General features: G+C 55.1%; 9 protein-coding genes, 1 long non-coding RNA gene and 1 other non-coding gene across 29 annotated transcripts; 5 read left to right on the top strand and 6 right to left on the bottom strand.

The window, feature by feature from the left end:
• Nucleotides 1–5,039: 5,039 nt before the first annotated feature.
• On the top strand, nt 5,040–7,429 carry RPS16 (ribosomal protein S16). The gene is made up of 5 exons (XM_037516545.2): nt 5,040–5,151; nt 5,279–5,380; nt 6,846–6,942; nt 7,043–7,090; nt 7,219–7,429. Exons 1-5 carry the CDS (start codon nt 5,104–5,106, stop codon nt 7,362–7,364), a joined length of 441 nt encoding a protein of 146 aa, XP_037372442.1. The 5' UTR covers nt 5,040–5,103; the 3' UTR covers nt 7,365–7,429.
• Nucleotides 5,935–21,747, bottom strand: PLEKHG2 (pleckstrin homology and RhoGEF domain containing G2). 11 transcript variants are annotated; one of them, XR_005126127.2, is made up of 23 exons: nt 21,011–21,747; nt 20,248–20,655; nt 19,239–19,510; nt 19,062–19,162; nt 18,295–18,361; nt 18,127–18,173; nt 17,772–17,922; nt 17,332–17,469; nt 16,920–17,120; nt 16,417–16,509; nt 16,248–16,334; nt 15,853–15,886; nt 15,356–15,457; nt 15,217–15,261; nt 15,102–15,140; nt 14,932–14,948; nt 14,552–14,728; nt 13,540–14,449; nt 12,364–13,459; nt 11,810–12,005; nt 10,339–10,476; nt 8,224–8,362; nt 5,958–5,974 (listed from the first exon to the last, which is right to left on the bottom strand). XR_005126127.2 is itself a non-coding variant. In XM_037516544.2 (21 exons), exons 2-21 carry the CDS (start codon nt 20,354–20,356, stop codon nt 10,447–10,449), a joined length of 3,912 nt encoding a protein of 1,303 aa, XP_037372441.1. In that variant the 5' UTR covers nt 20,357–20,655; nt 21,011–21,747; the 3' UTR covers nt 9,594–10,446. The 11 variants fall into 11 exon arrangements, 8 of the variants coding, with proteins under 8 accessions (XP_037372441.1, XP_054553150.1, XP_037372437.1 ...); XR_005126128.2 differs by lacking the exon at nt 8,224–8,362 and having other exon boundaries at nt 5,935–5,974; XR_005126126.2 differs by lacking the exon at nt 5,958–5,974 and having other exon boundaries at nt 6,048–8,362.
• Nucleotides 21,748–22,171: 424 nt separating this feature from the next.
• On the top strand, nt 22,172–22,264 carry TRNAI-UAU (transfer RNA isoleucine (anticodon UAU)). The gene is given in 2 exon segments: nt 22,172–22,209; nt 22,229–22,264. It is a non-coding gene; the product is annotated as a tRNA-Ile (tRNA).
• Nucleotides 22,265–25,692: 3,428 nt separating this feature from the next.
• ZFP36 (ZFP36 ring finger protein) lies at nt 25,693–28,263 on the bottom strand. Its single transcript, XM_037516537.2, has 2 exons — nt 28,147–28,263; nt 25,693–27,344 (listed from the first exon to the last, which is right to left on the bottom strand). The coding sequence occupies exons 1-2, from the start codon at nt 28,252–28,254 to the stop codon at nt 26,385–26,387; spliced, it is 1,068 nt and encodes a 355-aa protein (XP_037372434.1). The 5' UTR covers nt 28,255–28,263; the 3' UTR covers nt 25,693–26,384.
• Nucleotides 28,264–34,366: 6,103 nt separating this feature from the next.
• On the bottom strand, nt 34,367–38,834 carry MED29 (mediator complex subunit 29). Its single transcript, XM_037516535.2, has 4 exons — nt 38,242–38,834; nt 37,630–37,688; nt 37,260–37,344; nt 34,367–34,625 (listed from the first exon to the last, which is right to left on the bottom strand). The coding sequence occupies exons 1-4, from the start codon at nt 38,455–38,457 to the stop codon at nt 34,383–34,385; spliced, it is 603 nt and encodes a 200-aa protein (XP_037372432.1). The 5' UTR covers nt 38,458–38,834; the 3' UTR covers nt 34,367–34,382.
• On the top strand, nt 38,754–43,272 carry PAF1 (PAF1 homolog, Paf1/RNA polymerase II complex component). Its single transcript, XM_037516534.1, has 14 exons — nt 38,754–39,013; nt 39,551–39,580; nt 39,676–39,768; nt 40,055–40,176; nt 40,261–40,327; nt 40,417–40,518; nt 40,599–40,704; nt 40,788–40,856; nt 40,938–41,041; nt 41,127–41,243; nt 41,327–41,455; nt 42,354–42,459; nt 42,582–42,672; nt 42,753–43,272. The coding sequence occupies exons 1-14, from the start codon at nt 38,967–38,969 to the stop codon at nt 43,148–43,150; spliced, it is 1,581 nt and encodes a 526-aa protein (XP_037372431.1). The 5' UTR covers nt 38,754–38,966; the 3' UTR covers nt 43,151–43,272.
• A 935-nt stretch (nt 43,273–44,207) lies between these two features.
• Nucleotides 44,208–89,173, bottom strand: SAMD4B (sterile alpha motif domain containing 4B). 5 transcript variants are annotated; one of them, XM_054697169.1, is made up of 13 exons: nt 89,055–89,173; nt 67,569–67,957; nt 58,545–59,015; nt 52,267–52,506; nt 51,628–51,737; nt 51,381–51,467; nt 50,298–50,661; nt 49,513–49,598; nt 48,932–49,050; nt 47,860–48,058; nt 47,569–47,692; nt 45,793–45,876; nt 44,208–45,597 (listed from the first exon to the last, which is right to left on the bottom strand). In XM_054697169.1, the coding sequence occupies exons 2-13, from the start codon at nt 67,762–67,764 to the stop codon at nt 45,569–45,571; spliced, it is 2,109 nt and encodes a 702-aa protein (XP_054553144.1). In that variant the 5' UTR covers nt 67,765–67,957; nt 89,055–89,173; the 3' UTR covers nt 44,208–45,568. The 5 variants fall into 5 exon arrangements, with proteins under 5 accessions (XP_054553144.1, XP_037372429.1, XP_037372430.1 ...); XM_037516532.2 differs by lacking the exon at nt 89,055–89,173 and adding an exon at nt 80,936–81,088; XM_037516533.2 differs by lacking the exon at nt 89,055–89,173 and adding an exon at nt 80,936–81,088 and having other exon boundaries at nt 44,208–45,387.
• On the top strand, nt 85,176–89,430 carry GMFG (glia maturation factor gamma). Its single transcript, XM_037516536.2, has 7 exons — nt 85,176–85,308; nt 85,727–85,823; nt 85,936–85,985; nt 86,863–86,912; nt 88,555–88,637; nt 89,046–89,119; nt 89,252–89,430. Exons 1-7 carry the CDS (start codon nt 85,306–85,308, stop codon nt 89,321–89,323), a joined length of 429 nt encoding a protein of 142 aa, XP_037372433.1. The 5' UTR covers nt 85,176–85,305; the 3' UTR covers nt 89,324–89,430.
• A 5,221-nt stretch (nt 89,431–94,651) lies between these two features.
• Nucleotides 94,652–105,766, top strand: LRFN1 (leucine rich repeat and fibronectin type III domain containing 1). Of its 5 annotated transcripts, none has more exons than XM_037516531.1 (5): nt 94,652–94,721; nt 97,157–97,189; nt 99,247–99,301; nt 99,699–101,140; nt 104,786–105,766. In XM_037516531.1, exons 4-5 carry the CDS (start codon nt 99,735–99,737, stop codon nt 105,681–105,683), a joined length of 2,304 nt encoding a protein of 767 aa, XP_037372428.1. In that variant the 5' UTR covers nt 94,652–94,721; nt 97,157–97,189; nt 99,247–99,301; nt 99,699–99,734; the 3' UTR covers nt 105,684–105,766. The 5 variants fall into 5 exon arrangements, 4 of the variants coding, with proteins under 4 accessions (XP_037372428.1, XP_054553145.1, XP_054553146.1 ...); XR_008552520.1 differs by lacking the exon at nt 94,652–94,721 and adding an exon at nt 103,721–103,959 and having other exon boundaries at nt 95,469–97,189; nt 104,786–104,814; XM_054697170.1 differs by lacking the exon at nt 94,652–94,721 and adding an exon at nt 95,469–96,714.
• LOC119249301 (uncharacterized) lies at nt 102,564–104,856 on the bottom strand. Its single transcript, XR_005126125.1, has 3 exons — nt 104,810–104,856; nt 103,779–103,888; nt 102,564–102,938 (listed from the first exon to the last, which is right to left on the bottom strand). It is a non-coding gene; the product is annotated as an uncharacterized LOC119249301 (long non-coding RNA).
• Nucleotides 105,767–113,146: 7,380 nt separating the features above from the next.
• On the bottom strand, nt 113,147–114,227 carry LOC119250424 (interferon lambda-1-like). The gene is made up of 5 exons (XM_037518150.1): nt 114,060–114,227; nt 113,897–113,974; nt 113,511–113,654; nt 113,339–113,422; nt 113,147–113,245 (listed from the first exon to the last, which is right to left on the bottom strand). Exons 1-5 carry the CDS (start codon nt 114,225–114,227, stop codon nt 113,147–113,149), a joined length of 573 nt encoding a protein of 190 aa, XP_037374047.1.
• Between the last annotated feature and the right edge of the window lie 258 nt (nt 114,228–114,485).

The following is a 114,485-nucleotide window of genomic DNA, read 5'->3' as shown; positions in this document are numbered from 1 at the left end:
AGAGGATTCACCAGAGACAGAACTGGGAGAGGAACAGGCAGATGGACCGAAAACACTGCTGAAGGTAGCAGCCGCCAGCCAGGAGAGGTCTGCGGCGCCACGTGGGCGCCTCCCTGGCCGGCTGGAAATGGAACTGGTGCTGCAGAGGCTGTGGACAGCTCCACAGTGCTGCGCTCAACCTGCTGGGCCACCCGTGTGGCCCTGGTTTTGTTTTTTAAATATTTATTTATTTATGCATACAAGAAGTGGGATACAGGCCAGCGGTGTGGGGGTGGTAGTGAGAGGATTCATCAGAGGCAGAGTGGGGAGCAGAACAGGTGGATCCACTGAAATACACTGCCAAGGGGAGCAGCAGGAGACTCAGGAGAGGTCTGCTGTGCCATGTGGGTAGCTCCCTGGCCAGGGATCGAACTTGTGCTGCAGTGGCTGAGGACAGCTCCATACTGCGTCTTAACCTCTTGCACCACCAGGGAGGCCCCTCCTTAAGTTAGTTTAAATGTGAATATATGTGTTAGTAATTATTTGTCAGAGAATTGGCAGAAAGACCAGGAATGAGGGAGAGAGAAAACCGGAAGGGAAAGAAACCGGAAGCCTTTAGAACACGTTGCTGAAACTTCTCATATAAACATTGAGACCGAGATTTAAGTTACGGAAATTTAATATACACCAGAACAATACACGCAGGGCATGTGGGTTAGGATAGCAGCAGAGTCACAAGACAGATACAAGGGAGTAAACATGCCACAGAAGCATCTCTGCATTAACACACGCTCCCTAGTCCAACAATCCCAAATTAAACCCAAGACAGAGTGGGTGGAGCTGGGCGCAATGGAAATAAGCTTCCCTTTCTACAAATCTGGTTCCTTTGAACCAGCAACCCTTTCAAACGCAGTTCCACATTACAAGGTCTATTGGTATTGTTGCAGAAATGCATCACTCCAGGGAAGTACAGGAACAGTCGTTTTTCTCTGTATACAAGTTCTTCCTATTCTATCAGTTGTCCTCAACTGAAAGCCACCCAGTGTCCACCACGAGGAACACAGACAACGGGCTGTGGTACATCCACGCAACAGAATAGAACCAACTACGGATGCCTGTACATGACTGAATGTCAAAAACATCATGCCGAGTGAGAAAAGCCAGACACTTGGATATATGCAGTCAGAGTCCATTCATATGAAACTTCAGGAAGTAAAGCTAATCTAAGCAGACAGGAAGCACATTAGTGGGTGTCCAGGGCTGGAGGTGGACATTGGGAAGGGGTATGAAGACATGCTTTGGGTTGACGGAGGTGTGGTGGTGTATTAGAATGGCATTGAAATATACACTTAAAATGGGCACCTTCTCCTGCATGTAATTTATACCTCAATAAAGATGATTTGAAAAAAAAAAAAAAAAACAACGTTCAGGAGCCACCAGAGACCAATTATCAGATTCCCTGGGGTAGGGCCTGGCCATCAGGATAACCTGAAAGTTCTTGAGGTGCAAAATATTCGCAGCCAGGGAGGTGAGCTATAAGGCTCTCCCCATCCTCAAGGGGTGGGGTGGTTAGAGGCCACCCATGTGATGCTCTGCCCCTTCCTGGAAGAGGAGAGGAGAGGCAGGATAGTCGGGCAGCACTTAATGACAGGGCTTTGTTTTCTGAGAAACGTGTCGGTAGGCGATTTCGTCATTGCGTGAACATCAAAAAGTGTAATTGCACAAACCTGGGTGGTACTGCCTACCGCACACCTGGCTCGACGGTATAATCTAGTGGGACCACCATGGTTCAGTCTGTGGTGCACTAAACCCTCGTTAAACAACATATAACCGAGAGAGGAAGAATAAGGGGGAGGGGAGCAAGATCCCCACCCACCCCCTTGACCTCGGCCCCTGCACGTCAGGATTCAGATCTCACCTTATTTTCCTGCTTCTCCCCTCTGCCCCCTGGCTCCTGAGGCTCCAGGTGGGGTCCTCTGGCCTAGAAGAGGAAGCCTTGGGGTTTAGAGCTGGGGCTAGAGCCCTAGTCTCTTTTCTCTCTCTCCACCCAGCCTCTTGGGGAATACAAGGGAGCCTGCATTGTCTCACATTCATACTGGGGACAAGTGCTGAGCACAAGCCCCCTGTAATAATTCTAAGAGTTTGGCCAGAAAGTGGGCAACAGGTCTCTGGGGATGTCCTTCGCAGGGTGGACAGGGGCCCTGGGCAGCAACCCACAGCCGGGACCTCAGGGCATCCAGTAGGCGCTGTAGCCGTAAGACAGCAGTCCCCACGGTTGGGCCCTCCTCGAACCCAATCACAGACAGCTCCAGTCGGAAACAGCCTAGAGTCTCAGCAGGACACACCTGTGGGGACAGAGTGGCCTGGTGTCTCTGGCCCAGGGCCTGATCCTAAGTCCCCACCTGCAAGGGTTTGGACTTGTAGCCTGGGACTAGCCCCTTCACTTCTGAGCCTCAGTTTCTCATCTGTTAAATGGATCTCTGATGGATTCCTCCCGGCTGACAGTCACCCATAATGTATCTGTTTTAGTTGGTTCCTCAACGGCTTCTAAATGCGGATTGTGCTAGAACAAGATACTCTAATGCCATCTGCTGGACAAACACATTAAGGATGTGAAAAGAATCCTTGCGGAGGCATGATCCCCGGTCCCACCTTCCCATCCATACTGGGCGGGCCAGTCTGCCTCAAAGGAGCAGTGTGAAGAGTAAATACAGTAACAGACCTAAAGCGCCTGGACCAGTGCGCAATGTTTACCATATGTAAGCAGTAGCTGCATCATCTGTTGCTACTATGTGCCTGGCGCCTGTCTAGGTGTCTCCAGGCTGCCGGCTGGGTCAGGGCTGGACATTCAGACCGCCAGCTCCCCACTACTGAATGAATACTCTCTAAACTTCCCATTCACTAGGGAGCTAAGGAAATACTCACCGATAGGTCATCTGGGGTGTAGAGAGTGCCATCATTTTTGTTTCCCTAGGTTTTGGGGGTAGAGAAGAAAATTAGATCTTTGAGAGAGAGAGCCTTGACCTTTCCTCCAACAAGCTCCCCCCAACCCCCCCCCCAGCGCTACCCCCTCACTTAGCCAGCCTCAGCCTGCAGGCTTCCCCTCTTCCCTCCTCACCAGCATCTTCATGATAGCAATGAGGAAGTAGAAAGGCTCCTTCCGGCACATGGGTAGTCCTAGGCCCCCCAGGGGCCACACCAGCAGGAGGATGGTCCAGAGAGCCCACATGGGCCCCCTGTCCACCCCCAGGTATTCTCTGAACCCAGCCTGGAATCCTGGAAGATAGAGGCACGGAGAGAGGGAGCAAGTTGGAAGGCTGGAGTGGGTGAGGGGAACTGTCTCCTGTCCAGCTCCACTCAACCCAAAATGTACTCCAAGAGGAAGATGGCCACCCAGGGGAAAGGATGGCCTAGGTCAGAGGAACCCTATCACCAACCCATCCCCCCCACAAGGGAGATGCAGGACTGAGCAGGTGTATGAGGACTACCCCCAAGACTGTAGAGTAGGGCGCATGAGATTTTCTGCGTTGTTATGTTCCTCACTGGAAGATACCTGTGTGGGGCCTCATCTGTATCTGCAGGTGCCTGCTTGGGGGTCTTCTAGTTCTGTCTCAAGCATCTTGGTCTTCGTGCCTGCCTGTTCCTGTCTTTCTCTGAGAGCTGACCTCTCTGTGGCTTTTGTTTCCTGAGTCCATCTCTGACTGACCTGGTGTCTCTTATTTCTCCTCTTCTCTGTTGGTCCATTCTTTGTATTTCTTCTCCATCTGTGCCTGTCTCTCTCTTGCTGGGTCCCACCTGATCAGCCTCTGCTCCTTCTTCCCTCCCCCTTCGTCCCTTCCCCTTGGAAGCTGGACTCTGGGCAGAGGAGCCTCCCTCTGGCCCCAGACTCACCCACCAATCTCCACTTGGCCTCCACCCTCCAGCCACCACACCCCTTTGAACCTTTGACCTCAGACCCAGTGCTGTCAGAGAAACTGAGGCAACTGTAGCCTCTGCAGCCCAGAGAGAGCCGCTTCTGGCTAGAAGGGCGCATAATGAAGGGTTAGAGGGGAACCAGGGGGCACCCCCGCTCTAAAATTCCTCAGTTGCAGGTTTGGGGGGCTTTGAGATAGGGTGGAGCCTAGAAAGGATGATTTGAGGTATTCTGGAGAGAGGGGGATTCTAGGTAGGGACCCTGAAGGGGGGATTCTGAAGAGGGAGTCTCTGAGGAGTGTGGGATTCTTCTACGGAGTGTGGGATTCCAGAAGCAAATTCCAGAGGAGGCAGGTACTGAGAGGAGGAGGCTCTGAAGGGAAATTCTTGGGAAAGAAAGATTTTGAAGGGGACGCTGAAAGGAACATTTTCGTGAAAGGGGATTCTAGCGAGATGGATCTGGGACTGGTGGATTAGGGAGAGGGAAGTTCCGAAGGAGGGGACGTCCAGGGAGTAGTGGGTAAGAGGAGAGGAAAATCCTGGGGCCCATGATTCAGAGGGTAGGAGATGGGCCCTAGGGTGGAAGAGACCGAGGGGAAGAGGGCCTCTGGGTGGTCTCAGAAGAGGGGTGTGGGGGGTGGCCCTCTCTAAGAGGAGGATTATTGAAAGAGGAGATTCTAAAAGGAAGAAAATTCTGCTGAGAAGTAGACTCTGGGGGAGAGAACTTTTACAGCGGTGAGTTCCCGGGGGAGGATTCTGAGCCCTGAATCTGGGGATCCGGCCTCATTTCTCTTGGGGGTTCCCGACGGAAGATTCTGGTGGAGGGTTCTGGGGGGAGGGAGCCTAGCGCGGAGGAAGGGGGTAAGAGGAGCCCCTTTTGAGAGAGTAAGACCCCATTTTACAGTGTGGGGGGGGGGAGGAGAAGATCACTAAAGACCAGAATGCAAATAAAACCCGCGGTGACCAACGATGGCCGAGGATGCGACGAGCGGCGGCTCTCCCCTCCGTCAGCGCCGCAACACCCAGGCCCCGCCCCCTCGGCCAGGGAAGTCCCGCCCCCTGACTACCGCGAGAGCCGTAAAGCGCCGTGCGGGCGCGACGCAGGGCTCAGGGCGCCTGCGCAGTCCCTGGAAAACGGCCGCGGTGGCCCCGCGCCTTCCTTTTCCGGTGGCGGCGCCGCGCGGTGAGGAGCTCGCGTCTGGACCCGCAGCCATGCCGTCCAAGGGCCCCCTGCAGTCCGTGCAGGTCTTCGGACGCAAGGTGAGCTGGGCGCCCGCGGGGAGGGCCCGCGAGAGGCCGGGGTCTGGGAGAGGCCGATGGGCAGGAATCGGGGCGATCTGGGAACCGGACCTCACGTGGCCCCGCTGTCCCCCCTTGGCTTCCGCAGAAGACGGCCACCGCCGTGGCGCACTGCAAACGGGGCAACGGCCTCATCAAGGTGAACGGGCGGCCCTTGGAGATGATCGAGCCGCGCACGCTGCAGTACAAGGTGCTGGGACTGGGGACGGGCGTCTGGGTTGAGGGGAAAGTTCCAGAAGCGAGCGTGGAATTCGGGGCGCTCCTGGATTCCGTGTATTTGGAAGCTGAGCAGTTTGATATCAACAATGTGTTGTTTAGAAGCCGAGCTGGGGGCTGAAGAATTGGGCATTTGGAGAAAGAGCTGGGTTTGGGGGGGTTTAGGAAGATGCTGGAAAAAACCGCCAGGCGGAAGATGGGAAATGTGGAAGTTTTGAAAACTGGGATATTGGAAAACGGAGCAGCTGGGGACCGGATGGCAAGGGGATTTTTAGATGTTAATGCTGCCTGAGTTTTTGCAGTAAGCTAAGGGTTCGGGTGTCATGCTAAGCTTTACTCTCTGTCCTCACTCTGGAGCCTCTGTGACTGCAGGGAGCAGTGTTTTGTTACCCAGTACGTTGTGCCAAAGATGTCAGGGTCTCGGTGAGGATTGCAGACGCCCAGTGTGTATTAAAAATGTAGCAACAGAAATATCTGTTACCTTTGGCTGTGAGAGGGGCTCCCCTTCAGTTCTTTGGCTCAGAATGGGAAGGCAAGTAGCTTCATTTCTTTGCATTGGGCTGTTCGTCTGTAAAAAGGGGATAGTTTCTACTTTAAAAGCTGCCGTGAAGATGTTACATTCTCCGTGTAAGCTTTTGGGGCCAGAGTGAGAATGCATTTCTTTATTCTTAAAATCTGTTTAAAAGTGAAGAGTAAAACCATCTACACCACAGGAGTGGTTCACATTAACTTAGTGTTAGTGTCCGAGATCCCTTTGGGTAGCAGATCGTGGGTATTGCAGTGTCCTGTTAGTGGCCGTTGGTTTATTTGAAGGTGTCGTGTGTGCAGCCTATGTTAAGTGCTGGGGACAGTGCTCAGCACTGTTCTCAGACCCTTGTAGTCCCTGGACCCAATACCGAGTACTCCAGAGGCAGGCTGGGATGGCCTTTTGGGTGGAAAAAGGCTGAGTGGAAGGGTCAGGGCAGGCTTCTGGGAAGAGATCTGTGAGCTGGGAATTCAAGTAGTTTTTAAAAGTGTCCAGGTAGAGGAAGCACCTACAAAACAATCTCACGTTGGCCAGGGGACAGCCTGGCATCAGTTGTAGTTACGTTTTCTGAAACTGATGTGAAGGCCCAGAGGGGAGGTGGACAGCCCAAGAAATGCACCTGAGGTAGCCTGAGTGGCTTCTCACTGAGGCACAAGGGGCCAGCAGTCTGAGAAACAGTCTTAAGAGATGGGAATCTGAGGCCCAGGGAGGGGCACCCACAGGACAAGTCCTCTGCCCATGCATCTTCCCAGCCCCTCCTGTGTAGAGGGAGGGGCCTGCATGATTGCCCAACCCTTTACCACTTGGGCTTAGAGGCTGGTGGTGGCTGTGGGCCCCTTGGGAGCAAGGGAACATGGCTCAGACTTAACTGATGGTGTGATCTAAAGTCCTGCTGTCACCCTTGTTCCTCTAGCTGCTGGAGCCCGTTCTGCTTCTGGGCAAGGAGCGATTTGCTGGAGTGGATATCCGTGTCCGTGTGAAGGGTGGTGGTCATGTGGCCCAGATTTACGGTGAGTCGCTGGGCACATGGGTGTAGGTAGCTGAGAGCGTGTCCCTGGCTTGGGGCCTTCATGATGTTAATCGGCCCTTTGTGTGCCTCTGTCTTTACAGCCATCCGCCAGTCTATCTCCAAAGCTCTGGTGGCCTATTACCAGAAATGTGAGTCAGTGGTTCCTCCCTGGGGGCAGGGGAGTGGCGAGTATGGGACCCGCTGTGGCACTGAGCCTGAGAGAATAGAAGGGTACTTCTGCCATGGTTTTCTAAACCTCCCCATCTCTCATCCCCAGATGTAGATGAGGCCTCTAAGAAGGAGATCAAAGATATCCTCATCCAGTATGACCGGACCCTGCTGGTGGCTGATCCCCGTCGCTGTGAATCTAAGAAGTTCGGAGGCCCTGGAGCCCGTGCTCGCTACCAGAAATCCTACCGATAAACCCATTGTGAGGCTTGGGGTTCATCTTTATAATAAACAATGGTTGTTGGATTTTAAGGTTTCAAGGACTGCTGTGGTCTGTGGGAGTGGAGTATCTGACTAAGGAGAACGTGGGCAGTGCCCCCTGCTCCTATTCTGAATTGCCCTTTCCAGAAGCTGCTGCTCTGGGGTTAGTGTGAATGGGCGGGGCAAACAGGCCTGCCCTCGATGTCCCTGCCCCTCTCATGGTAGTCCCATGTGCAGCCACGATTGGGGTAGGCGGGGCCGTGTGGCGTGGCCTGGCCTGAGTTTGTCTGCCCATCCCTTTGCTACTGTTCCAATGACTTCTGGAACACAGTAAGTGAAGAGAAACAGCTTGGGTGGGCTTCGAGGATGATTAAGGGCCCGGCCTGATCAGGACATTATTTTTTTTTTTAAAGATTTATGTATTCAAGAACTGGGGTATAGGGCAGAGGTGAGAGAATTCACAAGAGACAGAGTGGGGAGCAGAACAGCAGATTGACTGAAATAACACTGCTGAGGGGAGCAGCGGGCAAGACAGGAGAGGTCTGCCGTGCCATATGGGTAGCTAGCTCCCTTGCAGGGGATCCGACTCAGGCTACAGTGGCTGGCGACAGCTTGATGGCTGAGACTTAACCTCCCCTGTACCACCAGGGAGGCCCCTGATCAGGCAAGTTTTTTACTGTCAATCTGTAATGGCAGTGATTGAGGTGGGGGGGCCTGTAACCCCTATGGGGGTAGGAGTTCCCTTGACTGTCTTCATCCTTTAAGATGGCAACTGCCTCCCAGGGAATGACCCTCCTTACGGTGGGTGCCAGTGCTGCAGGACGTGTAACGTGGGTCAAGATAACCAGCTCACCTGTTGTGCCTGCTGGCTAAAGGCGAACGCACAGTGAACTCTCGCTACGCTGGACTGCGCAGGTGGTGAATGTTTCCACCAGCAAGAATGCTGGTGGGATGCCGGTGTGCAGAGGCAGTGCCTAGGAGTCCTGTGTTGCCTGTGGATTAAGTTGGCTTTGGTTGTCCTCCATCTGTGTGGGAAGCTGGTGCACTTTATTGACTGGGAGAGGCATCTGCCTCCATACCAGGCTTTGCAGCTGCAGCCGACCTGGGTATCTCAACTGTCTGCCCCCAGGTGGGGTCCCACACCTAACCCAATGTGGGGGTGCAGGAGAAGACTATACATATGGGCATCAACTGAAACCTTCTCAATTCACTTTATAAAAGGAACTTGGAATTGCACCTCTCTGGTGGTGCAGGGGTTACGTCTCTGCTATGAAGCTGACACCAGTCACTGCTGGGCATGAGTTAGATCCCCAACCCCTGGCCAGCGAGCTGACCCACATGGCGCAGCAGACCTTTCCTGACTCACCCACTGCTCCCCTCAGCAGTGGACTTCAATAGATCTGCCTGTTCTGTTCCCCACTCTGTCTCTGGTGAATCCTCTCACTCCCCTCACCCCCACACCTCTGGCTACACCCCAGTTCTTATATGTATAAATAAAAATAAATCTTTAAAAAAAAAAAAACCTGGAATTGACCCTCCACTCTACATAGCTCTGCACTAGCCAGTTCTGTGGCCACACGAGGCCCCTGAGCTGGGCTGCAGAGGCAGGGACACTGGCATGGTTGAGGACAGTTCTGGGGAGACACAAATCAAGTGCTGCTTCCAGATGGACAGCGGGGGATGGGTGGGGGATTATTGGAGCACCATGTAGGGGCCAGTCCAGTCCTTGAACAAACCTCCACGACCTCCTGTGAGGCTGGTAGCAGGAGGGGGCTCAAGTAACGGATGACAAACAGCCTAGTGGCAGAATAAACCAGCTCATCGCACTTTATCTTGGAGCTGGTGTTAACTGGGTTCAGCTGGCATTTATCTCAGCCTCCCAGAGGTGGCTGAGAAGACTGGGCTGCCTGTTGGAGCGCTGTGGTTCTAAGGACTGAGCTGACCACTGACAAGCTGGCAACAGCACAAAAGTTCCTGGGAGGCTCCTCTGCTGGGGGCAGAAGTAGGAAGTGGGCTGGGAATTCTGGGGCAGGTACCTGGAGGAGGGCTGAGGCTGGCCTGTGCCCGAGGCTTTTCCACAGGGTCCAAAGACCCCCTTGTTGTACTCCTGGCCTCCCTCCCAGATGCACAGCTGGGATGCATCTGGAGAGGCAGAAAGGGCTTGCCTTCCCTGCTCCAGGCCTTGCAGCAGACAGCCCCCCTCCTCCCTCCCCTGCCGCCTCCTCGAATACCGGGAATTCCGGCGCGCTGCTGGAAGCCCAGGCCAGGCTGGGAACTTTCCTTCAGCTGGGAATGTGCAGCTGGGAGGTGGAGGAGGGGAGGGCTGGCTTCAGTCCTGACCGTGGGGAGGCTGCAGTGGAGCAGGCCTAGGAGGCCTACTCAGCCCGGGCCCTGGGGCACCGCACAGTGTAATCATTCAAACCCAGAGGTCAGTGGCTCCCATTGATTGAGCCAGGCCTCATCCTGGCTACCTGACTCTGCTAACCTTCAGTTCCCTAAAGCCCTGGGAGCAGCAGGCTGCCAGCCCCACCTGCAGGGGGCGGTGTTCCCTGCTGTACCCTCACTGAGGACCTAGCACAAGACCAAGAGAACTCTGGCTTCCGCGAGGCTGGAGTCTAGTTCCAGCGCTGGCCCTTCTACATTAGGGCTAAGGGCCCTAATCCCTTAGCCTCTCCGTGCCTCAGTTTCCCCAGCTCTAAACCCCCCCCCTCATTTGCCTTTTAGGGCTGTTATGAAGATGCTGCACTGAGCTCACACAAAGTGACTAATGCCTGTGGTATGCACTCAGTACCCAATAAATCTGGGGCTTTTTTGCTGTTGTTGGCCGACTGTTAAAACTTCAGATTCCTAGGCTCCTGCCCTGGAGACTGATTCAGTAGACCGATTCGGAAACCGGGCCCTGTGATTTTAGCAACGCCCCCAGTGAGTCAGAGGTTCAGACACTTGACAGTGAGAGGTTACTACTCACTGAATCTTCCCGATCCCAGGTGGCAGGTACTGTTCTCACTTTACAGATGACAAGACCCAGTCTCAGGGAGGTAACACACCAGGTAACTAGAAAATTCAGGCGTTGAGTTCAGCCATGACACTGGTGCCTCAGACAATTCTAGGGAAGATTAAATAAGACAATGCACTAAAAGCACGAGAGGTTTTTGATGAAAGCAGCTCATGTTACCGCGGCTAACGGTGTCTCTCATGGGAGGTTACCACTGCCGGGAGGGGGCAGAAGAATCCTAATATAAAGGCCTTCTATGTCTACAACCTGAATTCTTTTTTGGGGGGGTGGGAGGAGGAGCACAGTGAAGCACTGTAGAGGCCCCAAACTAGAAAGGCAATAAAGGGATCAGATGTATGTGAGTGGGCACTGAATTAGAATATTCATGAGGGTGGGGGTGGGGAGTGGTTACCAAGAGAACTTTGCTGAGTCCCAAACCCAATCTGCCCTGGTGTTAGAACTGTTCTGTAGTATCGAGACCCCCCAAAAAAAGGACCTCCCTAGTGGTGCAAGGGGTTAAGCACAACACTGTGAGGCTATCCGCAGTCTCTGCAGCATGAGTTCGATCCCTGGCGCAGCAGACCTCTCCTGTCTCTCCTGCTGCTCCGCTTAGCAGTGTATTTTAGTCAGTCTGCCTGTTCCTCACTCTGGTGAATCCTCTCACCCCCCCACCCCCGGCCTGTACCCCAGTTCTTGTGTACATAAAGAAATAAACCTTTAAAAAAAAAAAAGGCCCAGAAAAAAACAACTGAGGATGGGTCCCGAGCTATTCAAATGGTTGGCTGATCATCCACCATGTGCTCTGGGTGGGTGAGTGGGGAGATGGCCCAGCAAAGAAGCTGATGATTGGATGAACAGGCAGAGACAGAACATGGAGGGCTGGATAGACAGGGCTGGATGGAGAAGATGGACAGGTGGGATAATGGATGAGCGGACTGATGGAAGAAGGGAGGCTGGGTGAGGAGCAGGAAGGTGGACGGATGACGAAAAGGAGAGAGATGGTTAAATACAAGGCGTATAGGTGGGACGATTGACTGGAAGACAGATCGGGAGACAGACAGCTGGGTGGACAGAAGTAAAGGTGGCTGGGCAGCTGATAACTGGCCAGGGAGGGACAGATAAGCTGGATAAACTGCCAAAAGAATGGGGACCTAAGGTTCTACTCGAAACAAAACGCGTTAACTTTCCTGGTTAGCATCAAGCACTATAAATCCTCTGAAGTCACACACCGAATTATACTGCGCCCATCCACTACGTTTTAAAAATGAGAGTCCCCCAATTTCCAGCACCACTGATTCAAGCTGCCAGACCTTCCCGTTCGTCTTCCGCCACCCCCCACTGTCTCCGCAATGGGAAATGACACGTAATTTCTCGATATTAATAAAGTATTAATGACATCCCCATTCCCCATCCTGGCGGCATTTAAGGAATAAGGGTCCTTTACCAAAGCAGATTCCAGGAGTTGCAAAGCTGCAGCAATTTTTAGACCCGTGGTCAGTGCCTGGACTTCTGGGTGAAGTTCTGAGGGTCTGTGGCATCTGGTTACAGTCCTTGCTTTCCAAGAAACCCGACATCCTGGTTCACATGTGGAAGGGGGGCGCATCGGGAGCCCCCTGGGCCCGGCGAAGGCCCACAGATTCCTGGGAGGGGGCCAAGAGAGCAGGATGGTTCAAGCGGACCTGGGCCTTGGCTGGCCGAAGCCGCCCCCCGCCCCCTACCTGGATGTTGACTGTGGTGGCGTAGCTGAGCCGCCGGGCCGGGGCCGGAGGGGGCTGGGGTTGGGGTGGTGGTGAAGGTGCCCGTGACGTGGGGGCAGAGGAGGACCAGGGGCCGCGGGAGGCCGGGGGGGCGTCTCCCCCAGCCCCTTGCCGCCTCGCCAGGCTCTGGCTGATATACGAGGCTGCCAGGTACCTCGAGAGGGCAGCAGCATTGGGGCCCAGGAGCTGACGGGTGGGAAGCGGGGGACTATGAGGTGGGGTCAAGTCTGAAGACTCTGACCTGGCAACACGTGCGACCGAGTGGCCTGCTGGCTTGGACACAACCACGGCTGTGTGACCTTGGAGGGGGAACGGGCCCTGGGGGTCCTGAGAGACTCCTTGCTCAGGCACAGGTGTGGCAGCCACAGCATGGATGTTTGCAAGGCCCTGCTCCTGCAGCAAAGGTGCAGCAGGGGTGGCCTGGAGGTACGTGAGGCCTCTCTCCTCGGGCAAAGGTGAGAGGGCTGGAACCCGGATGTCCGTGAGGTCTTGCGGCTGGGGCAAAGGCACAGCAGCTGGAACCTGACCATCTGGCAGGTCTGGGGGCAAAGATGGCGGTGTGCTGGCTATGATCTGACAGTTCAGGTGGCCTCCGTGCGCAAGTGAAGGTGAGGTACCCAGAACCCGAGTGTTGGGGGGCTCTTGTTGCAGGGGCGGTGAGCTGTTGGTTGGGATCAGATGGTCCAGGCTGCTTCCAGGCCCAAGCAGAGGCTTCGTGTGGGGCTTGCAGACCTTGGCCGGAAACTGAACATCTTCGCAGCCTTCTGGCTCAGTTTGTTGGGTGCTGGCTGGGCTCTGGCTGTCTAGGTGGCCATGCTGCTGGGGCACAGGAGTGGTGGCTACAACGAGGGCGGCAGAACCACTTTCCGGCTTGGGAGAAGCTGGTGTGGCCGGAACCTGGATGTCCACGGGGGAGCCTCGCTCAGGAAAAATGGTGGCCGACGGGTCCAAGCCGTGACCATGCTCGGGCAGGGGACTGGGATCTGGATCGTGGACTGGCAGGTGGCCTTCTTGATCAGGCAAAGTGGAAAGAGCTGGAACGTGGATGTCTGGCGGGTCTTCCCGCTCTGGCAAAGATGTGGGGGCTGGAACCGGGATGTTCCAGAGGCTGCCTTGCTCAGGCAAGGGGGGAGCAGCTGGAACTGGGATGCCCAGATGATCTGGCTCCGGTAAACGTGAAACATGCAGACCCTGGCCATCCACGCGTTCTGCCTGCTTAGACAGAGGTGTAGCAGCTTGCACTCGGGCAGCAGGGCCCAGGGGGACTGATTCCTGGGTATAGGTCAATGGGAAGGCCAGCTCACATACCAGCACGTGTCCAAAGGCAGGCAGGGGCCCTGTGTGCAAAGAAAGGAGAGGGAGTCAGGACCGGTGCCCCACCGTTGGGCCCTCTGCAAACCACACGTCTGTACTTTACCTGGCTCGGCCCGCTCACAGGGCTGGCAGGGGGGCAGCTGGGGCTGGGCCAGAGCCCGTGGCCGGCGGCGGGGGGCATTGGTCGAGGCCCGGGTCTCGGCCCGCTGCATCTGCTGGATCCGCTCGCTGTAAAGTCGGGCCAACTCTCGCACTCGGGACGCTGCCCTCTCCGAACTCTGGGCTCCGGCCTTCCCGCTCCTGCTGCCTTCTCCCAGATCAGAATCTTCTAGGATGAGCAGGGGCTCTGGGAAACCTGGCCGGGCTAGCTGCCCCTGCTCCAAAGCCTGCCAGGCGCTCCGAATTTCTGAGCAAGAACGGAATTCCAGCTCCTCCGGGAATCCCTGATCTGGGGTGACACCCGGGGGCTGGAAATCTGGAAATGATACCCCTTCTTCCTCCTCCTCCTCCTGCCCTGCTCTGCTTCCTAAAGGGGGCGCTCCCAGCTTTCCAGAGCTGCTTCCAGGGAACAGTTCTCTCCTGGGGGCCAGAGCCTCATCTGGCCCCTGCAGAGGCCCCTGTAGCCAGGAGTCCCCGGGCAGGGCGGGAGCACTGCAGAGGCCAGGAATGTCAGGAACACTGCCTATGGCTGGAAGGCAGGGTATTTCAAAAACACTGGGAATGTCGGAGAGACTGGGAAGGTGGGGAATTTGGGGAATTTCAGGAAGGTTGGGCACATCAGGAATTGTGGGAAGGCCGGGAATGTCGGGCATTTCAGCTGCACTGGAACCGTCAAGGCCCTCGAGGACATGGAGCGGAGACGGCCCCCGTTCGTCCACCTCCTTCTCCTCCTCTTCCTCTTCCGAAGAGTCCCGGCTGGGCAGGGCTTGGAATGCGAGGGTTTCGCGGTGGCCTGGCATCTGGGCGTCTCCGGGGAACTTGGGAATGTCGCAGGGGGGTGGCTGGAGTGAGCACTGGGAAAATGCCAGGGGTCTCGGCGTGGGTGGGCCCACCTGCCCCCGCACTGTGCCCAGGCCGAGCGCCCCAAGGACACGGTGATGGGATAATCGACTCACCCCCGGATCCCGGAGGCCTCTTTGGTTCAGCAGTTCCAGGATTTCTTCAGTGATTGAGGTCCCAGAAGGCTCCAGCGTGGGGGGTCCAGTGTCCTCCAGGTCCTCCGGGGGGCCAGGGGCTGGAACTGGTGGCTGAGGCTCTAAGGGGGGGTAGAGCTCCCCCTCACTGCCAGCATGCTATGAGCAAGGAACGAGGAAGTGAAGGCCCGGACTGCCCACCCTCGCCCCTTTCTCCCAGGCCCAGCCCCCAACTCCCTCAGATGGAGAAACCCAATGCCAGGCCCGCTTCTTATTCAGATGTGGGACTCTGAACTCAAGCTCCCTCCTCCCTCAGACCCAGAGGTCCAGGGCCACAGAACCTGCCCCACGGTTTCTCTTACCTTAAGTCTGGGCTTAGCTGGGGGTGGAGAGATGAGAGCGAGAAAAGAGAGAGAGGTGGAGGCAAGTGTTACTCCTGTAACAGACGAGCTGCCGTTACCCCTCCCCCGTGCACGCCCATGGGGAGATACAGCCACAAAGACAGACCAGGTTGGGCTGGGGTGTCACTTACAGTTTTGGGGAAGCACGACAAAAGGGTCTTTCACAGGCTCTGGGGGGAGGACACAGTGATGTCAGGGCCCAGCTCCCCCGAGACCTCTGGGTCGCCCCTGGTGCTGGGTACTCACCCGACTGTCTGCGGCTACGGCGGGTGGCAGGGCCTGGAGACGGTGCTGCAGGAGACAAGTCAGAACCCCTTCATGAGGCCCGCTCCAGGCTCCCGGAGGAAGGAGGGGGTGCCAGAACACAAGGCCCCATCTCCTTTACCTGTGTTCCTCCGTCCAGGAGTAAAACTCCTAGCATCTCGAGGTTGGGGAGACCCAAGTGGGGGTGTCAGGGGCTCTGGGGCATTTTTACTTTTAGGAGCACCTGCAGGGAAAAACTTGGTGGTAATAAGCTACTTTTATTTATTTATTTAACTTTTTTTTTTAAGACTTATTTATTTTATTTATACAAGCACTGGACACAGTCAGAAGCGCGGGCGGGTGAGAGAATCCACCAGAGCCAGAGCGGGGAGCAGAGCAGGCAGAAGGACCGAAGTACACTGCTGAGGGGAGCAGCGGGCGGCAGGAGAGGTCTGCGCGCCATGCGGGACCCTCCTCCGGTGGCCGGGGAGCAGCCGGGGATCGAACCCGCGCCGCAGAGGCTGTGGGCAGCTTCAAAACCCAGTGCTCAACCGCTGCGCCACCGGGGAGGCCCTAAGCTACTTTTACACGGAAGTAATTCCTCTACACGCTATCCTCCAACCCCAGGCCCCAACTCACTGTGCAGGCTGTTTTCAAGGAGAACTTGTTTTGCCTGGAAGAGATGAGCATGGGAGTTGAGAAGGCAGGTCGGCACCCCAGTCACCGTCCCACAAATGGCTGCTGCTACAGGTCAGGTGCTTTATATGGTTGATGATAATAAACCCTCACACCACAGCCCTATGAAATTGGTGCTATTATTCTTCCAGAAGAAAAAACCGAGGCCAGAGAGATTAAGTTACCTACCCAAAGTCAGAAAGCAGGGACATGGCAAAGCTGGGATTCAAACCCAAGTCTCACTTTAAGTATCCTATGTCCCAGTCTGACACGGCACTTAGGGTCTCTCCAGTGCAATGGGGGGTGTGCAGGGCTGTCTCCAGCATTCCCAGGGCCCCCAGCTATGGCAGGAGCTGTACCTTGGCAGGAAAGGAGGCAGGATGGTTCTCAGAGAAGAGGCGCTGGAGATAGTGAATCCACAGCCTCTTCTCTTCTTGGTTCTTGGCCTGGGGGTGGGTGAGGTTGGAGCTGGAGCCAGGTTTGAGGTCTGGGGGGAAGCCCCGCCCACCAGCCCTACCCTGTGCTCACCTGCAGCAGGTGCCTGTGCTTGGGTATGGTCAGATCAGACACCTTGAACCCTAGAGGGTCTCGAGGATTCTCACTCACGCTCAGGTTACAGCACTGGATGAGAAGTGAGTGGGTTGGGGGAGAAGAGAGCAGAGCCCTTAGGCTCAGCTATGTATCCCTGTATATATCTGGGTGTCCCTCCCGCTAGAAAAACGGGCCCCACAAGTTGCAGGGTGGAGCCCTTTCCCTCTGCTGACTTCCCACCAGGCTGGGCTCAACTCTAACCACCAGTCCCTCCCCACCCTGGTGGGAAAATCCAGGCCCTGCCCCCACCAACCCCCGCTGGCTCCACCCCTTCTCATTAAACCTTGCTTCTGTCCTCGGATTCAAGAAAACCTAAACCCATTTAAGGGGGTCCTTGCAGACACCGCCGACCCCCAGCCACCCCTCCGCGTATACAGGTACAGATGCGTAGAATAGACCTTGCAGGTAACATTCTGCCCCATCCCCATCCCCGAACTCACAAAGATGTGGCCCTTGTAGGTGTATTCGGGGCCCCGGCGCTTGGCCACCAGCAGCATCCGTGAGAAGAGGAAGAGCAGCCGCTCACCCCCGCGGAGTCGGGGGCCGCCACCTCCACCACCTCGGAACGCACCCTCCAGCACCAGCTCCCCAAAAGCACTGAGCTCCGGGCCAGCCCAGCCGCCTAGCCGCCGCTGCACTTCCTGCAGGAAGGACCCCAGCAGGCACATCGGGCACAGAGCAAGACAGGTGGGTGGCATGGGGCGGGTGTGTGTGCGTGTCAGTAACCAGGCACTGTCCACGCACCCCTTTCAAGGCTCTCTCTCTGAAGTACTGACGGCCCACCCCACCCCCACCAGGAAGGCCCTGTGCCCGCTCCCTCCAGCCAGCCAGCCCCAGCCCACCCGGGGTCACCTGCAGGCGCGCAGCATGCTCCTGCTTGCGCTTCATGTCGTTGATGTACCAGGCCACCGCCGTCATGGACACGATGGCCTCCTCTACCATCTCACGGCCCCCAGTGCCTGGGCCCTCTGCCCAGTGCTTGCCTAACTCCTGCCAGTCAGTCACCAGGCACCCAGGCCGAGGATGGGGAGGAAGAACAATAAAGAGACAGAAAAGCACAAAGGTGAGGCAGAAACGGAGACAAGAAACGAAGCAACAGGCAAAGATGCAAACCAGCCGGTGCTGACCCCCACCCTCAGCAGCACCCGACCCCAAGCCTGGCCCACTTCTGGAGACCAGATGCCTCTCCGGGCCTTGCCCTGCCTGTGGTGGGTCCACCCTCCACATGCACCACCAGATGACCGATGGGCAGGACCCTGCCTTCCCCACGCACCCCCGGGGCTGCGGCTGACCTGCAGCAGCAGATGGTACTTGAGGATACGCTGGACGGGTTTCAGCAGGAAGCTCTGCAGGGGCAGCGAGTGCTGGAGCTGGGCCTGGCGCTTCTGCAGCCACAGCGCTGCTGGCGGGGACAGGGAGAGCTCCCGGAGGAGGGCCAGGGAGCTGGGGGCACAGCACCGGTCAGGGGCACTGGCAGCTCCGGTGGGCACGAGTGGGCGGGGAAGGGTTGGGTTTGGGGAGGGTCAGGGGTAGGTTCGGGAGGAGTGAGTTACTGTCCCAGTCTGGCAGGAGTTAGGTGGGTTGGGGAAGGAGGAGACAGGCTGGGATGTCAGCTCGTGGGCACGGCCGGGGTGCCGTGCCCCTCACCTCGGGTAGTTCATGCAGTACCAGGTGTAGATGTCAAAATCCTCACTCTGCAAGTGAGACGGGAGTCAGGGGAACCTCCCCATGAAGTCCCTCCTGCCTAGCACAGGCCAACTCCCCTCCCTTACCCAACCCCACCCTGGGCAGGGTGACCCCTTCGATCTGACTCACCCTCTGCACGAAGCACTCAGCAATGCCCCCCGCGCTGCTGCTGCCCTCCAGGTCCTCCAGGAGCTCACTTTGGGGGAAAAGGGGAAGGGTGAGGCCGGCCGGGCCCCACAGGCCCCCAGGGTAGGATCCCAGGGGGCAGATATCCCAGTCCTTGGAACTGGCAGCTTGGTGGCTGCGAGGTGCTCAAGCGGGGGTCTCTGATCGCTATGTGGAAGATGGCAACCTGCTCACACCTTGTCCTTGGACAGCTGAGATCTCATCACAGCTGGCGTGAGTCTGAGGGCCTTGGCTGCACGACCCAGCCAGGTATCAAAACTCTCGAAGCAGCGACGATCTTAAGATCCTACAATCTTATCTTGACTCCCAGGCCTCCCGTGGTATCTTAAGACCTCGTGGAGACAGCCAGAGAGGTGGTGAACCCCAGACCCTGGCGCCCTCCGCACTAGAGGGCCATCCATGCTGGTCTGTCAGGGACTCGGTTTTCCCAGGACAGGTGGGTTGCACAAAGGTTTGTTCGCGCGGTCCTCGGGTTCATCAAGGTCCAAGACCTGACAGCCCTCGGATCCCATCCTGATGCCTGGCCTGCCCCAGTATTTGGACCTCATCCGGGTCCTCGGGCTCCCCCGCATCATGATCCCTGCCCAATGTCACCCAACTCCAGGTACCTGCCTGGATGGAGCACTGTGGCGCCCCAAGGTTTGAGTCAGGACATTGCCTGCCTCCCACCCCCAACAGTCAGCGCCCCTGCCATCCAATTAGCCTCTGACCTGCTGAAGTCATAGATGTCCTCGATGTTGGCAAACAGCGTGCCCACCTGCTCCGCACTCAGTCCCAGGACCCCACCATCCAGCAAAGGGCCCAGGTAGTCCTGTGGGGATGACAGGGGTTTCAGGGGGAGAGGGACTGGCCTGGATTCCCAGTTCGCTCAGGCGCCCCAGCCTCACCTCCACGATGCTGCGGAGGTCCCGGACATAGGCCCGCTCTGTCTCCACAATTTCACGGGCTACACGCTCCAGCCTCGAGGGTTTCGCCGAACTCTGGGTCCCCATGGGTGACAGATGCAGGCGAATGGGGGGCCCTGGAAGGGGCTCTGGCCTGGAGGCTGAGCAGGCTGGGGTGGGCCCTGGGGCCGGGTCCCCCTCAGAGCCCACCGTGCTCAGGGATGTGGAGCTCCCAGAACCTCGGGGGGAGGCCATGGCAGGGGTAGTGGGGGCTGCTGCGGGTGTGGAGTAGGAGGTCAGTGGGTCTCTCCAACTGGGGGAGTGCTCTCAGCCCCCACACTCATTCACACCTGGTCAACATCTTCCCCAATGCGCTGCGCTGATCCAATCCTGTCCTCTCCCATCAGGCTCCTCTCAGCTTTTGGCCTCTAATCCACCTCGATGCATCAGCCTGGGAGATCTTTTTATCAATTTGTCCATCTGACTGTTACTCCCCTGAGTATAAGCCCTTTGTGCCCTCAGGAAGAGTCCAGAGGCCCCTGTGCAACAGTGCCAGTAGACACGGTCCAGCGGCTTCTTCCCCCAGGCCATTCTAGAGTGAATGCCCCTCGACTTTTTTCAGTCGCTTAAATAAGCAAAGCAGCCTCCTCTCCCCTCTGTGTCTTTGCACACACTGTTCCCTATGTGCGGACCAGTTTTCCTTTCCTTTTCCAGCTCACTCCTCGGCATCTTTCATTTCGCAGCAGAGATGTCCCCTCCTCCAGGAAGCCTTCCTTGACCTCCCAGACTGGGTTCCCACTGTCCCCTGGGCTTTCCCTATTCTAGTCCTGAGCACTCTGCTCTGGCACCCCCCTCTCAGGACAGTCAACTTCTGGGGTAGTCTCCCCCACCAAATTTGGAGTTCTGGGGGGGAACATCTGGGCTATGTGGATCATCCAACCTTGCCAGCATCGCCCAGCCTCAAAAGGAGGGGGAATGTCCAGCAGGCCCCACCCCTCCCGTGCAAGCTCACCTGTGCGAATGTCACACCCAGCAGCACAGTCACACACTTCACCTCCGCGGGCACGCCCAAGGCTGGGGCTGGCTTTGCACTGGCTCCGTCCGAGGGCTCCCTCGGGCATGACTGGAGGGCTCCTCAGCGGTCTGCAAAGACTCCGGGCTTGGGTATCAGGACCCTTCACAGATCGGGGGCCGAGAATTAGAAGTGTGGGCTAGGTCTAGGGAGGACCCCCCGCCCCCGAGTTGCTGAGGAAGGAGACAGGAGCAAAGTGGCAGAAAAGGGGAGCCGGAGGACGAAAGAGAACGTAGAGGAAGGGACGGGAAGGCCGAGACAAAGAGTGGCGAGCGCCCGAGCGCAGAAGCCGGGCGTCTGGTCCGTCCGGGGCCGGAGGCGCAGGAGCCTGGGAACGCTCGGTCTCCGCTGGAAAGAGGGTGAGGGGCAGGGCTGGGAAAAGCCGTGGGCGGGAGGCCGCGGGGTCCCAGGGGAGGGCGGAGGAGGCTGGGGGACCGGATGCCAGGGTCCCGCGGCAGGCGCCCTCCCCCGCCGAGGGCTGCGAGTTGGGGCGCTGGCCCCGAGCCGTAGGCGCCCCGCTCCGACCCGCCCCTCCCTCCGAGACCCGCTCGCGGTCCGCGGCGCCCCAGGCGCCCCTCAACCCACCGGCCCCGGGCTCCCGCCGCGCCTCGGCTCGCCCCCCGCCGGCACGCCCCCTCATTGTTCAGCGGCGGCGGCGCCGCCCCCTCCCCCAGCCCGAGGGGCCCCTAGTTTCCCTCCTCACCTCCCAGGGAGCCTCCAGCCCCGGTCGGTCGAGGCAGCCGGGTTCCTACTCGACTTTAGCTCGACCCCCGGGGAGGCGCGGAGCCGGGACTCGGGGCGCTACAGGTCAGGGGCGTGAACTTCGGGGCTCCGAGGTGCCGGGAGCCAGAATCTGGGGTCTGTCGAAGCATGGGGTACAGCGGTCGGAATTTCTGGGTCCTCTTAATGGGGAGTGCTGCTCCCGCGTCTCAGATGTGGAAACTGGGGGCCGGAGTTCTCGAGTCTTCCCGAGAGGGCCGTGGGGGGCCGGACTCGACTCCCGCTAACTCGGGGGGCAGGGGCGAACTACCTCCAGAAGGGAGCGCAGGGCAGCCCCAAATTCCTGGACCCCCTCGAGGCGGTGGGCACCTCGGCCCTAAACCAACGGGCTCGGGCACCAGGAGTCCGCGCTCCAGGTCCCTCCGCCCCGGGAGTCTTCCCGCGACTTTCTGGGGGCCCCCGGGGGGTCTCCGGTCTGGGGTGCCGATTTCCTCAAAGCCGGTTTCTTCGAGCTGGAGGCGCTCGGCTTTCAGGGTCTCCGGGGCCGAAGCCCCAGACTCCCGGCTCCTCCAGGAGGGGGCGCAGGGCACCTGGATATCTGGGGTCCGCTCGCTTGGACTTCGGGTCTCTCAGAACGGGGTGCGGAAGTTCGGGACGCCGCAGACCGCGCCTGCGGGCCTCCGTGGCCCCGGGGTGGGCAGCTCCGGGGTCCCGCGGCGCCACAGCCGCGACGGGCGAGTCTGTCCCAGCTGAGGGGCGGGGGGCGGGCGCCAGGGGCTTCCCCTCCCCCTCCCAGCCGCCCGGGCTCACATCCTGTTCCCGCCCGCGGGGGGGAGGGGCCGCCTTCCGGCCGCCCGCCAGCGAGGGGTTAAGACCCCGCCCACTCCGCCCCGCCGGGATTTGAATATTCATGAGGGCGGGGCCCAGGCTGGCGACACCGCCAACATTCCACATGCCTCGTGGACTTTTCCCTTTTGCAGCGGGAGCCGCGGAGCCGTGAGAATCCGGAACTCGTAGCGCACTTTCCCCCGCTGACCAACCACAAGGTTGCTGCTCGCATATGTAATGGGAGGCGGGGCTGTCCGGCGGGGGTCACGTGGTCAGAAATGACTGAAGGATCCCGCGGCGCAAGGGTGCGGCCGGAGCTCCAGTGGCGCAATCGGTTAGCGCGCGGTACTTATATGGCAGTGCGGGCGGAGCGATGCCGAGGTTGTGAGTTCGATCCTCACCTGGAGCACTCTTTTCTCTCCTTGGTAGTCAGCTCTATACAAATCCGTAATTTTAATAATCGTCCAAAACCTCTACATCACTTAGAAGAATGAACATTTCGATTTTCGAGCCAGAAAGACTCGTGGAGCAGGCGGCGGCCGCCTAGAGAGTTGTGCTGTGGGAAGGTGCTGTTTCCGTCCAGGCCGCCAGGGGGTAGCATCGCTTCTAAGATGCCTGGACGTTCTAGTTGGGTCTGCAAATCTCAGTTTAAGACTTCCGTAGGTGTGTGGACTAGCCCCACTGTGTAGGTACTGCACAGCCTCTTTCTGCGTCTTGCTCAGGCTTGGAGTCCCCTCCCTCCAATTTTATTGCGATACAATTACCGTATCATTATGTTAGGCCAAGGTGCACAACATGATTTGTGTGTATTTTGAGAAATGATTACCACAATGTTAGTATCCATGACCTCACGAAGTTACTAATCTTTTTTCTTATGCGCCTTGAGGTTTTGTTTTTTTTTTAAAGGTTTATTTATTTATACAAGCACTAGGTACAGTCAGAAGCGCGGGAGGGTGAGAGGATTCACCAGAGTGGGGAACAGAACAGGCAGACCGACGAAGTACACTGCTGAGGGGAGCAGCGGGCGCGGCAGGAGAGGTCTGTCGCGCCATTTGGGACCCTTGCCGGGCAGCCAGGGATCAAACTGGAGCTGCAGAGGCTGCTTCGCAGCCCTGCATTCAACCGCTGCGCCACCAGGGGAGGCCCCTTGAGGTTGTTTTTTTTTTTTTTTTAAGCTTAAGCAGGACAGGTTTATTAGTAAAAGAATCTTAAAGACACAAATGGGCAGAAAAAACTGCCTCTGATAAGGACAGATTTGTTAGACAAGAAGCCGGCATAAACCCGGGCAAGATAAGAACTACTGGCTTGAAATTTTTTTTTGGGGGGGGGCGTTGAAATTTTTAACTCTCTTGACCCTCTTCATTTCTGAATCGATCTTTTTTTTTTTTTCTTTCGATTTTTTTTCAAAAACAAATGCCAGATATTCAGTATGTGATGAGCCCTTGTTTAGACAAAGCTCCTACCCCTGGGGATCTGAGTACAAGTTATATGTTACATGGTGGTAAATGTCATGGAAAATGTAGAGCAAGCTAAGGAGGACAGGGGAAGTTGGTGGTGGGCTGTAGGTTGTGTTAACAGTCAGGGACCATCTAACTGAGGAAACATTTGAGCAGAGAACTGAAGGTGAGGGGTGAGTCATGAGGCTACCTGAGGGGGGGTGTGGGGGGGGGTAATTTGTTCCAAGCCTGTGCAGGGGCTGGTGGAGCAGCACAGAAGCTAGAGGACTACAGCTACAATGACCAAGGATGGGATCCAGGCCGTGGAGGACTTTGGCTTTTGCATATCTGACTCAGGTGTGATGACACGTTCCTTTGGGGTGTCCAGTGTGAGAACCAGGAGACAAGGGAGAGGCTAAGTTTCAGGTGGGAGATGATCCCAGACAGGACCAGAAGACTCAGGAGGATGGATTGTAGCTATTTTGAAGGTGATTCAGCTGTTTGGCTTAAGTACGAGCTTGAGAGGGTCAAGGAGACTCCCAGGTGTTTGGCGCTGGTGGTAGGTGCCATTTTAAAAAATAAGTTTTTTTTTTTTAAATAGGCAGACAATCTGTTTTTGCTAAGGGAGGGACCAGAGATGTCTGCTGTTAATTCAGTGTCTGTAAATATTCCTGCAGATTCTCTGACTTTAGTTCCAGTTTCTTTGCGTCTCTGTGTATCTTCCTCAGTCCTCTTCCACTAAGGGGACTCAGCCCTTTCCCATAAGGGGCCAGTTGGCTGGAATTGGCCATCAAAGGTCAGGGCGTGCCCATGGGGAAGGGGACCAGGCAGGAGGCCTGAGGCAAGAATAGACAAGGGGGGCCTCCCCGGTGGCGCAAGGTGTTAAGCACCGCACTGTGAAGCAATCCACAGCCTCTGCAGCACGAGTTCGAGCCCCAGCCGACCAGGGAGCTACCCACATGGCTCCTGTCTCCCGGCTGCTCCCCTCAGCAGTGTACTGCTCCCCACTCTGTCTCTGGTGATTCCCCTTCCCCCCACACCCCTCTGGACCACACCCCACTTCCTGTATGCAGAAATAAATGAATCTTTAAAGAAAAAAACAGGACTGGAGAGGAAGTAGAGAGGGGAGGGACAGGGCTGGGAGAGGGAGCGGAGGGGAGGCAGAGCCCAGGGCATCAGGAGCCAGAGGGCAGGCAGGGGGAGGTGGGCAGGGGAGGACGAGGTGGACTGAAGCCAAGTATAGTGGAGAGGGAGAGGGAGAGGAGTGGTGGCGACGAGAGGGGCTGGAGACGTGGAGGCTGGAAGGGCAGAAAACGGGGCGCGGGAGCGAGACTGGGGGAGGGGAAGCGCGGCGAGGGCGGAACCGCCGGGCGGGGCGGCGCGGGAGGGCTCGGGGAGGAGGAACTGAGGGGGGGAGGGGAGAGGGCCGTTGGGGGGTGGGGGGGCGAAGGAAGAGGGGGAGGCGGGGCGGGGGGCCGGGGCGGGGGCGGGGCGCAGGCACTGACGCGGGGCGGCTTCCGGGCGCGGGGCGCCGAGCTCCCCCCGCCCCAGGGTGGTTCCCGCCGCCTCTTGCCTTGTAAGGTCCGAGGACGCGGCTCCGCGGGGGCCCCGCCCCGGCGCGGCGGCGACCCCACACCCCGGCCCCGCGCCCGGCCCCCCGGCCCGGCCGGAGCTGCCGCCACTCGGCGGGGCCCAGACCCCGAGCTCCCGGGCTCCTCGAGGCCCGCCGGCCAGGACTGCGCACGGCCAAAGTTTTCGGGTCCCGGAAAGCCCGACACCCACGGCCCTCCGCGACTCCCAGGCGTGCCGCGGCCGGGGGCGGAGCACCCCAAGTCGCCGAGAGTTAGCCGAGATTCCGGATCGTTGAGATTCCAGAATCTGGGGCTTTAAAAACTGCCCTCCCCTCCCCGAACCCGAAAGCCCGAGTGCCCCCGACTCCAGCCCAGAGGGCGGGGTGCCGGGACCCCGGGCTTCCGAGGCGCCCCCGCCCCCCCCCGCGGCGCGCCCCCGCCCCCGCGCGCCCGGGCTGGCGCCCCGGCACATTCCGTCCTCCCCGGCCCGCCCCTCCCTCCTCGGCCCCGCGGGGACGGAAACATCCCGGCCCCGCCCGCCCGCCCGCGGGCCGGGTCAAGGAGCCCGGCAGGACGGCAGCGCCCGCGCCCCCCACGCCCCGCGAACTGGCTCTCCCGGTTCCTACCCGGTGACTTCACCTGGCCCCGCCCCCTCAGGTGAACGGCGGGGCCGGTGACGTCACTTCCTGCCAGGTAAGCGCCGTGGGCGGCTCGGCCCTGGAAGATAGCGTCCGACTCCCGAAAAGAAAGAAAAAAAAAGGCCCCACTAATCGCCCCCACTCGTCGCTGCCTCTAGCCGGCGGAAAAGCCAGGATTCCACATTACACGCAGATTTCTTTTATTTAAAAATTTCGAGAGACACAAAAATAAAACTTTAAGATAATATATTAATATATTATTATAGTATACTTATAATAATAATAATTTCGTTTCCAATATTACAAAAAAAGGAAGAAAAATACACGGGAAGCAGACGACCCAATATATATAAATACTATAAAACCTTTCAGAATAAATAAAGTCGTCATAAATAAAGGGCGCAGTGCCTGGGGGCAGGAGGGGGAGAAGGGATTTGGCAACGACGTTTTGGCTACTTGATTTGAGGGAAATCTCAGCACCAGGGTTCCCCCTTGGAAGGCTCCTGTCACCATCAGACACTACAACCTCAGGGGATAGGAAAAATTGGGAGAGGGCGGTGAGGGCCTGTTATTCACAGCACTGGGTAGGGGAGAGGTGGGGAGAAATGGGGGTTCACTGACTCCCTCAAATTTGCTACATTAGACAAAGATCCCAGAAAACACTCCTTCCCCCAACACCATGGACACTGAGCTTGCTTGCACACCAGGGGCCTGCCCCAGTGTGTGGTTAGGAGAGGGTTAATGCAATTTGGAAGGTGCAGCTAGAGGCTACATGAGTACCCCCGCCAGCTCCCCACAGTCCCTGGGGTCCCTGTGGTGCCCACAGCACAAGAGAAATGCACCCCTCCTTGAGATCCAGCTGATCTGTACCCAGCAGGCAGTTGTCACTCAGAAACGGAAATTCGATTGAAGATGGGGAGCCGCCGGGACGGTGCAGGTGGCTGAGGAGGCCCAAAAACCCCAGCCTCAAAGACTGGCGACTCAGACCCCCCCAGGCTGCTGCCGCTACTGGCATATTCGTCGGGATCAGATCCCAGGGAGTGTGCGGAAGGACTCCGAGCCAGGCTACCCAAGGGCCCGGGCCCCCAGACACTGCTGGGGTTGGCCCTTCTGCAGGAGGGGCAACAGGCAGGGGCGGGGTCCCTTCGGGCCACAGGGGTTCCTGGGGCTGCCGAGAAGGCAGAGGGTGAAAGTGGCAGATCCCCAGGTGGTGGAGGTGGGGAACTCGAGGGCGAGAAGGAGCAAGAGGACAAGGAAGGCCCCGCCAGGCCTGCTGGTGGTGGTGAGGTTCGGCGGCCAGAGGGCAGGCCCGAGAAACTGATGCTCTGGCGCAACACATGAGGGTGGCCAGGGACAGCTAGGTCCTCGCTGGGGTTGTGGATGAAATGGCAGCGGGAGCCATAGGGGCAGCCCCCCTGGAGGTAGAACTTGTGGCAGAGCTCTGTCTTGTACTTGGGGTGGCGACTGGCCTGGCGGAGCTCACCTAGGCCGTGGGCAAACTGGCATTTAGCCCCGTAGCGGCAGCGTCCGCTCTCAGAGAAGGTCCGGCATAGCTCAGTCTTGTAGCGGGAGGAGGTGGTGGGGGCTGAAGTAGGCGAGGTGGGAGAGGGCGACAGTTCAGGGCCAGGACGGGGAGCCAGGGGTGCGAAGCCTGGGGGTGGGGGCACCCAACCGCAGCTTCGGCCCTCCACCAGACTGGTGGAGCGGCCGGGCAGACGGGCAGCGACCCCAGCCGGGCTGGAGTCGGATGAGCTGAGGCTCCAGTGGCGCGAGGAGGCCCAGCCTGGGCTGGACTCGGTCTCTCCGTGGTCGGATGGCAGTTCAGGGCTCAGCGACAGAAGGCTCTGTGGGAACAGGGATCGGTTAAGACACCGAAAATGTAGGGTGACGCTCCGCCCCAGCTGCAGGGCACCTAAGAGCTTGCCAGTCCGGTTTGTGGGCTCCTGCCCTGAGCCCCACCCGTCCGCAGAAACCCCTGGGTTTGGAATCACAGGGATCCGGATTTGGAGGTTCTGAGTTTACAGCAACTGAAGCCTGTACCAAGCGAGACCCAGAAATCCCGGGTCCCTTGGCAGGATTAAGAAGGGATCCCCAAGTCAGGGCACAGCACTGTCCTCCAATATTGAGGCTCTGGGCCTCTCCGGATCTGACCCCGTGCCCCGGTCTCTCCAGTTTCACAACTGGAGGGAGGAGAGGGCAAAGTTAACTCAGGAGTCCGTATCTCTTCGATCTTAGACTTCCCAAAGACTCGCGCTGGTCAGGGAGCGAGGAGGAGAAGTTTGCTTCCCATCACCCGAAGACTTACAGCCCCAGAACCTCCTCCGCGCGCAACCGCGCCCTCAGCAACTACTAGGGGTAAACCAGGTGTGGGGCCATTTCCGCCTCCAGAGAGCCCCAGTCTGAGAAAAGTCCTCCAGCCTCCCATCCCCACGGGCCACTCCACCCAATTTGGGGCTGAAAGTCGCGGGCTCCATTTCAAATCCAGGGAGGCGCACTGGGGGGGGGGGGCTCGGACACCCGGACAGAGGGTGCGGCGCTGGGGAGCTCTACTTTGAGGAAGCAGCCAGGGGTCCCGGGCCGGAGTTTGAGGTGCCAGACTAGGAAGTCTGGTGCGGACCTTCGGGGCGCCGGCCGGCGGGGACTCACCTCGTAGATGGCAGCGAGGTCCATGGCGGCGCGGATGGCCGATCGGCTGAGAGACCCGCGGAAAGTGGGAGCGCTGGAATCAGGCTGGGGCCGGTTAGCCGAGCCCATGTTTTTATGAGCGAGGAATAGGGCGGGGCCTTCACGGAGGGGCGGGCGCTTCCCGGACGCGCCGGCGCTGCGCGGATCCCCGAGTGTTTTCGTCTGCCCTGCTGGGGCTGAACCCGGCCCACTGGGGGCTGCGACCGGGCGGGGGGGGGAGGGTGCGGGGAGGGGGTTGTCGGCTCCGTAGGCCGGGCTGGAGACTGAGGCGCGGGGAGGGACCTGGGACGGAGGTGGGGGCAGGGCCCTGGGGGAACTGACCTGACCAGGGCAGAGGCCGAGAGGGCGCGCGCGCGCCAGGGGACAGGGGCGGGAGGGTACCCCGAACGCCCGAGAAACGTAAAGACACTCACACACACACACACACACACACACTCACTCACTCACACACGGTGGACAGAGGAGGGAAGGTAAGAGAGACATAAAAGACGTGATACACACACACTCACGCACACGCACACAGACGGTGGGCAGCGGAGGGAAGGTAAGAGATAAAGACGGAAAAGACGATACAATCCCAGAGAGAGGAATTCAGAGGAAGGAGCTAGAGAGAGGGTCACCTACAGAACCAGAAAGGACGAGGAGAAACAGACAGACACCCGCAGGGGCCAGTTGGAGAGGAGACCACAAGGCCTGGTGGAGAATTGTTTTCTGAGACCTGTTTGGTGGGGTTTTGCCTCCAAACACCCCACACCGCCAGAGCCCTGGCCGGCTCTCCTCACCCCCCAAGGCGGGGCTGTGGTCCTCACGCCCTGGAGAGACTGGACGGGAGGCCTCACGCGCAACTCCCAGGCTGTGGTGGCCTCTCAGGCTCCTGCACACTAACAACGCTCTTCTGCTCCCTTCCTCCGGGCCAGGCTCTGTTCCAGGACTTTACAGACGTTAACTCAAGGAGGTGCCTCTATGCTCGCTTCGCCCACCAGGAAATACAGGCGTAGAGTTCAAGTTCCTCTTCTAGCTCCAGAGAGCAATGGCAGCGGCCTACCAGGCCTTTGACGGTATTGTTTGTCCTCTGAGAAAACTCAGGATGGGGAAGGTGAAGCTCTTTTATTATGGTGGGGAGTTGCCTTGCTGGAAATCTGTTTTGAGATGCGGGGTCATCCCCTAATAGTCTCTCTGGCGATAAGTCTACTTTGGGGGAGCCACTCCCCACGCTGGGGTTGCCCTGGGTGAAACTCTCCAGATCTGGGGGAGACCTGATTATTGAAGAGGGCCTTGGCGAGCCGGTTGCCCTGAGAATACCGGGGTAGACATCGTTGCACTCACGATGATGGAAAGTTCATTCTCGAAGTCAGCGCCTGCCTGTACTGAGGTGGGGAGTTTCTGTCACACACGCCGCCTTGCCTCTTTGGACACAGCCTGGGGGAATCCCTTATGCGGCGCTTTCTGGGGCGGCGGGGCCTTCCCGGCCGGTCCCGTGAGCGGGGCGGTCCGGCACGATCGCAGCCTCCGCTCCCCCGTGAGTCACTCGCAGGGGCGGGGGGAGGGGCGGCTTCCTGGAACCGCGACCACGAGGCCGGCCCGGACGCCCGGGTTCCTCTCCTGTAACCAGGGCTCCTGGCGTGTGTAAACAGAGCCTCGAGGACAAGGGGCAACGGGGAGGTGCCTGGCACCCGTCTCCCGGCCGGGCTCCAAAGTCTCGGGGTGCTGGTGGGACTAAGACTGCGGGAAAACGGGAGGTGGGGGATACCCGGGGGTCCCGGGAGCCCCATGCGGCCGCGGTCCAGGAGGAGGAATTCCAGTCTCGGTTCCTAGGAGACCGGGAGCATTTCCCACCCCTGAGTCAGGCTGATCCCCCCCCCCCCCCACAACTTTCTGCTGAGTCACCCGCCCGACAGCTTGGGCGCTCGGGATTGATTGGGCCGATGCTCAAAGAGGAGGGAGGGGGGTGTCGCGCCCGGAAAGACCGACCACTCACCCCAACACTGAAGGGTGGGAGCCGGGAGCCCGGGCCTCACCCCTCCTTGCTGGAGTCTAGGTCCCCGGGTCCCCCAAGCGGCCTCTTAAGACTCAGGAGACCCGGCCCCTGCTCCCCGCTTTCCGCAGGTCGAGGAGCCCCGGCCCGGGACTCACCTTTACTCTCAGACCCCAGTCTGGGCCCCAGCCCCCTCCTTCCCCCCGGTTTCGGGGTCAGGCCCCCACCCCGCGCCCCAGCCCGGGAGGAAGTTCAGGGCCGAGCTCCTCCCCACTCCCCACGTCGCCAGCGGGAAAATCCGTGGCTCCAGTGGCGGCCGGGAATCCCCTCTGGAATGACGGTGGGGAAGGGGACGCCCGGGTCCCCGCGCGGGGCGCAGGGGGGCAGGTCCTGGGCGGGCAGAAGGTGGGGGCAAGGGGCGGAAACCGAGGGCTAAAAATACGGCGAGCGCTTCCGGCCGAGGGGGAGGGGAGCGGAGAGCAGAGTTTCCAGAAAAACAAGCGGGGACGGGAAACGCGGGGGTGTGAGAGCGCCTGCGAGCGCGCGGGCGGCCGGGGCCCGTGTCCTCGCGGCACGTGCGTCTGGGCCGGGGGTGCGCCGCGGGGCGGGCGGGCGGGCGGGAGCGGGAAGCGCGGGGTCGCGGGGCGTGCGCGCGGCGGGGTTCGCGCTGCTGGTGCCAAAGCGCGTGCCCGGCAGGACGGGGTGCCCGCGGCGGGGCGTGCGGTCGGTGGAGAGGGTGTGGGACCCGAGCGCGGCCGGCTTCCTGTGGGGGCCGTGCGCGCTCCCGGCCCGCCCGCCACGGCTGTCGACGCAGGTGCCAAACCGCCGGAGCCGGGCATGCACTGGACTGTTTACCTCGCCGCCTCTGGGTGTGGGAGTGGATGCCCAACTGTAGCTGTCTTTGAGGTGGCGTTCTCGGGACGTGTGACTTACAGACCTCCCCGTGCGGCTGTGTGGCGCTGGCGGCCGCTGACACCTGGAGTGACCAAGTGTGCGTAATTCTGCAGGGCGCCTGGGGGAGGGCACCTGCGGCCTCTGCTGTGATGAGGGCCCGTGTGGCGTGTGCCCCGCTCCCTGTGTGGATTGTGTTCCCATGTGACTTGTGTCCTTAGGTGGTGGTGGTGTCACTAGAACTGGGGAGGCAGCGCCTGGATGGGGTTCCTTTGTGGTGCCAGTCACAAGGCAGTCAAACTGCTGAACTTTGAGGCCTGACGTCTGCACTCACTGATGGGGAGGCCACTGACACGCCCCCCCCCACCCCCCAGGTCTAGGCCAGCAGGCCTCTGTGGGCAGAGCAGACAGCGCAGACACACGCACTCACACCTGAGAAGCCTTATCTCTCCCTAGCCCAGGCTGCTTTTGATAATGTTGAGCGAGGGCAGGGCTGAGTCAGCCTGTGATGGGCAAAGTCTGCGATGAGGAGAGTGATAGCGGGTTAAGTGGTGGTTAGAGGGTTGTTTGTATGGTCATGTGGGTTGGACTGTTCCTTTAGCCAGCCTCTGGGACCAAGGCTGGGGACACCATGGTCTAGATTAGGGGCAGGTGTGTGTTGTGCCTGTGCTCTGTGGCCTTGGGTGGCTGGGCATCTCATATTAGCCATTCTCAAGTGTGTGGTGGTGCTCCAGGTTGTACAGCCTTCCTTTGGTTGGAATAATCTAGTAAAAACCTTTACCAAGGTGCTCCATGGCCTGCCTCCAGTCCTTTCCACTGCCAGCCTCTTCACTGGGGTCCAGGACTCCACATTGTTCTATAAACCCACTGGCATCTTCCTGCCTCAGGGCCTTTGCACTAGTTAATCCCTCTCCTTCAAGTCTGCTCCCGTATCAGTTTCTCAGTGAAGCCTTCTTGACAACTATCAAGGATTAATTAAAACAAAAACAAAACTAGGCCCTCCCTGGTGGCTCAAGGAGTTAGTAAGCACAGCGCTATGAAGCTATCACAGCCACTGCAGCACGAGTTCGATCCCTGGCCAGGGAGATCCCCACATGGTGCGGCAGACCTCTCCTGTCTCGCCCACTGCTCCCCTCAGCAGTGTATTTCAGTCAATCTGCCTGTTCCGCTCCCTGCTCCGTTTTTGGTGAATCCTCTCACCCCCACCACACACCTTTGGCCTGTACCTCAGATCTTGTATACACATTTTTTTTAATCAAAAAAAATTCTTGCTATTTAACTAATAAATACATGTTAACATATCCTTACAGATGACAATACCCACAAACCACTACCCAACCTAAGCTTTCAAACGTTTTCAATAAAGCAACATAGCTCATGTGAAAATCTTGCATTCATGTTACATTTATTCCTGTGTACTCTTTGAGATAAATCTCTGCTTCTGTTCTCCCGTCTCTGCTTTCTCTCGGCACTTCTTGTCTGATAGATTTTACCAGACTGAGCCGCCTCTCACCAGACTACCAGCCCCACCAGGCAGGGGTCTTTGCTCCACCCTGTGGAGCTGGGCCTGCACCAGGTGTTCGCTGCCTGCAGACACAGAGCCCTGGTGCACAGCTTCTCCCTTGTGGCTGCTGAACTGCACCCGTCACACTCCCCTGCCCACCCACATCCTGCATGTCTCCCTGGGAGCTGTTTTAAGCACTCTGGGTCCCCTATCGTGGGTGATGCGATGCCACGCCACCTGTCGTGTGCTGGCTGCACCCTACGGAAGCTGGGCAGAGATTGGGGAAAGAGGACACTTCTGGTTGTACAAAGATCATGGCATCACATTAGCTGGCAGAACCACTGCTTGCTTTTATCTGGAGATTAGGGAGAGGGACCTTGATTATGACAGTGAGTTCCATGTGTTAACCTGGCTAGGCAAGAGTCCGCATTATTCAAATACTAATCTAGACGCAGTGAGGGAGTTCTGCAGCTGTGTCCGAAGTACAAAATAAGTTGACGTGAGTTAAGGGAGGTGATCCTACAAGTCCTGGGGAATGGGTGGGGGGCAGAGCAGTGGCTTCCCTGAAGAGGCCACCTGTGTGGGGCAGCCTCAGCTGCTGTCAAGAGGGCTGCTGCCCACTCTGGGGTCTGCCTGGTGTGCCTGGTGTTTCAGGGAAGGGCCCGTGCAGACACCTGGTCATTTCCCAGGATTCCAGTGCGGGGACTTGGGCTCTGGGTTGATCTCAAGTCTTCTGGGGTCCAGGAAGGAGGCCTCAGAGCTGACATGGGAACCAGGACACAGAAGGTGTTGGGTGGGGCAGTCCCCCAACTAGGCTGAGTCACTTGAGCCTTTCACACCCCAACAGCTGGGCTTGGGCTGGTAGCTCCGCCCTGCACTTGCCCAGGCCTGAAGGCCATGGTTGAGCTCCCCAAAGCTCAGCTCCAAGCATACTCTCAGGGAAGGGGGGAGTCTGGTGGGGTGCCCCCTCCCCAAAACCTGCTTCCCGGAGCTGGGGCCCAAGCATGCCTGGGTTCTTCCCCAGGACTAATGATTCATCCCTGCTGGGGCCTTTTCACTTCTGTTTTGGGACTAAAAATACAAGGACCCAGGCGTTCAGCTGGGCAAGGCTTCACCACGGATTGCGCAATGCCCTCCGTCTGAGTGCTGACGCAGGCAGCTCCTGGTACGGGTAGGGACCGGAGTTGCTCCCCAATAGGGACCGGAGTTGCTCCCCAATAGGCCATGCAGAGGTCAAGACCTAGACCCCCTACACTTCCCCTTTCCTGGGCCAGAGGCACTGGAGGCTGGGCTGTGGGCCCTGGGAGTGCAGCTCCTTCTGAAAGCCCCCCGGGGTTCTGGCTTCTGGAATCTGATCCCCTGGGGGGACTGGGAAATGGTGAGAGACAGTAAGACCACAGTGCAGACAATGACAGGAGACAGAATGAAGGAGAAACAACACACACATATAAGAACCAGAGCTGCCAGAAAAAGGGTGCCAGGCACAAAGACTGCCCTCAAACTGGGGGATGGCATCCAGCCAAGACTGAGGGCCCATCAGGAGCTCCACACCCAGGTGAGGACAGGGGTGGGGGGGAGGGAAGCCCCTGGACGGAGGTCACCAACCCCAAGAGTCCAGAGTCCAGCCAAGCCTCTCCAGGAGCACTGGGAGCCAGCACCCGCAGGGCCCCAGCCCCGCCCTGTGCTCCCTGCTGGCCTCTGCTGCCCCCTGGCGGTCCCAGCCTCAGAACTCGTACACGAAGAAAAGTCAGAGACAAGGCTGCTTCCAGGCTACTCTTCATTCCCCCCAGACACCCCCCCCCCCACCGCACTCCCCACCCAGCCAGCTCACAGTGTGCCCCCAGGGCCTGTTGGGGGTGCAGGTGTTTTGCCTGTGACCTTGTTGGCGCAGTCCAGAAGGGCCGTGTGAATATCCTTGGCACAGGCAATCTGGGCTTTGATGACCGCCAGGTACTGCGGGTAGGGTAGGCTGTCGGGCTGCACTGCATCCGGCTTGGTGGCCGTGGGCACGAGTGTTGGAGAGTGCTTGGCGCTGTCACAACTCTGTGACAGGCACTCATGTGCCAGGCGCTGTGGACAGACAGGCGAGGTGAGGCATCAGCCTAGCTCCTGAGCCCACCCCACCCAGAGGGCCAGCCTGGCTAGTCACGTTGGCTCTGGACCCCCCAGTGCCAACCACAAGCTCGGTGGCCTCAGGCCCGAGGCTGCTCCTCTCAGAGCCTGTTTCCTCCTTTGGACAATGGCTGTAACGGCCAGCTCTGCCACCTCATTGGCTCAGAAGGGTGTGTGGGACTCAAGCCTGGGCTCTGGAGCACCACTTAAGAGCTGACTAGGGAACACCCGCCTCCACTGTTGTGCTGGTCTAACCCAGGCTCTGCAGCACCAGTCTCTGCTCTGATGGCACCTGCACCAGGTTTGGTTTGGCTTCTCTGACTGCTCCTTCCAGGTATTTCTTATCCTACCCAAATCATTTTTTTTTTTTTTTTTAAAAAATACACTCAGTTTCTTTTTTTTTTTTTTTTACAGAGGCATTTTTTTTATTTATTTATTTGTTTGTTCGTTCGTTTTGTTTATACATGCACTGGGTACAGTCAGAAGCGCGGGAGGGTGAGAGAATTCACCAGAGCCAGAGCAGGGAGCAGAGCAGGCAGAAGGACCGAAGTACACTGCTGAGGGGAGCAGCGGGCGGCAGGAGAGGTCTGCACGCCATGTGGGACCCTCCTCCGGTGGCCGGGGAGCAGCCGGGGATCGAACTGGCACTGCAGAGGCTGCGGGCAGCTTCGCAACCCAGCGCTCAACCGCTGCGCCTCCGGGGAGGCCCACCAAATCATTTTTTTTTAAGTTTTTTTATTTTATTTATTTATGCATACAAGAGCTGGGATACAGGCCAGAGATGCAGGGGGATGGTGATGTTGAGAGGATTCAGCAAAGACAGAGTGGAGAGCAGAACAGGTGGCTTGACTGAAGTACACTGCTGAGGGGAGCAGTGGGCAAGTCAGGAGAAGGTCTGCTGCGCCATGTGGGTCAGCTCCCTGGTGGAGATTGATCCCTAGCCACAGTGGCTGCCGACAGCTTCAGAGTGCTGAGACTCAACCACTTGTGCCACCAGGGAGGCCCCCCTATCCAAGTGTTACAGATCGCAATTTCCAGATCCCATCTCTTCCCCTCAGTCTGGAGCCCTGTCAGGCTCAGTTCCCACCCCCACAGAGATGACACCACATCTGTGTCCCCTGGAAATTTCCAAACTCTCATATTTTCCTCTCCTCCCTCCCTCTTGGTCCCTGTATCAGGAACAGCCAGACCATCCCAACTAGAGCCTGGGGCTTTACTTTGGAGCTGCCTCCCACAGCCTTCAGTTCCATGGCCTGGACACAAAGCCTCTTAGGACCTCTCCCATCTGTACTTCCCCATTCCCTCAGCCTTGTGCTGGTGCAGCTCAGTCTACCTAAATCCCGCCATGGCTGCTCTGTGGGCTCCCAGCCTCCAGCTCCAGCCCTCCAATCCATCCCTCATTTGGTAGCCAGAGGCCTAGTCCTAATAAAGCAAATGGCCCAATATTCTTCCCTCTTGGAAACCCTCTGTGGCTCCCTGGTACCCTTAGGGCTATATTCAAAATCCAGCAAGTGGGGCCTCCCTGGTGGCGCAAGGGGTTAAGACGCAGCACTATGAAGCTATCCACAGCCACTGCAGCACGAGTTCGATCCCTGGCTGGCCAGGATGATACCCACATGGCGCAGCAGACCTCTCCTGTCTCCCCGCTGCTTCCCTCAGCAGTGGATTTTAGTACATCTGCCTATTCTGCTCCCCATTCTGTCTCTGGTAAATCCTCTCACACACTACCCCCACCACCCGGCCTGTCATCTCTGGCCTGCATCCCAACTCTTATATACATAAATAAATAAATCTTTAAAAAAAAAAAAAAAAGACAGAGAAGAAAATCCAGCAAGCCCCAAAGCCTACTATACCTCAACCAGAATAACTTTGTGATGTTCCTAAAAGGAGCTTTAAGCAGAAGCTGCTGTTTCTGGTTGCAATGCCTTTCTACCACCACAAGGCTTCTCAAACACTAACTTGTCCTTCAAGTCCCAGTCCAAAATAACAATGAGCATAGTACAGGAAACATTCGTCATGTGCCTAGTACGGTGCTAAGTTCCTTATTTTCATGATCTTGCTCAGTCTTTTCTGCAAATTCATTTTCCGAAGGAGGACCCCATGGCTCACACACAGAGGCTGGTGGTGTGTCTGATGCCCGAGGCTGGACAAATCCTGCCCGCTTCCATTTTTGTTCCAGCCTCAGCTCAGACGTGCTCTTCATCAGTAGCTTCCAAAGCCAACCTTTACTTAGCCATCCCCCTACTAGGCAGCGTCAGGTGGCTGCTCTGGGTTTCCACAGTCCCCCGATTTTCCCTTGCTTTATTCTTGTGCACCCTTCCTGCGTTTCTCCCATCACAGCCCTGAACTCTGTAGCCAGGGCTTCTCCCATCTCAGCCCTAACTACCGAGGTCTATCTATCACTGTATGGAAATACATGTCACCCACCGAACAGGAAGTTCTGTGAAGGTAAGGATTGGGGTAACAGTGAAACACAAATCTGATCCACAGGAGATGCCCCCATTAGTGGGTGTTCACTGACTGAAACAGGGCTCCTGAAGATCCCAGGGACAGAGTCAGGGTTATGGTCATCCAGGCTAGAAGGCCCCTTACCAGACAAAGCTCCAGTTGGTCACAAAGTGCATAGAACTCCTCCAGACATTTGTCAAAGCGCTGTATGGGTCCGTCGCTGCTCTTTCTATATCCCGGGAGAAAAAGGTGACTGGGAAACGGATCTCCAATCTCTGGGACATCAGTGGCCACCCAAACAAGTATCCATCAGGCACCAGATATAAGCTTAGGAGAACATGAGGCAGGGCCTGGGTGACAGTTAGTAGTAGAAGGGGCAAAAGAACAAGGCTGAGTGCCAGGGAGCCAGGCTTGAAAACAGGAGGAAAGGGTGGGTGGGCGAGGCATGGGGGAGGAGTTTCTCAGATTGGGATGGAGTGGGGAGGCCATCCCAGGCCGAGGGGACTACACTCACTGTCCGTTGTCAATGTTAGTGTTCTGAACCAAGTTCTGTGCTGCAACCTTCATCAAGGTCTAGTTGGCAGAAAAAAATGACAAAGAAAATGCAGAAATATACGGAGACTCCTTTGGTAGCTCTGCATTCTCCCTCAAGATCCATCCAACCTCAGAGTCTTCACTTGGCCCCTCTGCCCTCGTCACTCCCGAGTAACGTTCCTTCTATTCCCATAATCATCACCACCCATATTTCCCCAGACGCCCGCTCTCACCTAAGGTTCCCACCAATAACCGTCCGAACACGCCCTCACCCACCAACCACAGACAGAATCTCTGTACAGGACGGTCTTTTCCTCAAGTTTTAACGACCAGAGCCTGGTTTCTCCTTCCAACTCCCTCTCACTCGAATTCCGGCCAACCCTCTGGCTCAACATCCCGCTGATCCCACCTCACACTGTCCATTCGCAGAACTTCGCTTTCGCCTCACGAAAAGGACCAAGTCTCACCCCTCTTCCTTGCCTGACACACATTCTGCTCTCTCCCTGACTAAGCAGCCCTTCCCCTCCACCCGCGCCCCCTTGGAGTCAGAGAACCAGACCCCGCTTGCTTCTCGCAGATCCCCGCCAATCACCTGTAGACTCTCCTTCAGCTGAGGGATGAGCATTTTGTAGCGCTGCACGGGATCGAAGTCCTGTTGCTGTTGCTGCAAAAGTCCGCTCTGGCCAGGCCCCACCAGTTGTGCCGGCGGTTGCGGCTGCTGCTGGGGACCGGGGCCACCAGCCGAACCCGGACCCGACACACCAGCTGCAGACGCCGCCGCTGAAGCCTGCTGCTGGGACGCAGCCATCGCCCTCGCCTAGCGCGCCGGAAGTGCGTCACAACTGCGTCCCTCCGTTGTTTAGTGCCCTCCGCTCTAGGGCCCTGTTTGCTAGTTAGCTCCGCCTCCCGGGCGATTCAACCAATGGGAGGAAAGAAGGCGTTTCACCTCCTTCGCTGGACTCCCAGCCGACGTCCCGCCTGAGATACCGACCCACCAATCACAAGAGTCCCTTGTTCCCTCGCCCCGCCCTCTACCCATCAACCCGCCAATACGAATGTGGGTCTGGTCCGGACTATATTTCCCCGAAGGCCTTGCGGCCTGAGGCGACTGGTCGGGTCCTCCGCGTCTTGGCGGCAGTTGGTGGAGCCGGGGCTGCGAGTCCGTCCTCGGAGCTGCCTGCGTGTTTACCTGCGTGTCGCCGGAGCGCTCACTGGCCCACCTCTTCCTGACCCGAAACCCGCCTCGGATCGGGCGTCCGCCGGAATCGGCACGCCCCTTCGCGTCTCGGCCCGGCCCCGGTCAGGGCTCCCGTCGCCATGGCGCCCACCATCCAGACCCAGGCCCAGCGGGAGGATGGCCACAGGTACGCCGCGCGCTTGCCCGGACGGCTTGCTTCTCAGTCCGCTTAGGTTTAGGCGAGGCGGGGGCTTGGGCGCGGCGTCCGCGTACGACGTCATCAGTCCCCTCCAGGTCTGCTGGTGACGTGAAACCCTCGCCGCGAGCGTCGTGACGTCACGGAGCGAGCCCCTTTGACCAAGGGGGCGAGTCCTTCAGGGACGGTGTCGCTCCCTCCTCCCCTATAACGTCAGGGAGTAAACTCTTGGAGAGCGCCCTGAAGGGACTGAGTGCTCATTCCTGCGGTCAGGCGCTTGGAGACCCCCTTTTCCAAAATCATTTGGGCGCGTGGCTCACCTCATGCACCTGAGGCAGCCTCCTTAAAAGGCATCCGCCTCGCCGTTAGGAAGAGCCCCGCTGCCGGCAATACCCCCGCTGTTAAGACCCTCGTGCACTCCTGCCCAAAGCGATGAGCGCCTGTCACCCCCTCCTTTCTTTTAAACACTTGGAGAAACCCCTTCCACCCGGCTTTCCGTCCCGTCTATCAACGTGTCTCTCTCAACAGGCCCAATTCCCACCGGACTCTACCCGAGAGGTGAGCCCCATTGTGCTTTCCCAGGAGGGGGTCACTGGGGGCTGGGAGCAGACGTGGGGCGGCCAGGGCCAGGTTTTGAGCCCCTGTGTTCCCAGGTCTGGAGTGGTCTGCCGAGTCAAGTACTGCAATAGCCTCCCCGACATTCCTTTTGACCCCAAGTTCATCACCTACCCCTTCGACCAGAACAGGTGAGGCTGAGATCCCCGGTGGGGAAACAGCTCGGCAAGGGCTGCTTGTCTGGTGGTGGGCCCTCACCTCAAAGTCTAGAATGGTACCTAGCATGCAGTAGCGGGTACCCAAAAATGCCAACGGGGCAAGCAGTGTTCCAGCCTCTTACTAGGGAGCCAGCTGTCCGACTCCAGCCTGGGGCCGCTTCATTCTGGGTTCCTCCCTGGAACAGCTTAGCTTCTGGGAAGCAGGGACGTGAGGGGTAAGTCTGGAGTCAGGAAACCATTTGGATGTTTCTCCACCCAGATTCGTCCAGTACAAAGCGACTTCCTTGGAGAAACAGCATAAACATGACCTCTTGACTGAGCCAGACCTGGGGGTCACCATTGACCTCATCAACCCCGACACCTACCGCATCGACCCCAACGGTGTGTGGGGAGGCAGGGAGGGCCTGCTCTGGTGAGCAGAGGCCGGGCCTGGGCCTCCTTCATGGTCCTCCTGCTCTCCCCTAGTACTCCTAGATCCAGCTGATGAGAAGCTTTTAGAAGAGGAGATTCAGGCTCCCACCAGCTCCAAGAGGTGAGAAGGTGCTGAGAGGGAGCTGGCTCCGACGGGATCTGTACGCAGGAGGGAAGGGGGTCCTGAGGCGCCTGATCTTCCCACTCCAGATCCCAGCAGCACGCGAAGGTGGTGCCGTGGATGCGGAAGACAGAGTACATCTCCACCGAGTTCAATCGTTACGGCATCTCCAACGAGAAGCCTGAGGTCAAGTAGGTTGTGGTGGGTAGGGAGGGAAGGGAGATTTTGGGTGTGTCCAGTGTCCCTAAGGGTTGTCCTCTTCACGCCCTAGGATTGGGGTTTCCGTGAAGCAGCAGTTCACCGAGGAAGAAATATACAAAGATAGGGATAGCCAGATCACAGCCATTGAGAAGACTTTTGAGGATGCCCAAAAATCGGTAATTGAGGGAGCGGTCCTGGGGCAGGCCTAGGTGGGGCTGACCTCTCGGTCCTCCTCACTGTGTTTGCCCCCCACCCCCAGATCTCCCAGCATTACAGCAAGCCTCGCGTGACACCGGTGGAGGTCATGCCTGTCTTCCCAGACTTTAAGGTCAGATCCAGGGCAGCAGGCAGAGGGGGAGAGCTGGGATTACCTGTCCCGGCCTAATCCCTTTGCCCTCCATCCCCCTAGATGTGGATCAACCCGTGCGCTCAGGTCATCTTTGATTCAGACCCAGCCCCCAAGGACACGAGTGGTGCAGCTGCACTGGAGATGATGTCTCAGGCCATGATCAGGTCAGTGGTCCGGCCGCTGGCCTTGGCCTGCTCCTCGCTGGCCATCTGTCCTCACTCTTCTTTGTCCCTCTTTTTCCCCTACCAGGGGCATGATGGATGAGGAAGGGAACCAATTTGTGGCCTACTTCCTGCCTGTGGAAGAGACCCTGAAGAAACGAAAGCGGGATCAGGAAGAAGAGATGGACTATGCACCAGATGACGTGTGCGTGGGGGAGATTGTGGTGTGTCTCCTCTTCTCCCTCACAGGGGAGAACTGGGGTGACCCTGTGACCCCTTCGCCCTCAGGTACGACTACAAGATTGCTCGGGAGTACAACTGGAACGTGAAGAACAAGGCCAGCAAGGGCTATGAGGAAAACTACTTCTTCATCTTCCGAGAGGGTGACGGCGTATACTACAACGAGCTGGAGACCAGGTACTCGGCACTCTGCTGGCTCGGGCCTGTGCTTCAGGGTCCACACCCTGGGGTATGCGAGAGCCACCTCAGCCGTCACGCGCCCCTGCGGATCTTCACATGCATTTACAAGCAAGAGCAGCACCTGGTTCTAACACCTGAACCCAGAAAGACCAACTCGCGGTGACAGCTAGGATTTTGAGTAGGGCAGATTTCCGCAGATGCTAGGGGACCGCACGTGAAAGTAAACACAGGCGTAACACATAAAACTAGCGTGTTTTAAATGAACCTCTGGATACTCAAGTATAGGAATGGGGACAAACCCCCCCCCCCCAATTCTTAACCCATGGCTTCAGGTTTACTCTCATGCTGGCCTTTGGTGTAAGACTTGGGAGAAAATGTGACACTGAATTTCTATTTAAAGCAGAGATCACAAATTTGTATTCCATAAGCCAGCAGGAAATGAGAGGCAGCAGTGGGCCAGTAGAACTGGGGTCACCTGTATGTAGCTCCTGGCAATCCCCCAAGAGGCACCATGATGGCTACAAAGGACTCCATCCCATCTTTGCTTTGCTGGGGTCGGCAAAATAGCCCAGCGTGGCCATAGTCCTAATTTTCAAAAGGCACAAGCTTAAAAACCTGGGTTATCTAAGAGCTGCTAACTAATCTACATTGAAACAGGGGCGTGTATTACATAGAGCGCGACCCATCGAGTATCTTAAGAGCTGTCATCCTTCCCCTCCCCCTCAACTTTGACTCTAGTCTCCCTTATTCCATCTCATCTGGTCTGTTCAGGGGTAAGCACTGACGGGGAGTAAGAACCAAGTCAGATCAGATCCTTCACTGCGCAGGGGGGTGAAGGTGGGGGATGAGACCCTTTAAACTGCATCTTCCACAACCCTCCCTTCCCAACTTACAGGGTCCGCCTGAGTAAGCGCCGGGCCAAGGCTGGGGTTCAGTCCGGTACCAACGCCCTGCTTGTGGTCAAACATAGGGACATGAACGAGAAGGAATTAGAAGCCCAGGTAACAAGCACCTCTGGCCCCGCGTGACCACGGAAGGGTGGTGGTGAGGGTGAGGGTGAGGGCGAGGGGAGGGCCGAAAACCCAACAGAACCACCCCCTCCCACCGGCCCTGCTGTTAACAGGAGGCACGAAAGGCCCAGCTGGAGAACCACGAACCCGAGGAAGAGGAGGAAGAGGAGATGGAGACAGAAGAGAAAGAAGCCGGGGGCTCAGGTATAGTGGGGCAGGCTGAACCCTAGGAACCTTGAGGGGGGGGTGGGAACTGGGCCTCACTTCTCCCCCCGTCCGCACAGATGAGGAGCGAGAGAAGGGCAGCAGCAGCGAGAAGGAAGGCAGCGAGGACGAGCGCTCGGGCAGCGAGAGCGAACGGGAGGAGGGCGACCGGGAGGAGGCCAGTGACAAGAGCGGCAGCGGCGAGGACGAGAGCAGCGAAGACGAGGCGCGCGCCGCGCGGGACAAGGAGGAGATCTTCGGCAGCGACGCGGATTCGGAGGACGACGCAGATTCCGAAGAGGAGGACAGAGGACAGGCCCGCGGCAGCGACAACGACTCGGACAGCGGCAGCGATGGGGGTGGCCGGCGCAGCCGCAGCGCCAGCCCCCTCCCCAGCGGCAGCGAGCACTCGGCCCAGGAGGACGGCAGTGAGGCGGCAGCCTCCGACTCCAGCGAGGCGGACAGCGACAGTGACTGAGGCCCGGGCCTTCCGGGCCGGTGCAGACGCCGTGCGCAGGAGGGCACTTTCTCCATGGTCCGTTTTCAAGTCATTTGTTCATTTCCCTTCCCTCCTCCAAACCTTTGCTGTTAATAAAGCCACGTCCCGTTTACCCTGCTCCCAGCCCACAGCCTGGTTCTGTGTACGTTTCCCCACGCTCCCCGCGCCGCCCCAAAGGCCCCAGCTTCAGGTGTAGACGCAAAGGCCAGAGGCCAGGCCACAGGGTTTCTGTGAAATGTAGCGTAACAAAGGTCAGAATCTCCCGTTTTGTTTTGATTTTTTTTTTTTCCAAAATAAGCCCAGACCATTAAACAAGTGTAACTCCAACAAATGTCTTCTCAACAGCAAAAAAAAACTGTACAGTTACTCAAAGCTGATTCTGCCAGTGGGGCTGGGACTAGGACGGGTGAAATCATCGTGGGGACACCAGGGGCTGGAGGGGGTCAGGGAGGGTTCCTGCCCATCAGAGTGGGGCCGCCTGCGTCCAGCACACTCTGTTGTCAGGTGGGGGGAGGGGGCAGCTCTTGCCTCCCATGTGTGTTGGGGGGTGTCCCTCACCACCTCCCAGTGCCAGGCAGGGCCGGTGTACCCCGATGGGTAGTGAACAAGATGGGACCGGCTGGGAAGAGGTGAGGGTCCCATAAAAGGGACACCCTGGCTGATTCCAAAGAAGGTGGCCCCTGTCCATCCCACTTCCCGGGGCTTGTGGGAGGAGAACTAGAGAAGCCCTGGGAGCTTGAGGGGAATGAGCAAAGGCACAGAAACATGGAGGGGCCGGGGCAGGGAACTTGCATAGGTTGATGAGTGTGCAAGAGGTACATAAATAAACCTGACACCCCACCCAGCCCGGCACTGGGCGAGGAGGTGGGGACCCGCGGCAGGTCCCCAGGGCCACCTCACCCCCTGGTTTCCTCCCCCTCCCCGGGCTCAGCTGAGGGAGGTCCAGACCAGGAGGAAAGAGGCAAGAAGGTCTGGGGAATGGGGTGAGAGTGCGAGGAGGGCGGTGGTCTTAAATTCTTTTTTTTTGGTTTTTTTCTTTTTTCCCAACAATTTGTATTTTTAATAACATACACAATGGTTACCAGCCATATTCATAACAAAAGTTATTCATAAAATGTATCTAAAAATAACATTTTTTTCCTTTCTGTGTGAAAAGCTTGAGAATGTCGGGGGTGGGGGTTGAGGGGGAAGAGGGGTTGGAATAGGGTCCCAGCTTCCCTACACCCGAGCCCCCAAATCCCCTCCTTCCACCTGACCCAGCACAACCCCCCTTAGCAGGAACAGGGACCAGAGGGTGTATGACTCTAGCACTGAGACAAATCTCTGGGTTATGATAATAGTGTTTGTTCCATGTTAAGTGAGGTCATGACAGAATGGGGGAAAGGTTCAAAGAAAAGGGGTGTGGGGAAAGAAACCAAAAACCAAACAATCCCCTTTCCCTATTCCTTACCCCCAAGTCTTTTCAGCAACCAGACCTGGGAGTGGAGAAAGGTGTGTGTTGGTGGGGGAAGGGGACGTTAAGGCAACAGACTTCCTGACCTCACTGGCTACCCTGACTCCCCACTTTCCACCCCGGAAGCCAGGGCTGGGGGGAAGTTGGGCAGGGCTAGGGGGTTCTGGAGGAGGGGGCTCTGCCCTCTCCTCTTGTAAAATTCAGGCTCCCCCAGCCACTTTCTTGGCTCAGAGAGAGGCCTGGGGATTCTAAAAATGAGAGGGAATGATCAGAGAAAACCGTTAAGAACTATATAAATATGTATCTTAAATAGGCCTACGAAATTAATTGTCGAGAACCTCCAATAACCAGGGCAAAAGGAGGTGAGTGACCAGAGGGTGGCTCCTGTCCTCAGGGAGTGATGGGAACGGGGAAGGGGGGGGGGCGTGGGGGGGTGAGACAGCACCTCCTCTCCTCATCTGCCTTTTTCTCCTCGGCGCCTCAAATAACATTCAGGAGAGCAGGTTATCTACGCTTATTCTCTCCCCAAATGTCAGATGGTTCTGAGCAGGCCCCGCAAGATAGTGGGTCAGTGAGTCTCTGGGGGAGGCTGCTCCCTTGGGAGGGGCAGGTGACCGGCGGGCTGGAGGCGGCGGGAGCGGGATGGGGTCAGGTGGGGGACGAGGAAGAGGAGAGGAGGGAGCAGCAGGCTGGCCGGTCCCTGCCCCGTTTATCCTGACTGCCCTCTACTGCCCGGGGCCTCAGCAGAGATCCCTCGACGGGCCTGGGAGTGAGCAAGGCGTGTGCCAATGTGAAACAAAAGTTAAAAGGGTGAGAGAGTAGAAAAATATTAGAATGTATAGCTGAGCCAGCCCACCCTCTCGCTGTCGCGGAGAAGCCCGTTGGGGGTTGGCTCCCGCCCGCCGCCCGGGGGAGCCTATGGGTGCGCTGGGCTGTGGGTCCCGTCAGATGGTGGAGGTTTTGTCTGTCCCATCTGTGGTAAGAAAGGGAGGAAGGGAGGAAGATCAGGAGCTGGCGGGAGGCCTGAGACAAGGAGCTCAGGGAGCCTGTCATCCCAGTCAGGCCCTCCCTGGAGTCCGGCCTCCCCTGGGGACCCCTCAGGATGACTCTGAGTTGCTCAGTTCAGAGGTGGAGACGCTGCTGGGTCAGGGAAAGAGGAAATGCTCACCACCCAAGGCGTGTTCTGTCATGCTCAGACACAGAGACTCCAGAGTGGGATTGATCTCCAGGTCAGGCCCAGGGACCGGGCAGTCTGGGTGAGAGAGAACACAGGTGGTGAGGACTGGACTGGGGTAGGAAGTTGAGCCAGGAAGACAAAAGGCCAGACGGGCTGGCATGAGAAAGGCTGACACAGATGAGAGGGAGGGGGAGAGAGCACCTGAGAGATGCGCACACTGCGATGGGAGGGCTGAGGGCTGAGATGCAGAGACGGCCTGGGTGTATAGTGGAGCAGGCAGGGGCAAGGGTGGCAAGAACAGAGGCCTGGCGGGAGGAAAAGCCTGCCCTGCCGGCACAGGAAGGGATATGAAGCTAAGGGAGCTTCCTGGAGGCCACACACAGGCTGTGACTATTTTGGACACGCACTGCACGTTGCCTTGGGCACAGTCTGAGCATCAGCCCTGGGCACTGGGCAGCCCTGTGCTCCCTGACTGATGATCTGTTCTGTGCTTGGTGCTGAAGCTTAATTAGAACCCTCCCCGTCCCCACTTGGACTTACTCCTCTGGGCAGGACGCAATCTGGGCAGGCCCGGCCAGCAGGGCAAATCAGGACACCAGCCACGCGGCTTGTCCTTAAACCGCCTCTCAGAGGGCTTCCTGGGCCGGCATCTGGCAAACAGCCCACCTCCCTGAGCAGACCCGGTCCCACCCCAGACCTCTTTGGCGCCTCACTGCCCTCGGGAGAAAGTCTGAGATTGTCACCTGGGTTCAGAAGACCCTACTCCCACCTCCAGCCTCACCTCTCATTTCATCCCTTCTGAACGCTGAGCTCAGGCCGTAATCAGACCACCGGTCTCTCCTAACAAAGACTTATTTTAACCTTGGACAAGTGTCTTCTCTGAGTACCAGACTTGCGACAGATAAGATGGGAAAAGCATCAGTGACCTCAAGTGTGCAAGCTGAGAGGACTGACTCCTCAGTACAGGAAAGCTGGTGATAACCCGCCCAGCACACAGCACACCAGTAAAAAGGACTGTTGTTATTTCTTGTTCCTGTAGCTCAACTATCCAGTCACTCAGCAGCACTGACAGACGCCTCCTGCATGCAAAGCCCTACGCCTGGGTGGAAATGGAAGACACCTGCCTTTGAGAGCTGGACGGCCACATCGTCTCATGAACTAAGGTTGGCAGCTTATGACATGAAGAGCATTGGGTCACCTGCAAACCTAGGATCTCTCCAGAGGCAGCCCATCCCAGGCCAGCCTGATCTGCTTCTGTAGCTCAGTGCCCAGAAGTGGGCTGGCACAGGGCAGAGTGAACTCATGGAGCGAGGGAGGGCTGGCGCTCCTGCAGCCTCCCTCGGCCCACTCTGCCCTCACTCTGATCTCCCACTAGGCCCGTGGACTGAGGAAATCAGTGCCCCCAGCCTCAAACACCCTTCGGTGTAGAACCCGTCAGAGGGCTGGAATGTAACGACTGGCCCCGATGTGATCCCCTGGCTCATCGAGGCGGCGAGGCTCCCCACCAGTGACTTCACTAACTTTGACGCAACCCCTCAGACCCTCCCAAATCGAGTATCTCACACGAACACCCAGACGATGACAGGGAGGGAGCAATGCAGAAGGTAGGGGGAAGGGCTGGCAAGGTAGGACCTGAGAGAAAGTGAAAGGGGTGGAGGAGAGTGCAGAGAGTGGAGCAGAGTGGGGGAGGTGTGGGGACAGTCAAAGAGAAGAGTAAGGCCAGCGAAGGGTGTCACCAAGGCCGAGTCCCGGGTGGGGGCACCTTACCTGGAGGGAACATGAGAATGGCCTGGGGTGATGAGTGGACCGGGAGCGAGTGGGTGCGCTGGACAGAGCTGCGGCTCTGGCTGGGCATGCTGTTGCTGCCTCCGGGGTTGGCGAACCACAGGCTCTGCGCCAGGCCAGGGAGAGAGAAAGCAGAGGTGAGAGGGAGTGGCCCGCCCCAGGTGTGGCAGGGCCCACTCCTGCCCAAGGCCCACCCGGATGCAAAGGTATGGGCACACACCCCAAGCACCCCAGCCCCAAGAGTGCCAAGTCCTCTGCTTCCAGCATGCTCACCTGTCGGCCCTGGCCCCCAAGGCTGGGGCTGGTGAGGGCATGTCGGGGGGAGATGCCCCCAATGCCCGAGGGGCTCAGAAGGCCCATCCTGCTGGGCGGAAGGGCCCGGGGAGGCATTGGGAATTGCCGCTGGGTCCGCCGGGCCACCCCCATCCCCACAGAGCCAGCTATGGGGAGGGAGTTGGAGCCGAATGCCCAGCTGTGAGAGAGCAGAAAGCTGGGTGTCAGTTTAGGCTGATGGGTCCTCTGTCCAACCTTCTACCCCCTACCCCCACAGCCTCAACAGGCAGGACACAACACAGACCTGCTCTGACCTCGAGGGGATTCCCCATCCAAGTACCCGCATCACACACTGTTCTCGCCTGCCCCACGAGCACCCCCGGAGGGAGACAGGGAGTGCACAAAGCTTCCCTTGTGGTCACTGTCAGTAGTTTTCCTGACTCAGTTCCCAAGTGTGGTATTTCTGTTGTTCACTTGGGATGAGAAGGGACTGTGGAGCCCGCTGCACACAGGCGAGAACAAGGGACAGGCAGGGGGCCTGTTATCAGGACGCGTGCTGGTTTCTGCCAGCCCAACCCCATGTTCTAGTAGCAAGAACACCCTGATTTTCTTCTTAGAAAGTCTTCAGGCCTTTCTAAAACTGCGTAGTCACTCCATGACAGATTTTTTTTTTTTTGGAAGGATCTTTTTTTTTAAAAGATTTATTTTTATACAAGAACCGGGGTAACAGGGCAGAGGCGCAGGAGGGTGAGAGGATTCACCAGAGACAAAGCGGGGAACAGAACAGGCAGACTGACTGAAATACATTGCTGAGGGGAGCAGCGGGCATCGTGACGGGAGATCTGCCACGCCATGTGGGATCTGCCTGGCTGGCCAGGATCGAACCCACGCTACAGAGGCTGCCGACAGCTTCACAGCGCTGTGCTCAACCTGCTGCGCCACCGGGGAGGGCCTCCGTGACAGATTTAGTACAACCAGACTCCCAGCCCAGCACGCAATCACCCCTGGCACCACTGTCACCGAATCAGGGCCCAGGGGGAAGAGAAGATCCCTGCGCCCGGCCACCGCCTACCCTTTCTGCTGCCGGTAGTTCTGCATCTCTAGTGCGGCTTTTCGCGGGAAGGTTCGGAGGAGCTTTAGCACTTGCTGTTTCCAGGACAGCAGCCGTTTCTTCTGCGTCTCCGTGAAAGCCTAGAATCAGGGAGGTGAAGCAAGGGGGGGGGGCACGTCTTTTGGATCCGCCTTTCATTCACTCAAGTATGTACTGGGTTAGGGGTTAGGGTTAGGGCTCTGTGCTAGGCGAGGCCAGGATGCACAGGTGACCTGCACATGTGAAGCGCACAGCGTAGCTGGGGAGAAGCTAGATGTGACCCAAGCTGAGATGAACACTGAGGGAGAGGCACGGGAGAGACAAGACCTAGTCTATGGGGGTTGGAGGCCAGCGTGCACGCTGCCTGCTGAGGGGAGGGAGGGGTTCTTGCTGGCGAGGAAGGAACTGCTCTGAGGAGCAGCAGCAGACAGGGCATCCAGGAAGCCAGCACTGTGAGAGGGGGGCTGGAGAGGCGGGTGGGCACCCTGTTGGCCACATAAGGAATGGTGGTCCTGAGGACTGGGCAGATTTTCACTTTCTCGGAGCCCCAGAGAAGGCCTCACCTCATGAGTCAGGCACTTTTCGATGAGCTGGAGGTAACTGGTGATGTTCTCCTCGTCCGGTCGGGACACCAGCAGCTGGGTGCACACTGGGGACACCAGAAAGGCAGGAAGTTAGTCCCCAGCATGCCCTCTGCCATGCTCCAGCTTCCCTGGCCCCAGATGGATTGGTGCATAAGGAGGGTCAGGAAACTCAGCATGGATGAGCACCCACTAGGGGGCTGGCATGGCATCTGGCTCAGAATATGTAAAGTGTTGTACAGCACCCACCACAGTGCCTGGCACAAGCAGATAACTCTTGCAACAATCTCAACAATGTAGGCATCATTTTCAGTCTAATGAATCTGAGAGACAGATGCTGAGTCGCCTGCCCAGGGTCACACAGCTAAAAGAAACCATCCATGTGAAAAGGCGGCTAAGCCACGCTGTGTCAAGGCAGGTCGGACCCATTAAGAACTGCACCATCTCCATCCCCTGGACTTCAAGTTCCCTCTGAGGACCACTGGATTCACCTTATCTGCTCCTCTTTTACTGCCTGCCGTTTCCACCGACACTTAGTCTTCTGCTCAGGTCAGAGAGGGTGAAGGCTCTCTCCCACCAACAGCCTGGACATACCTGAGGGCGGGGACCTTGCCACCCCCCAATCACCTCAGCCACTGTCTGCAGTATTCTAGTCCCTGGGATGCTCCTCAAAGTCCAGTTCCCAGCATTTAACACAGCTCTGATCCCTAATGCCTAGGTTCGCTAGCTTACCATCCCAGAACTTTCTGCCAGGCCCTCAGTCTCACCTTTGCCCATCACCCGTGTAAACTGGCTGGGGATGTCTCCGTCCGCGACGGGAGCTGGGGCAGGCTCACTACCATCAGTGGGAGCCGGAGCTGGTGGAGGGGGGTAGCTCTCTGCAGCTGGAGGGTCCTTGGCCTCAGTGCCCTTATCTGTGCTGGGATGAGCCAGGGGAGGTTCAGCACCTGGCAGCGATGGGTCCCCACAGCCCCCATCCTTGGCAGTAGAGGCGGAGGTGGCGGCGGCGGCGGCGGCAGCGGCGGCGGCAGCCACTGTGGCCTGGAGGACACTGTAGGCCTTGATGGGGGTGATGATGATCTGCTGCAGCTCCTGTAGCGCGTTTCGCAGGTTCCCGCCTTCCAGCACATCCTGGGTGGAAAGGAGGGGGGGGCGCAGAACCCCACCTCAGCCTCCACAGCTATGAAGCATAACTACACAGGCAGGGTTTGCGGAAGGCTGCTAGGACCCCGAGATGAGCACAAGGAGAAGGCAGGTAAGGGAAGGCAAGCCCACTGCGGGCGTGCGCATCTGCACACACCCTCCTCCTTGCCCCTCCCAGGCAGCGCAGCAGAGCTCAGGAGATGGCGAGCTAATGCTGAAAGCAAGATTCCCAGATTCCCCTATGATGGAAGCAGATTCAGAACCAGAGATTCAGACCAAGACCCGGAAGGGGGTGGGGTGGGGGTGGGAAACCAGAGGGAAAATGTCAGGTACAGAAAAAAGGAGAGCAAATGGGGTTGGACATGCAAGAACAAGTGGGTAAGAAAGAGTCCAGTGGGACGAGAGTCCATGCACACAGAAACATCCCAGCTGGACCGGGAAGATCAGTAAGAAATGGAAACATAAAAGGCGAGAGAAGGGATCAAGCCAATAGAAGTCTGGAGACACAGGCCAGAACAGACAGGGGCGGGAGTCTCTTAGCTGCAGGCAAGCGAGCCCTGTGACCCGACCTACACTGGGGGCCTGTCTCCCCAGGCCCAGGGAAGCCCAGTGGGGAAACCACCTGGGCTGCAAGGCTGAGCCAGAGCCTTTAGTCTACTGGTAGGAGTAGCCAGTTGGCCCTAGAGATGGGGATACCAGCACCTCACCTTCTCCAGGGACTTCAGGACGCTCTGTCTCTCGCGCAGCTTCTGGATGCTCAGGGCTATCTTGTGGCGGGCACCTTTAGTGACATTCTGTGGTAGGGGCAAAAGGGGCGGGAAGCTAGTAATGGATGGCTGATGTACCTGGAGGTACCCCAACAAGGCCCAAAGAAACAGGGGAGGCTTGGGCTGCAAGGGTAGTATCAAAATGATGCTACCTCCAACACCTCCCTGATGGTCCCCTTGGCTTCACCTGAGACTCCAGGTGCTGCTCAGTCAGTGTCATCATCTCTTCATAGCTCATCTGTGAGAAGAGGGCTGCATACTTGTGTAAGCGGAGGCTCTTGAGCCACGTGGGGACATCTGTGGAAAACGAGAGAGAGGAAGTGAGGTCAAGAATCTGGCCCTGGTGGTGAGCAGAGGGGCTGTGGGGGAGGGACCGGGCGTAACCACAGGCAGTCTTAAAAGCTGCAGAGAACTGGAAGGGGGAAAGGGACAAGCTTCAGACTTCTTTCACCCAGCCAGACCCTTTCAGGTGGCCTTCCCTGATCAGGACATCTGACCCTGGCGAGCTGCTTGGCTGAATGCACACGGGAACAACCTCGTTGATCTCTCTCAAAGTCTTCCAGGAACCTCTGCTCCATCAGCTACCACTGTGACCTGGCTTCCTTGTCAGAAAGGCCTCTGTGGGGCCTCTCGCCACAAAACCAGGCCTGTGGGTAGACATGGGGTCTCTCTGGCTACTCTTGAGTCTTAAGCATGGGGTGTATGCTTGCTCCTCCCTCAGACCAGTCCCACTCCAGGGAGGAGGTGGGTAGCAGGCAGCTACCGGCTCCCCTCTGTCCTCTAAGTTCTGCAGAAGCCTCTTTCCAGTGCTGCCCTGCCCCCGTACCTTTCATGCCACTGCCGTCCTCTTGGAAAGTGTTTCGGCTGGAGCCCTGCTCCTCCGTCTGCTCACTGCCAGAGGAGGCCACGCTACTCTGGGGCGAGAGGGGTGCGTGGTCGGGCGTGGTGAAAGCAGCCCTGGCCCCAAGCTCCTCTGGACTCGGCCATTCACCAGGGGCCTGGGGGCTTGTGGGGATAAGCGACATGGAGCGCTTCAGCGGGCTGGGGTGGATTTGGCAGGGGAGACCTGGCCAGAGGGGAAGAGAGGCAAGAGGTCAGGCTCGCAGACATGACCACAGGAGACAATGACCCCACTCAGTGCTCCAGAATCCAACAAGGGTCCCTGGGGTCTTCAGGAACCACCTACTAGATACTTCTTGTTCTTTAACCTCCTGTATCAAACCCATCGGCCAGCTGCCAGTCACTTCTCTGAACTGCTATGCTAGCAACCCAGGCCCGTCACTGGTGCCTCTCACTGGAATGACTGACACGACCTCCTCCCTAGTCCCCGGCCTTCATTCTTCCTTCGGCTCATTCACCTCACCGAAGTCTTACTTGTCGTTCTCAAAACTTGGTCATGCTGACCATGTCAATCCTGAGTCCCAGCTTAAATACCAGCCGTGGCTTCTCTTCATGCTGAGACTACATCACATCTTCCACACACTTACGAGGCCCTGAAAGACCCGGGCTCTGTTCATCTCTCTCCTATCATCTCCTACAACTCCTCACTGTTCAGTTCAAGCCTTCCTCGCCTCTGCTTGTCGCCCCCCCGCCCCCCGCATCTCCCTTCCCCATCACCTTGCGGTTTATTCCTGGAACACACCAGCCTCTTCCCAATTTTACCTCCTGATCCTAGCAGTAGGCTTCCTCTGGTCTCAACTCCAGCATCACCTCTTTGGAGGCTTTCCATGAACCTGTGGCTGCCTCCTCCCCTGAGTCCTGATCGCTCTAGCCTATCAGTCTGTCTTATCACCTTCCCGTATCGATTGCAACCTGAAATGATCTTACCTAGTTATTAATGTTATGCCCCTGTTAGAACAGAAGGCCCGTACAGCAGACACCTATCCTGTCTTAAACATTACCATATCCTCAGTAATTAGAGTGGGCCTGGCTTCGTTAGTTCTTGCAAAGTCAGCAAATGAAGTACATATAAACTGCTTCCTCAACTCCCTTTTGTTGCACCTTACCACCTCCCAAAGATTTTTCCTGTCTTAGCCCTCTTCTACAGGACGGTTCACGCCCTCCAGCACCCATCCCATTCTTGTAGAGGGATCCAGCTTAATTTTTTTTTTAAGATTTATTTATTTTTATACAAGAGCTGGGGTACAGGCCAGAGGCATGGGGAGGGTGAGAGGACTCACCAGAGAGAGTGGGGAACAGAACAGGCAGACTGACTGAAACACACTACTGAGGGGAGCAGCAGGCGCGACAGGAGAGGTCTGCTGCGCCATGTGGGTTGCTCCCTGGCCAGCCGGGAATCGATCCTGTGCCGCAGAGGCTGTGGGCAGCTTCACAGCACTGCGCTCAACCTGTTGCACCACCGGGGAGGCCCTTCAGCTTGATTTTTAATCATGCTCCAGACAGGGTAGGTTCCCACAGGCTTCCAGACCTTTGCACACACTCTCTCCTCGGTCTGGTTCCCCACCCTTCCACCTTTATCTTCTAGTCATTTCAGCCATTCCCCGACTCAGCGGCTGCCTCGTTGTGTTCCCAGGGCTCCCCAGGCATCTTTGCATGCCCAGGACTAGGCACAGGGTATGACACACAGGAGCCCTTAAAATTTCATACACGCCAAAGGGATGACACCCACAGTACCAAGGGTGTCAAGGGGGTTCCTGGGCTTCACAAAGGGAATCTAGAAGTACCCAAGTCAAAGAAAAAGGAAAAGAAACAAAACCAGAAAGTCTCACTGTAGGTAGGTGAGAATATCGAAGCTGGGGGAACGGAAGCCCTTTGCCCCAGTTCCCACAGGGAGCAGAGGCAGAGAGAGAAGGCTAGCCCAGTTCTGATGGAAAGGCTGGGATTCCTGCCAGTGCCCATGGACGCCCCACACAGGAAGGCCGACCAGCGCTTTCTATCAATGACAACATCTGTGCTCCTAGCTAGGAAATCACCTGAGGGAGCGAGCAGTGCATTAACTCATCCCCTAAAGGCCAGTCTCCACCCCTGTCCATAACCTTTGGGGTCCTCTACTTAGGACTCCTTCCAAATCTCTGGATTCCCACAAGAGGATAGCACACGCTGGGCCCTGGGGGACCCTCAGGTGCCCCACATCCCTTTTTTCCCTTCTCAGTCTGTAAGGGGGCAGGCGAGGCTGAGAGGGCAGGAAATTACCCTGATTAGAACGAGTGTGCAGTTCCTGAGGAGCCTTGCTTGGCCCCGAGCTGGGGTGGAGGCTGGCCACAGTACGAGAACTATAAAAACAGGAATGCCGGCTGGAGATCCAGGGCCTCACTCTCTCCAAGAAACTCTGGTCTGTCCTTGGCAGCACCCCAAACCTACCCTGCCTGTCCCTACAGGCCAATCCCTGCTCCCCACTCAAAAATATTTTAATGGTTTCCTGTTTCCTGCAATTGCTTGAATTTGAAAACCTTCATTCTATCCTTCAAGGCCCCCCAGAATGTGGTTCTCGAATATACGGAGATCTGGGAGTCAAGACAGATCTGAGTGCAAAAGCTAGCTCTGCCACCTACTAAGCAGGACCTGTGCTCCTCGACAAGTCACCGCACTCGCCCCTCTGCCTCCATTCCAGGTGAAGTTCTGCCAAGACAGGCAGGCACATGGGAAGCACAGATATTTGCAACTGCTGCTACTCACTGAAATCCTTGTACCTGTCCATCCCAGTCAGACCTCTGCCTGCACACCTCCACTTGCCACACCTCAGCTTGCCAATGATGCCTTTAATTCATGCTGTGTGTTTTGCCTGGAACACCCAACTCCTCTTTCTCTTCTGGTTCAAATCCTAGTCTGGTCCTTTAAGAGCTGCTGGTCCCATTGTGGGACCCTGAAGAAATGTATGGGCTCCCTGCATGGATGACCCTTCCCCTTGATGAGGCTGAGTATCTCTAGGAGGGTCACTTTTAGGCAGAGGCAGTGCAGCATAGTAAAGAGTATAAGCTGTGGAGCCAGACTGCCTGGACTTAAATTCTGGCTATATCACTTTGGGCAAGTTACTTTTCTGTGACTCAGCCAATGAATTTACAGGTATAAAGTTCTCAGAACAGCTCTTGGCAAGTCAGTGTATTTTTTTTTTAAAACTATTTCTCGGGGGTCTCCCTAGGGGTACAGGGGGTTGAGCGCAGCACTGTGAAGCTGTCTGCAACCTCTGCAGTGCCAGTTTGATCCCCGCTGGCCTTGGCGCAATCCACATGGCAAGCAGACCTCTCCTATCTCGCCTGCTTCTCCCCTCAGCAATGTATTTCGTCAGTCCGCCTGTTCTGTTCCCTGCTCTGTCTCTGGTGAGTCCTCTCACCCTCCAGTGCATCTGCACTGTACCCCAGCTCTTGTATTAAAAAAAAAAAAAAAAGAAGAAGAAGAAAGAAAAAAAAAAAAAACTATTTCTTGGGCCTCCCTGGTGGCACAAGGGGTTAAGTACCGCACTATGAAGCAATCCACAGTCCCTGGAGCACAAGTTCGATCCCCGGCCGGGCAGCGAGAAACCCACACGGCGAGGCAGACCGCTCTGGTCTCACCCGCTGCTCCCCTCAGCAGTGTATTTCAGTCACTCTGCCTGTTCTGTTCCCCACTCTGTCCCTGGTGAATCCTCTCAACCCCTCGCATCTCTGGCCTATACCCCAGCTCTTGTATGCATAAATAAATAAAACTTTTTAAAAAACAACTATTTCTCAATATAACATAGGTAACATTTTACTTTTTTTAAGATTTATTTATGCATACAAGAACTGGGGTACAGGCCAGAGGTGTGGGGGGGTGAGAGGATTCACCAGAGACAGAATGGGGAACAGAACAGGCAGAATGACTGAAATACACTGCTGAGGGGAGCAGCGGGCGAGACACGAGAGGTCTGCTGCACCATGTGGGTGCTGTGTTAAACCACCTGTGTCACCAGGAAGCCCATTGGTCAGTGTATTTTAACTAGAATCATCACTATTTATATGTCCTCCCAATCTGAACTCAGAAACTGATGCTCTAAGACTGAAAAACAGGAGCCAAGATGCCTTGAGTTGTCAGACAAGCCCTCCTAGCCCTCCATCTTCCCTGATTCTTGCCCGCGCCTGGGAGGAGGCAGGTGAACAGGGCATCTATATTTAGCTGGAGAAGAAACAGGGTCAGAGGGAACTGATAGTTACCATGTGCCACATAGCTGTGCAACAGAGACCCAGGGTTCATCCCACCCAGTGACACAAATGACATTTCACTGTTACTCTCTCCAGGCCAGCTTTAGCCAGTGCCTGCTAAAGGGCCCAGCTACCCTAACATTTAGTCTCAGAAACCTCTTGCCCTGATTAAGGTCATGTCACCTTATCAAAGCTTCCCTTTCCTGTTCATTTTAACTAGTGTTAAAAAAACTGACCGGAGGGCCTCCCTGGTCATGCAAGGGGTTAAGACGCAACCTAAGAAGCTATTTATAGCCACTGCAGGATGAGTTCGATCCCCGGCAAGGGAGCAACCCACATGGCGCGGCAGACCTCTCCTGTCTCGCCCGCTGCTCCCCTCAGCAATGTATTTCAGTAGATCTGCCTGTTTTATTCCCCACTCTGTCTCTGGTGGATCCTCTCACCTCCTTCCCTCCCACCTCTGGCCTGTACCCCAGTTCTTATATGCATAAAAAAATAAATCTTAAAAAAAAAAACCTGACTGGAATATCAGCTCGTCCTACTTGTTGCAGTCTCCAGGGTATTTATCCTAAGGGTGCCTTTTCAAGTGGTTTCAAGACCACTTAGTTGGTAAGACAGCTCAGCAGTCAGAGGCAAGTTCTGGCATCAGAATCCCTGGGTGTGAACTTCTGTTGTTCCCACCACTTACTCTGTGTGACCTTGAATTCATAGCTTCACCATTTTTGAGCCTCAGTGTCTTTACCTGTAGTATGGAGCTAATGATGTAATAATGATGAGAATTAAATGAGATCCGATCTGAAAAGTGCTGGCCAAAGAGCAGAGTCAACGCTCAACAATGTCATCCATGATCACTAACCAGTACCTTGCAGCATGAGTTACATCTGGGAAGATTAGGCTTACAAACAGGTACCTCAGAAATAAGGCTATAAATTGAGACCATATACAAAAATGCAGAATGTCAGATCATGATCATGAACCCAATGTCTTCAGAAGTTGGAAAAGTATCAGACAGGCCCAAAGGGAGTAGGTCAATTTGGGCACATGTGCAGGGCTAAAGGGGATGACTAGTATTCAACTCCATCGCAATGTTTTTTTAAAGCAAGGCATGCAGTTTGGCACACAATTTTAGATAAACCTAAAAATGTTCTTCTTTGGCCTCCCTGGTAGCGCAGGGGTAAAGTCTCAGCGCTATCAAGCTATCAACAGCCACTGCAGCACGAGTTCGATCCCCAGCCAGGGAGCTACCCACACGGCACAGCAGACCTACCACTCTCCTGTCTCGCCAGCTGCTCCCCTCAGCAGTGTATTTCAGTCGATCCGCCTGTTCTGCTCCCCACTCTGTCTTTGGTGAATACTCCACCTCTGGCCTGCATCCCAGTTCTTACATGCATAAATAAATAAACCCTTTTTTTAAAAAAAGATTTATTTTATTTATACAAGAGCAGCATGAGGGTGAGAGAATTCACCAGAGACAGAGTGGGAGCAGAACAGGCAGCGGGCGAGACAGAAGAGGTCTGCCACACCATGTGGGTATCTCTCTGGCGGGCTGGGAATCGAACCCACACTGCAGAGGCTGCGGACAGCTTCACAGCACTGTGCTCAACCCGCTGTGCCACCATGGAGGCTCAATAAATCAATCTTTAAAAAAAAAAAGTTCCTCTCAACTCATTATTATTGCTACCAGGAATAGGGGCTTTTGATTTTTCAAGAGAAACTAAAACCTAGATTTTTAGGGAAAAATTCCCCACACCTACTATCACTTCATTTACTAAAAAACAAGAGTCTTGTTGAGTTTGGGCTCAATAAAATATGTCTGCAGGGTCACATATAGCTCTAGGAATGCTAATTCAAAGCCTCTTCACTGCCTCATAAAGCTGAGGTCTAGAGAGGTTATGTGACTTGCCCAGGGCCATGCAGTGGTGAAGAGAAATCCCAATCTGACCCTTTTCGAGCAGGCACGTCTCCCCTAGGATCCCCACCCCCTCACCTGCATTTGCGTTGCTCCCAATACTGTTGATGGCTGGCGGCACCGAGCTGGGTGGGTGGAAGGGCACGTGTCCATTTTCCCGGGGTGGCTTGTCCTGCCAGCCTGGTCCTGCCTCTCCAGGGCCCAGCTCTGCAGGCCCCCCCCATTCATCTGAGCCCTGGCGAGAGTGGTAGGTGGGTTCGGGCCGGGTGCGGAAGCCACTAGCCAGTCGCTCTTCCAGGTGGCTCAGCCAGAGGGCCAGTGCGTTGCGGTCCTCCAGTGTGGTGGCTGGGTGGATGAGGGCATAGGAGAGCAGCTGGCGGCTCTCCTCGATGAAGGCGTTGCTCTCAATCGAGTAGGCCAGCACTTTCTGCAGCAGCCTCATGTACTCCGACTTGGCCTCTGTGTTGCCTGGCTGAAGGAGGGGCAGGTGGGACAGCAGCAGGGACACCACCTTCTCTTTGGACTCCTGCTGCCACTGGCTGACGATGGCTGCGGAGGGGACAAAAAGGGATGTCAGGGAAGCCATGAGGGCTGCCATTAGCTTGCTCCCTCAGCTCCAATCTCGCCTCCCTTCTCCTTTCACGATCTCTGACCTTCTTGCTCACATAAGATCAAACACACTCAGCCTTGCTACCAGTAATTTTTCCCGGTTCCACTGAGAAAAACCTACTGTAGTTCCCAACCACACATGCTTTTCTGCAGTCAAGCTCCTCCTGCTACCTCTACGCCTGCTCGTCTTGCTGTATTCCCACCGGTCATTTTCATGGCCTCCACCCCTTATCCCCTGACTATCAAACCCGCCTCCTTGCTGACCGGAGAGGACGCTGGGATATAGTGGTGAAAAGCTTGGACTCTGAAATCAGGTGGTCTGGACTCCCCAACCTACTAACTGGACCCTGGGGAAATCACCTTGAAACTCAAGATCACTGACTTCCTTACCTGAAAAATTCTGGAGATAATTATAGTACCCAATTGGCAGTGTTGCTCTGAGAGTCAACGAGCTAATAAAGAATGACAAGTGGCTGCAGAACATTTAATAAATGCTTGCTGTTGTACTTTAACTGGACTCTCTACTTCTAGATTCTCCCCTCTAATCTGTCCCACACCCCCAAATGGAGATACCTTCCTACAGCACACCAGCATGTCATCTTCCTGACCAGGAGCTTACAATGGCAACCAGCACCATTAGACTCAAGTTCAACATCACCTTCATTTCCAGGGTACTCCCACTTTCTTTTTCTCCAGATAAAAACTGAGCTCGGGACACCTCCATCTTCTCTGGGCCCTTTAAGTCTCCAAATTCAAGCTGCTGAGATCCAAGTTTGTAGCCTGCAAGAGTCTCCTGACTCCACGGCAGGAGTGACCTGGTGATATCTCCTTCCCAACTCACGCCATAAAGGCCTGAGTGTATCCTGGGGAGATTAACCAGGTTTACCCTCTCAACCCAGAAGAGAGCTCTCCAAGATAACAGCCTCGGCTGGCCACATAAAGTAGGCTTTGGGAAGGAACTGGTACAGGTCTATCTTCCTTGAAAACCCTATTCACACATCTATGACGAGCTCAGTGGGGTCAGGATGGGGATAATGCTGACAAGGCAAAGGAAGAAGACAAATACCCACACTGGCGAAAAGAGACAATTTATCAAGGGCTGGTGCCAAATCTGCCCTCACTCTTGGATAACTGAGCTCACACCTGTAGTCAAGACAATAATTTGCAAACACCCAGCAAGAGAGATGAGCTATGAGGCTACTGGTGGGGCCAAGGAGCTGACCACCTGGACACAGGGGTGGGTGAGGCAAAACAACATGCAGAGATGTGGCTTATATCCCTTCTCTTCCATTAACTGACCATGTGGCTCAGGGCAAATGTGAAATGTGATCATTTCTCTGGGTTCTACTTTATCTATCTGTACAGTGAGGCTCACAATCTTTCCTACTTAGTATGGTTGCTATGAATTAAGTGAGACCCACATACAAAGTTGGGCACAAAGTAAATCCTCAGTAAATATCCAATGCTATCTCTAGCATCACAATTATTATACCTTACTGTGGCTCCTTTCTTTCAAATACCCACAGAGATTCTATTTTTAAAATTTATTTATGCATATAAGAACTGGGGTGCAGGCCAGAGGACTCACAGAACAGGCAGAACCACTAAAATACACCGTTGAAGGGAGCAGCGGGCACCAGGAGAGGTCTGCTGTGCCATCCCACAGAGATTCTAAAAGCACAAGCTACCATCCCAGGACACAGAGAGGCTGGAAATGGAACCTATGTAAGGAATGGCTCAGAATCCCAGGCATCTGGGTGTCAAGTAACCCCCAGTCTGGGTTACTCTACATCTGATGGCATCTCAATCCAACTTCCTAAGGGCTTAAGATTCTAAGGATCTTTAGATCCCTCTGTCCTCACTATAGGCCAGATGCCTGGCAACTTGAACCTCGTATAAACATGATTTAGCACGCCTTTCATACATTTCTCTCTCTTAATGACCTGTGTGGAAATCTATGGCCAGGGAATCCACATAAATTCTAATTCTGCTTCAATTTGTAGCTCTAAGAAAATGAATCACACAAAACTCTCACCTCCTGGTCATATAATAGGACATTTTCTTGGCCTATGCCACTCTGCTTCAAGCTTCCTAGAAAACCCCTCTTAAAGTATCCAGGGATTTATCCCTTTATTCATAGTCATCCACGTATGCTATGCCCACAGTAATGGCCAAAACAACTACTAACACTACTACAAATGATAGAAATTATTGATGATAGTAAATATGAATAGTTTTTATTGAGTATTTGCTATGTATGTGCTGTATGCTAAAGACAAGCCGGTTTTTCAGCCTCACCTCAACCTTGTTTAAAGCATTCCCATCTTGTAAACGAGGAAAAACATTTTAAGGAAGGTGAAGTCATTTCCCCACTGGGACAACTGAGATCTGAAGCCGGGTCTGTCCACCTCTAGAACTGAGAGAAACTTTCGCCCACAGCCCTCTACAATCTCTCCAATGCCACCAAATCTCTTCTATCCCCATCCCTGGCTTCGCAGCTCCCCTTCTGGAACTGCCACTCAAGTCTAGGAAACACCCCTCCTCCATCTGTCTTCTCTCGACCCAGCTCCCCATGACCAAGAAGCAGTTTGTCATTCCCATATCCAGAGATCTTTCCCAGGTGGGACAGGCCTTCTTGGCATTAGGGAGCCTTCACCTTTCCCTTCCATCTGGATCTGGCCCTGGATCACATGGGAAGGAACTCCCTGCTACCCCATGTCCCTGGGCTTAGTCCCAGAGTTTTTAGTTCGTCATGAGAAGGAAGAAACAGTGACTCAGACTAGGGACAGAAAGTCAAGGACCTGCACCCCAGCTGTGTCATGAAGCTGTCCGGGCAATATGCGTCCCTTCTGTAAAAGCGGGATTACAGGGTTGCTCTGAAGGTTAACGGAGACAACCTGCATGGAAGGCACCAGTCTGACCACAGTGAGCACTCAGTGTGGGACTCAAGGATTGGTATTTTTCTCCCTCCTCCTCCTGCAGCTTGCCTACCCCTTCAGCCCTATCCTGATGTTCTCAATCGTTGTTGTTTAGGCCTCGAAGGGTAGCCAGAAGCATCTGGGACAGAGAGCGGCCTTGTCTAATCCCTCCCCCACTTCAGAGTACTGCCAGGACCCCAGGGCTGAGGGACACAGCTTCTCCTCTGGTACTGCCAGGGGATGTGACAGAACAGCCCCAAGGGTTGGGCTCAATGAAGGACCTTGTTCTGCTGTGGAAAAGGGAAGAGTGGTTTTGAACAAATGGAGGCTGACCCTGGGGAAATGTGTGTTCGTGTGTCTGTGAGGCAGTGTGGTGGGGAGGGTGGGCCTCCCATGACTGGGAAGCATCAGTGAGCACTGGAACTGGGCCAAGGAATTTAAGCAGCCTCAGGCCCCTTGGGGTGAGCCCAGCTGGGGCTGCAGATGACGGGTGGGGATGGAACTTCTAGTCTCCTGCCCAGATCAGAGAAGTCTGGCACAGAGTTGAGGCACAGCAGAGGTCCAATGAATACCTGCACAATTGAACCCAGATGGTCCCCTGGAAGACAGTGGTGTCTACGTGTGTAGGATGTCCCATGTCTAGGATCCCTGGACCTCAGGTCACCCTGCCCATGTCCTAGCAGAGTAGATGGAGTAAAAACAAGTTCAATAGACAAATTTGCCTAGATCTGAAATCCAGTTCTGCCTCTACGACCTAGGCCAACACAACTGTGGGCCAGGCCTTTAACCTCTCTGCCCTGGGCTCCTTTTCTGTACAGTGAGAAGTAAAAGCGCTTACATACAGGACTATTGTAAGAGTCTATGGGACAACACTGCAAAGCACCTGGCTCCAGACATTTTTACTATAGTTGCTCCTGGTTAAAGATCTACAGCCAACCCTGTTTTGGGGTAGGGGGAGCAATTCATGTAGGAGGGCATATATGGGCCTCCCCCTTAAGATTCCCGATAGGGGTGGTTATTTACCAAAACCAGACTATGTCTCTGGTTCCTCTGAACTGGAGGCACAACAAGCAATGATGAAATTCTGGAGGTGGGCGGATGGAGGAGGGGGCAGGGGAAATGCCATGACGCCAATGGCTGCTTCTCACCAAGTGCAAACCTGGAATCCATATGCGTGGCGAGCATGAACAGACTGTACATGTGAGCGCCCTGCTTGGCCAGGTGACCAGAGCTAAGTAGGTCATGACCCTGGGTTCTGGCAAACCACAGGAGCTAAATATATCTTGGAGACTGCCGTAAGAGCAAACCCATTTTTATGTGCTGGGCTGTTGCAACCATCGTGGCAGCCTCAGGCACCAGTCAAGGGAACTGGGGTTTGGCTCCAAACATGTCCTTCTCTGCCTCACCCCAGTTCACACAAAATGGGGGAGGGCTGGGGGCTTACATTTTTGTTTGATGAACTGTGTCAGTAGAGCTTGAAAGGGGAGGGTGGAGGCATCAGAGTTGAGCTCTCTGGTGACTCACTCGGCCACAGCCTCATCCTGACCTCAGTTTCCCCACCCAGATTCAGTGAGCCAGAGAGGGAGGGGCTTCAATCATCTGGATGCAGACTCTAAGGACAGGAGGGAAGAGGAACAGGAAATGTGGCCCAGGAAGCCATAGGACCAGGGAGGGAAGGGGATTTCAGCTTTCCTGGTGCCACCCGCTGATCCAAAAGTGAGCATCAGGGTGAGAGGACCAGGGTTACTGTTTTAGCTCCAAACAGGCAGGGAAGACAGTACACGGAGAAGGAACAGGGGTGACAGGAAAGGGAAACCAGGGGCCTCTCTCCCTGTCCCAGAGACCCTTGGGGGATTATGTTGCGTTTCTGTCCCCAGATTGTCTCAAATTCTGCTTCCAGGAAGCCAACACTGGACTCTCAGGCTGGGGGATTCCTCCTACCCCCTAGGCCCTCCCCAGGTTCTTGGGAGGAAGGGACAGCTCAGGCCAGGCTCCTCTTCCACAGCACTCCCAGGAGGCCACATGACAACCCCTCGTCACCTTTCTGGGCCCGGCCAGAATCACCATCAGTATCAAGACAAGCGGCTCCTTACTGAGTGTACACGGGAGGCTACTAGGGAGGTTAAAAATACCAGAACCTCTGGGGACAGGACCCAAGTATTCTTATTCCACCCTCGGGTGATTCTGGGGTGGGAAACCATTCCCCCCGATCAAGCCCTCTGTGCTCCCTGCCCTTACTGAGGAGACAGGGAGGGAGGCATCTCTGACTAAACCCAAACCTGAGCCCAGGGAAAAGTGGATTCCAGATAATCTTCCCTGGGAAAACTGAAGAAAGGCAGGTGAAATATGGAGCAGAAGCCTAGAAAGAAAATCTGCCTCGCTGTGCCTTGCTGTTCAGGCCTAACTTGAAGGGACCTGAAAAACTAAAGGGGGACTTCAGGTCCCACCACCGGCTGCTCTGACCCAGGGACTGGTGGGCCAAGGTAACTTAAGATTTAGTTTGTGGGCTGTGTCTCTCTTGATGGAGGGGAGGGGCACACTCTTTGAGGGGTCCACCAGTAAAATATTAAGTGCTTTAGAAGAAAAAGCTGGGCCCCCAAACAAAGTATTATGCTTAGTTGTGGCTCCACCTTCACTGGCACATTACTTCAGAGCCCAAGAAGCCCTTGAAGATTATCTAGAGCAAGTCTTTCACTGTCCGGGCATGGAGCCTTAGGAGCAAGAAGGGTAGGGCTGGCCCAGGGCACAAGAGCGGCCAGTTACAGAGCTGAATTTAGAACTCCCGGGTGTCCTCATCCCTAACCTCCTGTTCCATGACAAATGAATCACTTCCAGGTCATCATCTCTCAAACTACTACCGCCTGGTCAGCAGAAGAACCTGGGTGCTCATTCCCAGGCCTGTCCCCTCAGGATTCTCACTTAGGGGTCTCAGTAGGAGGGCACAGAAATCTGGATTTTAATAGATTTCTATTAAATAGAAATTTAAATAGATTTCACCCACCAGGTGATCTTGCCAATGATGCAAGTGTGGGAAACACAAGGCCATAACGGAGAGCGGAGAAACAGGCAGAGGACGCACAGCTCCTCCCACGAGGCAGCCCCCAGGCCCAAGGAATAGCTCCTTCTCTCACAAATACGAGACAGGGACTGTTGTGCTTCAGGGTAGGTGCACGACAGGAAACAGCTTCTTAGTCTTAGAGCATGCCTGTCTGTTAGGAAAGATACCTCAAGGTCCTACAAAACACTTTGCTCTCCCATCATGCTTTGCTCCAAGTGGCAGGCTCCCTGCTGACTCTGGAATACACCATGGCCCTCCATTTCTTGGCTCATTCTAAGTTTTCCCTACCTCTAAATATCGGCTTGTTATATCCTCACCATCTGACATACGCTATGGAGAAAAACTTTGATTCACGAGTCAATTCACTCCTCGGCAATTCTACCCTCTGGCTGGGCATTACCCGCAACATCTCAATTCAAACCATTTGGGATGGGGCTCAGGTTCTTTGTGAAAAGCGTTCCATGTCTTTCAAGGGCAATGTGCTAATATCAAATATTTTAAATGCACATAATTTCACACTAGTAGTTCACAGAATCCTAGGAATTTATTCTAGAGATGCTTAAAGGGTACTTATCACAACACTGTTTATACGAGCAAGACCAAACACACCACGTTGTAGAGTCCACTGGCCAAGAGCAAGAGCTCTAAAGTTAAACGTCAGCTCTGTCCGACTCGCCGTACAGCCCGGGGGAAGTGACTTAACTTGTCAGGGCCTTGGTCCCCTCACGTGTACAATGGGGTAACAGTAGTACCCGCCTTACAGAGTTACCGTGTGAAGGTTAAGGGAGTAATAAAGGTAAAAAGTGAAACACTGCTTGGTACACAGGCAGGGCTCTATAAATGTTCTCTAGTCCTATTATGTAGATAGTAACAGCAATGAGATCCACATACACAGATTGATGACGAAATGCTCTTCAAGCTATGTTGTTAAGTGAAAAAAGCAAATTGGTTAGCAGGCACTGTATTTTGCTCTGTGTTAAAACAGTGAAGAGGCTGGAAGGAGAACATGTGTGTGCTCATACATGCACAGATTATTTCACAAAACACATAAATTAGGACTGTGAAAGTCTGGAAGGGAGATTGTCCCTTCACTTGGCTTGATTTTAATACAAAGTTTAAAAGCAAAAGCCAAAACTATAATAAACAAATAAACACCACTGGTGATTCTGATAGACAACCAGACTAGCACCCAGTGCCCATTCACCTGCTCAGTGGGCGGTGGTGATGTGTGACAAAGCTGTGCCAGATAATGACCTGCTCCCAAAGGAGCCACCACTCTGGGGGTACAGGTATACCACAACCTTAGAACTCCCACTTCTGGTGCCAGAGGAAAGGGGTTTTAGGGAGGGTGAAGAAAAGGGGTGTGAATGGCTGATCTCTGAGCCTGCTGCAGGTGAACTGTGTTCCTGCTGCCATCAACGTCCACCAGACTGGGACTTGGGCTGGTGTTACTTCTGGCCTTAGGAACCATCTTTCCCCACAACCACTGTGCTTCTGTGGCTTGTGCATAGAACTCGGTATAGCAAAGGTGACTACTGTCTAAGGCAGGCGGGCCTGGCAAGATGAGGGAAGTTAGGCCGCTGTGTCCAGCTCCAAATCCCAGGCCGAGCAGCCCATGCTCATTTTTCTCAGCTGATAAATGGAGGTAATAACAGTACCTATCTCATGGGGTTGCTAGGAGGGCTAAATGTTATTAACAATAAAAACAAAAACTAACACTTACGGAGTGTTTATCACATGCCAGGCACAACTCTAAAGAGTTTACAACAGGGTCCTCCCTGGTGGCGCAAGCAGTTAAGATGCAACCTATGAGGCTATACCCAGCCACTTCAGCAGAAGTTCGAATCCCGGCCAGGGAGCTGACCCACATGGCGCAGCAGACCTCTCTTGTCTCACCCGCTGCCCACCTCAGCAGTGTATTTCAGTCAGTCTGCCTGCTCTGCTCCCCACTCTGTCTCTGGTGAATCCTCTCACCCACCCTCCCCCCCGCCCCCGGTACCTCTGGCCTGTACCTCAGTTCTTGTATGGATAAATAAATAAAATAAATCTTTAAAACAAAAACAAAAGTTGTTTATTTCTTAAGCCCGATCTGCCTCTGTTGGTAAAGAATAGTAGAATGAAAAAAAAAAAGAATAGAATGACTCATGGATTTTGGAAGAGTCCTAAAATTGTCTCCAGAAACTTGAAAAAAAATGAATGTTCTCCTTCCACTCCCCTTTCTTAGAATTTGTTCCTTTTAACCACCCAGACAAGTCACCCTATGTGATCTTTCTTCTGCCATGCGTTGTTTCCACTTTGCCCTGCCCTTCCTTAAGACTTCCCCCACTCCATGCTTGAGGGTATCTGGCAACATTGTCCCAGGAGACCCAGGATGACAACCTGGGAGGTCAGGGACTCTCCATCCACAAGCAAGCCTAGGGCCCACATTTCTTAGCATCATTGCTAGGTTGGCCTCCTCAGCCATTTGATAGGCACTCCTGGTAACAGGTGCTGCCATCTCTGGGGGTGAAGACTCACCAGCACTGTTGGCCTCCGACTCCAGCAGGTGGATGTCATTGCAGTCTGCCAGCGAGTGCTCCAGGCAGAGCTGCAGGAAGCGGGCCTGGGTGCGTGTGACTCGCTTCAGAAGCGACAGCAGGGCCACTGTCTGCTCACACTCATTCCAGCCCTTGAACCAGCCAGCAAGGATGCCCACCTGGTCTCGGAACATCATGGTGCCAGGCCTGGGGCCAGGGTGGGGGGGACGGCGGTGGCGAGGGCCAGCGCCGTCACATGGTCTCGGCTCTGAGCTCCTGTTACCTCTCCCCTGAAGGCCAGGGCTTGAAGATGCTCCGTAGCGTGGTGAAGAGGAGGAAACCTGCTCACATCGGGGGGAGGTCTTGGTCCAGCCACACCTCTCCAGGCTCCTGGAAGCAAGGAAGTCAGGGAGAATCAGGAGGTGAAACTAACTTAGTGAGTGTTGACCAACGGGACCCTTCAATCTCCAAATCCAGGGGAAAGGGCTGATTGGGACTCAGAAATCTATCCCAGAGACTAAGGTCTGAATGTCACAGAGCCAAAGGAAGCAGATTTAAAGCAGGGAGTAATATTTTCCAGAAATGGGAGAGAGGAAAGGCTGTGCACCATGGGAGAAGATCTGATTTCATGGAGAATGCTCCCAGCTGATACTACTAAACAGACGTTTGACATAACTAAGCAAGCGTGTGCTCTCCCAACCTTGCCAGTCTCTGGCCACCTCCTCTGAGAGGTACACAGAGAGACTGTTCACCTGCTAAAAGCACACCATGGACTCTATTAATTCAAACTAAGACTCACAAGGTTAGGATGTGGGTGGGTGAAGGGGTGGTGACCCCAGGAGGGATGTCAGGTATGTGGATAGCTACCTGATAAGTAACTTTCTGGGGGCCTAAAGACAGAGTGTGGACAGAGGCCTTTTCAAAGATCTTGAATAGGGCATCGCTCCACCTTCAACCTAGCTCTCCTACTCTGAAATAGGAACAGCTCTGATCTCTCAGATCCCACCTATCTCGGCTTTGAAGTGACACTCTCCCACTCCTCTTCATTGTCCTAAGGCTGTTCCCGACCCAATCCCTCTGAGTTGGAAGGTCCCCTTCACTCCCAGAGATTCAAGCTTGTCATCCAGACTCTTAAGAGCCAGGAGGATGCCAAACAGAGAAAGGGAAACAAAAGTCAAAAACTCCTGAGCAAGAAGGCGGACAAATTCCTCTTTTAGACAGGCACTACGTCAACTAGGCAGACAACAGGCCTATTCTTCAGCTGACTGGTTTCTGGACACTACTCTGAAAACTTTTTTCTCAGTGTCTCAAGCTCCAGGTCTCCACTCACATTTCCCCTGTCTGTCTCTCTTGTGACCAGTGCCTTTGGCTCCATCCCCAAACCACATTTGGCTCCATTCCCCTCTGGCTGCCAAGAGAACTGAGAACCCCATACAAAGACCCATTGAACCGGCTGGGCTTAGGTCTTAGGGAGCTACTGCCATCTCCCTGAATTTCCACGCTCCTGCTGAGGAAGGCCCTGAGGTGCATCAGACAATGGCTGTGACTCACCTCTCAGATCCTCAGTGACACACCTGACACGCCTGACCAGAGCATACTGGCCTGGCCATCAACCCCCTTAAGATATTAAGAAGGAAAAGTGTGTGGGGGTGGGAGTTGGGCGGGGGAAGGGGGGGAGGGATAAAACCTAGCTCCAAATTAAATAAATTGGCAGAGTTTTTTTTTAATGGAAAATCAAAAGTTGCCTCCCTGGCTTAAAATTCTCCAGTGACTTCCCATTGCACTTAAATAAAATTTAAACTAAACCCCAACTTCTCATCTTGGCCCACAAGGTCCTGCAGGACTCCTATGGCCTCTCCAAACTCATCCTGTATCAAGTTCTTTCTTGTTTCTGGAATCCTCTTTCCCCAGACTTATCTATGATTGGATACTACTTGTCACTCAGGTCTCAGTTCAATGTCACTTCCTCAGAGAGATCGTCCACGGTTCTCCAAACTAAGGAGTCTCTCCGTTGTCCTTATTATATGCTATTTGATTTCTTTTATATAATTTGACATCCACAGACTTCATTTATGTTTGTGCTTTTTTCTATTGCCCAGCAAAATGCAAGCTACATTCTCCTAGTGCCCAGCAGAATGCCTGGCACGTACAAGGTACTCTGTTGGTTGAATGAATGAATGGCTAAAAAGGCACAAACATGGAAGCCACACTTGGGACTTCTAATACCCTGAGAAGATAAACGGCCCACAGAATAGTAAAGGGATTTGGAAACCTTAAGAGAAAAAACCAAAGGCACTGGAGAAATTTCCCCCAGAGAAGACAAGACTCAGGGAGAGTGGCGGGCCAGACTTAAGACTATCTGAAGAACTAGATTTGTATTTTCACCCCAGAGGAGAATCAGGGTAGATGACACCAAGTTACAGAGGCGATATGGGATATAGGAAATGCTGAAAGTCAAGAAAATGCAGTTCTAGTCCTGCCCCAGTTAGTGACTCACTTTGATCTTTGAGCTAATTTCTGCGTCCCTTCTCTAGAATGTGCGCGACAGGGAGCTGGATGGGCTCAGCCGTGACAAATGTGCTTTCCCTGACAGGCTAACACTAATCGATTGGTAGTGGCTGCCTGAAGAAGTGAAGCAACGGGAAGACCCTTCAACGGGGAAGAATTAATAAACCGGAGCCCACCTATACAATGGGACAGTATGGAGCTAGGGGGAAAAATGCTTGATTCTGAGAGCAGAATACAAAAAAGTTATCTATATCTCTACATAGCACCTGCTCTTTAATGACCTGGAGGGATATCCATAAGCTGTGTAATAATATGCACAGGAAAAAAAATCATAAACAAAAACTCTTACATATCTTACACATAAGTATCTGTATATCTATAAAGAAGGGTGCAGGAAAAAAACACCCTAAGCTATTTATAGTAGTTACCTTGGGGAGAAGAAGGAATTACTAACACTCTTCCCTTTAATAACTTTGTATTACGGCACTAGTTGCAAGTACACACTTACTGCTTTTGTCATTTTCAAAGAGGACTTTAATTTTTTTTTTTTTTAATTTAAGATCAAATTCTGGGGCCTCCCCGGTGGCGCAGCGGTTGAGCACTGGGTTGCGAAACTGCCCGCGGCCTCTGCGGCTCCAGGCGCCGGTTCGATCCCCGGCTGCTCCCCAGCCACCGGAGGAGGGTCCCACATGGCGCGCAGACCTCTCCTGCCGCCCGCTGCTCCCCTCAGCAGTGTACTTCGGTCCTTCTGCCTGCTCTGCTCCCCGCTCTGGCTCTGGTGAATTCTCTCACCCTCCCGCGCTTCTGACTGTACCCAGTGCATGTATAAACAACAACAACAACAACAACAACAACAACAATAAATAAAAATAAAATAAATAAAATAAATAAACATGCCTCTAAAAAAAAAAAAAAAGATCAAATTCTACTTTCTGGCTCAGTGAAAAAGAGTATTATGATAATCAATGTTTGTTGTTAACATAGGATGGATGAGTGGTAGCTCACGTGCCTTGCAAAAATCAGTTTCCCTTCCCAGCTCTAGCATTTTGTGGCTTTTGGTCCCAAGGAGACAGCAGTTGCCTCAACATAAGGAAGGATTTTAAAATAATGTATCTGTCCAAGAACTGGCTGCCATGTGAGGAGGTAATAAGCTCTCAGGCTGCTGGAAGTGGTCAAGCGGAGGCTGGATGAACATCCCCTGGGAGTGGGAGGGATTCCTTCACTGGGTGGCAACTCTTCAGCTAGAAGGACATGTTACTATTTCAGAAGGAACATTTGTGATGGGAGGTTTGATATGCCAACAGCATTTACTGGTAAAAAGATGACCAAATCCACAAACAGACCAAAGTTGTGCACTCTTTCTCATAAACCCTTTTACAAGGTTGTAACTTCTCCTAAGCAACAGCAATAGGTCCCCCAAATAAACTGTTGACTAAACATTAATCTAGCTTCTTCCTCCAAGTCAAATATTAGAAGCTAAGCCTTCGGACAGAGCGGGGTCTCAAACACGACACAGGTTTTGAACAAAGCAGGCTGGTGAGGGCTAGGATGAGTTAGAAAGTAACACACCCTGGCTAAAGGAAGAAGTAACTATTTAGCTCTAGTCAACTGCTGCCATGTGGGAATGTAGATCTGAACTGTCAGATCTTTGTCTCTTTTTAAGAGGAGCTGGTAATCTGCATTTTTAAATAAAAGTCATATTTAGATGGCAATTCTGAATTACTATACAGAACAAACCTTGTGACCTTGGATGAGCTGGACATAAACTTGGGCGGGGGGGTGAAGTCAGTTAAGTATCCCTCCCTTAACCCTCTGATTTACACCTTCAAGTCACCCACTGCTCTGTGAACGTGACCGTGACCGGTAAAGAGGATCAAATACCTGAAGATGGCTCAGACAGTTCTCAGTAAACACTGGGGGCTTTAGAGAACAATCACTTTTAAGGAAGCACCATGAAAAAAAATCATCCCTAAAGAAGATCACTATGACTTGTAGACAGGAGCAGGACACCGGTGTTTAGTCTGGATAGCGACTATCAGAGGGTCACGCCCCCCAGCTACCTCCTATCCGAGGGGGGTGGCAGCAGTGAGAAAGGAAGACCTGGCTGGGTGAACAGGGAGGAGGCATCAGCACTGGCTATTCTAAGGCATCTGACTGTGGCAGACTGGCTTGTAAAACGTTTATTCCCATCTCCTGGTACCAGCCCCCTAGGTTTCCTTTGGAGAATTTACTGTCTTTCTTGGCTCTAGAACTAGACATGGAGTAAAGCCTGGCCAAGGAAAGTCCACCCTCGATTTTGCTGGAACTACCGGGGGAAAATAGTCCTCAGTTAGGGTTGCTAAGATTACAGCTGTCCTGATGTTAATGATGACCGCTTCCGCTACCTCACGGTGACAGCCTGCCTCAGAGTGAAACCAGCAAGGGTGAAAGCGCAGTCAAGAGATGAGGGCAGAAAGAATACCTGTTGCCATCACTCTACGACCTGGATCCAGCTAGCCTGAAGCCCTCCCCCAAAGCTCCAGGTCCCAGATTTTTCATTTACATGGACCAATAAATTCCTCTTTGGCTTAGGTCAGTTTGATTTGGATTTCCAGCACTTAAAAGTTGAAAGAGCCTTGACTGCTCTCATATAACACAGAATTCTCTACTGCTTGGGTCTCTTTGTCCTCATGTGGCCAAAAGACATTAGAGAAGAGAGAAGAGACATTAGAGAGGGATCCCTTCAGCAAAAGTGTCTCAAACAGTCCAACAGTACCACTGCCATATTTGAAGGGGATGAAAGAACCTTCTTAGGAACCATCTACCTACCTACCCTGGAGGGTAGGAAATGGAGGCACAAAATGGCGAACATGTTCCAGGAAAAACTGCCATTAGGCTTCTTTGGCCCCCAACAGTGAGAAGGGGCCACGGACAAGAGATGCTTCTGGGGGCCAGCTCTCATTTATAAACAATGCACAGTCAGACCTGGCTAAAATCCGGATCTCCTGCTGATACTTATTTGCGGTGTTGACCTAGGCAAGTAACTCAGTTTCTTCCAAGTGAAGTGTGTTGTAAGAATGAAATGAAACAATGTATATAAAAATACCTAGCATGATGCTTAGCACATCTTCTTATCGCATATTAAATGTCATATTCATATCATATATTAAACGCCATATTCATATCATATTAAACGCCACGTGTGCCGGGCTAACCGCTTTCCATGGGTGAGCTCATCTGATTCTAAAACCTCTCCCCGCCCCATCTCTCCTTCACACATGTTATCCTTATTTTAGAGATGGAGAAACTGAGACACAGAGGAGGTGAGTTACGGGCTCCAGACTACATGGCAAAACTGGGATTTTCAAGGCCAGGCGGCCTGGCTTTGGGGCCTCCTGCTTATTCCTGAGAACCATGCTGCCACTGCCTGGAAGTTCTCTTCCACTATCTAGAAAGCTAAATTAAAGTTCAATTCCAGGGCCACCCTGGTGGCGCAAGGGGTTAAGACACAAGCCTCTGCAGCGCCGGTTTGATCCCCGGCCACCAGCGAGGGTCCCATATGGCGCGCAGACCTCTCCTGCCGCGCCCGCTGCTCCCCACAGCAGTGTATTTCATCAGTCTGCCTGTTCTGTTCCCCCCTCTGGCTCTGGTGAATTCTCTCACCCTCCCGTGCTTCTGACTGTACCCAGTGCTTGTATAAAGAAATAAATCTTAAAAAAAAAAGACAACCAACGAAGCTGTCCACAGCCAGTGCAGCACAAGTTCAATCCCCATCCGGCCAGGGAGCTACCCACATGGCGCAGCAGACCTCTCCTGTCTCCCCGCTGCTCCCCTCAGCAGTGTATTTCAATCAGTCTGACTGTTCTGTTCCCTGCTCTGTCTCTGGAGAATCCTCTTACCCCCCTGCACCTCTGGCCTGGTTCTTGTATGCATAAATAAATAAATAAATCTTTAAAGTTCAATTCCAACATTGCCGGGCTAATAAAAATTCCTATTTGCCTTCCCACCTGATCCTAGTCCTTCCACAGCACCCTTCTGGGCCTCTGAGGAATTCACATTTCATGAATAAGGTAACAGACTTCTTATCTAGGGTTAGCTCACTATGCTGACCTAAAGAATAGGAGAATGTCAGGAGCCAAGGGAGCTCAACTTTTTACTTATAAAAATCAACTATTATTTGCAGAAACTCCTAAAATATGTACATAACATACACACATATATATACCATGAACTTTTGTATGAATGGTCCTGGGAAAGGGATGGAGAGGCGGGGAGAGGTCTGGTAGGCCCTCTCGGAAGTTAAGCCCAGCCTGGGGAGTTATGGCAAATGCGTAGAGAGGAAGCGGGTATACCTCCCCTCGTCCCCTCCCACCCCTCCGCCCCCCTTAATGTACTGACCTCTCCCTCTAAAATGCTGTCTTTGGCTCTATTTCTCCTCTCACGCGGGAATGTAATCAACTGTCTAGATGCAACAATTACCTTTCTGAAGACAACTCAATTTCTTAAGTGATCTTTGACTTCTCCTTTTCCACAAGATCTAGTCATTTTGTCTTGATGATTCTTTTTTCTTAATGTCAGCTAAACATGCTCTCCTTTTTCTTTCCCAAAACTCAAATGGATCTGAAACCAGACTGTGCTGGAAATGTAACTCTACCACTTACTACTGGCATTTGGGCAAGTGATGTGCCCGTGCTATGCCTGTTTCCTCATCTGTAAAATGGGTTCAATAGTAGTCCCTACTGTTGCAGCGCTGTGAGGCATAAGTACTGTCATGCAGTTGTTAGCTAGTATAACCACCCTGGATTCTGATTTCCTCTAACCCTATTGTCAAGTTGTTTTCTGCATGCCCCAAATTTATTGGCTTCTCTCCATTTTCACTACCATTACCAGATTCAAGTCACATTTCATCTCATTTGAACAACCGTATTGCTTCCTAACTTGTCCCCTGCTTCCATTTTGCCCATCTTCCTTGTAGACACTGGTAAACAGTCTAGAATAAAAATCAGATCACATCACTGTCTTTCTTTAAAAACCTTCTCCCTGAAATACTTCTCCCAAAGATCCTCACAGAGCTGGTTTCTTCTCATCAATCAAATCTGGGTTCCTATGTGCCCCAATTTTCTTCATCTCCCCAGCAGGAAGGAGTCTTTGGTTTGAGATCACCACCAAGAAGTATTCTTGAAAGGTTGCAATTCTTCCAGAAATGCCGAGTCTGTATTATTTGTTGATACAGTTTCAGTTCATTAGCATAGCACCTGGCATATAGCAGACTCTCAATAAAAATCTGTAAAAAATTGGGGCCTCCCTGGTGGCGCAGGCGTTTGAGCGCAGCGCCGTGAAGCTGTCTGCAGCCTCTGCAGTGCCAGTTCCATCCCTGCTGGCCATGGAGCAAGCCACATGGCGCGGCAGACCTCTCTTGCAGCGCCCGCTGCTCCCCTCAGCAGCGTATTTCTTCAGTCTGCCTGTTCTGTTCCCCGCTCTGTCTCTGGTGACTCCTCTCACCCTCCTGCGCATCTGGCCTATACCCCGGTTCTTGTGTAAATAAACAAATCAAAAAAAAAAAAATTTCCCCGCCTCTTTCCGCATGTCATGATGCTTAGATGAGAATGCCCCGCGCCCAGACCCTCCTGCAGCCAGCACCTTCTCACCATTCAGGACCAACGGTCACTTTCTCAACTGCCCGCCCTCTGCACAGGGGCCACTGCGGCCCTCTCTGTCACACTACTGACTTAATTCTTCACTGCGTATATCACTATTTGTCTACACATCCCCTCCCTCATCAGAATATAAGTTCCATGCGTTCCCAGGCCTTGACCGCTTCATTCACTGTTGTATCTCCAGCTCTCAATACTTAAATTGTTTAATTGCCAGAGACATTTCAGACGTGCAGACTCTCTACGTTGCTGCTCTGTGGCTTGCCCTCAACCAGACTGCTCAGTCAATTTACACTAACACAAAACTAAGTTCTATTCATGGTAATCTACTAAACTCTTTCCCAAGTTCTTCACATGGGAAACCTAAGGCTGCAGTAGGGGACTGAGCCACCAGTACTCCTTCATCCACCACCTGAGGTGACCCCAAACCAGGCCGGCGGCCATACTCCTCTCTCTCCCGGTGAGTTCCCGAAGGAAAGTCTGGTTGGGTCAGACTAGCCATAATCTCTGTGGATCCAAACAATTAGACTGGAGAATGACTGGGGATACAGACCGGTGAGGAAGGGGTCTACCACCAGTGTTCAGGAAGGTCATGCGATAGGATCACATTCCTATCTGGCTCAGTAAACAAGAGAGTTAAAGGATATAGATCTCCAAACATGTCTTAAAGGATCTCTGTCATCAACTCTCATTTATTCAAGGAAGAAATGGTTTTCAAATTGGGGCTCTCTGGAAAGAGTTAGTTCTTCCACTGAGGCTGCTAAGGAGGTAGAATTTAAGGTTAGGGCTGCTGAGGATCATCTCTGTCACCACAAAGCAGTAATCTGTCGAAAAAGAAGTTAACTCAATGGAGAAATTACTGAGATTGTTTAAACTCTGGATGCAGCTTGGTCTGAAGCCATCCTAGCTCCGGGATTTTTAGTAACATGAACCACTTAATACTCTTTGGAGTAAACCACTTTGAGCTAAGGTTCTGTCACTCATGTCTAATTTAAGAGCCCTGGCTGGTAAGAACTATTTGTTTTTGCTAACACTGAGCACTTATATGCAGGATATTATTTTAAGCACTCTATATGTATTGACTTATTTAATCCTTGTACTAATTCTATGATGTAGGAGATCACCATTACCTTTACTTTTTAGTTGCGGAAACGAAGGACCGGAGAAGCCCTAGGTTACCATGCTGGTAAGGGACAATGTGGGCGACGAATCCTTTCCAGCCTAGGCCTGCACAGTGAAGGGGCGCTGCAATGCCCCACCACACCCAACCCGATCCTAACAGAAGACTCAACTCTGACTCAAGGCACTATCATCTTGGGATGGACAGGGCCCAGAAACCTTATTATTTGTGCCACCTGTCCTCAGTTTCATCATTTGTAAAATGAGGACAATGGCAGTTTACCTCACAGGGTTCTTAAGAACATGACATGAGATAATACATGTGAAGCACTTAAACAGCAAAGTGGCAGATGATAATTACACAATAAACAGTGGTCATTAATAGTATTACTCTCTGGGTCACTACAGAGCAGCTGGCAAACACAATGCAGACTGAGGAGATTTGTTTTATCTCTGCCCCTTAGGTGGAAAGATGTGCCATGAATGAAAGATGAGGTGGCATTTTTGATTTGGACCCATTGCATATGCGGTTTCCTCTGCCTGCGGCGCCTATGGAACACCACCCAGTCCAAATACCACCTTTCCTGTGAAGGTGCTCCAGTTAAAGACTTCTCTCACTGCTGAATTTTCACAGCATATAATTTTTACCTCATGTTCTGCCCCACGTATATGCCCAATCCCTCTACTATACTGTGAGCTCTCTGAAGACAGGTCCCAGTATTTACCCTGTAATCTGTTTCCTCTTCTCTACCCTAGAGAGAACCAGAATCCCTTGAGGAAAGCTGAGAGGCCTGTGGGGGCCCCAGCCCCATAAAGGCTGAGGGGAGCAGGGATGGCCAACAGGATGAGATGAGGCAGGTCACCAAAAATAAAACCTGGGGTAGCTCCGAATGAGGAGATAGCACGAAGTCCCAGAAATAGGATCAGGTGGGGCAGACAGCCTCTCCTAGGAGGGGGCTGGGAAGAGAAAGGAAAGTAGATGAGCGAAGAGGAGGAGGCGTGGAACGTCCATTGAACCTGAATCAGGTGTGAGGTCTGAGGAACTCATAGATTTCTGCTCAGCTGCAGAAGGAAGAGCTGCTCACTCTTCAGGGCTTCCTGATCATTTACAAAGTGTAGATCCTACCCGCAGAATTCAGAGAGGAACAAGCCACACCCCCAGTACTTGACAAACTCTCTGTCCAGTGAAAGCGAGTGGGCAAGTGCTAGAAAAACTGGAAGGCAGAGGGTCCTCTACGAAGTGCAATGGGAGGCTCTGGGCAGCAGGACAAATGAAAATATTGCAGGGTGCCCTAAGGGAGAGACGCCTTGATGGAGACGAATGATAAGAGAGATGAGCATGTGTGTTCCAGGGGGTAATGACTGAAGCAGAAACAGTCCAGGTGGGGGCACAGGCCTGTGCCCAGAGAGCCAGAAAGAGAACGAGCTGAGGAAAAGCTGAGCAGGAACCATTTAAAGGTAGCATCTGAAATAATTGCTCAGAGGGTGGGGTAATCTTGTGGAGGAGCTAGAATCCTTTCAAAGAGCATTCAAAGAGCGTAAGGAGTCTTTTGAAGGATGGGTACTTCACAAAGGGGACTTTCAGGGAAATGCGATGAGTTCTAGGGTACAAAGGCACACCCTGAGGTTATCAGGGGGCTTTTTGTGAAGGAAAGGGAAATCCTCCTACAGGGACTGGTTCTCAAACTTGAGCATGCTTTGTCATCACAGGGTTCCTGAAAACAAATTTGGTGGCTCCTATCCCCTGGTTTTCTGATTCAGCAGGTCTGGGCTGGGACCCCAGAACTTGCATTTCTAACAAGTTCCCAGTGAAGCTGATGCTGCTGGATCAGGAGCCATACTTTGCGAAGCTCTGCCTCATTCTGAGATTCTTTAGTGAGGAGGCCCTCAAAGGGTAAAATGACAGCTTATGAAAGGAAAATGGGGGGAATGCTCGAGTCTCAAAGGACGGAGTTAGGAGGCTCTCAAACTCTGAAGGGAAAAGGGTTCTGAGAAAAAGACCTCTGAGGGTGGGATCACAAGGGTGCAAATGTCTGCTGAGAACTTTTTTAAAAGAAGGCATGGAGGCTCTGGAGGGAGGGAAATTGTTGGGGGCCACTGGGGAAAGGAGATTCAGATATGAGAAGGGGCCCTAATTTATTTCAGAGAAAAGGAAATGAGAGGGTGTAAAATAGGGGCTTTAAAAGGGATAAATCTGATAAGGTGCTGGATAAATTTCCTGCTTATGTCAGAGAGGGAATCTGAGGAAGAGTTCTGAGGAAGTCTCAGGATGTGCTGGGAGTTGGGGTGTTGCTACAGGCAATTTTGGGGAAAATGCCTTAAAGGGCTTCTGGGGGAGGTGTGACTTCTGAGATGATCTTGGATGTACTGGAGCAGGACAGAGGTCTATTTAGGAGCAACTCCTCAGAAGGCTCAGATAGGGTATTCAAAAGGGCACACCGGGAAGGTGGGTTTCCTGAGGGAAATGTCAAGAGTATTTTTTCAGAAAGAATTTTGGGACTTTCTAAGAGCAAGAACTCAGAGAGTTATTCTGAAGGAAGACAGGGTACATGTGGGGAGGTGAGGGTCATCTGCAGAGAATGCTAGAGGATTTGGGGGAACCCGTGAGGGAGAGATCAGGGAGAAAAAGTTCTAGGAAACAAGTTGTTAAGGCAGGAATGGTGAATCAAAGGGTGGTGCTGGGGGTTTGAGGGCACATCTCAGGTAGGCTTGAGGTGGCTGCTGAGGTCACTGAGATGCGAGGAGATCTTGAAAACTGGCATCTCAGAGGGGCCATGAAGAATGTCTTAGGGTTAATAGGGGTTGCGAGGAGGATCTTTAGAAACTTCATCTAGAAATAGATCTAGAAGAGGGGATTTTTAAGGACCTCAGAGAAATTATGATGGAACTTTTCAGAATACTGAAGAAGAAATTTTTAGGAAGTGCAGTGTGGATGTTTGGGAGAGACTTGGGATCCATAAAAGAGATTCTGGAGGATGCTTCTGGAATATTGAAGAAGAGTTCAGCGATTTCAGGTGATCTCTGGAAGAGACCTTTACAAGTGAGAGGGTCTCGAGCCTTTTGGGCTACATGAAGGTAACCTCCAGGGTGTTTCAGAGTGGAGCGATTTGCAAGACAGGAGGAGATTCTTTGAGATCCCTGGAAGGATCCGAAAGGATGGCTTTGGGATATGTGACGGGGGAGTGGTTGGGAGGTGTTTTGGGATCTGAGGCCATTTCAGGGCATCTGAGGTACATTTTGGGGCAGTATTTCTGAAGGAGATTTCTAAGGCACACGAAGACATTCCAAAGGGTGAGTGTGTGGGGGGAAGGGTTCTAAGATTTGGGGGCCAGAAATGGAAAAATCTCCAAGGCGATTTCTGGTATGGGGGTAGGTGGGGTGGAAAATTCTTGGGCTATGTGAGGGGGAAGTCTGGGGGAGACAGCTGGGCTACGCCAAGGAGGTCTCTGAGGGAGACTTCTGGAATGTGCGGGATCTGGAGGGGATTTCAGGGAGACTCTGAGGGAGATCTGTAGAGCTTGTGAGGAAGGCTCCTGGAGAAGATAGCTGACACATATTGCTGGAATATATGAGGAGCGGCCTCCGGGGAGTATTTTTGGATGGAGGAGGAGGATGGGGATTCGAGGCCAAAGAGGGGGTTCTCTGAGGAAGATCGAGGAGACCTGTGACGGTCGGGGGAGAGGACGGGGGAAATGTGCCGGTTTCTCGGGAAGACTTTCGGGTCACGGGAGGGGGATGGGGGTTTTCAGGGAGTCCCTGAGGCAGAGTTTGGGGACCAGCGGGAACGCCCTCCAGGGAGGTGTCTGAGGTAGATCGGGGGGCTTCACGAGGAAAGGTCCCCTGACCGGGCCCCTCGGCCGCCCCGAGGGTGTGAGAATCCCGGAGGGAAGCTTCTGAAGCGGCCTGTGAGGGCGATTCGCGGGACGGGTGGGGGGATCCTCTCGAGGGTCGGGGCCGCCGCGGCCCGCGCTCCGCGCCCGCCACCGCCCGCGGCTCGGGGTCCCTGAGGGGGCGGGGCCGCCCGCGCGGCCTGGGGCGCCCTGAGGTGAGCCCCGCGCGCCCCGACCCGCCGCCGGCCCGCGTCCGCCCGGCCTCGCCCGCGACTCACCGCCTCGGCCGCCGCCGCCGCCGCCGCCCGGGCCTCCTCAGGCCGCCGCCGCCGCCGCCGTCGCCCCCTCTCCGGGCCGCGAGCTCCCCTCCCTCCTCCCGCACCGACCACCGCCGCCGCCGCCGCCGCCGTCGCGCTGCGTCACCGCGCCGTGCGTCACCGCCCCTGGCCCCGCCCCGACGGGGCCGCCGCGCGCCGGCATTAGCTTACGCCGCGGTGACGAACGGCGCGCCCGCCAACGGGCGGCGAGGGCAGCCCGAAGGGCGGGAGGTGTGCGCAGAGCAAGGCAGGGTCCCCGCGGAGAGGGGAGCGGCGGGGGCCGAGCGAGGCCCAGAGCCCGCCCCCCTCGCAGCGGGATTGGCCGGCCGGGGGACTGACGGGTAAGAGGCTCGGCCCGAGTCTCGGGCCGGGCGGGCGGGGAAGGGGCGGGGCGCGCGCGACGTTGCCCCGGGCAACGAGCCCGGCGGAGCCGCGATTGGGCCTCCGGCCCGGCAGGGGGCAGTCGGGCCCGCGTCGCCCTCGGCGGCCTGAGCTAAGTCACAATTCCTGACTCAGGCGTTCAAGGCCCGACTCCCCGCCCCGCCCCTACGTCGCCCCCAAGGCCCCGGCGCTGCTGTGCCGGGGTCTGGGATACGAGCCGACGCTCCCGGCTTTCTTACCGCAGCCCCTTCCGAGCCTGTTACTTCGTCTCGCAAACAGGAATGGGATCAAATAGGACAGAGACGCTGCCCACATAGCGCTGGGCCCAAGAGGCCGTAATAAACGAGGCTGTCGCTACTGTTCTGTAAGCTGTTCATTTCCACACTTTCCTGGATCGCTGTGAACTAATGAGAGCGAGGGTCCTCGCCCCGGACGCTCTCAGGGGATGGAGGCATGTGGTCAGAGGAGCTCAAGGAAATGCAGTAGGGGTCGAGGGTAGAGTTCTAGGCAGGAGCGAGGGGTGAGAAATGAACCAAGGCAGATGTTTGGCTACCAGTGGGGTCTGGACTTGACCTGAGGACACTGGAGAGCCATGGAAGTACTTCAAGCTGGCAAGGTACGGTGAGTGGAGGGTTCGGAAAGGCATTTCTGGCTTCTCTGTGGAGGACGGGTTGGAGGGAATAGAACTGGGACACGGGATCCAGGGAGGTAGCTGGGTGGGGGATGGCATTCATGCCAGGGGGGGACGGGAAGAGGAGGAGGTGCCCTTAACTGAATGAACTTACCCTTGCACTGGCTAATCGCAGAGGGGAGAGAGGGAGAAAGACCCAAGACAGGGCGTTCTGACTGGCTCTGTGTGTGTGTTCCCTGAGGAGGAGACCCAGGTCTGATGCTGAGCCCAGTGTGGGCCTCTCAGCGATGAGGTGCAGAGGCTGCACACCCCCTGGATCTGGAGCTTAAGAGAGACAATGGGGCTGTAAAGCAACATTTGAGGATCATCAAAGATGGTAATGAAAGCTGTAGGACATAGTGACCTAGGCTGCTGAGGGTATAAAGGATGAATGGTGGAGACAAGGACCCTAAGGAACCTTGAGAAAAGGGGACATGTCAGGTTTGAGCCAAGGAATTGACACTCTCAACAGACTGCGATGGAGCAGGCAGAGGAGGGAAACCAGGAGAGCCTGGCATCACAGACACTGAGGAGAGGCAAGGGTTGGCGGGAGCAAAGCCCCATTCACTACACACCCCCTACAACCCCACAACAACTGTCACACCACAGAGAATGGTTCATTGATTCATTCAGTGATATTTCTTGAGTACCTACTATGTGCCAGGCAATGCTCAAGGTGCTGGAAATTCAAAGACGAGCATGGCAGGCAGAAACCCCTGCCTTCGTGAAGCTTATATTGTGGTCAGGGGGAATGAACAATAAATAACACACTGTGGGGCCTCCCTGGTGGCGCAAGGGGTTAAGACGCAACCTATGAAGCTATCCGCAGCCACTGAAGCACGAGTTCGATCCCCAGCCAGGGAGCTACCCACATGGCGCAGCAGCTCTCTGCTGTCTCGCCCACTGCTCCCCTCAGCAGTGTATTTCAGTGGATCTGCCTGATTTGCTCCCCACTGTCTCTGGTGAATCATCTCACCCCCCCCACACCTCTGGCCTATACTCCAGTTCTTGTATGCATAAATAAATCTTTAAAAAAAAAACACACTGTAACTTGGTGTTACTTGATAAACATGATGCCAGATAAGGGGATGGAGAGGTGAGGCCTGCCCTGTTTTCGGTCAGAAAGATCCTTTGATCAGGTGAGATTTGAACAGAAATCTGAAGGAGTAAAGGGTGAACCATGAGGGAAAAAGGGATTCAGAAAGAGGGACAGCAGGTGCAAAGGCCCAGTGGTAGGATTATTCAAATAATAATCTGTGCGAGCTGTGGGAGTATTTGAGACAGGGGGTGTCTTCTGACTTGGGTTTAGTTAGAAGCTGTCTGACAATCATGAAGAGTAGAATGGGGGGTAGATTAGGAAGCAAGTTGGGGGGACTACTGGGAGAATTCAGGCAGGAGATGAAGGTGGTCAGGACTGGGGTATGGGCTGCGGAGAGGGATGAAGGGGACAGGTTCTGGTCACACTTTGAAGTTCAGAACTGACAGGTTTTGATGTATATCGTCAGAGGAAAGAGAAGGATCCAGGATCCTCTACGACATCCAGATGGGGATGTCAGGTTGGCGGGTATTGAAGGAGTCTACAGTTAGGGAGAAGTTCAGGTTGGAAAAATGATCAGGGAATTCCCTTTGAAAGCCAGGAGATGAATGAAATCAGGAAAGAAGGAGGATGGAGATGAGCTAGGGCTGAGCTCCGGGACACCCCTCTGTTAACAGAAGGATCAGCCAGGGAAGTTGAAAAGGAGCAGTCAGAGGAGTAGGAGGAACGCCAGCCCGGAGGGGTGTCCTGAGTCATTTCAGGTGAGGGTGTGATGGCTGATGCCAGCTGTAGCTGACAGGGATGGTAGATGAAGACAGAAATGACGCTGCAACTGGTGGCCTCTGCCACTGGTGGCCCTGACGTGGGATGGGAATGAGAGTCTGTGGCAGAGGGTTGAGCAGAGGAGTCGGTTGGGAGGAGGCAGCCAGTTTAGGTGATTCTTTCAACAACTTTTGCTGAAAGGGGAAGGAAATGAAGAGGCAGTGGCCGCACAGAAACAGGGGCTGAGCGTGTGAGATGGAAGAGAGAGTACTGAGCATATAGCTGAGGGGAAAGACACAGCAGAGAGGGCTCATGGATGGCACAGGAGTCGGAGAATGGTTGCCCTTGAGTGGGTGGGAGGGGCTGTGCCCAATGCCGAAGGAGAGGGGCTGAGAGATTTGTCCACTACTGTGGAGGGCGTGGCACCGGGGGTCAGCCGAGGTAGGGCTGTGAATATTCTCATATTTCCTCACTGAAATGCGCAGGCCCTCCTGTGAATTATTTTTCCTTTATATGACAGGATATCACATTGATTTGGGGGGAGAATGTGTGTAAGTAGATTACATTAGCTAGGTTTTTCATTTCAGGATAGGAAGGGGGGCAAATCAAAATGCTTTTAATTAAAAAACAGAGGAGTGGTCTGACAGATGGGCTGTCACTGTCATAGGGTCAGATAGGTTGAAAAACTTCAGGAAAAAATTCGCTGTCGGGCCTCCCCGGTGGCACAGCGGTTGAGCGCTGGGTTGTGAAGCTGCCCGCAGCCTCTGCAGCGCCGGTTTGATCCCCGGCCGCCGGCGAGAGTCCCACATGGCACGCAGACCTCTCCTGCTGCGCCCGCTGCTCCCCTCAGCAGTGTACTTCGTCAGTCTGCCTGTTCTGTTCCCCGCACTGGCTCTGGTGAATTCTCTCACCCTCCCGTGCTTCTGACTGTACCCAGTGCTTGTATAAATAAATAAATCTTTAAAAAAAAAATTCACTGTGGTCTCCTGTCTCCCTTTCCCCATCAACATAATGGCTGAGGGTCTGATCAGCAAATAACTCTAAATTCCCTTTTTCTGCATTGGGATTCAAATAGTCCAAATGGGGGGGGGGAATCCAGGAGGGCTTCCTGGAGGAGGGAGGCAGGCACAAACTAATTGTTAACCTCTACTGTGCACTGACCACAATGGGAGACACATGAAGCTCTTTCAGTCTCACGACAACCCTGAATCAGCACTAAGAAGTTCCTTAGCTCGGGTCACACAGCAATGCTGCATTGGAATCCTGGTCTGAGTGACTGCAAGCCTGGGAGGTCCTGCTTAGAGGAGGGGAAGGAAGGAGGGGGAGGAGCCTTCTGTGACAGTTGTCTCAGAACAGGCATAAACAGGATGTGGTGGTAGATGAAACCTTTCCCCTACCCTACACCCCGCCCCCCAAGTGCTCATCCCCACCCCTAGAAGACTGCAGAACTGAGAAAAGAAGAGACCTGTGGACAGAAAAGTCATGGTCAGGGGCTGGGATGGGGGAGGGGAGGGTAAGGGTCAGGGGTGGGGTTGGGCTGGGAAGGTACCTGGGGCTTCCCAGCTGAAGGACAGGGGCTGGGAGAGGGACCCCACTGTGCCTCAGGGTCTCTCTTGGGGAAGAGAGATGGTGATTCAGGGTTTTGATCCAGGCAAGCAGGCCCCTGGGTCTTCCTGAGTGTCGCATGAGGGTACCGAGTGCAGCCTCTGCTCTGCACCTAAGCTGTGGGTCCTGATCAAGAGCAGCCAGGGCCCCGGGACAGGGCGCATTCTGCGGGCACACACAAGGTCTCACGCGGGCCGTGGCGACCCTTCACCCCATTCGAACATGGCGACATGGGGTTTGAGGAAGGAGGCAGGGGCTGAGGCCAGCCAGGCCTGCTCAGCTCTCTGGTTCCATGCAGTCCGACTCCCTGGTGGTGTGCGAGGTGGACCCAGAACTAAAGGAAAAGCTGAGGAAATTCCGCTTCCGAAAAGAGACAGACAATGCAGCCATAATAAGTGAGTACTATTTGCCTCCATGGAAGGGGCGCCGGGGGCCCGGAGGGAGGGCCGGGCTGGTGGCACCAATGGCTAGGAGGGGCGTCTAACCCTGCTGTGCTCCCCCACACAGTGAAGGTGGACAAAGACCGGCAGATGGTGGTGCTGGAGGAAGAATTTCAGGTGAGGGGCTGGTGTGGATGGACCCCTGCAGGGTGGGACTGGGGGGACTTTTTTTTTATTTTAAAGATTTGTGCATACAAGAGCTGGGGTACAGGCCAGAGGTGTGTGGTGGGGGGTGAGAGGATTCCCCAGAGACAGCGTGGGGAGCAGAACAGGCGGATTGACTGAAATACACTGCTGAGGGGAGCAGCGGTGAGAGGTCTGCTGTGCCATGTGGGTAGCTCCCTGGCTGGGGATCAAACTCAGGTCGCAGTGGCTGGGATAGTGCTAAGACTTTAATCCCTGTGCCACCAGGGAAGCCCCTGGATTCAATGACTTAATCCTTGTTTAGAACATAGTAGATACAGTGGATGCTCAATAAAATCAGAACGATGATGCTAATATCTTATTGGCACTTTAGAGTTCCAGATAACTTCACCAAAAGCTAGCAGAAATCCCCTAACCAAGGGCAGCCTCACCCTCTCTTGGCCTAAAGGTCCTTGTCAGCAACAGGGATGATGATAAGGCTTACTTCCTAGTATGGTAGGAAGGAGCGAGGAGGGGGTCATTTGATCAGGGAGGGGGATTGGCCAGGATCCAGCCTCCCTCACATCTTCGGAAAGAAGTGTAGCAAGGGGATTATGATTTGAAACCAGATCCAAATCCGGACTCTGCTGCTCATTATCTGTGCAAATGAGCGAGTGTCTTTAACTCCACGGGGCCTCAGTTTGCGGACCTGTAGAGTGGGCATACTAAGAGGACTTTACCCCACGGGGTGATGGGATAGCTCAGTGGGTTAATCCACATGTGTTTCTTAGACCAGTGCCTAGACATTTAGTGGTTTTAACAGTGGTCTCTTTCTCTTTCTCTTTCTGTTTTTATTTTGTTGTTGCTCCAGAACATTTCTCCAGAGGAACTAAAAACAGAGTTGCCGGAGAGACAGCCCAGGTATCCTGGGGGAAGACAGGGGAGGGTCAGGCCACAGTGGAGGAGTGATGATGAAGGAGGGACTAAGGGCTTCTCCATCCTGGGGCTCAGGGACCCCATGTTTGATGCCAAGAGTCCACATACGAGACTATTTGTTTACATACTAATATTTTTTTACTTATTTTTTTGGGTCAATTTTTGGTCTCAACGTTGCACTTGCTTCATTTAAAAAACAATGACATTTTGCTTATTTTTCAATGTTTGGAAATGCTTTGGGGAGCAAAGGAATGATCTGGTCTTTTAACGATTAGGGAGAGTCCTGTGGAAGTCACAGGAACCTGGTGCTTTTTTTGTGGGGAGGATCTCTTTGATACTTAAAAAAAAAAAGAGAGATTTATTTATTTATTTATGCATACATTAACTGGGGTGTAGGCCAGAGATGCAGGGTGAGAGAATTCACCAGAGACAGAGTGGGGAGCAAAACAGGGGTATTGGCTGAAATACACTGCTGAGGGGAGCAGCGGACGAGACAGGAGAGGTCTGCTGTGCCATGTGGGTGGGTAGCTTCCTGGCCAGGGATTGAACTCGTGCTGCAGTGGCTGCTGATAGCTTCATAGTGCTGTGCTTAACCCCTTGTGCCACCAGGGAGGCCCTTTCTTTGATACTTTTATGAAAACTGGTCTGTTTGGAGTTTTCATTTCAACTGGGGTGAATTTTGGGGACCCTAGGACTTTGAGCCTCAATCCCAGGTAGTAAGTCTCAGCCAGGACAGTAACAAAGGGCCCCGGACCCAGCAGGAACCTCACACTTTGGGGTTAATCCTCCATAACCACCAGCCATCTTAAATTCTCCATCCTTTTATCTTTGAATTTGAGTTTGGTGTCAAGTCCAATAGGACCATGCTGGGGACTTGGAAGCTTGGATCAAACTCAGTTCCACCTCCCCTGGATGGGTTCTCAGCCACTCCCTCCCTCTCTGGCCTAGTGACCCCTGGCACCCTCTGCTGCAGGCAGGGGCCCGCATGCTGATTCAGGGAGGGGCAGGGGCAGGGTTGGAACACACCTGCTTGACAAATTCCAGGGGCCCTCGTAAGCATCTGTTCCTCCCTCATCACCACCACCACTGCAAGTGTCCCTAGGCCCAAGATAGCATGACTTTAAATATCAAATTTAAGACTTGATCGGGCTGGAGAGAGACTGATGAAGAAAGGAAAAGACTTCCTGCCTTTTGAACAAAGGGCCCCAGACTTGCATTTTATGCTGGGCTAGTCTGAGCCTGGACTCAGTCTGGTCTGGGCGCTGGACAGTACGGTGCAGTGGTGGACTTCCTGCGGTTCCACCCATGCTGAACTTTCTGGGTTCCGATCCTCCCTCCAGACATAGAACTTGGAACCAATGACCCCACCTTTGGGGACATATTACAGATGCCTCAGTTTCCGTATCTGTAATATGGAGATAATAATAGCAGCTATACTCCAGAGTTGTTGCGAGTCAAAAAATAGTCACTGACTGTTATTATTTTGATTCAGTTATTGTGTTTGAAGTCAGTTCTTGGGGCCTCAGTGGTTAACGCAAGGTTTTCCTACTCAAGCAAGATTTCAAGGTAATGGCCGCTGGGCCTGGGATCCAAAGTTCCAAGCTCAATTTCCCTTTCACTGGTACAGGTTCGTGGTTTACAGCTACAAGTACGTGCACGAAGACGGCCGGGTGTCCTACCCCTTGTGTTTCATCTTCTCCAGCCCTGTAGGTGAGACACAGCTTGACCCTTCCTGGGAAGAGGGCCTTAGACACCTGTGTGAAGTGTGTAAGCGTGACTCTGGGAGAGCAGGTGTGAATGTGACTGCGTGAATGAGTGTGACTGTGGACGAGGCTGTGTGAACATGTGCAGGCATGAGTGTGACCGGCCAGTGTGTTGCACAGGTGGTGCGAGTGCTGGGAGGGTAGTGGGGTGAGGTGGAGGCTCAGATTCTTCAAGAGCCCATGGGTTCCCATAATTTCAAGTCCTCCCACAAACCTGGCCCGCCTGAGCTTGACCTCAGGGCCCTCCTTAGAAGACTCCTCGGACTCTTAGAAAAACTGCAGGGCCTGTGAGACATTACTAGGGCCTTGGGGAACACCCTGTGCCCCCCAGCTATGCACCCTCTTTTCCATACAGGCTGCAAACCTGAACAACAGATGATGTACGCGGGGAGTAAGAACAGACTGGTGCAGACGGCAGAGCTCACGAAGGTCTGGGCCTGGAGGCTCTAGAGAGTTAGGGAGGCAGGGGCTGGGGGTGTGGGGGTCGGGGCTCCTGGTCTGGGGGAGAAGGGGGGACCTCTTTTCCTGAGCGGATCATAATGCTGACCTCTCCCTGCCCAGGTGTTTGAAATCCGCACCACTGATGACCTCACAGAGACCTGGCTGCAGGAGAAGTTGTCTTTCTTTCGTTGACCTATGGGTTGGGAACCCAAGTTCCTGATGTCTGAGTCCCCAAAGAATCTGGGGGCTTGGATCCCTAGGACCTGAATGTCTGAAACCTTAGAGGAATTAAAATGCAAGATTTTCAGTTCTGCTCAGTTTCTGTCCTTTTAAATCAATTTCTGTTCGCACTGGGTGCTGGATGGCAGTCCCTGCAGTACCAGTGTCAGGCCAGCAGAGGGCAGGCAGACCAAGTGGACCCCTGCTGTGATCGCGGGTTGGGTGGGGGGGCACTAACGCACACACCTTAGAATAAAGAGAATACCTGTTTTCCTGAGAGAAAGGGAAGGACCATGAGGGTTCCCTGGAGGGCAAAGAGGGCCCAGTCTCCTGGAGGAATTGAAGGACTATGTGACCCCTCAGAGGGGCCATTCTGAAGGGGGGCCGAGGGCACCTGGGGCCTTGAGAGTAAAGGAGGCAGGGGGTCTATTTCTCCTCCTCCCTCTCCACCCCAGCTCTAGGGGCTAGCAGGCATTCGCTTGCACCAAAGCTACTGTCCTAGTGAGTCCCAGACAGGAGGAATGTAAAGGCAAGAAAGCCAGTGCAGGGGCAAACATAATTGCTTCAGGGGCTCAGAAATTGTTGGGGTGGCAGGTTTGCATGGCTGGGTTAAGCCTGAGGACCCTTCAGGGTTGGTCCACCTGCAGGTTCTTCCTTCTACTGGTATCTCTGTGCGTTTGAGTCTCTCAAACTCTTTGTCTCCGAGGGACACTAACTGAGCACCCATAGTGTGCGGGCAGACTTCCCAGATGGACAGGTCTCCAGAGACCAGCGGCTCTTTCTGTCTCTAAGCTTTTCCCCCTTGTCTCTCCGATTGTTCCTCTTTCTGTCCCCAGATTCAGGGACCTGGGAGCTCCCCCTCCCTTCACCCCTTTTCAGGTTCCCTGTAGAGAGGTGGCCGTTGCCATGGTAACAATGACACAGTGACCTTGGGCCCCGGGCTGCCCCTCCTCCAGCCCTGTTGTTCCTGGGGGAGGGTCCAAAAACCCTGCTCTAGCCCTTCCCCCTCCCAGCCTTAGCACACCACCCCCTCCTCACCTCACGCTGCCCCATCCCTTGCTCCCTGGTCCCCAGTCAGGACAAGCCCTTTGCATGAGGGATTCAGGCTAGAACCACTCGACACTATGCTATAGAGAACTCCTTTCTGCCCCCATTTTTCTGTGGGGGGGAAACTTGGGCTTGAGCTCTTCCTTTTGACACTGACCTGCTCCCCCCTCCCCCCACCTCACCTCTGCGATGTCTCTAGTCCTCTCCCTGATCACACACTCAGTCCCTGGTGCTAGAGGCATGAGGAGGTGAAGGATTGAGGATAGGAGGGTCTGTTGTATGAAGAGGTCAAGCAACTCCCAGCCCAGGAGCAAGAGAGGCAAGATAGTGCAAGGTAGGCACTTAGTGATCAAACAAATGATAAACTTCCGATTGAGGGTCTCCTATGTGCCAGGTACTTCTATAAGCACTTTACTGGCATTAACTCATTCAATCCTTACAATACTCCATGAAAAGGGAGCCATTATTACCCCCCATTTACAGATGAAGAAACCGAGGCACAGAAGCCAAAAATATTTGCCCAAAGTGACACAGCTGGTAACCTGGCTGTCCAATGACCACTGCTTTTCATGAGTTAGTGATTTAGGGAACCACACCCTTCTTTTCTTCAACCTATCCCCTCCCTTCCCATTCCTACCACCCCCCACCCCACCCCCGACCCCCATTTTCATTTTCACCCTCCTTCTCCTCACTCCAGAAAGGCCCACAGTAGAACTTCTTTCTGCATCTAGGCTGCTGATTGCAAACAATCCAATGGGAAAAAGGCATGTACGAAGACTTGCCCAATCAGGAGCAGGGAGTTTGACAAGCCGGGACCAACCAAAGAGGATGACTCTGAGGGTCCAATACAGAGTAGGTTTGGCTAGAGGATTGTGAAGGTACCAATCAGAGAGGCCACAGCAGACTATGCTACCCAATGAAGTGTCAGCAGGATGGGGTGTGGCTTTAGGTTTGGGGCTACTCCTCTGAGAGGTGGTTCAAACCCAGACCTCCTCCTCTCTTTCTATGAATCTACTTTTTAGGCTGTTACAGATCCAGGCTCCCCAATATTTTTGAATTCAGGTCCTAGGCTTTCCCTGTTGACCTTGAATGTGACCAGGGGTGATGGTGGACAAAGGCAGACTCTACCTTAGGGCCTGAGAATGGAGGACCTGGTCTGGGCAGCAGAGTCCTAGCTGAAAACTAGAAACGAGGTGGTGGGGGGGGGGTGTGGAGCCTCAGGTGGAGGGGTGGACCTCAGGCTGATAAGTGAGGCTTTCACTTGAGGGAGGGGGGACAGGCTGAAGACTGATTACTATAGATATCAAGGTAGGAGGGTGGGACCTACCATTGGTCTGATAGGGCTGTGTTTGGGGGGTGGTGCCTTAGCGACCTAGGTTTGTAACAGGGTGGTCCCCAGGAAAGGGGGGACCACCTGCCCCTCTCCCTGCCCTGTAACAGGTTGGGGAACAGAAATAAATTGTGGGAGAATTAGATTGGTCAGGATCTACTTCAGCAGCCCTGGGGCAGGAAGTACAGCCCCAGAGAAATATCCACGCTGTCTACTTCCACCTCTTGCCCACTTTTTCAGGCCAACTCTCCTTCCCTGGCCTCAGGGAGATTCTCCAGCTGCTGGGGTCTACCCCTTCTCTTCTGGTGCCCCCAGGCTGGGCTCATGTATATCCTTGAGAGTGGCCCCTGCCGTAGGTCTAGCACCCCAGCAAACAATCAAGAACACATGTACTCCCAGCACCTACTGGGTGCCAATTGCTATTCTGGACACTGCAGAAAATGGGTACCCTTGCACCAATTAGGAGGGCTTCATATCAATGACTAGACAATAAGAAATGAATGATTAAATAACTAAACAATGTAGGTAAACAAGCAAATACAATCTTTACCACAGTGAGAAGTGCTATGAGGGAGAGAAAGCCAGCGGATGGGGGTACCTGTTGGGGGCTAGTTTTTTAATTGCCTCTTTAGTCTCTAGAAGTCTCCTCTTGTACCCCCCTCAACCCCTCAATATTTATTATGAAAAATGTCAAGCAGGAAGCAAAGCTGAAATAATGTTACAGCAAGGGGCCTCCCTGGTGGCGCAAGGGGTTAAGGCACAGCACTATGAAGCTATCGGCAGCCTCTGCAACACGAGTTCTATCTCCGGCCAGGGAGCTGACCCACAGTGGTGTATATCAGTACATCTGCCTGTTCTGCTCCCCACCATGTCTCTGGTGAATCTTCTCAGCCCCTGCACCTCTGGCCTGCACCCCAGCTCTTGTATGCATAAATAAATGTTTGAAAAAATGTTACAGTGAATGCTAATATACCCACCTCCTACATTCTACCATTAATATTTTACTGCCCTTACATCATCACCTCTCCATCCACCTATCCATCCATCCATCTTACTCTTTATGTCTTTCAAAGTAATTTGCAAACATCAGGACATGTGGCAGGGTGTAACCTGGGGGTGAAAAAGGAGGGCCTCCCTGAAGAGACATCTTGAACTAAGACTTGAATGAAAAGAAGAAATCAGCCATGGAAGGTGAAGCAAGTGCAAAGGCCCTGGGGCTGGCATGAGCAAGTATGTTTCAGGATGGAAAAGTCATCACTGTCTCTCATTTCTCTTCTCTTGCTCTGCTTTTCCTCTCCTGTCTATTCCAGATCTGTCCTCACCTGCTTCCCCCTTCACCTCCTTCCCGTTCTGTCTCTATGTCTGTGGCCTTGGGCAAGTGCTTAAACTTCCTGTGGCCCAATTTTTCTCTTCTGAAGACAGGGCTAGTGATGGGACCTCATCTGCCTGCTGTGCAGAATGGACGCAGTCAGAGACGTGAAACCCTTCCTAGCACATAGTAGGGCTGGACATGTGTTGTTCCCTTTTGCTATTATTAGCCCTTTTTCGACTTCTGTCCTCCCAGGCCTGGACCCCCAAGCCCCAGCAGGGAGCAGCAGGAACCAGGGTAGGGGTGGTGCCTGGGTGATGGTGGAGTCTGGGGGATGATGAGGGCCCCTAGGGAGTATCTCATGGTTATGAGTGGGCTCAGGGTTCACCAGGGAAGGGCTCTGCAGGGGTGCCCTTGATGGGGGTCGGGCAGGGCTGACTTGGTGTGATGATATGGCTAGGAAGAATCTAGGGGAGGGGTTTGGGGGAGAAGAGATTTGAAAACACTGGGATCCAAAATGGGTAGCAGTTAGGCAAAGTATTTTGAATAAGAAGGGGCAAGGAATTTGGGGCTCCATGGAAAGCGCATGGAAGGGGGCAGGGTCTGATAGAGAGAAAGAGGGTAGAGGCTGGGGCAGAATCTGGGACAAAGCAGAGTTTCTGGAAACCAAGGGATGCTTTGGAGGGATGATGCTCTGGGGTGTAATGGGGGCAGTGGGGAAAGTTTAGGCTCTCCCATGGGGATAAACGACATTATTTGGGCCTATGTCTAGAAGTTAGACATGGTTTGGAGTCTCTGGTCTCTGTTAGGGGTCAGGGAATGGCTTCAGGTCTTGGAGGGTCAAAGGACATGGCTGGGGTTTCCCAAGAAGGAGTGGCATATGGCATGTGGCCCTGGGTGGCTGTAGGACATGATCTGGGTCCCCAAAGGCAGTAAGACATGATCTGGAGTCTCCCTGGATGTTGACACATAGTCTGGGTTTTCTCTGGATGTTGAGGTATGATCTGGGGTTCCTCAGGGATAGGGTGTGGTCTGGGGTCTACCCGAATGTTGGGGTGTGATTTCACACCCCTGATGGGTATGCTCTGGATCCCCTTGGATGCAGGGACATGGCCTGAGATACCTCTGGATTGGGGGTGCACGATCTGGGGTCCCTGCTGGGGTGTGGGGCAGAGTCTGAGGTCACCAAGGAGAGTAGGACATGATTTGTGGTCCTGGGTAGCTGTGGAAGATGACTTGGGTCCTCGCAGGAGGTAAGGCATGATCTGAGATCCCCCTGGGTACAGAGCCCGGAGATCCGGGGTCCCCAGGCCAGGCGGGGCGTGGTCTGGGGGGGTCCCTGGGGAAGCCGGCAGGGCTGGAGGTGGGGCTGGGGAGGGGTGGGGGGCGGGCCGACGGCTCCGCAGCGGAGAGGGGTCGCCGGCGGCCCGGGGCGGGGGTCGGGGTGCCAGACCGCCCCGCCCGGCCCCTCGGATCGGCCCCCTCCCCCCTTGCGGCGGCGGCCGCGGCGGGGCTCGGGCGGCGGGCGGCGCGGAGGGCGGAGCTCGGCGGCGGCGCGGGAGGGAGGGCGGGAGGCGGGCGGGAGGCGGCCCCGCGGCACCGCGCCCCCTCCCCCGGCCCTCCCCCCACCATGGCGCGGAGCGAGCTGGCGGCGGCGGGGCCGGGCCCCGGGCCCCCCGGGCTGGGTGAGCGCGGCCCAGATCGGCCGGGCGGCGGCGGGCGGGGGCGCCGGTGTGAGCGCGGGTGTGAGCGCGCGAGCGTGTGAGTGTGTGTCCGCGGCGCTGCGGCGGGCCCGGCGTGCGCTCGCGCGGCCCTGTGTGTGCCCGGCGCCGGGTGTGCGGCGCCCGCCCGTGTGGCCTCGGTGCGTGCGGGCGGCGGGGCCGGGGCCGGCCGTGTGCGCCCCAGCGCCGGCCCCTCCGGCGCGTGTCTGGGGGCCGCGCGCCCCTCGGAGGGGCTGTGTGCAGGTGTGTGCGTGGGCTGTGTGCCCAGGTTGGTGCCCCCCAGCGAGTGTGCGCGCGGCCGGCGGCGCTGGGTGCCCGTGTCCGGGCGGACCGTCCCCCGGAGGGTCTGTGGAGCCGGGTGTGCCCGCCGGGGTGTCCATTTGCGTGTGTGTCTGCGGCTGCTACATCGCCGAGGGTGTGTGTCTGTGCGTCCACCTCAGGTTCCCGGCTGGGGGGCTGGGGCTCCCCACCTTGTGGGTCCAGGCCTCTGTGTGGGTTTGGGGGAGGGTAGTTTGCTGCTCCCCAGTCCATGTCAACTGGGGGGGTCCGCAGCGGTCCTTGGGGGAGACGGCCATGTCTTCCCCTTCCCGGTGACTGGGTGGGGGGGATGGGCGCGGGTAGGTGGACAGATGGAGGGATGAGAGGCCGAGGGATGGACAGATGGTCCCGAAGAGAGGGATGCAGACCCGGCCTTCCCCCACCCACCCCAAACCAGTCCCCCCACTGACCAGATCTCCCGCAGATGGGGCCAGAGTTGCCTCCTTCCAGATGGCCGGGCGGGAGGACCTCTGGGCTGCCGGTGGGAGGATCGCTGGGAATGGTGCCCTAGGACTCGGCCCTCAACCCCCTGAGATTCGACCTGCTGAACTCTGACCTCTGGTTCTGCCTTGTGCCTGGCTTTGGTGTGTGTGGGGGGTAGGTTGGGTGGTTCTGGGAGGGAGAGAGATCAGGATTTCTTTGGTTTGGGAAGTAGGTGGGGCGAAGGTGCCTCAGGGCCGGGAGGGATATGTATGTCCCTGATTGTGTGTGAGCGTGAATCTCTGCCTATCTGTTGACTGTGCTACTGTGATACAATATTTTGTGTGCATCTGTAAGTGTGTAAATCCTTACAGGGCTGTTGTATGAACATGTGTCTACTATGAGTGAACATCTTGGAGAGGCTGTGCAAAGGTGGATCTTTCTGTACCTGCGTGTTTGAGTGTGTATCGGCCTTGTGAGTGTCTGTGCACCCTTGTGGTTCTGTGTATGTGTGTGGAGTATGTAACAGCTAGTGTGTGCATTTGTGCATCCGTGACTGACCATGCCTGGGGTCTGTGAAGTTGTATGAGTGTGTCTGGGCATATAAGAGCCCTCACCTGTTTATCTTTGATTGTGCAAGTGAGTAGGTTGTATGTGTGTGCCCCTGGTGTTGGTGAGCATGTGAGGGTATACCTGTTATAGGAGCGTGTACCGGGGTGTCTTCAGGGGGCACATGGGTTTCTCTGTTGTGTGAATGTGCAAGGGAAGTCAAGTTGTACATGTGTGGTTGTGTACAGGTGTGTTAACCTGGAGGGTATATGTTCGCCTATGTTGTGTGTCTGCTATGTTGTGTGTCCTAAACTTCATCTCTGGGGAGTGGGGTTGTGTATGTGCAAACATGCATGTGCAAGGTGCCATGCACACGTGTGCCCGTGTCCCTGGTGCCAAGCTGACCCCGCCTCTGGGCCTGTTGGGATGGGGGCCCAGGTGGCGTGACCTGTGCTATGCTGCGTCCAGCCTGGGGTCCGTGGACACAAGTGTGTTCCCATCCTGGGCCAGGAGCCCGGGGCGGGCGTGTGTGGGAAGTCGGTGTGTCCATGGAGGTTCAGATGTAGAGCTGGGGTTGTGGGCCCACGTGGGTCTGGGCATGTCCACGTAGGTGGGTGTGACGATAGTGTCATGGTGAAGATGGGAACTGCTGGCCTTCCTCCGGTTTCTGGTACTGTCCAGGTTTTTGAAATTGGGGGGCTAGGGTGTGAACTCTGAAAGGAGGAGGCTGGGAGTCTAGAATTCTAGATCTGAAGGAGAAGGGGGTTGGGGGGCCAGATTCCTGGGTCTTGAAACAGGAAGGGACCAAGACTTCAACTCTTGAGTCTGAGGGAGTTAGGAGGGTGGGGTCCCAGACTCCAGGGTGAGGAAGGCCTGGAGACCTAAAGGGCAAGTCCTGGAGTCTTGGGTTGGGAGGGTGAACAGTCATGAGGCCCAGTCGCCCCCGTTTCCTGAGATGACTTCTTGGGTCCTGCTAAGACTATGGGGAGCCTACAGCAAGAGGACTGAGAGAGTGATCTCTCCAGAGACTTCCTTGGCTAGGATGGCCTCTGAGGCAGGTCTCCAGAGAGGAGCCAAAAGGATACTAACAGGGTCGTTTTGTTCCTTTGCAGGTACTGGCCCAGGCCCTGACTCCCTAAAGAGAGGTGAGTGTGGCCTGTCAGGGTGGGGAGAAAGCTGGGCAGCCGCTGGGCTTGCTCTGACCAGTTGGGGGCCTGGAGCCCCACCCCAGTGGGTTTCTGCAGGGTCTGGCCGTGTCCTGAGGGGCGAGGTGCTGGAGGGTGGTGACAAGGTCAGGCTTCATGTTTGGACACGGACTTGTGGTAGAGCCAGGGCATGGGAGGCCTGGGGGGTGGCACCTGGAGCCATCACCTCTCAGGTGGTTTGATGGGTCGGGAGAGGGACATCCCTCATCATTTGTGAAATGACCCTGCGTGGAGAGTGGCATGGACGTGACTTACCATGTTGTGTGTGTATGCGCACGGTTGTGGGACAATTTCCTGAGGGTCGGACCTGAGAGAGAGTCAGAGAAAACATAGATTAATGATGATGATGATGATGATGATGGTGATGATAGTAGCTAACACTGTATGGTGTCTGTCAGGCACTGTTCTAAACGTGATACAGTGCATTCGCTCATTTAATCCTCAACAACCCTCTGAGGCGGGTGCTCTCATTATCCCCATTTTGCAGATGAGCACACGGAGGCCCAAACGGGTGCAGTCACTTGCTCATCGACACTTAGCCAGGAGCTGGAGCGTGAACCTGGCGATCCTGTCTAGGTTTTCTCCTCCATGTTTCATTGCTTCTCGATGAATTGACACTCTCCCTTGCTATTATTCTTTTAGCTTGAGCCCCACTCCAGCTGTGGGAGGGAAAGCCCTGTGCTTCTGTTTCATAGATTGGGGTTTCCAGCCCGAGAGACCCCATGGTCAAGCAGGTGCAGAGCAGGAGTTCTGCCTCCCAGCCCAGGCCCTTCTGCCTAGTACAGAGCACATGCTCGAGGGAGCAAAAGACAAATGTATGTGTGCAGGGCAGCCCTGCAGTGAGGGGGACCTTTTGACCCTCCATTCTCCTCAGCTCAGACACTCTTGCCCTCAGTCTAGCTCTTTCTCCGTGTCTCCCCATCTCTCTTCTCACCTCCATCTGTCTCCATCTCTTTCCTGTGCGTCTCTTCTCTTTGCTTTTATTCTCTCGCCACCTTTCTTTCAGACTTTTCCTTTGTCTCTTTGTCTGTCTGTCTGTCTCTCTCTGAACCTGCTTTTCTGCCAGTCCGTCCTCTCTCCCTCCCCCTGGTCTCTCCCTGTCTCTGCACCCCTCTCTCCAGTTCTCCTGGCCCCCCCTCCCCGAGGCTGAAGGGTCAGGGCCATATCAGGCCATAGACCCAAACTGCAGATTCCCTGGAGATGCTCCAGCAGGGACTGGGGTACAAGGTGGGGTGGGATGAGAACCATTTCGGGGGATGCCCCCTTCCCATCCTTTCCTCTTCACCCCCCACCCACCCTGTGTTGTGATGGGAGCTGACATGTCGTGGGTTGCAGCAGCCGCGCGGGGAATCCCCACCGGAAGGCTTTGCCTGGAGCACAGAGCATGAGTGTGTGTGTGTGTGTGTGTGTGTGTTGGCTTGTATGGGGCCTTGTGTACCCACTGAAGTGAGCACAAAAGTCTGCCTCCTGCTTGGGCGCTCAGCAGGGCCTAGGATGAAACTTGGCTCAGAGGATGTCCCAAGACTAAGAGCGAGACCAAAGTGCTTTTCTCAGTCTCTCCATCTTCCAGCTCCTGCCACTGCCCAAGGTGTGTGTGGGGGTGGGGTGGGGAGGGGTGGTGTTACCCTTAACATTTATTGGATGCTTGCAATGTGCTGGGTCCTGTGTTCAGTGGCCCCCATGACCAACCCCACTGCACCCTTGTAACAGCCAGATGAAGATGATGCAGCTATCATCCCATTTTGACAAATCAGGGAATTGGTATAGGGTCACGGAACAAGCCAGTGGGGGAGTCAGGGCATGAACCCGAGTCTGTTTGATTTCAAAGCCTTTGCTCTTAATCATAGTGCACATTTCTGTGCCTGGCCTATACTGGACAGATGAGTATGATGACTAACATGTATTGACCGAAGCCAGGCGGTGCTCTAAGGACACCATGCTTATGAATCCATTTCATTCTCACAGAGGTAAGGCCTGTTTTTATCTCCATTTTACAGATGAAGAAACCGAGATTCAGAGAGGTTCAGACACTTGCCCGAGGTCACACAGCTAGTAAGTGTCAGCGCTGGAGGCTGCACCCAGGGAGTATGACTTTGAAATCCCCGCCTTACATATTTAATAGGTAGTGGAAAGTTCAGGCTGGGTCAGGGGACACTCCTCTGGGTGGGGTCGGGGGGGGGGACCAGGGGAGTTCTGGGAGCACCTAAAGGAGGGGCAGGGTGGGGTTAGGACACTTGGGGTGGGACAGGGGTAATTTACCAACCAGCATGGAAATAGTTATTAACAAGGTGCGCATGCGAGCTGGTGACTAGTTCTGTCACTGCCCTGGAGGACCTGGTTGTTGGGAAGGGAGGGATCTGGCCAGGCCGGGCTCCTCGCAGGCCATCCCAGGGCCGCCAGGGTGGCGGTCAAGCCCTGCGCCTGGGTAACCTGTCCCCTTCCGCCGCAGATCTCACTGCCCACCGATCCGCCTCCTCACAGCACCATGGCTCCCGGCTCCTGCTCCTTCGCGCTCCTCTCGCCACCGCCTGCTGCCCTGCCCTTTCTGCTGCTTCTCTGGGCAGGGGCATCTCGTGGCCAGCCCTGCCCCGGCCGCTGCATCTGCCAGAATGTGGCACCCACGCTGACCATGTTGTGTGCCAAGACCGGCTTGCTCTTCGTGCCGCCGGCCATTGACCGGCGCGTGGTGGAGCTGCGGCTCACCGACAACTTCATCGCGGCGGTCCGCCGCCGAGACTTCGCCAACATGACCAGCCTGGTGCACCTCACCCTCTCCCGGAACACCATCGGCCAGGTGGCGGCCGGCGCCTTCGCCGACCTCCGCGCCCTGCGCGCCCTGCACCTCGACAGCAACCGCCTGGCCGAGGTGCGCGGCGACCAGCTGCGCGGCCTGGGCAACCTCCGGCACCTGATCCTCGGCAACAACCAGATCCGCCGCGTGGAGCCGGCCGCCTTCGACGCCTTCCTGTCCACCGTGGAGGACCTGGATCTGTCCTACAACAACCTGGAGGCCCTGCCGTGGGAGGCCGTGGGCCAGATGGTGAACCTGAACACCCTCACGCTGGATCACAACCTTATAGACCACATCGCCGAAGGCACCTTCGTGCAACTTCACAAACTGGTCCGCCTGGACATGACCTCCAACCGCCTCCATAAACTGCCCCCCGATGGGCTTTTTCTGAGGTCCCAAGGCCCCGGGCCCAAGCCGCCCACGCCGCTCACGGTCAGCTTCGGCGGGAACCCTCTGCACTGCAACTGCGAGCTGCTCTGGCTGCGGCGGCTGACCAGGGAGGACGACCTGGAGACGTGCGCCACCCCCGAGCACCTCACCGACCGCTACTTCTGGTCCATCCCCGAGGAGGAGTTCCTGTGCGAACCCCCGCTCATCACGCGGCAGGCGGGCGGCCGGGCCTTGGTGGTGGAGGGCCAGGCCGTCAGCCTGCGGTGCCGCGCGGTGGGTGACCCCGAGCCGGTGGTGCACTGGGTGGCCCCGGACGGGCGGTTGCTGGGGAACTCCAGCCGGACCCGGGTCCGGGGGGATGGGACGCTGGATGTGACCATCACCACCTTGCGGGACAGCGGCACCTTCACCTGCATCGCCTCCAACGCCGCGGGGGAAGCCACGGCCCCGGTGGAAGTGTGCGTGGTGCCTTTGCCGCTCATGGCGCCCCCGCCGGCCGCCCCGCCGCCCCTGACCGAGCCCGGCTCCTCCGACATCGCCACGCCCGGCCGACCTGGTGCCAATGAATCGGCTGCCGAGCGCCGGCTTGTGGCAGCCGAGCTCACGTCGAACTCCGTGCTCATCCGCTGGCCGGCGCAGAGGCCCGTGCCGGGCATCCGCATGTACCAGGTCCAGTACAACAGCTCCGCCGACGACTCCCTCGTCTACAGGTGGGTGCGGCGGGCCCGGGGCCTCCTCCAAGCCCGGGGCCCTCCCATCTGCCCACGCCCGGGGCTGGGTTGGGTTCTGGAGGGACATGCAGACTTAGCCGTCTCCTGCCCTCCTTCTGGCTCCTGTTCTGGCCCCTATTCCTTTCCCACTGTTTGTTTCTGTCTTTCATTCCTTGATCACCTCCACGGTGATGAGGACAGTGGCGAGCCCAGCACCAGCCCCACCCCCACCCAGCCCCTGTCATGGGGCTTCTGGTCTACCTCACCGCTGCCAGAGGTGTCTGACTGTATTAACTTGTCTGTTTGACATTGTGGGGCAGGAATCACATGCATATCCTAACAGGACATTTATATTTATAAATTACATGCCAGCCTCCTGCAGCAACCCATTGGGTACATTATGAAAACAGAACAGAAAGTATGAGGAAATATATATTCTTCCCACCCCCCCACCACCCTGGTACAGACAGAGCTGTATGCTGTGGACAGACATTAAAGGGTCCCTTCCTCCCGTCACCCCTATGACTCCCCCTCTCTCCTCGGTCTCTGCTTTCCCTCTACTGCCCTCACCAGGCTGCTGTGAGCAGAGGCTGAGCTGGGCGCTGGGGGCACAGGGAGACCAAGAGACCAGTCCCTGCCCTCACCGAGCTCCCAGCCCAGCAGGAGCAGGCAGATCATTACATGATGAATTATTACCTTGGCCTTGGGCTGTTGGTCCAGCACAGTCTTTTTTTTTTTTTGAGTATGGCTCACAGCCACAGACCTGGCACTTGGGGGGCATCTGATAAATGGTCCTTCTCCCTCTCTCTGCCTCCTACCTGCTCACGGTAGAGCACCTGCTGAATGCTTACTCCTGTGCTTGGCTTCACTTGGGGATGTCAGAGGAGCCAGAGCCATTTCCCTACCTACCGGGAGCCCCAGTTCGTGGGGCTGCTCAGACCTTCATGGAGAACAGGCCTCCTGGCCTCCATCTCCCCATCTCCCAGCGTCCTCTTGGCCACAGGCCTGGCAAAACCCTATTTTGGGTTTGGATGAGTAAATGCCTCTCTTTTTCCTAGTCTTTGTCATCCTCGTTTTCTTCTCTATTCCATTCTGGCCAGCAACCACACTGTAAGTGCCTACTGCATGCCAGAGTCCAGGCTGGGCCCTGGACCTTCTGAGATAGATGAGACACAGGCCTAGTCTAGCGAACAGTATGGCAAACACATGAACAAAACAAACACCTTCACAAGGTACTCCCAAGGATACAACCTCACTTGACCTTCCCAACTTGGCTACGAAGCAATGACAACCCTCCCTCCCATTTTACAGACAGGGAAACTGAGGTTCAGTGTGAGGAGAGTCACTTGCCCAAGGTCACATAAAAAGTGGCAGAGCCGGGATTCCAGTCCTTTACCCTTCCAACTCCTAATCCTGCCCTTTTTTACACTGAACACCCATGTATTGAGCACCTACTGTTTGCCTGGCAGGGATGAAGGGACATGGTTAAGACATTTCTGTAGATAACTCTTGGTTTCTGTGACTTTCCACCTGTTTCTTTCTTTCCTTCTCTCTGTAACCCATGGCTTCTACATGTTGGGGTGGGCCTCAGACCCTGCATGCAGATGTTGATGGTGCTCTCTCCCAAGCTGGGCAAAGGATCCCGGGTCTCTTCCCTTCCCCAGAGAGCCACAGTGCTGGTCCTCTGTCCCCCACTGCAGACTCCTGAGCTGTGGCGCTGCAGGGGTTAACTTCCTCACTGCTGCCATGGGCGGAGGGGACATCCAACCAGAAGGCTGCTCTGCCTCTTGCTTGGGTCCTGCAGCCAATTAGAGACACATGGGCTCAACCTTTCTTAAGGAACCAGCCTCTGTCCTTGAAAAGAGGGGGATCCCTAGCAACTGGTTATTTGCGGGGAGGGAGAAGAGGAAGCCTAGGCTTTCTGAAAGGGGAGCTGAGGGGAAGAGTGTGTCCAAGATTGGACGGGGTGGGTGGCAGTGGTCTGAACTGGCAGGCAGGGGGAGAGTCAGAGAAGTGGCTGGGTCTTTATGAGGGGGCGGGGCCCTTAACTGAAGGCTTTGGTTGGAGGGTGGCTCTTGGAGGTGGGCTTCAGGACCAGAGGTGTCCTGGTGGGAGGGAAGGTGAGGCTTCTGGGAGTTCAGAGGCTGTGGGGAGGAGGGTGTGGCCTCTCTGAGGAGGCGGAGCTCCTGCTGCACATCCCACGCAGATGAGCAGGCAGTCCTTGTCTCTGGTGACCCACTAAGAGCTTGGCAGGAGAGCAGAGCTTGTGAGCTAGAGTGCTGGGCATGCTAATCCATGTGGAAATGGCAGCCCCAGGTTAGCCAGGACTGAACATGGCCAACGTAGAAGGGATGTGCCCACAGAAGAGGGCTGGGCCCCGTGGGGATGCTCTTATACACTGAGGTGGGGTGAGGTGGGGTGGGGTGGGGGTGGGGTGGGGGGGGTGGGGGTGCAACCAGCAGGAGAACGCTAGCCACAGCGAGGGCTGCACTGGGCGAGAAACAAGCTAATAATGAATTATTAAACGCCAACTTTGGGCATGTTAACTCATTCACACTTCACACCATCTCTATGATGCAGGAGGCCTGAATATTCCTGTTTGGGGGGAAATGAGGCACAGAGAGGTTAAGAAACTTACCAGAGGTCACAGAGCAAGCAAGGAGCAGAGGAGAAACTCAAGCTCTCTGGCTCCCACACATTGTCAACTTCACCACTTTCCTACATTGCCCCTCATTTGAGCCCAGGGACCTACAGGAAGAAGAGGGCTGCCAGCTTGGCTATATTTGCGTGGCTCAATGATGGATGAAACTGACCAGGAGGTATGATTTCAGGCAGTCTAGGGCAGGGCGTGCACACAGAGTGGTGGCTTCTGATGTCTGGACAAGGAGCAGGACATACAAAGAGTGGACATGGTCCTGAGAACAGTTGGAGAACCATCTCCAGTCCTTACGGGGTATGGCTTTGATGCTACCCATCCCCAATCATAAAGCGAGTGGCCTGTAGCCATGGCCCCTTAGTGGGTGGGAATTTGTAGTCCCGGGACTTAGAAATTGTCCCAGAAGACAGCTTCAGTGAGGAGATGTATTTACCCAAAGATGGGACAAGCAGATGGGGGGGGGGGGGAGGAGATCTGTATCTTGTTTGCCTTGTAAGGGCAAGGATGGAAGACAGAGCTAGGAGCACCTCCATTGTCCCCATAGAACTAAGGCGGGTGCTGTAAGTTCACCTGTGTCTACTTGAGTGAGGGTGGGGACTGGATAAAGGGGTGTGGTATGGGGTGTCCTGGAAAGGGTGGAAATGCATGCATCAGACAGCATGAATGGCACACTGCTTGGGGGATGTCCCTTGAGGGCAGGGCCTATGCCCTGAGGGAATGTGAATGCAGATGTCCTAATAACTGCTGGGAAAGGCAGGAGGTAGGTGGGGGCTAGGGGGGAGGCACACAGAAGAGGGGCATGGTGTGGAGCTAGGATCCTGCAAGGGCGGGCACTGTCTCTTGAACGTCCGCTGCTGTCCACTAGGGGGTGAGATCATGGTGGGGATTCCTAGTTTGGTCCTTGTGATCCCAATGCATGCGTGGGACATGCGAGTGAAGGGCGTGTTTCAGAGTGGCGCTAACCCACGCCGACCCCGCCCCTCCTGCAGGATGATCCCATCCACCAGCCAGACCTTCCTGGTGAATGACCTGGCGGCGGGCCGCGCCTACGACCTGTGTGTCCTGGCCGTCTACGACGACGGGGCGACCGCGCTGCCGGCCACGCGAGTGGTGGGCTGCGTGCAGTTTACCACCGCGGGGGATCCGGCGCCCTGCCGGCCTCTGAGGGCCCACTTCTTGGGCGGCACCATGATCATCGCCATCGGGGGCGTCATAGTCGCCTCGGTCCTCGTCTTCATCGTGCTGCTCATGATCCGCTACAAGGTCTACGGCGACGGGGACTCCCGGCGCGTCAAGGGCGCCTCCCGCTCCCCGCCGCGGGTCAGCCACGTGTGCTCGCAGACGAACGGGGGTGCGGGCGCCCCGCAGGCCCCCGCGCAGGACCGCTACGAGGCGCTGCGCGAGGTGTCGCCGGCCGCCGCGGTGGCCGTCGAGGCGAAGGCCACAGCGGCCGAAATGGCCTCCGTGGAGCCAGAGGCGGCCCTGGGACGCTCCCTGGGCGGCTCGGTCACCTCGCTGTGCCTGCTGCCGTCGGAGGAGGCCTCGGGGGAGGAGTCCCGGGCGGCGGCCGCCGGCCCTCGGAGGAGCCGTTCCGGGGCGCTGGGGCCGCCAGCGTCGGCGCCCCCAACTCTAGCCCTGGTTCCTGGGGGGGCCTCGGCCCGGCCGAGGCCGCAGCAGCGCTACTCGTTCGACGGGGACTACGGGGCGCTCTTCCAGAGCCACAGTTACCCGCGCCGCGCCCGCCGGACAAAGCGCCACCGGTCCACGCCGCACCTGGACGGGGCCGGAGGGGGCGCGGCCGGGGAGGACGGAGACCTGGGGCTGGGCTCCGCCAGGGCGCGCCTGGCCTTCACCAGCACCGAGTGGATGCTGGAGAGCACCGTGTGAGCGGGGGCGGCGCCGGGGCGCCTGGGCCGAGGACCAAAGCCCGGCCGCCCGGACCCGGGGCAGGACTCGAGGAGAAAACGCCTCGCCGAGACCTCGCACTCCGGGGGAGACGCGCCCCTCGCCTCCCTGGAGTGGGCGGGGCCGCCTCAGGCAGGGGCTGGAGGCCGCCTCCCTGCGCCCCGAGGCGCCCCAGGAGTTGGGGGCGGGCCGCCGGGCTCCCCGCCCCCGCGAGCCCCTCCCCCTCCTGCCCCTCCCCCCGCGCGCTCGCGGACCTCGCTGGAGCCGGTGCCTTACACAGCGAAGCGCGGGGAGGGGCAGGGCCCCCCCGACACTGCAGCACTGAGACACGAGCCCTCTCCCCCCGCCCGGGACCCGGGGCAGGGGCGAGGGGCCCATTTCTTGTATCTGGCTGGACTAGATCCTCTTCTGTCCCGCGGCGGCCTCCAAAGCCCCCAACCCCACCCTATTCACCTCTTCGGTCCCGTCGGGTCTGGCTTGGGGTCGGCCTTTCCGTGTTCCCCTCGTTCGTTTCTGTCTCGCCCTCTGTCGTTTGTCTTACGTCTCTGTCCTTCCCTACCCGTCTCCCCTGCCTCTGTGAAAGCGTTGTCTCCCCCCGACCCCCCCACCCGACCCCCGTGTTGCGTCCCGTCCAGTCCCCCCGTCTCTGGAGATGACCTCTCCCCACTACACACTGTCCCGGGCAGGTCCCACCAGAAGGACCAGACTCATCCCTACTTCTTCCTCTTTCTTCAAATAAAGCCCCACATGAACAAATCCAAAACCAAATCCCCCTCCCTACCGGAGCCGGGACCCTCCGCCGCAGCAGAATTAAACTTTTTTCTGTGTCCGAGGCCGCCCTGCTGACCTCTGTGTGTGTCCGTGTGTTTGGGTGGGGGAGGGCGGGCGACCTCGATTCCGGGGTGAGGATTCCTAAGTGAAGGGAGGGCCGCCGACTGGGACCAGGGAGGCTTGCAGACCGGCTCCTCTCCTCTGAGAGACTTAAGAGGTGGGAAATAATAAAAATAAAATGATAAGAGCTAACATTTAGTGAGTGCTTACTATGTGCCAAGCACTTAAATATTTAATTCTCACCACCACCCTAGGCCATCAGAACTGTTTTCCCACGTTACAGGTGAGGATTGTGATACCCAAGGTCACATCCTGCGGGCGGTGGCCCCCTGGGATTTAAAAAGGCAGCCACCTGCCTCCCGCCAGAGCAGCTCGGGCTGAGCAGTGAGGGAATGTTCTTTCACAGACAGGCATTGTGCTAAGCACAGCTCATCTCGGAGATCAGACAGCTCTGTGAGGTAAAGATCTTTGGTCCCATTTTACAGACAGGAATCTCAAGCAGACACCCCGAAGTCACCTGCCTAAGGCCCCCCAGTGTAGCAGTAAGGGAGCAGGTAAAGAGCTCAGGGTCTGTATCTCAGCCACACTACCTTGCTTCTGGTGTCAGTATCTGGGGCTGGAGAATAGCCCCAGGGGCCTTAGCCCAGCAAGGGTCTCGGGAGCAGCCTGGGGACAGGGTGGGAGAGGGAAAGCGCTCATTGGTCACTCTGTCTGGTCTCCGCCTAGGTGGAGAAGGGGCAAGCTGTGGGCATGAAGGAAGGTGTGGGGAGAGGAGCTTCTCAGGTGAGACAGGATTGTGGATGGGGGGTGGAGGGGGGTGGAGGGGGTGCCCCAGCTCTAGCAGGGGTCCCTGCAGTGAAAGTCCTTCCTGATCCTGAGGAAGAAGGAGGAAGGCTTCCTGCCAGCTAGTGCCCCCTGAGGCCTGGGGAGGAGGAGAGAAAGACAGAAATAGCAACTGAGCAGGAGGGAGGGGGATGGATCTGGGCAGATAGGGTGGGAGGCGGCAAGGACAGAGGCACTGGAGAATCACAGGCCCGGTCGGCTCCCTCACCCAGCAGACCAGCCACACTTCCCCATCAGTCATCACGACTCCCGGCGCTGAGAGCTTCCCACATGCCAGGCCCTGTGCTTACAAACCCTCCCTGATGCACGAGTAGAGAACATGCAACCCAGCCCGTGTATGTAACACAAAATGGAGTTACTCAAATAGCAAGCATGATTGCGTTTATACCTTGCAGCCAACTGTTTATCGCTCTGCGCCCACCTTTCTAGATCAGGAAGCAAGTTCAGAGAGGCTAAAGTGCCTGCCCAAGATCACACAGCCGGTCAAGTTTACTCCCTCCAAATCCTGTGCACCTAACTGTTGTCTCTGATTCTCTCAGTAAACTCTCTGGAGCAGAGGATACAGCAGTGAGTAAGCAAAACAGAAACAAGAACCCCTTGCCCCAAGGAGCTGCTATTCTCAAGTGGGAGACGGTAAAGAAGCCGGTGAATGATCAGAGTTTGGTGAGCAGAACGGTGCTATGGGAAGTAGTGACAAGACAGACCAGCCCCTCCCCTCATGGCGCTCAGACACGCACATGGTACAGGAGACAGGAGGCCCTAGGAGCTGCTGGCCCCACCCTGAGGTTCGGGAGGGGCCTCCCTGGTGGCACAAGGGGTTAAGTCTCAGCATTATGAAGCTATCTGCAGGCACAGCAGCATGAGTTTGATCCCCAGCCAGGGAGCTACCCACATGGCACAGCAGACCTCTCCTGCCACCCGCTGCTCCCCTCAGCAGTGTACTTTGGTCCTTCTGCCTGTTCTGCTCCCCACTCTGTCTCTGGTGTATCCTCTCACCCCATCACACCTCTGGTCTGTACTACAGCTCTTCTATGCATAAATAAATAAATCTGTTAAAAAGAGGAGGTTCAGGGGTGGGTATTAGTCAGATTCTTTCAGTAGCAAGTGATAGGAACTCAGCTTAACTGGTTTAGGCATAAAAAAACAGGCATTTGTTGGCTGTGGAAGGTGCAAGACAGACAAAGGTGAAATTCCCTAGAACTTGGCCTCAAGTTCTGAGACAGGCCCCAGACTCGACTCCACCAAGACATTCTTCCCACTCTTTGCTCTGCTTATTTCAGCTCAGAGTCATACCTTGGAACCGCCAAGGTGGGCTAAATGGTCATTTATTTACAAACACAGACTTGGTCCTTCCTGCACCATAGCCCACAGGCAAAGTATACCAAGTCCTAAATATACCCCAGCCCTAAATGAAGAAATTCCGGGCAAGGGCTCTGATTGGCTGGACTGGGGTCACATGCCATCCCTGCACCATGGTGGCATCCAAGGGAATGGAAAGCTTTATTGGTGTTTCATTTATTGGCCAGGTCGGGGGCATATGTCAGGTCACATGGCACTGGGGGTAGCAGGGAGAAGAGACAGCTAAAAGATTAGGTTGAACTATACGAAATTGCCAGGTTTTTTTTAGGTCAGAAGGGATAGAAAATGGGCAATTTCATGTGGTTGAACCTGAGTAGTCACCGAAAAGGTAGGATGGCAAAGTTTGATGGGTTTATGAAAGCAACGGAAACCCCAGTGTATCACTCAGAAGGAATTTTGGAGGCGGTGATATTTGCTGAGACATCGGGGATGAGTGGGAATCAGGCAGGTGAAGCTATTGTGGTGGCTGGGGAACCGTGGGGCACATTCCAAGCAAGGGGAGCAGCTTGCGCAAAGGCTGTCAAGGGGGAGGACAGGGAAGGCTTGTCACTGTGCTCTGACTGAACAATCCAGAGTCACATGTCCAATGGAATGAGGAGCTCATTCCCCAAAGGAAAAGAGAGGTGCTTTACCAGGGTGGGTGACAACAAAACAGCAAATTTCTTTTGTTTTTCTTGACTTTAGCAGAAGTTTGCAACCTTATTTCCATTACATCACTCATATTGAAGAGCGTCCTAAGCCTGAAATCAGACCTGTCTTATCTGATTCAAATTTTTATTATTAAAAATGAATAAACCATCTTCTCTGGGTTGTGTGGTGGGCAGACAGACATGGATTTATGAGGGTACATTTTGCTACAGGAAATAGAAAACTCAATTAACATGACTGAAGTCATCTGGTTCTTTAACAAGTCAGGAGTTAGGGCTGTTGGGGTTTTGTGCAACAGCTTATTAATAAGAATCCAACCCACCAAGGACCAGTTTCTACTTTTGTTCCACCTTTCTTAGAAGAACTTCATATTCTAAACTTGTTGCTTCATGGTCACAAAATGGCCACCACAGCTCCAGGTCTCACATCCTCATCCCAATGAACTAAACAGGAAGGGACAAGTTGTTTCAGGGAAGAAAAAATTCTAAAACAGTAACAGTAATAGCAGTAAACACATATATGGGACTTGACCTTTGCCAAGAATTATTTTCAATTCTTTACATAAACAAACCCATTTAAGAAGCCCTTTAGTCTTCTAAAAGCAGGTTTTGGGCACTTGGTATTGGGCAGTGGGGGCGGGGGGAAGAAATTCATACCCTGCCCTGGGTACCTTGCTTCCCCTCAACCCCCAAACTGGTGTCCTGTCACTTACAAGCTGTATAAATAGTGGTGGTAGGGGGGAGGCTATGCTAGTGGTGGCTGCAGGCCAGCCCTCCCCTCTTTGAGAATGCAAAGGAGTGAGATTGAGAAGATGATGGAAATGATTCTGAAACTCCTGTAATGTGCCCCAAACTCAGTCATTCAGAACCTTAAGGAGCTTCCTCTGGGTAACATGTTTCTTGGGATACATGTCCCCAACGGCTTATGATGGACCAGTGGCTGTCACACTGTCCCAATGATCTAGTGCTTCATATGAGAAGCAAACTAAATGGCATCAAACAAAATAAATGATTTTAGGATGCACCCAGATTGTGTGGATGAAGAACCTGATCTCAGCAAGGTGGGGTGGGGATCGTCTGGACACTTCTTCACTCACGTGTGTGAGCCGGATTGACTGTGAAGCTGAGTTTTGCAGCTCCTGAGCTCCACTGGGACTGTCCACAGGAGAGTGTCCACGTGGCCTCTCCATGTGGCCGGGAGTTCTTGCAGCCTGGAGATCAGGTTGCAAGAGGCCATGTCTTGAGATGGCGCTTTCTCAGAGAGCCAGAGGGACATGGTGTGGAAGTCCCCCCCTGCACTTGACTTGCCTTGCTCTCTGCTCTACTGAGTTGAAGAAGTCAAGTTAAGTTTCAATGAGAGGGTAACACGCACTCTACCTCTTGGGGGGAATGTCAGAACCTATGGCCCCCTTTTTTTTTTAAGATTTATTTATGCAATCATAAGCTGGGGTGTAGGCCAGAGGTGCAGGAGGGTGAGAGGATTCACTAGAGACAGAGTGGGAAGAAGAATAGGCAGATGTACTGAAATACACTGCTGAGGGGAGCAGTGGGGAGACAGGAGAGGTCTGCTGCGCCATGTGGGTCAGATCCCTGGGTGGGGTTCAAACTCATACTGCAGTGGCTGTGGATAGCTTCATATTGCTGAGACTTAACCCCTTGAGCCACTGGGGAGGCCCCCCCCACTTTTTAAAGCCACACCTATCATTCTTGCACTGGGGGTGCCAGTGAATGAGTTAACCACGGTATGCTGAGCACTTTTTGGAGCTGATCCTGAATATACACCCACCCCACCCCCCAATTAGGTGCTAATTCTTTTGTTCCTGAATTGAGGAAGTTCTCTGGCTATTAGCAATTTGCCAAACTGGTATAAAAGCATCTCAATATTTTAAAAGCATAAGCAGTACTACCCTTTGGAGACCCACTGGATATCAGTCCTGCATGGATACACAATCTCTATGCCATTTTAGGCTGCTACCTAGCTGTCTAACTCAGCTCCTACCTGCAGTAAAGCACCAAGTGTCTTCCTTGGGGCATTTTTTTTCAGGATTGGGATCCTCCGCAGCCTCAGGGATGAATCAAGTCTGACTAATCTTTGTGATTACATCTTCCTGGCCAGTGACTGGCTTAGACTTGGGTTTGGCTGAATTTGAGCTAGTTCCCTTCCAATCTAATCAGTTCTCAGAACTGATTTTCCTTGCTTTTAAGAACCATGGAAGGAGAATCAAGGTCCCATATTGTGGAGCAGAGGCTCCATACTTGTCTAACTTAGTGGCCCACAGAATGCGGGAGCTTAATAAAATCGTTGCTGTTTAACTCCATTCAGATCGGTTAGCTTGTTGTGCCTTGGGGTTATGTTCTGGTGTGACTGCTGGAGCTGCAGCTGCTGTCTTGAGACCATGAGGTAGCAGAGTGAGAATCAGTCAACAGAAATGGGCAAGGACTTGCTTCTCACATTACTACATATATGAATGAATGAATGAATGAATGAGCCAGTTCTAGAACTGTCCTGACTACTGACTTTTTGTGGATAAACACATTTTTTTTTAAAGATTTATCTATTTATACAAGCACTGGGTACAGTCATAAGTGCGGGAGGGTGAGAGCATTCACCAGAGCCAGAGAGGGGAGCAGAACAGGCAGACTGACGAAATACACTGCTGAGGTGAGCAGCGGGCACGGCAGGAGAGGTCTGCGTGCCATGTGGGACCCTTGCTGGTGGCCGGGATCAAACTGGCGCTGCAGAGGCTGAGGGCAGCTTTGCAGCCCAGCGCTCAACCTCTGTGCCACCGGGGTAGGCCCTAAACACATTTTGTTTTACCTATTTGAATTGGGTTTCTGATTATTACTACAGGATAAAACCTCTTGATTGAGGTAGACTCCCTCTATTCTGGGTATCTAAGTCATGACCTACACAGGATGGGCTGTGGGCCTGATGGCGTTCGCTCCACCTAGCCTGGCTCTACTTTCTAGGTTTGGGGAATTGTGCTCTATGACTTTTGCAAAATGATGAACGTGCCTAATCATGCATTTCTCAGGATGTATTTATCATCAAGAGATAAACATCAGGGGCCTCCCCGGTGGCGCAGCGGTTGAGCGCTGGGTTGCGAAGCTGCCCGCAGCCTCTGCAGCGCCGGTTCGATCCCCGGCTGCTCCCCGGCCACAGAGGAGGGTCCCACATGGCGCACAGACCTCTCCTGCCGCCCGCTGCTCCTCTCAGCAGTGTACTTTGTCACTGCCTGCTCTGTTCTCCACTCTGACTATGGTGAATTCTCTCACCCTCCCGCGCTTCTGACTGTACCCAGTGCTTATATAAATTAATTAATTAATTAAAAAAAAAGATACACATCAGTACAAGGAGCCAGAGAGATGTGCAGTTCACATGACATCACATAAACAGCTGCGTATAGACACACGCGTTTATACACACATGGCCACGGATACGCCCCGAGATGCACCTTCAGTGACAGTCGGGTCAGGCACACAAATACACAACCTCCTGAGGATTTTGTCCACGCCACAGACATCCACATTTGGTCACAAACTCACATTCGTACACACACACTCAAGGATTCACCTATCACAGAATGGTCCAATTTCTTATTATTTATTTGTGCAAATTGTATAAAAGTAGAAAAATAAATCTTTCTTTGGGGCCTGAGAGCTACAGATCCATAAATAAAGGGTGAGGGAAATAAGTTAAGGCTGGATGGGGCTTAGTGCATAAATAAGGTCTGGCACTGTCGAGGGCTGGGGGGGGGCAAGTTCTCAGATGCACTGGTCTCCAATGGCAACACAGTTTAGGTCCTTTTTGAGGAGGTGGAAGAGGTTGAAGGTGACAGACGCCAGGAGGCACTCTGGAGACTCCTGAGAGAGAGATTTGAGAGGGTCTTCCATCGTCCTGGTGCCTCTCCTCCCTCACCCAGGGCTCAATCATCCTGTGCCTTCTGAACCACTCACCTTCTTCTGGGCCTCCCGGAGCCGGTGCAGCCAGTGGTGGAGGTGGCCTCGGGGCCGGGTGCCTGCTGCGGGCTGAGCTGAGAGCTGCGGGCACAGGAGGGGGTGTGAGGTGGGTATGGGCCAGGAGTGAGGTCCCTAGTCCCAGAGCCAGGCCATAGTCCCCAGCACTCACGCAGGTCTGGAGCTCCAAGTGGATGTAGTGCAGCGTGCCCAGGGGCTGGTCCAGGACGGCCTCCAGGGAGGAGCCAGTCACATTGCCCAGGACCTTCAGTGTCAGGGCCACCTCGGCCTCCAAGGCCACGGGGCGCTCCCACACCTCACCAGGGGACACAAGCGAGTGGGTGGTGAGGTGCAGAGCTCAGGTGAGCAGGACAGGGCCAGGGGCAGATAAGGGTGAAAGTCGGGGGACAGCTTAGAGGGCTTGGCCATGTGTGGGTGAGGGGCAGGGGGTGCAGGGCGGGCAGGCAGAGAGGGACTAGTGGGAAGGCTGGGTTAGGGGCACCAAGGAGCCAGGGTAGGGGCCAGGCGAGGGCGGGGCGCCCGGCTCTCCCAGCTCACCTGCAGCTGCCTCAGGTCCCTGGTCCTGGGGAAGGGGCGGGAGCTGCAGTTGCAGTCCCTCAGCAGCAGCCTCTCTTCCTGCAGAACAATGGCCAGGTCAGCCCAGCAGGAGGGAGCTTGGCCACAGCAGGAAGGGAGGGGCTAGCCAACAACATGGACTTACCAAAGCATCCTTGGCTCTCCTGAAGGCTGTCACCTCCCTGGGCGACAGAGAATTGAATCTGCCAAAGTCACAGCTCCTTTTGGTGGTAACGGGCTTGGAAGTGGGGACAGGACCCGCTCTGGCTGAAGCCAGAGCAGTCACGAGCATGAGGATCCAGACATAAGCCATGGTCAAGCGGTACCTGCTTTCCCGATGGCATGGCTGGGCTTTTTAACCACGCTGAGCGAGCCTCTGAGCCTCTGATGTACGTAAAGCGAAAAGGCAAAAGGAATTCCCAAGCTCCACCTGCTATTCGAGATGAGCTCACAGGTGTGACTGCAGCCAGGTAAGTCCGGAGTTATGTGGGAAAGGAAAGTGAAATTAAATTTCCATTTCGGAAGGGAACCTGAGTCGTCCCTGAGCCCAGCTGGCAACTCCCTGGGACTT

This window comes from Talpa occidentalis, unplaced genomic scaffold (genome assembly GCF_014898055.3).
Source record: "Talpa occidentalis isolate TD23 unplaced genomic scaffold, MPIMG_talOcc4v2.1 talOcc4.17, whole genome shotgun sequence".
NCBI classification, from domain to species: domain Eukaryota; kingdom Metazoa; phylum Chordata; class Mammalia; order Eulipotyphla; family Talpidae; genus Talpa; species Talpa occidentalis.
This window is presented reverse-complemented; position numbering and strand designations above follow the sequence as displayed.

What these genes read in the sequence shown, in the direction of transcription:
- LOC119250424 (XM_037518150.1), bottom strand. Translation starts at nt 114,227, where the DNA reads ATGGCTTATGTCTGGATCCTCATGCTCGTGACTGCTCTGGCTTCAGCC. An exon ending in GGAGAGCCAAGGATGCTTTG is followed by an intron (nt 113,975 to 114,059) that starts GTAAGTCCATGT and finishes ATTGTTCTGCAG; the next exon opens with GAAGAGAGGCTGCTGCTGAG. An exon ending in TCCGGGAGGCCCAGAAGAAG is followed by an intron (nt 113,246 to 113,338) that starts GTGAGTGGTTCA and finishes TCTCTCTCTCAG; the next exon opens with GAGTCTCCAGAGTGCCTCCT.
- ZFP36 (XM_037516537.2), bottom strand. Translation starts at nt 28,254, where the DNA reads ATGGGCTCGGCTAACCGGCCCCAGCCTGATTCCAGCGCTCCCACTTTC. An exon ending in ACCTCGCTGCCATCTACGAG is followed by an intron (nt 27,345 to 28,146) that starts GTGAGTCCCCGC and finishes CTGTTCCCACAG; the next exon opens with AGCCTTCTGTCGCTGAGCCC.
- PAF1 (XM_037516534.1), top strand. Translation starts at nt 38,967, where the DNA reads ATGGCGCCCACCATCCAGACCCAGGCCCAGCGGGAGGATGGCCACAG. An exon ending in ATGTCTCAGGCCATGATCAG is followed by an intron (nt 41,042 to 41,126) that starts GTCAGTGGTCCG and finishes TTCCCCTACCAG; the next exon opens with GGGCATGATGGATGAGGAAG. An exon ending in GACTATGCACCAGATGACGT is followed by an intron (nt 41,244 to 41,326) that starts GTGCGTGGGGGA and finishes CTTCGCCCTCAG; the next exon opens with GTACGACTACAAGATTGCTC.
- RPS16 (XM_037516545.2), top strand. Translation starts at nt 5,104, where the DNA reads ATGCCGTCCAAGGGCCCCCTGCAGTCCGTGCAGGTCTTCGGACGCAAG. An exon ending in CGCGCACGCTGCAGTACAAG is followed by an intron (nt 5,381 to 6,845) that starts GTGCTGGGACTG and finishes TTGTTCCTCTAG; the next exon opens with CTGCTGGAGCCCGTTCTGCT. An exon ending in GGTGGCCTATTACCAGAAAT is followed by an intron (nt 7,091 to 7,218) that starts GTGAGTCAGTGG and finishes TCTCATCCCCAG; the next exon opens with ATGTAGATGAGGCCTCTAAG.
- PLEKHG2 (XM_037516538.1), bottom strand. Translation starts at nt 20,356, where the DNA reads ATGCCCGAGGGAGCCCTCGGACGGAGCCAGTGCAAAGCCAGCCCCAGC. An exon ending in ACCTCCGCAGCATCGTGGAG is followed by an intron (nt 19,163 to 19,238) that starts GTGAGGCTGGGG and finishes TCATCCCCACAG; the next exon opens with GACTACCTGGGCCCTTTGCT. An exon ending in CCTACAAGGGCCACATCTTT is followed by an intron (nt 16,510 to 16,919) that starts GTGAGTTCGGGG and finishes CTTCTCATCCAG; the next exon opens with TGCTGTAACCTGAGCGTGAG.
- SAMD4B (XM_054697167.1), bottom strand. Translation starts at nt 69,097, where the DNA reads ATGCACCTCAGGGCCTTCCTCAGCAGGAGCGTGGAAATTCAGGGAGAT. An exon ending in TGGGAGCAACGCAAATGCAG is followed by an intron (nt 52,507 to 58,544) that starts GTGAGGGGGTGG and finishes CCCTCTGGCCAG; the next exon opens with GTCTCCCCTGCCAAATCCAC. An exon ending in TACACGGGTGATGGGCAAAG is followed by an intron (nt 49,599 to 50,297) that starts GTGAGACTGAGG and finishes TGGTGTCCCCAG; the next exon opens with TGTGCACCCAGCTGCTGGTG.
- GMFG (XM_037516536.2), top strand. An exon ending in TTGCCGGAGAGACAGCCCAG is followed by an intron (nt 86,913 to 88,554) that starts GTATCCTGGGGG and finishes TCACTGGTACAG; the next exon opens with GTTCGTGGTTTACAGCTACA. An exon ending in CATCTTCTCCAGCCCTGTAG is followed by an intron (nt 88,638 to 89,045) that starts GTGAGACACAGC and finishes TTTTCCATACAG; the next exon opens with GCTGCAAACCTGAACAACAG.
- MED29 (XM_037516535.2), bottom strand. Translation starts at nt 38,457, where the DNA reads ATGGCTGCGTCCCAGCAGCAGGCTTCAGCGGCGGCGTCTGCAGCTGGT. An exon ending in AGCTGAAGGAGAGTCTACAG is followed by an intron (nt 37,689 to 38,241) that starts GTGATTGGCGGG and finishes TCTGCCAACTAG; the next exon opens with ACCTTGATGAAGGTTGCAGC. An exon ending in ACTAACATTGACAACGGACA is followed by an intron (nt 37,345 to 37,629) that starts GTGAGTGTAGTC and finishes CCCGGGATATAG; the next exon opens with AAAGAGCAGCGACGGACCCA.
- LRFN1 (XM_037516531.1), top strand. Translation starts at nt 99,735, where the DNA reads ATGGCTCCCGGCTCCTGCTCCTTCGCGCTCCTCTCGCCACCGCCTGCT. An exon ending in GACGACTCCCTCGTCTACAG is followed by an intron (nt 101,141 to 104,785) that starts GTGGGTGCGGCG and finishes CCCCTCCTGCAG; the next exon opens with GATGATCCCATCCACCAGCC.